Source organism: Bufo bufo, chromosome 3 (genome assembly GCF_905171765.1).
Source record: "Bufo bufo chromosome 3, aBufBuf1.1, whole genome shotgun sequence".
NCBI classification, from domain to species: Eukaryota; Metazoa; Chordata; class Amphibia; order Anura; family Bufonidae; genus Bufo; species Bufo bufo.
Genome location: NC_053391.1, coordinates 1,631,399 through 1,775,577, shown reverse-complemented (window position 1 = coordinate 1,775,577; position 144,179 = coordinate 1,631,399). Strand labels below are relative to the sequence as shown.

The following is a 144,179-nucleotide window of genomic DNA, read 5'->3' as shown; positions in this document are numbered from 1 at the left end:
GCTGCAGACCTCGGTTGTAACGAGTGGTTATTTCAGCCAACGTTGCTCTTCTATCAGCTTGAATCAGTCGGCCCATTCTCCTCTGACCTCCAGCATCCACAAGGCATTTTTGCCCACAGGACGGCCGCATACTGGATGTTTTTCCCTTTTCGCACCATTCTTTGTAAACCCTAGAAATGGTTGTGCGTGAAAATCCCAGTAACTGAGCAGATTGTGAAATACTCAGACCGGCCCGTCTGGCACCAACAACCATGCCACGCTCAAAACGGCTTAAATCCCCTTTCTTTCCCATTCTGACATTCAGTTTGGAGTTCAGGAGATTGTCTTGACCAGGAGCCCCCCCTAAATGCATCGAAGCAACTGCCATGTGATTGGTTGACTAGATAATTGCATCAATGAGAACTAGAACAGGTGTTCATAATAATTCTTTAGGTGAGTGTATGTCCAGGTCTTATTTGATTCGGATTGCTTGGGGCAGTGCATGCTATGTGCACTTCTTTTTAGATTCTTACTATTTTGTTCTTGTCTAGTGAGTTATCGGTGTATTCTGGGACCTGTAGTCCTACAGTCTTTTTTTTTTTTTTTTTTTTTTCTTTATTTAGAATTTTTCAATTTTTCAATTCAAGACAAGACATGAAGTCCTACAGTCTTTAATTGCTAGGCATTGGAGTTTGTCTGGGTTGCTAGGGTGTACTCGGAACAGGGTCAGTTTAGTCTAACCATCCGTGCAATTCAACCCTCCCATATGTATTTGAGTACAAAGGAGATACTGTGAGGATTGTCAAAGGTTACTGCTTTAGGTGAAGTCCAGTTCTGCGGTCTCGTGAACGGTGGGATGGTTCCAACTGGTCATCCTGCTTATATTTACAATGGAGATGGAGGGTCAAGCAGAACTTCAGTTAGTGACAGGACATTATAAGGAGGAGGCTCTCCTGCCCTAGTTCCTGCTATAAATCTGTGACTCAAGCCCATACTGAAGCTCCTGGTCCCCTCTAATAACGTTACAAACCAAACGCTCCTTGTGGGGCCCAGCCGACAAAGCAGCTTCTCTGCTCCTCAGGGGCCGGGATTTTCAGCCAAAGGAAAGCAAAGCATTGAATACTGGTTGAAATTATTAATATTCCATATTCATGGTGGAAATGCAAGGATTGATGAAAATATCCGGGGGAATTTACCGATCATATCATCAATGCGGGTTTCCTATGAGAAGATATGGACCAGGCCAGTGTCTTTCAGATGTTTCCTTTCATATTATCAGTAGGCCTCTCCCATGAGCAGGTGAGAAGGTTCTGGGGGTCACGTTGTATACTGCTCCCCTCTCAGATCTCTCAGCGGTCTCCTACTTTATTTTAACCCTTTCTATTTTAAGAAAGGTTTTTCCCTCGTGTGTCTGTCGCTGTTATTTCAGATTTTTGTAAACTACACTGTTGTATATCACGTCTTCCATGTACTAAGTTGTCCTTCTCGCTCTGACAGACCCACAACTCCAAAAGGAAAAAATGCTTTGCTGTGTTAACCGCTTGAAAACCAGGGAGCTAGAGGTTAAACTGCCTGACACTACAGATGGCAGTGAGTGCTGACATCTTCATGGCTATAAATGTAGTGTTAATGTTTGGATTGTGTGGCGAAAATAACCTCGCCACTGGGTTTTGGAGGGGCCTGTTTGCCAGCCTCCTGCCTCAGGATTATGGCCCATGTACTTACTTTGAAGGAGAAGACAGACCGGCCGCACAGCCTAAATCTGTGGAACTGTTTTGGTCAGGAAAGCCATGCTTGCGGCCAGTCAAATGTGACTTCCATGGAATTCGGGAACCCCTGCTCGGATCTGGGTGAATTTTGTATATGTTGTTCGCCCAGATCAGAGCTATCCAGGGATGTATAATTTATGGGCATATGTGGGGTTTTGAGGTGTTTTCTGTGTTTGGGGAAAATGTGTGTTTTCTGCCTGTGAGTGATTAATTTAGCCCATTGTGTTTGTTAATTGTATCACAGTTAGAGCCCATTGTGTTTTGGTAATTGTATTTTGTTGATTGCGTCAAAGACAATGCCTATTCTGTTATTGAGTGCGTCTCAGACAATGCTCATTGTATTTTGTTGATTGTGTTACAGACAGAGGGAAGGGGGTTTTGTGTACAATTGCTGGGAAGGTTTCCATACTGTAAATGCATGTGATTGGCTAATATATAAACTGTCACAGTCTTTTACAAGGGCCCCAGGGAGTGTCCCTTGCTAGGAGACCTGCATAAAAGGCTGAAAAATAACCCATTAAAGAGTTCCTGTTTCACCTTCAACATAGAGCATTGTCTCATGTGTGTGGGGATTGCTGTATACTCCCCTGGCTATAAATCCTAGCTCTTGTAAGAGCTGTTCCTGGTCCTTGTTCCTGTGGTGGTTACGGTGTCGAGTTGAGTGCTTGGAGCCCTCGGGAAGCACTAGGAGCATCCATCAACGGAGGTACCCAGTCGGGGAGCCAGGAGATCCGTTACAGGGTGGATTTATAGACTGGTTTTGGGTGCTCATACAGCAAACTACCCCATAGTCTCACTGATCTTACAGTAAAGAGTTCCATAGTCTTACTGATCTTACAGCAAACTACCCTATAGTCTCACTGCTCTTACAGTAAGGAGTCCATAGTCTCACTGCTCTTACAGTAAAGAGTCCATAGTCTCCCTGCTCTTACAGTATATAGTCCATAGTCTCACTGCTCTTACAGTAAAGAGTCCATAGTCTCACTGCTCTTACAGTATAGAGTCCATAGTCTCACTGCTCTTACAGTAAAGAGTCCATAGTCTCACTGCTCTTACAGTATAGAGTCCATAGTCTCGCTGCTCTTACAGTATAGAGTCCATAGTCTCGCTGCTCTTACAGTATAGAGCCCATAGTCTCACTGCTCTTACAGTAAAGAGTCCATAGTATCACTGCTCTTACAGTATAGAGTCCATAGTCTCACTGCTCTTACAATAAAGAGTCCATAGTCTCACTGCTCTTACAGTAAAGAATCCATAGTCTCACTGCTCTTACAGTATAGAGTCCATAGTCTCACCGCTCTTACAGTAAAGAGTCCATAGTCTCACTGCTCTTACAGTAAAGGGTCCATAGTCTTACTGCTTCTACAGTAAAGAGTCCATAGTCTCACTGCTCTTACAGTAAAGAGTCAATGGTCTCACTGCTCTTACAGTAAAGAGTCCATAGTCTCACTGCTCTTACAGTAAAGAGTCCATAGTTTCACTGCTCTTACAGTAAAGAGTCCATAGTCTCACCGCTCTTACAGTAAAGAGTCCATAGTCTCACTGCTCTTACAGTAAAGAGTCCATAGTCTCACTGCTCTTACAGTATAGAGTCCATAGTCTCACTGCTCTTACAGTAAAGATTCCACAGTCTCACTGCTCTTACAGTAAAGAGTCCATAGTCTCACTGCTCTTACAGTGAAGAGTCCATAGTCTCACTGCTCTTACAGTAAAGAGTCCATAGTCTCACTGCTCTTACAGTAAATAGTCCATAGTCTCACTGCTCTTACAGTAAAAAATCTAATACTGACCCCTGTGGTACCCCACTAGTAACAGTGACCCCACCAGTACTGACCCCTGTGGTACCCCACTAGTAACAGTGACCCCTCCAGTACTGACCCCTCTGGTACCCCACTAGTAACAGTGACCCCTCCAGTACTGACCCCTGTGGTACCCCACAAGTGACGGTGACCCCTCCAATACTGACCCCTGTGGTACTCCACTAGTGACAATGATGCCTCCAATTCTGACCCCTGTGGTACTCCACTAGTGACAGTGACCCCTCCAGTACTGACCCCTGTGGTACCCCACTAGTGACAGTGACCGCTCCAATACTGGCCCCTGAGGTACTCCACTAGTGACAGTGACCCAGCCAGTACTGACCCCTGAGGTACTCCACTAGTGACAGTGACCCCTCCAGTACTGACCCCTGAGGTACCCCACTAGTGACAGTGACCCAATCTGAGTGTGTACCGTTAATAACCACCCTCTGTTTTCTATCACTCAGCCAGTTACTTACCCACATACAGACGTTTTCTCCCAGTCCGAGCATTCTCATTTTATATACTAACCTTTTATGTGGTACAGTGTCAAATGCTTTGGAGAAGTCCAGATATACGAAATCCATTGATTCACCGCTGTCAAGTCTAGAACTTACCTCCTCATAGAAACTGATCAAATTAGTTTGACATGACCGATCCCTCATGAAGCCATGCTGATATAGCGGTATTTGCTTGCTTTCATTGAGATCCTCTAAGATAGCATCTCTTAGAAAACCTTCAAACAGTTTACCCACGGCAGATGTTAGACTTACCGGCCTATAGTTTCCAGGCTCTGTTTTTGGACCACCATATCGGCACCACATTTGCTATGCGCCAATCCTGTGGAACACTCCCTGTCAGTATAGAGTCCTGAAGGTGTGACCGTCTTGGTTCTTGTTCTCATGTGCAGGGACAGAGATAGGGACAGTTTTCTAATATCCGTTATTTACGGACGCCGCACAATTATTCTAGAAAACCTGCCCAGAAATGTTCCCCAGCAGCTCTGGAAGCGAGATACTGCGTCCTGGTGCAGTGTGAAGTGAGGACGCCGGACCGGGAGCGGATAAAGAAATGTCACCACACCCCACACAAGCCTGTCTGCACTGACAGGACAGCGCCCCCTCCTGATCACCACTGACTGTACAGTGGAAAGACGGTGCCCCCTCCTGATCACCGCTCATTACCGCTGACTGTACAGTGGAAGGACGACACCCCTTCCGGATTACTGCCTATTACCGCTGACTGTACAGTGGAAGGACAGTGCCCCTCTTGATCACCGCTGACTGTGCAACGGGCGCCTCCCCCTAGGGCCCTCTACAATGCAACAGAGATGTAGGAAATGCCGAGGGGTATAGTACGGGGGAATAATTGAGGGATTTGAAAGAAAGATTGAGTCCAGACCTTGTATATACACTGCGTGCAGAATTATTAGGCAAATGAGTATTTTGACCACATCATCCTCTTTATGCATGTTGTCTTACTCCAAGCTGTATAGGCTCGAAAGCCTACTACCAATTAAGCATATTAGGTGATGTGCATCTCTGTAATGAGAAGGGGTGTGGTCTAATGACATCAACACCCTATATCAGGTGTGCATAATTATTAGGCAACTTCCTTTCCTTTGGCAAAATGGGTCAAAAGAAGGACTTGACAGGCTCAGAAAAGTCAAAAATAGTCAGATATCTTGCAGAGGGATGCAGCACTCTTAAAATTGCAAAGCTTCTGAAGCGTGATCATCGAACAATCAAGCGTTTCATTCAAAATAGTCAACAGTGTCGCAAGAAGCGTGTGGAAAAACCAAGGCGCAAAATAACTGCCCATGAACTGAGAAAAGTCAAGCGTGCAGCTGCCAAGATGCCACTTGCCACCAGTTTGGCCATATTTCAGAGCTGCAACATCACTGGAGTGCCCAAAAGCACAAGGTGTGCAATACTCAGAGACATGGCCAAGGTAAGAAAGGCTGAAAGACGACCACCACTGAACAAGACACACAAGCTGAAACGTCAAGACTAGGCCAAGAAATATCTCAAGACTGATTTTTCTAAGGTTTTATGGACTGATGAAATGAGAGTGAGTCTTGATGGGCCAGATGGATGGGCCCGTGGCTGGATTGGTAAAGGGCAGAGAGCTCCAGTCCGACTCAGACGCCAGCAAGGTGGAGGTGGAGTACTGGTTTGGGCTGGTATCATCAAAGATGAGCTTGTGGGGCCTTTTCGGGTTGAGGATGGAGTCAAGCTCAACTCCCAGTCCTACTGCCAGTTTCTGGAAGACACCTTCTTCAAGCAGTGGTACAGGAAGAAGTCTGCATCCTTCAAGAAAAACATGATTTTCATGCAGGACAATGCTCCATCACACGCGTCCAAGTACTCCACAGCGTGGCTGGCAAGAAAGGGTATAAAAGAAGAAAATCTAATGACATGGCCTCCTTGTTCACCTGATCTGAACCCCATTGAGAACCTGTGGTCCATCATCAAATGTGAGATTTACAAGGAGGGAAAACAGTACACCTCTCTGAACAGTGTCTGGGAGGCTGTGGTTGCTGCTGCACGCAATGTTGATGGTGAACAGATCAAAACACTGACAGAATCCATGGATGGCAGGCTTTTGAGTGTCCTTGCAAAGAAAGGTGGCTATATTGGTCACTGATTTGTTTTTGTTTTTGAATGTCAGAAATGTATATTTGTGAATGTTGAGATGTTATATTGGTTTCACTGGTAAAAATAAATAATTGAAATGGGTATATATTTGTTTTTTGTTAAGTTGCCTAATAATTATGCACAGTAATAGTCACCTGCACACACAGATATCCCCCTAAAATAGCTAAAACTAAAAACAAACTAAAAACTACTTCCAAAAATATTCAGCTTTGATATTAATGAGTTTTTTGGGTTCATTGAGAACATGGTTGTTGTTCAATAATAAAATTAATCCTCAAAAATACAACTTGCCTAATAATTCTGCACTCCCTGTAGTTGAACAGCAGCTTTACTTTGGTAAACGTTTCTCCAAAACGGTGTACAGGCTTTGTCTTGGTTCCAGCAGGCTTTAGCATGAAACTGGCAGGCAAACTCCACTCTGCTACATATGTTTCTCTCTGACTCTGCTTTACTGACAGGCTGGCTGTATAACTCGGCTTCTTCTGTATGCTGCACTTTCTCTATCTGTAGTCTGTCTCTAAATTAGGCCAGGGAACTTTCCTCCTGTCTCCTGAGGCTCTAAGCTGTGGCCTCCATGGCCAGCAGAGCTCAGGGTGCTCTGGCTGGCTTGGGCATGTCCAGCAAAGACGTGCCCAGCACAACCTCCCTGTAACAGAAGCCCTCTGTTTGTCTGTTGAGATATTTTGTTTAATTATGTCGAACCCCCGAACGAGGTTTATGGACAAAATAAAGTTGCGAACTGTTAAGTATTAAAAGATATTTCGACTCTCGAAAGGAGACCGACCGCCCAGCCGGATTCTATGGAACTTGTGGCGAAACCAACCTCGCCACTGGGTTTTGGAGAGGACTGGCTGCTGGCCTCTTGCCCCTGGATTATGGGCCATATACTAACTTTTAAACCCCTGAACCTATTCAAGTGAATTTTGGATAGGTTTGTCCCCAAGTTATACTGTTTAAATTGATGTAAGTTATATGTATGGCCAATGTAAACTCACAAAGTTGTAACAAGTTATAATAAGTGTAACTTGTCAGCTTGGGAGGAAAATGCTGGGTGTGTTTCTATTGTGCCATTGTCCCATTGTGTGTTTAAAGGGTGATGTCTGTCCGGTTGTCTGCACATGTGTATTGGTGACTTCTCTTTGTCTTGAGAGATAATTGGATTACGCCTCGGGTGTCTCGAGGGCAGAGAGGAGGAAACCATGATGCATTGTGGGGATGTGTTGTGTCTGTGTGTCCTAAGTGCTGTTTATCTGTCCTATGTCACAGTCTTCATTCTGGTCCCCTAGGGGCGTGTACACCAGATGGGCTGTACTTACATTGTATGTGTTGTAAATTACTGATTGGTTGTATTTCAAACCCCTGTGGGCAGTACTATGTTTGTGTTTTATGAATAAAAGAGGCTGTATGTGAAGTACAGTCAGACCACTGCTTGACCCTCAACACGGAGCCTTGTCTCGTTATTGGGGGGATTCACTGTATGCTGTTAGAAGACCGATTGCCAGAAGTGTAAGCTGATCCCTGTTCGTCTGCTAGCAGCTATTCTGTGAGGTTCCAGTTTGGAGTGCTATTTTGTATCCAGTTCGGGACATTGGTGTTCTGCAGTAGCTGTGCCTGTCTCTCAGAAAGGGGCTTATCGCCTAAACGGATTTTAACCCCTTGTCTGCGGAAACGGTCCGTTACATTGGTGGCAAGCAGCGGGATCGTTCCTACAGCCAGAAGGACAGCTACAGGAGACACCATTTCTGTGGATTCTACAATTTAAGGACAACGCATGTCCCAGTACAGCGTCCCTGACAGCAGCAGGATGGAACCAGCAGTGTTATACGAGGAGGAGGACCTGGATGGCCGGGATGCATTAAGGAAAGGCATCTGGTACCAGGCCCTGGATAATCTACAATACCAGCGGGGTGAGAGTCTCCCCAGTGAAAAGCAGCAGTTGCAGAAGCAAGTGGCCCTGCGGATGCCCTTCCTGGGAGAGCAGCCCCTGGAGGAATGGGTGAAGGAACTAGAGCACCGGGTATGGCAGGAGCTATGGCTGGAGGATGCCTACCAGGCGCTTTGGTGGTATATGGCACAGTATATACCCTGGACAGCCGAACATGACAAGCCAGAGGGAGAGGAGTTTTATGGTCCTGGCTTGTTATGGGAGTCCTTTGCAGAGCCTGACTTCGGGAGCCCTGCACAGTCCAGACTTCAGGACATTTTTTATGAGAGGGAGGCTAGGCATGAGTGGGATGACCCCCATGAGGTAGAACAAGACCTGGCTCACCTAGCAACCCTGGAGTGGGAACTGGAGCAGGACTACCGAGATCTCTTCCACTCCATTGAGAAGGCTCAGCAGGACGGTAAGGTGACAGACCTAGATCCAGACCCATTCAGCTGGGCAGATATTGTAGAGTGTTACTGGGAAGGACCCCAGGTGGCCGGTAGAGATGGGACAGAGGTCTCTCCGCCGGTCCTGCAGGGAATTGGGAGCCCAGTTTCCATTCCCCAGCGGCAGTGTGAAGTGCAGGGAGAGGAGAGCAGCGTCCTCCCTCCCCAGCGGCAGGCTGAGTTACAGGGGGCAGAGGTAGTTGTTCCTGCCCCCCAGCAGCAGAGTGATATGCCGGGAAGGCAGTGTAAAATGCAGGGAGAGGAGAGCAGCGTCCTCCCTCCCCAGCGGCAGGCTGAGTTACAGGGGGAAGAGGTAGGAGTTCCTGCCCCCCAGCAGCAGAGTGATATGCCGAGAAGGCAGTGTGAAATGCAGAGAGAGGAGAGCAGCGTCCTCCCTCCCCAGCGGCAGGCTGAGTTACAGGGGGCAGAGGTAGTTGTTCCTGCCCCCCAGCAGCAGCATGATTTTTTGGGAATTGGGATCCCAGTCTCCATTCCCCAGCGGCCGTGTGATGTACAGGGAATTGGGAGCCCAGTCTCCATTCCCCAGCGGCAGGCAGAGTTACAGGGGGCAGAGACAGTCGGTCCTGTCCCCCAGCGGCAGAGTGTCCAGCAGGGAATAGAGAGCCCAGTCTCCTTTCCCCAGCAGCAGGACACTGTATTGGGAGCGGAGACGGTCAGTCGCCCTCCCCAGCGGCTGGAAGTATGTATGGGAGAGGAGCTCGTTACCCCCTCTCCCCAGCGGCAGCTTAACGCACCAGGGGGACACAGTAAGCCCCACAACAGTGCAGATGGGACCGTGGTCTCTGCACTTACAGCACAGGGGGTAGAGACAGTCGGTCTCCCCCTTCAACAACCAGGCTCCAACCAGGCTTCTTCCGTGGTAGCGCTGGCACCAGGGCAGAGTACCGCTGATCCCTGCCCACAAAGCAACCTCCACTCCATACCAGAGAGCAACACAGAAACCGTGAGTACCAGCTTTCAACAGAACCTTGGTGGACACACTGGACAGAGACAGGCTACCAAATGCAACAGGTCCAGTATTGGGTTGTGGGTGGGCTGCCAGACTAACTCAGGTACTGACCGGCGTGAGGTCAGGTACCTGGTTAGTCTTCCCTGGGGGGGGGGAGATGTGTGGCGAAACCAACCTCGCCACTGGGTTTTGGAGAGGACTGGCTGCTGGCCTCTTGCCCCTGGATTATGGGCCATATACTAACTTTTAAACCCCTGAACCTATTCAAGTGAATTTTGGATAGGTTTGTCCCCAAGTTATACTGTTTAAATTGATGTAAGTTATATGTATGGCCAATGTAAACTCACAAAGTTGTAACAAGTTATAATAAGTGTAACTTGTCAGCTTGGGAGGAAATGCTGGGTGTGTTTCTATTGTGCCATTGTCCCATTGTGTGTTTAAAGGGTGATGTCTGTCCTGTTGTCTGCACATGTGTATTGGTGACTTCTCTTTCTCTTGAGAGATAATTGGATTACGCCTCGGGTGTCTTGAGGGCAGAGAGGAGGAAACCATGATGCATTGTGGGGATGTGTTGTGTCTGTGTGTCCTAAGTGCTGTTTATCTGTCCTATGTCACAGTCTTCATTCAGGTCCCCTAGGGGCGTGTACACCAGATGGGCTGTACTTACATTGTATGTGTTGTAAATTACTGATTGGTTGTATTTCAAACCCCTGTGGGCAGTACTATGTTTGTGTTTTATGAATAAAAGAGGCTGTATGTGAAGTACAGTCAGACCACTGCTTGACCCTCAACACGGAGCCTTGTCTCGTTATTGGGGGGATTCACTGTATGCTGTTAGAAGACCGATTGCCAGAAGTGTAAGCTGATCCCTGTTCGTCTGCTAGCAGCTATTCGTGAGGTTCCAGTTTGGAGTGCTATTTTGTATCCAGTTCGGGACATTGGTGTTCTGCAGTAGCTGTGCCTGTCTCTCAGAAAGGGGCTTATCGCCTAAACAGATTTTAACCCCTTGTCTGCGGAAACGGTCCCTTACAGAACTATTTTGGGCAGGAGCCTCATGTGCGGTCGGTCAGAAACAAGACCTCCAGAAAATTCTTTAATCCCTTCTCTGATCTGTGTGATTTTTTGATATGTTGGTCGCCCAGATCAGGGCGTTCAGGGGATGTCACATTTGTGGGGATATTGTGGATTTTGGGGTACTTTTTAATGTTTTATAAAAAATTTAAAAAAAGGGGTTTTACTACTGGAGATGATTGGGTTACCTACAGTGTCTAACCTGATTATTTCCCAGGTAGAGGGAGACATTGTGTGGGACTGTCCTGGATTGTGTGATTATTTCCATTGGTCTGTGTGTTTGTCACGCAGTTCTCCATCAGGTCCAGAGGGGAGGTCCCCTTGCATGGAGAATTGTATATAAGGCCAAGGGTGGCACCAATAAATGTTGTTCTTCTTACCGTCAACTCGCAGCCTCGTCTCGTGTTGTGGGGAACAGCTATATCCCTACTAGCTCTTGTAAGAGCTGCACAGCTACTGGAAATGGCAACTCGGCTTGGAAGTCTCTGGAGCAGCTCTACAGCGCCACGCTGACCAGGGGAGAAGGACGTCGCCAACGGTTGATACCGTTACATTTGGTGGCAAGCAGTGGGATGGTCCTTCTACCCCAGGAGGCGTGCAGGTCGAATGGAAAGCCGGTATGAGCAGCTAAAAAGGACGACCCTCAAGGATCTACTGGAAAGCCGTGGAGGGAGTGCCAGCAACCGACCTAGGATGGAGTTACAGAAGCTGGATCGGAATTCTGCCATGGCTGAGACCCCTACCCCAGCTGGAGACTAAACTGCTCACATAGTGAGGGAGCGGTTGGCGATCTATGGTCCAAACCCCTCAGAGGAACGGATCGCACAGATTTTCGCCCAGGTAGCAGCGGAAGCTTGAGAACAGAGGGAATATGAGCTGCAACAAATTATTGCCCAGCGACCCCCAGAGCCACCCCCAGTTACCCTTACTCCTGCCATCACAGAAAAATGAAAGGTACCGTTTGCTGCATTTAAACAGTTCCGGGAGGCAGAGGGGGAGATCGACAGCCATTTGGCAGACTTTGAAAGGCAGTGTGCGCTTCACCAGGTACCCCCAGAGGAATGGGTTACCATTCTATCCGGCCAGCTATCCGGGAGAGCAGCTGAAACCTTCCGGGCCATCCCAGAGGACGAGGAAAAACAATACCACCTTGTCAAAGACACCTTACTTAAACGGTATGCCCTAACTCCTGAGGCATACCGGTGGAAATTCCGAGATACCAAAAAACAGGGATGTGATACCCACATGGAATCGGCTAACAAATTACACCGCACCGCTACCCATTGGATTAATGGATGCCAGGCCGGAGGTGCTACAACTTTTTCTCTTGGAGCATTTCTTCGATAATCTAAAGCCGGACTTAAGCAACTGGGTAAGAGACCGGCGTCCCCACACCCTGTCATGGGAAGTACGGGGAAGGAAAGACAACCACAACTAAACAACAGACTAGGCCCCAAATCTAGGGAATAAAGAGGTCACCTCCTAGCAATCCCTGATACTCTCCCTAAGATGCTAACAACATGTGCAAATCTCAATGGTAGAAATGCACATGCACAGGAACCTGAGACTGCTGAAACACTGCACCAAACCCTCAGCTTAGGGAACAGGGAAAGAGGCAACCGGCTCCTTCCAAACTGAAGTAGCTAGTGTCTCCCTGAGGCCTAGTCAGGACAGACACACCAAGAAAAGTTAAAGGACTTAGCTTGAGATGTAACTGGAACAGGAGAACCACCAAACAAGCAGAGCACTCCACAGAAGAACTATCAGCCGCAGGTAAACAAGTGAGAGGCGGAACAAATAACGAGCCACCTGACTGATAATGAGCAACACCTGCGAAGGGGTGGAAACCTGTCAGCAACTATGAAAACAAGAGAGATCTGTCAGATAGACTTCTGAGTCTTCCGTCTATTAGAACTTCTAAGATCTTTCCCAGGGCCGTCGGTGACACACCCTCACAGAAGCGGCCCGCTTGGCCGATGAGTATGCCGATTCCAGGCTACTAGACACAACATTATCCCGACCAAATCCTCAAGCGGATACCCGGGTCCCCCTTGTATCCAGACCCTCTCCATGACCGGAGTTTAGGTCCCCTGTTCCGCCCGGCCCCCCTTGTTTTGCTGGCCCTTCCAGAAATAGTTCAGGGTATTCCAAGGTGAAATGTCACAGATGCCACAAACCAGGACACCTAGTGGCCAATTCCCCCCCCCCCCCCGATCTTCCTGGAACAACTCACCCCCTGTGTCAACCCCTGCTGCATCCCATACCCCGGCTGTCCACTGAGTGGACATGGACACTCACCCTGAGGAATATCTGGGGGTATTGTACGAGGTCAATCCCATTCAGGCTGATTCCAGGGATAATAGACAGCAGCACCGACAAGACATCAAACTCGACTGACAGGTCGCCCAAGGATTACGGGACACTGGAGCTACCATTACACTTGTAGAAAGGCACAAGGGACCATCATAGATGGATGATATGTTTCACCGAGGTTCCTGGCCTCGGTGAAGTAGGAGCCAGTAGTGCATATGTCTGCAGCAGTTGCTGATGGACACTTTGGTAGTTAGCATAGCTGTGAAAAGCTAATCCGGGCCGGCTCTTACTGGGAGCAGCCAAAGTGCAGGGTGGGTGGCTGTTCCTCATGATCCAGGCCGGGTTTTGACGGGCTTACAAAAAGTCAGCCAGCAGGGTCAGGGGTGTGATTACCTGGCTGACGGTGGAGCTCTGTGTAGCTGTGTGTTTTTGGAGCCGAGTGAAAACCGGAGGGTCTCTGCCGAGAGACAAAGGACAAAGCAAGGTCCCATTCCACTCCTTGGGGAGTACGGTACTGTGCCCTAAAACTTCCTATGTGATTGTTCAGATTCAAGACTGAATTGTTTTTCTTTAACCACCTCAGCCCCCCTAGCTTAAACCCCCTTAATGACCAGGCCACTTTTTACACTTCTGCACTACACTACTTTCAACGTTTATTGCTCGGTCATGCAACTTACCACCCAAATGAATTTTACCTCCTTTTCTTCTCACTAATAGCGCTTTCATTTGGTGGTATTTCATTGCTGCTGACATTTTTACTTTTTTTGTTATTAATCGAAATTTAACAAAATTTCTGCGAAAAAATGACATTTTTCACTTTCAGTTGTAATTTTTTTTAAAAAAAATGCCATCCATATATAAATTTTTCTCTAAATTTATTGTTCTACATGTCTTCCATAAAAAAAAAATGTTTGGGTAAAAAAAAATGGTTTGGGTAAAAGTTATAGCGTTTACAAACTATGGTACAAAAATGTGAATTTCCGCTTTTTGAAGCAGCTCTGACTTTCTGAGCACCTGTCATGTTTCCTGAGGTTCTACAATGACCAGACAGTACAAACACCCCACAAATGACCCCATTTCGGAAAGTACACACCCTAAGGTATTCGCTGATCGGCATAGTGAGTTCATAGAACTTTTTATTTTTTGTCACAAGTTAGCGGAAAATGATGATTTTTTTTTTTTTTTCTTACAAAGTCTCATATTCCACTAACTTGTGACAAAAAATAAAAACTTCCATGAACTCACTATGCCCATCAGCGAATACCTTGGGGTCTCTTCTTTCCAAAATGGGGTCACTTGTGGGGTAGTTATACTGCCCTGGCATTCTAGGGGCCCAAATATGTGGTAAGTAGTTTGAAATCAAATTCTGTAAAAAATGACCTGTGAAATCCGAAAGGTGCTCTTTGGAATATGGGCCCCTTTGCCCACCTAGGCTGCAAAAAAGTGTCACACATCTGGTATCTCTGTACTCAGGAGAAGTTGGGCAATGTGTTTTGGGGTGTCATTTTACATATACCCATGCTGGGTGAGATAAATATCTTGGTCAAATGCCAACTTTGTATAAAAAAATGGGAAAAGTTGTCTTTTGCCAAGATATTTCTCTCACCCAGCATGGGTATATGTAAAATGACACCCCAAAACACATTCCCCACCTTCTCCTGAGTACGGAGATACCAGATGTGTGACACTTTTTTGCAGCCTAGGTGGGCAAAGGGGCCCACATTCCAAAGAGCATCTTTAGGATTTCACAGGTCATTTTTTACACATTTTGATTTCAAACTACTTACCACACATTAGGGCCCCTAGAATGCCAGGGCAGTATAACTACCCCACAAGTGACCCCATTTTGGAAAGAAGACACCCCAAGGTATTTCGTGATGGGCATAGTGAATTCATGGAAGTTTTTATTTTTTGTCACAAGTTAGTGGAATATGAGACTTTGTAAGAAAAAAAAGAAAAAATCATCATTTTCCGCTAACTTGTGACAAAAAATAAAAAATTCTAGGAACTCGCCATGCCCCTCACAGAATACCTTGGGGTGTCTTCTTTCCAAAATGGGGTCACTTGTGAGGTAGTTATACTGCCCTGGCAATTTAGGGACCCTAATGTGTGGGAAGTATTTTGAAATCAAAATGTGTAAAAAATGCCGTGTGAAATCCTAAAGGTGCTCTTTGGAATGTGGGCCCCTTTGCCCACCTAGGCTGAAAAAAAGTGTCACACATCTGGTATCGCAGTACTCAGGAGAAGTTGGGCAATGTGTTTTGGGGTGTTATTTTACATATACCCATGCTGGGTGAGAGAAATATCTCGGCAAAAGACAACTTTTCCCATTTTTTTATACAAAGTTGGCATTTGACCAAGATATTTCTCTCACCCAGCATGGGTATATGTAAAATGACACCCCAAACCACATTGCCCAACTTCTCCTGAGTACGGCGATACCACATGTGTGACACTTTTTTGCAGCCTAGATGCGCAAAGGGGCCCAAATTCCTTTTATGAGGGCATTTTTAGACATTTGGATCCCAGACTTCTTCTCACGCTTTAGGGCCCCTAAAATGCCAGGGCAGTATAAATACCCCACATGTGACCCCATTTTGGAAAGAAGACACCCCAAGGTATTCAATGAGAGGCATGCCGAGTTCATAGAATTTTTTATTTTTTTGCACAAGTTAGCGGAAATTAATTTTTTTTTGTTTTTTCTCACAAAGTCTCCCTTTCCGCTAACTTGGGACAAAAATTTCAATCTTTCATGGACTCAATATGCCCCTCACGGAATACCTTGGGGTGTCTTCTTTCCGAAATGGGGTCACATGTGGGGTATTTATACTGCCCTGGCATTTTAGGGGCCCTAAAGCGTGAGAAAAAGTCTGGAATATAAATGTCTAAAAATGTTTACGCATTTGGATTCCGTGATGGGTATGGTGAGTTCATGTGAGATTTTATTTTTTTACACAAGTTAGTGGAATATGAGACTTTGTAAGAAAAAAAAAAAAATAAATAAATAAAACAATTTCCGCTAACTTGGGCCAAAAAAATGTCTGAATGGAGCCTTACAGGGGGGTGATCAATGACAGGGGGGTGATCAGGGAGTCTATATGGGGTGATCACCCCCCTGTCATTGATCACCCCCCTGTAAGGCTCCATTCAGACATCCGTATGTGTTTTGCGGATCCGATCCATGTATCCGTGGATCCGTAAAAAACATACGGACGTCTGAATGGAGCCTTACAGGGGGGTGATCAATGACAGGGGGGTGATCAATGACAGGAGGGTGATCAGGGAGTCTATATGGGGTGATCAGGGGTTAATAAGGGGTTAATAAGTGACAGGGGGGGGTGTAGTGTAGTGGTGTTTGGTGCTACTTATTACTGAGCTGCCTGTGTCCTCTGGTGGTCGATCCAAGCAAAACGGACCACCAGAGGACCAGGTAGCAGGTATATTAGACGCTGTTATCAAAACAGCGTCTAATATACCTGTTAGGGGTTAAAAAAATCGCATCTCCAGCCTGCCAGCGAACGATTGCCGCTGGCATGCTGGAGATCCACTCGCTTACCTTCCGATCCTGTGAACGTGCGCGCCTGTGTGCGCGCGTTCACAGGAAATCTCGCGTCTCGCGAGATGACGCGTATATGCGTGACTGTGCCTGCAGCTGCCGCCTCCGGAACGCGATCCTGCGTTAGGCGGTCCGGAGGCGGTTAAGTGTCGGCTGAAGTAAGCTTATCACTGCCGCCTGTTGAATTGTGGTGTGCCAACAATAAAAGACATTTATTACTTTGATTTCCACCACTAAAAGGCTACTGTGTATTTATCTGAAGGCTACCATTTGGGAAATCCCTACAATTGGTGGAGGATGCGTCACACCCAGGATTGCTTGAAGCAGCAACAAGTTAAATGTCAGAAGCAGTTTTTTTCCCCTCTGGTTGGACTCTTAAAGGGCCAGTAGCCTAAATTACTGAATGGACTTTTTTGTTGAAAGGAAGTTTTTCAATTGATGTCCTGGGTTAAAGCAGCAGCTTTAACAAGAGCTTTAACAAGAGTCAATAAAAATGAAGGATCTTATAAAGCAGATGGTGCAGAGCAATCTACAGCAGCAACAGGCATTGGAGCAGCAGCAAGCGGCTCATGCAGAGGCTTTGCAGGCTCAACGGCAGGCTAATGCCCATCATCAGGAGATGAACTGGCGGAGCAAATTGTAACCCTAAGAGAGAGGGTGGCAGCACAACCAGCGGGGTATGTGGCTGAACAGAATGTCGGCGGAAGAAAAAACTTGCAATCTGCCTTTTCAAAAAATTACCGCAGAGGATGACGTAGAAGCCTTCCTCACCATCTTTGAGCGGGTCGCTGAGCATGAGAGACTACCAGCTGAGCAATGGGCCAAGGTCTTGGCCCCATTTCTCTCAGGCTAACCCCAGAAGGCGTATTATGACTTCTCGTTGCAGGATGCACGGGAATACTCCCGACTAAAGGCAGAAATATTGGCACGTCTGGGGGTAACCATCACCGTCCGAGCTCACCGTCCCCAGTGGGGGTTTCAGAGAGGCAAGCTTACCAGGTCCCATATGTTTGATCTTCTGCACCTCGTCCAAAAATGGCTACAGCCAGATGTCTGTTCCTCAGCCAAAATGGTGGAGCGGGTCGTAATGGACAGATTCGTGCATGCTCTCTCTGAGCCGGTACAGTGCTGGGTTGCACAAGGAAATCCGCAGACTGCAGGTGACTTAATAGGCTTGGTAGAGAGGTACTATGCCGTAGAGCCAACACTAGGTGCCTCAGGATCCTTGAACTCCCCCTACTGGAAGGCGCGGGTTAACTCTGAAGTGCAGAGAAAGGAACTAAAAACCCCCCCGGGCTGGACGTTATGAGGCCAAGAGTCTATCAGAACCAATGCCACGGCCGTCCTTAAGAGAGGTCATCTGCTGGAGGTGCCGTGGCCTGGGACATATGGCAGCCCAATGTGCCATCAGCACCGAACCAGTGGACTGTTCTGTGGGGAGACGAACCTCACTGTTTGCGTGTAGTGCGGTTCCTAATGTTGAGGGAGGACTTCCTTTTTGTACAATTAATGTGAAATGCAACCCCACAACGGGACTTATGGACTCGGGGAGCCTGGTCACGCTCCTAATGGCCTGTATTCCTCATAAGTTGGTTCCTGGGAAGACCTTGGGCATCACCTGCATTCATGGTGATACCAAGGTCTACCCAATAACCCAGGTCACCTTAAAAACAGAAGAGGGTACGGTATACCACCAGGTAGGGGTCGTGCAGGGGTTGATGCATGAGATGATCATTGGCCGAGCCTGTCCTGTGTTCTGGGACCTGTGGGCCAAGGCAGTACCGCAACAACGCCTTGGGGCCGCAGACAGCCACGTGCTCCTTGACCCTGAGATGGTCCCTGACTTTCCGTTCTCGGCCATGGTAGGCGAGAATGAGGAAGAGTCTGCCCTTGAGGAGACGGTCCCTGACTTAGAGGTGTCTCGGGAAAACTTTGGGACTGCTCAGTTCCGAGATGAGACTCTAAAAAGGGCCTTAAACAATGTGGGGGTAGTCAATGGGGCACCTCAAGAGCCAGGGGCAGACGAAAGGTACCCTCACTTTGCAATGAATGAAAACTTGTTGTACCAGGTGACTAAAATACAGGAAGAATTAGTTGAAAGGCTCGTGGTTCCTAAAGCATACCGACGCATGGTAATGGACCTGGCACATAGCCATGTATTAGGAGGAAACTTAGGGGATGATAAAACTCTTGAAAGGGTTTTGCAGAGGTTTCATTGGCCCGGGTGTTACAGAGAAATTAAGGATTACTGCCAATCCTGCCCTACGTGCCAAGTAACCTTTCCAGTCGCAAACTTCTGCAGCCCTCTAATACCATTACCAATTATCGAGATACCATTCGAGAGAATTGTGATGGATTTAGTCAGGCCTTTGGTAAAATCCGCAAGGGGGCATCAATATACACTGCTCAAAAAAATAAAGGGAACACAAAAATAACACATCCTAGATCTGAATTAATTAAATATTCTTCTGAAATACTTTGTTCTTTGCATAGTTGAATGTGCTGACAACAAAATCACACAAAAATTAAATATGGAAGTCAAATTTTTCAACCCATGGAGGTCTGGATTTGGAGTCACACTCAAAATTAAAGTGGAAAAACACACTACAGGCTGATCCAACTTTGATGTAATGTCCTTAAAACAAGTCAAAATGAGGCTCAGTAGTGTGTGTTGCCTCCACGTGCCTGTATGACCTCCCTACAACGCCTGTGCATGCTCCTGATGAGGTGGCGGACGGTCTCCTGAGGGATCTCCTCCCAGACCTGGACTAAAGCATCTGCCAACTCCTGGACAGTCTGTGGTGCAACGTGACGTTGGTGGATAAAGCGAGACATGATGTCCCAGATGTGCTCAATTGGATTCAGGTCTGGGGAACGGGCGGGCCAGTACATAGCATCAATGCCTTCGTCTTGCAGGAACTGCTGACACACTTTAGCCACATGAGGTCTAGCATTGTCTTGCATTAGGAGGAACCCAGGGCCAACCGCACCGGCATATGGTCTCACAAGGGGTCTGAGGATCTCATCTCGGTACCTAATGGCAGTCAGGCTACCTCTGGCGAGCACATGGAGGGCTGTGCGGCCCTCCAAAGAAATGCAACCCCACACCATTACTGACCCAATGCCAAACCGGTCATGCTGGAGGATGTTGCAGGCAGCAGAACGTTCTCCACGGCGTCTCCAGACTGAAGTCTGTCACATGTGCTCAGTGTGAACCTGCTTTCATCTGTGAAGAGCACAGGGCGCCAGTGGCGAATTTGCCAATCTTGGTGTTCTCTGGCAAATGCCAAACGTCCTACACGGTGTTGGGCTGGAAGCACAACCCCCACCTGTGGACGTCGGGCCCTCATATCACCCTCATGGAGTCTGTTTCTGACCGTTTGAGCAGACACATGCACATTTGTGGCCTGCTGGAGGTCATTTTGCAGGGCTCTGGCAGTGCTCCTCCTGTTCCTTCTTGCACAAAGGCGGAGGTAGCGGTCCTGCTGCTAGGTTGTTGCCCTCCTACGGCCTCCTCCACGTCTCCTGATGTACTGGCCTGTCTCCTGGTAGCGCCTCCATGCTCTGGACACTACGCTGACAGACACAGCAAACCTTCTTGCCACAGCTCGCATTGATGTGCCATCCTGGATAAGCTGCACTACCTGAGCCACTTGTGTGGGTTGTAGACTCCGTCTCATGCTACCACTAGAGTGAAAGCACCGCCAGCATTCAAAAGTGACCAAAACATCAGCCAGGAAGCATAGAAACTGAGAAGTGGTCTGTGATCACCACCTGCAGAACCACTTCTTTATTGGGGGTGTCTTGCTAATTGCCTATAATTTCCACCTGTTGTCTATCCCATTTGCACAACAGCATGTGAAATTGATTGTCACTCAGTGTTGCTTCCTAAGTGGACAGTTTGATTTCACAGAAGTGTGATTGACTTGGAGTTACATTGTGTTGTTTTATTGTTCCCTTTTTTTTTTGAGCAGTGTATATTAGTGGTAATGGATTATGCTACCCGGTACCCTGAGGCGGTGCCCTTGAGGAAAGCTACCTCTAAAGTTATAGCCAGAGAAGTGTTCCAGATTTTTTCCAGAACAGGGCTGCCCAAGGAGATCCTGACTGAGCAGGGGACCCCGTTCATGTCCATGGTCATGCAGGATCTCTTTAAGGTATTACATATTACCCAGTTGCGTACCTCAGTGTACCACCCATAGACAGATGGCCTGGTGGTACGCTTCAATAAAACTTTGAAGGCCATGTTTAAAAAAGTGGTTGAGAAAGATGGCCGAGATTGGGATTACCTGTTGCCTTATCTACTGTTCTCGATCAGAGAGGTACCCCAAGTGTCAACAGGTTTCTCGCCTTTTGAGTTGTTGTTGTATGGAAGGCATCCGCCAGGCCTGTTAGATATTGCTAAGGAGACCTGGGAGAGTGAGGTCACGCCTTACAAAAGTGTCATTGAACATGTGACTACATTGCAGGAGCGAATAGCTCAAATGACACCTATTGTGAAAGAGCATCTAGGCATAGGAGGCGCAAGCGAACATATACAACAGGACGGCCCGTCTTAGACAGTTCAGTCCAGGGGACCGGGTTCTAGTCTTAGTCCCCACAGTGGAGAGCAAGGTTCTGGCCAAGTAGCAAGGGCCTATGAGATAACTGAAAGGGTGGGTGAAGTTAACTACCGGGTACATCAGCCAGGTAGGAGAAAGCCCTATCAAATCTACCACATCAACTTATTAAAACCATGGAAGGATAGGGACCCCCCTGAGAGCCCATGTCTGTAGACCCAACCAGACGCCACCATCGACAATGTAAAAATTGCCGAAACACTGTCCCCTTCCCAAAAATACCAATGCCAGCTCCTGTTACAGCAGAATAGGGACTTGTTTACAGAAACCCCTGGCTTAACCAAGGTCGTGGAACATGAGATTCTAATGGAACCCCAGGCGCGAGTAAATTTAAAACAGTACAGGATACCCGAGGCCTGAAGGGAGATAGTTTCCAAAGAGGTCCAGAGAAGGTTAAAACTGGGGAAAATTGAGGAATAAAAAAGTGGGTGGTCTAGTCTCATAGTGCTAGTCCCGAAGCCCAATGGAGAATGGCGGTTTTGTAATGACTACCGAAAATTAAACGATAAGTAGATGTGTAACGGACCGTTTCAGCAGACAAGGGGTTAAAATCCGTTTAGGAGATGTGCCCCTTTCTGAGAGACAGGCCCGGCTACTGCAGATCACCAACCTCCCGAACTGGATACAAAGTAGCACTCCAAACCGGAACCTCACGAATAGCTGCTAGCAGACGAACAGGAATCAGCTTACACTCCTGGCAATCAGTCTCTAACAGCATACAGCGGATCCCCCCAATAACGAGACAAGGCTCCGTGTTGAGGGTCAAGAAGTGGTCTGAGGTGCTGGCACACCCAGCCTGGTTTTTATTACAGTTGTTTGCAAATACAGGTCCGCCCACAGGGAGGTATAAAACAACCAAGCCCATCTGGTGTACACGCCCCTAGGGGACCAGAATGAAGACTTGTGACATAGGACAGATATGCAGCACTGTAGGATACACAGAGACAATACATCCCCACAATGCATCATGGTTTCCTCCTCTCTGCCCTGGAGACACCCGAGGCGTAATCCAATTATCTCTCAGGACAAAGGGAGATCGCCAATACACATGTGCAGACAACAGGACAGACATCACCATTTAAACACACAATGGGACAATGGCACAATAGAAACCCACCCAGCATATTCCTCCCAAGCTGACAAGTTACACTTATTATAAATTGTTACAACTTTGTGAGTTTACATTGGCCATACATATAACTAACATCAATTTAAACAGTATAACTTGGGGACAAACCTATCCAAAATTCACTTGAATAGGTTCAGGGGTTTAAAAGTTAGTATATGGCCCATAATCCTGGGGCAAGAGGCCAGCAGCCAGGCCTCTCCAAAACCCAGTGGCGAGGTTGGTTTCGCCACACATCTCCCCCCCCCCCCAGGGAAGACTAACCAGATACCTGACCTCACGCCGGTCGGTACCTGAGTTAGTCTGGCAGCCCACCCACAACCCAATACTGGACCTGTTGAATTTAGTAGCCTGTCTCTGTCCAGTGAGTCCACCAAGGTTATGTTGGAAGCTGGTACTCCCGGTCTCTGTGTTGCTCCCTGGCTTGGAGTGGAGGTTGCTTTGTGGGCAGGTATCAGCGGTACTCTGCCCTGGTGCCAGCGTTACCATGGAAGAAGCCTGGTTGGAGCCTGGTTGTTGGAGGGGGAGACCGACTGTCCCTACCCCCTGTGCTGTAAGTGCAGAGACAACGGTCCCATCTGCACTGTTGTGGGGCTTACTATTTCCCCCTGGTGCGTTAAGCTGCCGCTGGGGAGAGGGGGTAACGAGCTCCTCTCCCATACATACTTCCATACTCTGTGGAGGGAGACCGACTGTCTCTGCTCCCAATACAGTGTCCTGCTGCTGGGGAAAGGAGACTGGGCTCTCTATTCCCTGCTGGACACTCTGCCGCTGGGGAATGGAGACTGGGCTCCCAATTCCCAAAAAATCATGCTGCTGCTGGGGGGCAGGAACAACTACCTCTGCCCCCTGTAACTCAGCCTGCCGCTGGGGAGGGAGGACGCTGCTCTCCTCTCCCTGCACTTCACACTGCCGCTGGGGAATGGAGACTGGGCTCCCAATTCCCTGCAGGACCGGTGGAGAGACCTCGGTCCCATCTCTACCGGCCACCTGGGGTCCTTCCCAGTAACACTCTACAATATCTGCCCAGCTGAATGGGTCTGGATCTGGGTCTGTCACCTTACTGTCCTGCTGAGCCTTCTCACTGGCGTGGAAGAGCTGCTGGTAGCCCTGTTCCAGCTCCATCTCCCGGGTCACCAGGTGGACCAGGTCCTGCTCAATCTCATGAGTTTCGTCCCAGTCATACCTGCTCTCCCTCCATTCCAAGAGATCATGGAACCGGGCTTGTGTAGGGCTCCCAAACTCCAGCTCTGAAAAAGTCTCCCATAACAAGCCAGGACCATCAAACTCCTCTCCCTCCGGCTTGTCATGCTCAGCTGTCCTGGGTAGGTACTGTGCCCCATACCACCAGAGCGCCTGGTAGGCATCTTCCAGCCACAGCTCCCGCCATGCTAGGAGTTCCAATTCCTTTACCCATTCCTCCCGGGGCTGCTCTCCCAGGAAGGGCATCCGCAGGGCTACTCGCTTCTGCAACCGCTGGTCTTCCGTGGGGAGTCTCTCGTCCTGCATATACTCCACAATACCCAGTACCTGGTACCAGATGCCTTTGCGGACTGCATCTCGGTCATCCATGACACCCTCATTGTACTCCACTGCTGTTTCCATTCTGGTGCTGTCAGGGTCGCTGTACTGGGACATACGTTGCCCTCAAATTGTAATTCCAGGGAATGATGTTTCTTTGTAGCTGTCCTTCTGGGCTGTGGGAATGATCCCGCTGCTTGCCACCAAATGTAACGGACCGTTTCAGCTGACAAGGGGTTAAAATAAGTTTAGGCGATGTGCCCCTTTCTGAGAGACAGGCCCAGCTACTGCAGATCACCAACCTCCCGAACTGGATACAAAGTAGCACTCCAAACTGGAACCTCACGAATAGCTGCTAGCAGATGAACAGGAATCAGCTTACACTCCTGGCAATCAGTCTCTAACAGCATACAGCGGATCCCCCCAATAACGAGACAAGGCTCCGTGTTGAGGGTCAAGCAGTGGTCTGAGGTGCTGGCACACCCAGCCTGGTTTTTATTACAGTTGTTTGCAAATACAGGTCCGCCCACAGGGAGGTATAAAACAACCAAGCCCATCTGGTGTACACGCCCCTAGGGGACCAGAATGAAGACTTGTGACATAGGACAGATATGCAGCACTGTAGGATACACAGAGACAATACATCCCCACAATGCATCATGGTTTCCTCCTCTCTGCCCTGGAGACACCCGAGGCGTAATCCAATTATCTCTCAGGACAAAGGGAGATCGCCAATACACATGTGCAGACAACAGGACAGACATCACCATTTAAACACACAATGGGACAATGGCACAATAGAAACCCACCCAGCATATTCCTCCCAAGCTGACAAGTTACACTTATTATAAATTGTTACAACTTTGTGAGTTTACATTGGCCATACATATAACTAACATCAATTTAAACAGTATAACTTGGGGACAAACCTATCCAAAATTCACTTGAATAGGTTCAGGGGTTTAAAAGTTAGTATATGGCCCATAATCCTGGGGCAAGAGGCCAGCAGCCAGGCCTCTCCAAAACCCAGTGGCGAGGTTGGTTTCGCCACAAGATGCTTATCCCATGCCCCAGGTGGATAAGCTCATTGAGAGACTAGGGCCAGCTCGATACATAACGACCCTGGATGTTACAAAGGGATACTGGCAAATTCCACTGTCGAGAGAAGCTAGGGAAAAAACAGCGTTCTCTACACCGAAAGGGTCCTTCCAGTACGTTAGGATGCCGTTCGGGTTGCAAGGGGGCCTAGGGGTGGGCGATATGGCCTAAAATCTATATTGCGATATAATTTTAAGCATGTGCGATATGCGATATATATTGCGATATATTGTTTTCTATATTTGGAGGGGTGTTTAAACTTTTTTTTTTTTTTTACTTTTTATTTAATAACTATTAGCCTCCTTAAGGGCTAGAACCCTTGTCATATTCACCCTAATAGAGCTCTATTAGGATGAATAGGACTTAACACTCTCCCTGCTGCCCTGTGCTTTGTGCACACAACAGCATGGAGCTGACCATGGCAGCCAGCCTCTCATGTGCCCCCCCAGCCTCTCATGTGCCCCCCAGCCTCTGATCAGCCCCCCAGCCTCTGATCAGCCCCCCCGCCTCTGATCCGCCCCCCAGCCTCTCATGTGCCCCCCAGCCCCTGATCCGCCCCCCAGCCTCTGATCAGCCCCCCAGCCCCTGATCCGCCCCCCCAGCCTCATGTGCCCCCCGCCTCTCCCTTTTATCAGCCCCCTCTGGTAACTCAAACCGACCCCCCTTCCCTCCCCAGTATTAATCATTGGTGGCAGTGGCCACAGGGTCCCCCTCCTCCCCCCCCATCATTGGTGGCAGTGGGCAGTTCTGATCGGAGTCCCAGCAGTCTAATGCTGGGGCTCCGATCGGTTACCATGGCAGCAGGGACGCTACTGAAATCCTGGCTGCGATGGTATGTTAGTGAGCAGCATTATACTCACGTGCGCCGTGGCCGCCGGGCGCTCCTTCTTCTCATAGGTCTGTGCCGCACAGACAGAAGGAGCGACCGGCGGCCACGGCGCACGTGAGTATAATGCTGCTTACTAACATACCATCGCAGGCAGGACTTCAGTAGCGTCCTGGCTGCCATGGTAACCGATTGGAACTGCCCACTGCCCACCGATCGGAACTGCCCACTGCCCAATTCAGAAACTGAAGAACATTCCCGGCACCCGACCTCTGACAGGACGCTGTGATCCGCGCGATTAACCCCTCAACTGAGGGGTTAATCGTGCGGATCACAGCGTGCAGTTATAGGGGCCGGGATATGGCTGGCACATTGGTATTAAGGCATTCATTGGTGGCGCAGTGGCCACAGTCCCTCCCCTCCTCCTCCTACTTCTTAGTGGCCAGCGGCAGCCGCGCACAGTGGGGAAGGAGGGACTCCCTCCTTCTCCACTGTGCCGGCTCAGGAAACCATGGTGCGCGCCGAGAGCGCGATCATATCGCGGTCTGGCGATATAGGCGATATGCACAAAATCCATATCGTGGCACAAATTTATATCGCATATCGCCTATATCGCCCACCCCTACAAGGGGCCCCCGCCACCTTCCAGAGAGCTATGGACCAAATCTTATGCCCACACCGGGAATATACGGCCGCTTACTTGGATGATATAGTGATCTTCAGTCAAAATTGGGAGAGTCACCTCAGTAAAGTTCAGAGTATCCTAGATGCGCTACGAAAAGCCGGATTCACTATAAATCCAAGTAAGTGTGCCATGGGGTTGGAAGAGGCTCGATATTTGGGATATATCGTAGGAAGAGGTATAATAAAACCCCAAATAACTAAAGTGGAAGCTATCCAAAAATGGCCCCGCCCACTTACCAAGAAACAGGTCAAAGCCTTTCTCGGTATTGTGGGATACTACAGGAGATTTGTTCCTAAGTTTGCAGAAATAGCAAATGTCTTCTGTGATCAAGTGGTCCCCGGAGGCTGAAGAGGCCTTCCAAAAACTTAAGTCCGCCCTCTGTAGACAGCCCATCTTGGTAGCCCTGGATTTTTCCCGGGAATTTATTGTTCAGACAGATGCATCAGAAATAGGCCTAGGGGCAGTAATGTCTCAAGTCATAAATGAGGAGGAACATCCCGTGTGTTAACTCAGCAGAAAACTGTCCGCGGCAGAGCGGAATTATTCTACAATTGAGAGAGAATGCTTGGCCATTAAGTGGACGCTTGATTGTCTCCGCTACTACCTCCTGGGATGGAGATTTACACTGGTCTCGGACCATGCCCCTCTGCAATGGTTAAGAGAGAAAAAGGGTGAGAATGCCCGTGTCACCCGTTGGTTTCTAGCCCCACAGGACTTTAGGTTTTCGGTAGAGCATAGGCCGGGCAGGCTACAAGGAAATGCGGATGCCCTGTCCAGAGTACACTGCATGTTTGCTGGAGTTGCCCAGACCCCCGTCTTTGGGCAGAGGGGGGGTATGTAGAAAGGCACAAGAGACCATCATAGATGGAAGATATGTGTCACCGAGGTTCCTGGCCTCGGTGAAGTAGGAGCCAGTAGTGCATATGTCCGCTGCAGTTGCTGATAAACACTTTGATAGTTAGCATAGCTGTGAAAAGCTAATCCGGGCCGGCTCTTACTGGGAGCAGCCAAAGTGCAGGGTGGGTGGCTGTTCCCCATGATCCAGGCCGGGTTTTGACAGGCTTACAAAAAGTCAGCCAGCAGGGTCAGGGGTGATTGCCTGGCTGACGGTGGAGCTCTGTGTAGCTGTGTGTTTTTGGAGCCGAGTGAAAACCGGAGGGTCTCTGCTGAGAGACAAAGGACAAAGCAAGGTCCCCATCCACTCCGTGGGGAGTACGGTACTGTGACGGTATCATCTGTGTCACCATCTAGTATTCCCTTCTTCCCATGTAATAGCACCGCCAAATAATCCACAGAGCAAGAAATCGCTATTATCGCGGATATCGCCGGTATCGCTGGTATCGCCAGTATCGCTGGTATCGCCAAATAAGTCAATACATGAGCCAAAGCTGAATGCTGGAAAACTTTACTGGAAGCACATGGTACTCAAACATACAATTTATTTTATCCCCTGCTCCCATGCAAGGGAGACACCCACAAATAATATACATTAACCCATAACACAAAGGTTACAACCCACATAACATCCTCCCCTCTGCCTGTGATATTATTATGTTACACAATGGTTAACATAATTATCCCAGGCAGGACGATACACAATGTCCTCTGTCCTGGAGACAACCGAGGTGTAATTCCATTATCTCTCAGGACAAAGGGAAATCGCCAATACACACGGGGAGACAATAGGACAGACATCACTTACTCAAATATACAATGTCCCACCCTTTACAATACACATAGACATTTAACACATCCCAAAATGGCACGAATTAGACCAGGAATTCAAAAGTTAGTAAAAGTCTCTTTGGCCTGGCTGTACTCATGGGTTTTCTGTCCAAAACCGGTTCTACACATCCTTTTGTCCTGGAGACAATTGAGAAGTGATCCACTTATCTCCCAAAGACAGAGGCAAGACTCCATTAGCCACATGGTAGCAAAAGACAGCAAAATACATGAACCCACATAACTATGCAGCTATTGCACAAAACCGGTGCATACAACATGGGACCGTAATCACAGGGTAAGAGGCTGGCAAGTGGCAAGTAGTCCTCTCCAAGTACTCGTGGCAAACTCAAAAGAGGGGAGTTTGTCACATATCTTCCCTTTGGAGTTAAGACTAAACAGGTATCTGACCTCCTGTCGGTCAGTACCTAGATTAGTCGGGAAGCCCACCCACAAAGAAACATTAGCAGAGTTGCCCACCCACGGTAAATAGTTAACAGGGTAGCTCACCCACATGGGACAGTACTGGTCTGTAGGTCCCAGGTTGTGGTGAAACAGTTCAGCATCCTCAGTCTCCCTGGTGCAGCTAGGCAAACCGCTGGGGCTAAAAAACATAAAAATAGTGGCAATTCTGTAGGAGCTGCTCAGCCCCTAACACTGTAGCGTGTTTTTCATTGGGGGAGCAGCCCCACCGCATGTGGACCGCAGCAAACGACTATCCCCAGCAAAAAATGCATACGGTGGAGGATGTCGGCGCGGTCCACATGCACAAGGGCATCCTACACAAAACGGAGCGTTGTGCGGATGGAAATACAATCATATAACAAAAAAATGCACCACACGGATATGCCACTGACTATACTGGCTAGTCATAAATACAGATATTAAAAGCTGAGACTTTCGGCAATATATTCCTGTCAGGAAAATATCGGAGCCCTTCATGCACCACGTCACGGTCACTCAGCATGGCAAAGGGTCCTACCACTACGCTAACTATGGTGTGAACGCGGTCTGAAGGTGATGTAATCCAGCTCACAGCCAGGCTTCCACACAACTGCCTAGCAGGACAGCCAGTGCAATGTGAACAAAGCCATACTGTGAACCACACCCATATCAGACCATGTGATGGAGGTCACCAGGTGCACAAAAGTGTTTGAATGCCAGGTAAAGGCACATACACTACATATAGAACAAGACAAAAAACAGAAAAATAGTGGCAATTCTGGAGGAGCTGCTCAGCCCCACCGCATGTGGACCGCAGCAAACGACTATCCCCAGCAAAAAATGCATACGGTGGAGGATCTCGGCGCTGGGGCTACTTGGGGGACAGCGGCCAGCGGCGTTCTGCACTGATGCCAGCACTTCTGTTGGGGCGAGGGGGGTGCAAGCCATTCCTGTAACAAGGGGGTCGGTGGAGCAGAGGCTAGCGGCGCTCTGCCCTGATGTCAGCTCTTCTGCTGGGGTGAGGGGGGTGCAAGCCAGCCCTGTAACAAGGGGGTCGGTGGAGCAGAGGCTAGCGGCGCTCTGCCCGGATGCCAGCTCTTCTGCTGGGGTGAGGGGGGTGCAAGCCAGCCCTGTAACAAGGGGGTCGGTGGAGCAGAGGCTAGCGGAGCTCTGCCCTGATGTCAGCTCTTCTGCTGGGGTGAGGGGGGTGCAAGCCAGCCCTGTAACAAGGGGGTCGGTGGAGCAGAGGCTAGCGGAGCTCTGCCCGGATGCCAGCTATTCCGCTAGAAAGGGATCAGTGGGTATCGCAGGCTCATCCCCTGCCCCCAGAACTCGGATGGGAAGTAGCTGGGAAGGGGAGGGCTCGCTTACCTCCTCCTCCTGGTATCCCTGCGGAGATGGCTGGGGATCTGGACTGACCGTCCAGCATCCCTGTAGGACTGGCACAGAGCCTGCGGTCTCATCTGCGCCCGTGTAGTGGGGTTTGTGTTCCCCTTTTCCCGGCATCTCCGGCTGCTATTGGAAGGTGAGGCCGGTTGGCTCTCCTCCCCAGGACTCTGGTTGCTGTAGGGCAGAGGGACCCAGCATCTCCTCCCCCTGGAACTCAGGTTGCCGCTGGGGAGAGAGACCGGTTGTCTCCTCTCCCTATGATATGCACTGCCGCTGGAGATCTGGGCAGGTGGCCCAGCATCCCTGTAGGGCCGGTAGAGAGACCTCGGTCCCATCTCCACCTGCTATCTGTGGGTCCTCCCAGGACAAGTCTATGAGGTTGCTCACCTCTGAGTTTGGTTGGGCAAATGAGGGTATCATTTCCAGGCAATCCTCTGGGCTGAGGTATGGTGGTTGAGCTAGGTTGAACAGTTGACGGTAGCTCTGCTCCAGCTCCTACTCCATGGTGACTAGATGAATCAGGGCTGGTCCAAGGTCGTCCGCTCGGGGAAGGTCCAGCATGGTTTCCCTGATGTCGTGGATGTCCCAGAACCGATATTCTGTGGGGCATCCAAAGTCATCGCCCTCCTCAAAGGCTTCCCACAGCAAGCCCGGACCATCATAATCCTGTCCCTCCGGCAGATAGTGGTTAGTCATCCATGGGTTGCGCTGGGTGGCATACCACTTTAGTGCCCGGTACGCTTTGTCCAGCCACAACTCCTTCCAAACCAGGTTCCACAGTTCCGTCACCCACTCCGCCAAGGGTTGCTTTCCTAGGAAGGGTGACCGCAGGGCCACGAGTACCTGGAACCTCTGTTCCTCACCGGGAAGGCTCTCTATCCGCCGCCGCTGTACCTCCTCTAAGGCGTCATACCACACCCCATTTCGAGTGGCATCTCTCAAGTCTATTATGCCCTCTTCTGATACAGGTCCATCCTGTTGGGCCAAGTGCTGCTTCAACTCCAGCGAAACTCCTCTTCCATGTTGCTGTGGATAGGAACGCTGCCCGGTAGCTAGCTCTGTCCCTTGAGCTCCTTCAAAGCCAGGGTCGCTGCATGAGTGCCAGCGTTGCCCTCCATGCACCATACACTAGTGCCTTCCTTGAATCCTCTGTGCAAAGAAAAAGAAGGGAAAATCCCGCTGCTTGCCACCAGTTGTGACGGTATCATCTGTGTCACCGTCTAGTATTCCCTTCTTCCCATGTAATAGCACCGCCGAATAATCCACAGAGCAATAAATCGCTATTATCGCGGGTATCGCCGGTATCGCTGGTATCGCCAGTATCACTGGTATCGCCAAATAAGTCCATACATGAGCCAAAACTGAATGCTGGAAAACTTTACTGGAAGCAACCACAGGCATTCCAAACTACACTTTCTTTTATCCCCTGCTCCCATGCAAGGGAGACACCCACAAATAATATACATTAACCCATAACACAAAGGTTACAACCCACATAACATCCTCCCCTCTGCCTGTGATATTATTATGGTACACAATGGTTAACATAATTATCCCAGGCAGGACAATACACAATGTCCTCTGTCCTGGAGACAACCGAGGTGTAATTCCATTATCTCTCAGGACAAAGGGAAATCGCCAATACACACGGGGAGACAATAGGACAGACATCACTTACTCAAATACACAATGTCCCACCCTTTACAATACACATAGACATTTAACACATCCCAAAATGGCACGAATTAGACCAGGAACTCAAAAGTTAGTAAAAGTCTTTTTGGCCTGGCTGTACTCATGGGTTTTCTGTCCAAAACCGGTTCTACACAGTCTTTTGTCCTGGAGACAATTGAGAAGTGATCCACTTATCTCCCAAGGACAGAGGCAAGACTCCATTAGCCACATGGTAGCAAAAGACAGCAAAATACATGAACTTATATAACTATGCAGCTCTTGCATAAAACCGGTGCATTCAACATGGGACCGTAATCACATGGTAAGAGGCTGGCAAGTAGTCCTCTCCAAGTACTCGTGGCAACCTCAAAGGAGGGGAGTTTGTCACAGGTACTGTGCACTAAAACTTCCTATGTGATTGTTCAGATTCAAGACTGAATTGTTTTTCTTTAAGTGTCGGCTGAAGTAAGCTTATCACTACCGCCTGTTGAATTGTGGTGTGCCAACAATAAAAGACATTTATTACTTTGATTACCACCACTAAAATGCTACTGTGTATTTATCTGAAGGCTACCATTTGGGAAATCCCTACACACTGTACAGAGGCACTTGGTTCCAGCCCATAAGCGTACGGGCCAACCCATGGTTGCTCAAGTGGCTGGGGGAGCCGTATTTCGCCTGCCTACCGCCCGCGTTCACCTAGACTGGGGAGCCGGATCCGGTGTAGTAAAAGTCGGCATAATGGATAACTTACCTGCAGAAGTCTTTCTGGGCAACGATCTGGGCCCCCTCACTTCTGCTTACGTCCCCACCTATACAGCAGCTGCCCACCCTGCGACGACCAGGGTCTAAGCTAGAACCGAGCTGACCAGTTCACCAGTTCCGGAGACCCAGGTAAGACACCCCCCGACTTTGACTAACCCCCAGACCTTGATAGCTTGGGACAACCCTGAGGAGTTTGGGAGGGAGACTAGAGCGGATGGGGAAAAGGGGAAAAGGCAGGAACAGGAGCTGGAGGTTGGACAATGAAGTTTTTATGAGGGACGCTAATAAGTTATACTGGGTCACTGAACAGGCTGGAGAGAACCCCTACCAAAAGCGCCAGTTAGTAGTCCCCAGAAAGTATCGAAGGGAAATCCTTCTTCCAAGGGAATGTCATGCCCGATCCTGGCACTTAGGAGTAACCCGTACATTACATTGGGTAACCCAGACCTTCTTTTGGCCTGAGGTACACGCAGACGTACGGACTTACTGCCGAACCTGTGATGTGTGCCAGCGAGTCGGGAAACGGGGGGAACACCCCAAGGCTCACTTTGTACCCCTGCCAATTATTGAAGAACCCTTCAGCAGGATAGCCATTGACCTTGTGGGACCCCTCGCCAACCCTAGTCCATCCGGTAAGAAGTACATACTTACCATGGTGGACAATGCTACTCGCTATCCCAAGGCAGTGGCTCTGTCCAACATACAGGCAGACACTGTAGCTACCGCTCTGGTGCAGATTTTCTCCCGAGTTGGGCTTCCCATGGAAATCCTCTCGGACAGAGGCACACAATTTACTGCAGAACTGACACAGCAGCTGTGGAAGGTCTGCCGTATTAAATCGCTACTTAGTTCACCCTACCATCCCCAGACTAACGGCCTCTGTGAGCGCTTCAATGGAACCTTGAAGCAAATGCTCACGACTTTCACCAGCGAATACAGAGACTGGGAGCGATTCCTACCGCACCTCCTATTTTCCTATAGGGAGGTACCACAGGAATCAACTGGGTTCTCCCCCTTCGAGCTTCTATATAGGATAAAGGTGTGAGGGCTTCTTGATCTCATCAGGGAGCACTGGGAGGGGGAAACGGAGAATGAAGGGACCCCAATCTTATCATACGTACTGGAGCTTCGGGAACACATGGAGCAGTTTGCATGGGCAGTCAGACAACCTCCAGGCAGCCCAAGGGCGACAGAAGGTGTGGCATGATAGGGGTGCCCGACAACGCAATTTCTTTATAGGACAAAAGGTCTTAGTATTGAAGCCCGTTAAGCATGATAAACTGCAGTCCTCCTGGCAGGGACCCTATAAGGTGATAGAGAAGCTGTGCGATACAACTTATGTCATCGCCAGTTGTAAGGATGAGAGGCTAAAAAGAGTATTATATTAATGTTAAAAGAATACTTAGAGAGACCGGAGAATGTGTCGGCGGTATGTAGCTCTGCTACCGAGGACCTTGACAACCTACCCTTACCTGACCTCTTAGAGAAGGGGTCACCCGCCGATTTCCTTAGCCAGGTTCAGATAGGGGACAAACTCACTCCCACTGAGAGGGAACAATTGCACAACCTACTACAGGCTAAGAGCCGTACTTTTTCCCAAGAGCCTGGGTACACCACTCTCACGACTCACAGAGTAGAAACTCTGGGACAAGCCCCACTCCGACAGCCCCCTTTCCGCATCCCTGAAGCAGTCAGAGAGGGGATGCGGAAAGAGAATCATGAGATGCTGAGGTTAGGGGTAATCGAACCCTCAGACAGCCCCTGGGCATCTCCTGTAGTATTAGTGCCCAAGACAGATGGTACACCAGATTCTGTGTGGACTAACGCAAGTTAAATGACAGGACGGTGACTGATGCCTACCCTATGCCCGAGTAGAGGAGTGAAAAGGATCTCCTGGCACCCTGACTGGGTACCTCCGTTGATGGATGCTCCTAGTGCTTTCCGAGGACTCCAAGCACTCCACTTGACACCGTACGCACTGCCGACCCCACGAACCGCCGCAGCTTGGTTGGGATCTCGCCGTCTTTTACCCACCCTGGACCTACGACCAGGCTTCCAGGTTCCAGTGGGTGAACCTCTATTCCTTCAAAGAGCGATGCAGGAACAGCTCTTACAAGCGCTAGGGATTATACTTTTGTAATGATTATAGCAATCCCCAGAGTGTAGTTCTCCAATCCCCCAAACATGAGCCCAGACTTCATGAAGGGTAGAACAGGACACTTTAATGGGGCAACATGCCAGCCTTTTATGCAGGTCTTCCAGCAAAGGGGGACTCCCCATGGGGACTTTGTGGAAGACTGAGACAGTTTTTACATAAACCAATCACCTGTGATACAATTAATCAACACAATGGGATAACGTAATCACTTACAGGCAGAAACTACCCATTTCTCCCTTTGTAGAATAATGAGCAGGGATGGGGGGGGAGGGGTCTCCATAGTTCTGGGTGCATAGTCCATAGGAAGGAGGCTAGCCCTCAGGCCTCTCCAGCAGCCCCAGTGACGGTTCAGTCCCTCACAAGGAGCTTTTGGATTGCATAGCCAGGGGACACTATCTAACCACCATTGACCTCTGTAAGGGTTTTTGGCAAATTCCCCTGGCTGAGGAGGCGATCCCCAAGTCGGCCTTTGTCACCCCGTTTGGCCTGTACTAGTTTAAGGTCATGCCATTTGGGATGAAAAATGCCCCAGCCACGTTCCAGCGCTTGGTGGATAGACTCCTTGATGGCTTCCAGGATTTTGCTTGTGCGTACCTGGATGACGAAGCGATCTATAGTGTGTCCTGGGAGAAACACTTAGCTCACGTAGGAAAGGTGCTGGATCAGATTCAGGCTGCTGGCCTGACTCTGATACCAGACAAATGGCATTTTGGGATGGTTGAGGTCCAGTACCTGGGACACCGGGTGGGGTGTGGGAAACAGCGACCTGAGCCTGCTAAGACTGAGGCTGCCGCTAACTGGCCCACACCTCGCACCAAGACCCAAGTACTGGCCTTCCTGGGTACAACCGGGTATTACAGACGCTTCATACCATACTAAAAGGTGGAGTATGAGCAGGGGGATGCTAACCACTGAGGAAGGGGTTATTGTCTTAAATCCCCGAAACGTGTCTGGTATTAATCCCCCCACCAAGAAAAAGGATACTGCGAGACTGAGGAGGCCTGGACACCACCATATAATCAACGAATTGCCAAAGCGAGGACACACTATCACACGAAAGGTATCAAGACCACGTGTAGCAAACAATTCCATTGGCGCCAAATTCGAGTTTGAACAAACAGCCCTTGAGACCAGAATCCTAAAGGAAAATACGCCGAGTCGAGGGCTTGCTGTCCAGTGTAAAGACCTTCTGGTAAGATTACGCATATCCTATTCAAGCGATCGCTTTCTAAAAAAATACAGCGGGACGCCGCTGAGCGTATGAGCAGCTGAAACATTGTTTGTATAAACCACCTAAGGCTGCATACGCTTGGAACTCTGGCTATCACTATTAATGTGTGTTAAAGGACTGGCCACAAGCCGATCATTATATTCGGCAACAAGCGACTATTTGCAACACTAACATTTCGCATTGGAATAATGTACCGAAGTATTACCAGTGAATAATATTCTAATGACCATCCTCTCGATCATTATCGAGTATTCAAATTTTTTTGTCTTTTAATTATTTGCATATTGGGATCTACATTCATATTGACTTTATTGTTTGATTTTATTGTTTTAGATCTTAGCTTACCACTGAATTATTCCACCACTAGTATTAACCATTTATCCTCTGCTGATTTTTTATAATACTGTTGATTTTTTATTGTGATATTTATTGCTAATTTTATTGTTAAATCTTATTATGTTTAATAAAAGATCCGCTTACTTATAGAGAGTGCCCCACTTCTATTCTTTATTATATTTATTTCTATCAGACTGGGTGTTGTCTGTTAGTGGGAGCACCTCTGCTGGATCTCCACCTCATTCTAATGCGACATTACCTTCTATTTATTAACTTCTCATTTTCACCCATTATGTCTGCACAGAATGAAGAGGTGACCAAAAGTATTTGGGATCATGTTGAAACAAAAAAACAAAAGGTAGACAATTTTTCGTTTGCAACATTTGAGACTAAATATAATAATGATACAATATCTATGAGAGATACCTTTAGAGAACTAGAAACACTCCTGGTTAGACAATTAAAACAAAGGTGGGAAGTAAAAACACTAACCAGACATATAGAGTGTAATAGTATTCCTAAAGGTCTAAAACTAACTAAAAACCCAGCTCAAGACTTATGTAATCAAACTTTTCTAAGAGAATGGGATGAGACGCTACACCAACATTCCCTCTCCCTTATTAAATTGATTATTAAAAGAAGATTGGAGATTTTGGCAGAAACATCTAATAAAATTAATGAATTACGTCCAGTGGTGGACAAACTACCCCAGAATACAGAGTTTCTGACTTTCCAGTCTAGATTATGTATTACAAAGAAAAAATGTGGGGGATTCAATCAGCACAACCCTATATGCAGGTGCACATGTATTAATCTGGATAGAATAGAACAAGAAATTATAGATAAAAAAACTAAAAAAGTAGAACAAATAGAAGAAATTTTGACACTGGGGAAACACAACGGGATATATCAATTAGACCAAGAATTTCACACAAGATGAGGATATACATAATAGGGAGAAATTTGCAAATGATTTCACCATACCCGTTCAAAATAGATTTGAGATTCTAGAGGAACGAAAACATTTTTTAGACAGGACACCACCACACCTCAGAACACGGACGAGGCACGAATCACCACAAGGGAGAACACGTATACAAAACAAAGAATCACTAATAGATCACCAATACAACTTGAGACACAGACCCCAAACCCCACACGAAACACACAGACCCCAACACTTCAGAACAGAGAGAACACAGACACAGGAGCACTACAATATCCAGGAACATCGGATGAGGACAAGGAATTACGGAGAAAGGGAAAGATACGTAGAGGAGGGAGAAAGAAGAAGGAAAAGACACAGATAGAAAATATGATTATCACTAATGATTCTATTATTAATTTGAGCACAAAAAATGTAACTAACGCACAAGTCACTTTACTAAACAAAGGTCTTAAATTTGCTCCCACCAATAAACTAAATAAGTTCGACACCTTTATTGGTGTCGAAAAATTAATGAGACGTCTCTGTCTAAAAAAATATTTTTTAAAGAACCCTATAAGTCGGGAAATGACAAATAACAACACATTTGTCCATACTGACCTCAAGAGAACCTCAAAAAAATATCCAAGAAATGAGATAAGCCAACAAATGGCTAGTTTCAAAGAATGCGTTGAACACGATATCCGCAAATTAAAAGAAAAAATTAGATACAAACGTAACAATCTTATATATAATTCTATAATTCTGAATGTCTACGTCAACTTTCAGACAGTAGTACATATAAAAAACTTCCAAATGATCCAACGGAATCATTTTTGGTAGAATTGAAAGCACTTTGTACTAGAGGTGGAGAAATTGGTATTTTAAATGAAGATGAACAGAATTTTTTTAATCAATAGGTCCCCACGTATCCCTCTTTTTTATTGCCTGCCCAAGGTTCATAAAGACAAAATCAACCCACCCGATCCTCCAATTATATCAGGGATTGGATCACTGACCTCGAATTTATCTAAATATGTAGATGTGATATTACAATCGAGAGTAAAGAAAGTCCCCTCATACGGCAAGGATACCACACAAATCATAAACATTATAGAATCATTGGATTTCAATGAGAACTGGATTATGGGTACCCTTGTCGTTCAATCACTCTACACTGTGATCAAACAGGGTACCTTGAATTAAATACAAATTGAGTATGTAGTTGATGCCATAAATTTCATTTTAACCCACAATTATTTTAATTTTGCAGGAGATTTCTACATACAGACGCAAGGGACAGCCATGGGCACCAGGTTCGCCCCTAGTTATGCCAATTTATTTATAGCACAGTGGGAACATGAAAACATCCAACCCGAACTAGGGACGAACCTGGTGCTCTGGCAACGATATATTGACGATATATTTTTTATTTGTCAGGGAGATAGGGACTCTTTGAAACAATTTTTAGATGATATTAATGTAAATGAGTGGAATCTGACTTTTACGGGTAATACTAGCCAAACATCACTGGAATTTTTAGATATAAGGATTTTAAATCGAGAGGGTAAATTACAATGTACAACTTTTGTCAAACCTACAGCTTGTAATAGTTATATTTTATTTAATAGTTGTCATCTCCCTAATTGGCTAATCAATATTCCACAAGGACAACTACGTAAGGCAAAACGTAATTGTACATTGAATGTGGAATTTGAAAAGGAAGCCAAAATTATGACAGGCCAATTTTTGGACAAAAAATATTCTATAGAAATTCTGGATGTAGCCCTTAATAAAGTTAAAGAAATGGACAGGGAGGAGTTCTTTATTGATAAAAAAGACAAGAAAGTTGAGATAGCGGATTCTAATTTACGTTTGATTTTGCCTTTTAATGGGGACTTTAGGAAAATCCAATTTATTGTCAATAAACATTGGCACTTGTTGAAAAAAGATAAGATATTAAGCACACTGATACCATCTAAACCTAAAATTGTATTCACCAAGGCCCCCAACCTGAGCATTAAAATAGCACCTACTGTTCAGAAGAAGAGAATCCGTACTCCAACAGTTCAATCTTGGGCAAATATTCAGGGTTTTTTCCGTTATGGCAGATGCAATAATTGCAAACTAACCTCGTTTCCTAAAAAAACAACTGAAATTAGATCAACCACAAACAAACATTGTCATAAAATTAATGAATTTCTTACCTGTAGTACAGAAGATGTAATATATGTGATAGAATGCCCATGTAAGCTCCAATACGTAGGAAGAACTAAGAGAATGTTGAAAAAACGTATTGCAGAACACATTGGCAACATAAAGAAAGGTTTTGAAAACCACTCACTATCATATCATTTTAAAACAACACATAATCAAGACCCCTCATGCTTGAGGTTTTCAGCAATTGACAAAGTACAAAAGGATTGAAGAGGTGGGAACCATGTAGAGAAAATGTCACTGTGGCGAAACCAACCTCGCCACTGGGTTTTGGAGAGGCCTGTTTACCAGCCTCTTGCCTCAGGATTATGGCCCATACTAACTTTAAAGGAGAAGACAGACCGGCCGCACAGCTTAAATCTGTCTTTGGAATTGTATTTTGTTATGTGAGGGTACCCAGATAGCTAATTTTAGTGTATTCGTGTAGTCTGAGTGCCATTCACCTAATGATATGCACTCAGACTTGAGCTATCTGGGGATATGTTAAATGGCTGTGTTTGCTGTGGGGGTGTGACATTGTGTGTTTGGGTGGTGATTCCTGTCCTGTTGTTCCCACATGTGTATTGGCGATTTCCCTTTGTCCTGAGAGATAATTGAATTGCTCCTCGGGTGTCTCCAGGGCAGAGAGGAGGAAACCATGATGCATTGTGGGGATGTGTTGTGTCTGTGTATCCTGAGTGCTACGTATCTGTCCTGTGTCACAGTCTTCCTTCTGGTCCCCTAGGGGCGTGTCCACCAGATGGGGACCTGCATAAATACGGGCGGGTAGCCCTCAATAAAGTGTGCCTGTTTTATCCTTCATCATGTTGAGGCTGGTTTTTGGGTAACTGATCAACACTGGGGGATTGCTATACGCTGGGAGATTTGCTATACTCCCCTGGCTATAACTACTAGCTCTTGTAAGAGCTGTTCCTGCTCTCTGGTTTTAGGAGAGGTTCACCCACTGGAGCCTGGAGCCTTGTCATAGGTCCAGGGTGGGTAGGAGACGGTGAGACCTCAACCAAGCTTCGGCGGTTCGTGGGGTCTGCAGTGCGTACGGTGTCAAGTGGAGTGCTTGGAGTCCTCGGAAAGCACTAGGAGCATCTATCAATGGAGGTACCCGGTCGGGGTGCCAGGAGATCCATTACAGTCACGTTTAGAAACGAAGCGAATCTTTGAATTAAATACACTACAACCGTCGGGTCTGAATGCAGACTTTGAACTATTTGGCTTCTTATAGGATGGGCGCCATCTGTCGATGATTAACTGGACGAGATTTTAAACTCGTCCAGTTTTTCCTCTACACTTGGCCCCCATCCAATAACTCTACATTAGTGTAAAGCGCACGATAAAGAAATACCCACATAATGAAAAATTGCCCCGTTTTCTAGAAAAAGAAAATATGTTTTTACTTTCTAAATTGCCGTAAAGTAGATGGGACTTGTAAATGGATCCCTTTTGAAGAATCTTTGAGAAATATTAAGTTTCCAGAAAAAACGCATCAGAACCGCACTGAAATCGCATGCGATACTGATGCGTTTTTTATACAATGTGATTCCAAAGAAGGTGCTAAACAACTGTATGAAAGATTTTTTATGTAACTACCTGTTATTACCACTTTTTTGATGTTTTTACATATATTCTTTATTTTTGTTTTTACTATTTATGTAACATGTTTTTTGTTTGTAAGGATAAGATGGGTAATATGTTGGAAAAGAATAATAACATCAATATATGTTTTTAAAGTTAGAAACAATACTTATAGATCCCAATTTTTCAAAAAAGTTTGTATTCCAGACCAGTTCTTCACACATTCCTTACCCACTATAAAGGTGGAGTATGAGCAGGGGGATGCTAACCACTGAGGAAGGGGTCATTGTCTTAAATCCCAGAAACGCGTCTGGTATTAATCCCCCCACCAAGAAAAAGGATACTGCGAGACTGAGGAGGCCTGGACACCACCATATAATCAACGAATTGCCAAAACGAGGAAACACTATCACACGAAAGGTATCAAGACCACGTGTAGCAAACAATTCCATTGGCGCCAAATTCGAGTTTGAACAAACAGCCCTTGAGACCGGAATCCTAAAGGAAAATACGCTGAGTCGAGGGCTTACTGTCCAGTGTAAAGACCTTCTGGTAAGATTGCGCATATCCTATTCAAGCGATCGCTTTCTAAAAAAATACAGCGGGACGCCGCTGTGCGTATGAGCAGCTGAAACATTGTTTGTATAAGCCACCTAAGGCTGCATACGCTTGGAACTCTGGCTATCACTATTAATGTGTGTTAAAGGACTGGCCACAAGCCGATTATTATATTCGGCAACAAGCGACTATTTACATCACTAACATTTCGCATTGGAATAATGTACCGAAGTATTACCAGTGAATAATATTCTTATGACCATCCTCTCGATCATTATCGAGTATTCGAATTTTTTGGTCTTTTAATTATTCGCATATTGGGATCTACATTCATATTGACTTTATTGTTTGATTTTATTGTTTTAGATCTTAGCTTACCACTGAATTATTCCACCACTAGTATTAACCATTTATCCTCTGCTGATTTTTTATAATACTGTTGATTTTTTATTGTGATATTTATTGCTAATTTTATTGTTAAATCTTATTATGTTTAATAAAAGATCCCTTTACTTATAGAGAGTGCCCCACTTCTATTCTTTATCATACCAGACTATAGCGCCATTGCCAAACCCCTGACTGACCTGACCAAGAAAAATTTACCCCGACAGGTCCTGTGGTCTCCTAACTGTGAAACTGCTTTCCAAGCCCTTAAGACTTCATTAGTTCATGCGCCCATCTTGGCTGCCCCAGTCCCTAACAAACGCTTTATTGTCCATACAGATGCTTCAATGTTCGGACTGGGGGCAGTTCTGAGCCAGGTGGGAGAAGATGGAGGAGAACACCCTGTCGCCTACCTTAGTAGAAAGCTTCTTCCCCGAGAGGTCAGCTATGCGGCGGTGGAGGAGTGCTTAGCCCTGGTGTGGGCCTTAAAGAAATTGACTCCATATTTATACGTACAGGAGTTCACACTTGTTACAGACCATAATCCGCTTGTGTGGCTAAACCGTGTTTCAGGGGACAATGGCCGGCTACTGAGATGGGTCTGGCACTCCAACCCTACAACTTTACCATCCAGTACCGGCCCGGAAAACAGAATGGCAATGCGGATGGGTTATCCCGGAAGACTGATCTCAACCCCGCATAACAGAGACTGGACAGCCCCAAGTTGCCATGAAAAGGGGTCAAACCTGGTCTGCCAGCGTGTTCCACTGAGAGGGAGCCATGTAACAGAAGCCCTCGGTTTGTCTGTTGAGATATTTTGTTTAATTGTGTCGAACCCCGAACGAGGTTTATGGACGAAATAAAGTTGCGACCTTCAGGAAATTCTTTAGCCCCTTCTCTGATCTGGGTGATTTTTGGATATGTTGGTCACCCAGATCAGGGCGATCAGGGGATGTCACATTTGTGGGGATATTGTGGATTTTGGGTTACTTTTTAATGCTTTATAAAAAAAAATGGTTTTACTGTCTGGAGATGATTGGGTTACATGCATTGTCTAACCTGATTATCTCCCAGTCAGGGTGGAGACATTGTACGTCCTGTATGGGGGTCTTTTATACACAATGTGGTTTTACTGTCTGGAGATGATTAGATTACCTACAGTGTCTAACCTGATTATCTCCCAGTCCGGGGGGAGACATTGTACATCCTGTATGGGGGTCTTTATACACAATGTGGTTTTCCTGTCTGGAGATGATTAGGTTACTACAGTGTCTAACCTGATTATCTTCCAGTCAGGGGGGAGACATTGTACGTCCTGTATGGGGGTTGTGGCGAAACCAACCTCACCACTGGGTTTTGGAGAGGACTGGCTGCTGGCCTCTTGCCCCTGGATTATGGGCCATATACTAACTTTTAAACCCCTGAACCTATTCAAGTGAATTTTGGATAGGTTTGTCCCCAAGTTATACTGTTTAAATTGATGTAAGTTATATGTATGGCCAATGTAAACTCACAAAGTTGTAACAATTTATAATAAGTGTAACTTGTCAGCTTGGGAGGAATATGCTGGGTGGGTTTCTATTGTGCCATTGTCCCATTGTGTGTTTAAAGGGTGATGTCTGTTCTGTTGTCTGCACATGTGTATTGGTGACTTCTCTTTGTCTTGAGAGATAATTGGATTACACCTCGGGTGTCTCGAGGGCAGAGAGGAGGAAACCATGATGCATTGTGGGGATGTGTTGTGTCTGTGTGTCCTAAGTGCTGTTTATCTGTCCTATGTCACAGTCTTCATTCTGGTCCCCTAGGGGCGTGTACACCAGATGGGCTGTACTTACATTGTATGTGTTGTAAATTACTGATTGGTTGCATTTCAAACCCCTGTGGGCAGTACTATGTTTGTGGTTTATGAATAAAAGAGGCTGTACGTGAAGTACAGTCAGACCACTGTTTGACCCTCAACACGGAGCCTTGTCTCGTTATTGGGGGGATTCACTGTATGCTGTTAGAAGACCGATTGCCAGGATTGTATGCTTTTCCTGTTCGTCTGCTAGCAGCTATTCGTGAGGTTCCAGTTTGGAGTGCTACTTTGTATCCCGTTCGGAGATTGGAGAATTCCCTTGTATGCCGTTACATTGGTGGCAAGCAGCGGGATCGTTCCTACAGCCAGAAGGACAGCTACAGGAGACACCATTTTTGTGGATTCTACAATTTAAGGACAACGCATGTCCCAGTACAGCGTCCCTGACAGCAGCAGGATGGAACCAGCAGTGTTATACGAGGAGGAGGACCTGGATGGCCGGGATGCATTAAGGAAAGGCATCTGGTACCAGGCCCTGGATAATCTACAATACCAGCGGGGTGAGAGTCTCCCCAGTGAAGAGCAACGGTTGCAGAAGCAAGTGGCCCTGCGGATGCCCTTCCTGGGAGAGCAGCCCCTGGAGGAATGGGTGAAGGAACTAGAGCACCGGGTATGGCAGGAGCTATGGCTGGAGGATGCCTACCAGGCGCTTTGGTGGTATATGGCACAGTATATACCCTGGACAGCCGAACATGACAAGCCAGAGGGAGAGGAGTTTTATGGTCCTGGCTTGTTATGGGAGTCCTTTGCAGAGCCTGACTTCGGGAGCCCTGTACAGTCCAGACTTCAGGACATTTTCTATGAGAGGGAGGCTAGGCATGAGTGGGATGACCCCCATGAGGTAGAGCAAGACCTGGCTCACCTAGCAACCCTGGAGTGGGAACTGGAGCAGGACTACCGAGATCTCTTCCACTCCATTGAGAAGGCTCAGCAGGACGGTAAGGTGACAGACCCAGATCCAGACCCATTCAGCTGGGCAGATATTGTAGAGTGTTACTGGGAAGGACCCCAGGTGGCCGGTAGAGATGGGACCGAGGTCTCTCTACCGGTCCTGCAGGGAATTGGGAGCCCAGTCTCCATTCCCCAGCGGCAGTGTGAAGTGCAGGGAGAGGAGAGCAGTGTCCTCCCTCCCCAGCGGCAGGCTGAGGTACAGGGGGCAGAGGTAGTTGTTCCTGCCCCCCAGCAGCAGAGTGATATGCCGGGAAGGCAGTGTGAAATGCAGGGAGAGGAGAGCAGCGTCCTCCCTCCCCAGCGGCAGGCTGAGTTACAGGGGGCAGATGTAGTTGTTCCTGCCCCCCAGCAGCAGAGTGATTTTTTGGGAATTGGGAGCCCAGTCTCCATTCCCCAGCGGCAGAGTGTCCAGCAGGGAGTAGAGAGCCCAGTCTCCTTTCCCCAGCAGCAGGACACTGTATTGGGAGCGGAGACGGTCGGTCGCCCTCCCCAGCGGCTGGAAGTATGTATGGGAGAGGAGCTCGTTACCCCCTCTCCCCAGCGGCAGCTTAACGCACCAGGGGGAGACAGTAAGCCCCACAACAGTGCAGATGGGACCGTGGTCTCTGCACTTACAGCACAGGGGATAGAGACAGTCGGTCTCCCCCTCCAACAACCAGGCTTCTTCCGTGGTAGCGCTGGCACCAGGGCAGAGTACCGCTGATCCCTGCCCACAAAGCAACCTCCACTCCAAGCCAGGGAGCAACACAGAGACCGGGAGTACCAGCTTCCAACATAACCTTGGTGGACTCACTGGACAGAGACAGGCTACTAAATTCAACAGGTCCAGTATTGGGTTGTGGGTGGGCTTCCAGACTAACTCAGGTACCGACCGGCGTGAGGTCAGGTACCTGGTTAGTCTTCCCTGGGGGGGGGGGGAGATGTAAGGCGAAACCAACCTCGCCACTGGGTTTTGGAGAGGACTGGCTGCTGGCCTCTTGCCCCTGGATTATGGGCCATATACTAACTTTTAAACCCCTGAACCTATTCAAGTGAATTTTGGATAGGTTTGTCCCCAAGTTATACTGTTTAAATTGATGTAAGTTATATGTATGGCCAATGTAAACTCACAAAGTTGTAACAATTTATAATAAGTGTAACTTGTCAGCTTGGGAGGAATATGCTGGGTGGGTTTCTATTGTGCCATTGTCCCATTGTGTGTTTAAATGGTGATGTCTGTCCTAGTGTCTGCACATGTGTATTGGTGACTTCTCTTTGTCTTGAGAGATAATTGGATTACGCCTCGGGTGTCTCGAGGGCAGAGAGGAGGAAACCATGATGCATTGTGGGGATGTGTTGTGTCTGTGTGTCCTAAGTGCTGTTTATCTGTCCTATGTCACAGTCTTCATTCTGGTCCCCTAGGGGCATGTACACCAGATGGGCTGTACTTACATTGTATGTGTTGTAAATTACTGATTGGTTGCATTTTAAACCCCTGTGGGCAGTACTATGTTTGTGGTTTATGAATAAAAGAGGCTGTACGTGAAGTACAGTCAGACCACTGTTTGACCCTCAACACGGAGCCTTGTCTCGTTATTGGGGGGATTCACTGTATGCTGTTAGAAGACCGATTGACAGGATTGTATGCTTTTCCTGTTCGTCTGCTAGCAGCTATTCGTGAGGTTCCAGTTTGGAGTGCTACTTTGTATCCAGTTCGGGAGTTTGGTGTATCCTGCAGTAGCTGTGCCTGTCTCTCAGAAAGGGGCTTATCGCCTAAACGGATTTTAACCCCTTGTCTGCTGAAACGGTCCGTTACAGGGGTCTTTATACACAATGTGGTTTTACTGTCTGGAGATGATTAGGTTACTACAGTGTCTAACCTGATTATCTCCCAGTCAGGGGGAGATATTGTACGTCCTGTATGGGGGTCTTTATACACAATGTGGTTTTACTGTCTGGAGATGATTAGGTTACCTACAATGTCTAACCTGATTATCCCCCAGTCAGGAGGGAGACATTGTGTGGAAATGTCCCGGATTGTGTGAGTATTTCCATTGGTCTGTGTGTTTGTCACCCAGTTCTCCATCAGGTCCAGAGGGGAGGGCCCCTTCCATGGAGACTTGTATATAAGGCCAAGGGTGGCACCAATAAATGTTTTTCTTCTTACCCTCACCTCGAAGCCTCGTCTGGTGTTGTAGGGAACAGCTATGTCACTACTAGCTCTTGTAAGAGCTGCACAGTGACTGGATCCAAGCTTCCACTAGTGCACGCGTGCCCCCGAACTACCGCTCCGGCCCCATTGACTATAATGGGACATGTCGCAGTTTTATTCTGACCACCTCTCGGCATGTCTGCCGTGCTGCTGCCAGACCTCTGGACCACCCTGATTATAGTCAATGGGGCCGGAGCGGTAGTCCAGGGGCACGGTTGCACTAGCGGAAGCACGGATTCGACAGGCTGTTAACTCGCTGGAATAGTCTGCCGGAGGTCCTTGCCACTAGTGTGAAAGTAGCCTTACTGTAGCTCTGCCGTGTTTGCTGCCACCTGCTGGCTATCCAGGCACATTACACGCGAACAGTTCCATAACAAAATAGGAATGCACAGTGCGGAGAACATGGAATAAATACATAAGATGACATTAGGTGACACCACTCTGGGATGTTACAACTGTACAGTGGAAGGACGTAGTATTTAGACACTGTATGGCAGCACACGGTGTCTCATAGAGCAGTATATGGACGCTGGATGGCAGCACACGGAGTCTCGTGGAGCAGTATTTGTACACTGTATGGCAGCACACTGTCTCGTGGAGCAGTATTTGTACACTGTATGGCAGCACACGGAGTCTCGTGGAGAAGTATTTGGACACTGTATGGCAGCACACGGAGTCTCGTGGAGAAGTATTTGAACACTGTATGGCAGCACACGGAGTCTCGTGGAGAAGTATTTGGACACTGTATGGCAGCACACAGAGTCTCGTGGAGAAGTATTTGTACACTGTATGGTAGCACACAGAGTCTCGTGGAGAAGTATTTGGACACTGTATGGCAGCACACAGAGTCTCGTGGAGAAGTAGTTGGACACTGTATGACAGCACACAGAGTCTCGTGGAGAAGTATTTGGACACTGTATGGCAGCACACAGAGTCTCGTGGAGAAGTAGTTGGACACTGTATGACAGCACACAGAGTCTCGTGGAGAAGTATTTGTACACTGTATGGCAGCACACGGAGTCTCGTGGAGCAGTATTTGTACACTGTATGGCAGCACACGGAGTCTCGTGGAGAAGTATTTGTACACTGTATGGCAGTACACAGAGTCTCGTGGAGAAGTATTTGTACACTGTATGGCAGCACACGGAGTCTCGTAGAGAAGTATTTGTACACTGTATGGCAGCACACAGAGTCTCGTGGAGAAGTATTTGTACACTGTATGGCAGCACACAGAGTCTCGTGGAGAAGTATTTGGACACTGTATGGCAGCACACGGAGTCTCGTGGAGAAGTATTTGGACACTGTATGGCAGCACACGGAGTCTCGTGGAGCAGTATTTGTACACTGTATGGCAGCACACGGAGTCTCGTGGAGAAGTATTTGGACACTGTATGGCAGCACACAGAGTCTCGTGGAGAAGTATTTGTACACTGTATGGTAGCACACAGAGTCTCGTGGAGAAGTATTTGGACACTGTATGGCAGCACACAGAGTCTCGTGGAGAAGTAGTTGGACACTGTATGACAGCACACAGAGTCTCGTGGAGAAGTTGTTGGACACTGTATGGCAGCACACGGAGTCTCGTGGAGAAGTAGTTGGACACTGTATGGCAGCACACGGAGTCTCGTGGAGAAGTATTTGGACACTGTATGGCAGCACACGGAGTCTCGTGGAGAAGTAGTTGGACACTGTATGGCAGCACACGGAGTCTCGTGGAGAAGTATTTGTACACTGTATGGCAGCACACGGAGTCTCGTAGAGAAGTAGTTGGACACTGTATGGCAGCACACGGAGTCTCGTGGAGCAGTATTTGGACACTGTATGGCAGCACACAGAGTCTCGTGGAGAAGTAGTTGGACACTGTATGGCAGCACACAGAGTCTCGTGGAGCAGTATTTGGACACTGTATGGCAGCACACGGAGTCTCGTGGAGCAGTAGTTGGACACTGTATGGCAGCACACGGAGTCTCGTGGAGAAGTAGTTGGACACTGTATGGCAGCACACGGAGTCTCGTGGAGAAGTATTTGGACACTGTATGGCAGCACACGGAGTCTCGTGGAGAAGTAGTTGGACACTGTATGGCAGCACACAGTCTCGTGGAGAAGTAGTTGGACACTGTATGGCAGCACACGGAGTCTCGTGGAGAAGTAGTTGGACACTGTATGGCAGCACACGGAGTCTCGTGGAGAAGTATTTGGACACTGTATGGCAGCACACGGAGTCTCGTGGAGAAGTAGTTGGACACTGTATGGCAGCACATGGAGTCTCGTGGAGAAGTAGTTGGACACTGTATGGCAGCACACGGAGTCTCGTGGAGCAGTATTTGGACACTGTATGGCAGCACACGGAGTCTCGTGGAGAAGTAGTTGGACACTGTATGGCAGCACACGGAGTCTCGTGGAGCAGTATTTGGACACTGTATGGCAGCACACAGAGTCTCGTGGAGAAGTTGTTGGACACTGTATGGCAGCACACGGAGTCTCGTGGAGAAGTAGTTGGACACTGTATGGCAGCACACGGAGTCTCGTGGAGAAGTATTTGGACACTGTATGGCAGCACACGGAGTCTCGTGGAGAAGTATTTGAACACTGTATGGCAGCACACGGAGTCTCGTGGAGAAGTATTTGGACACTGTATGGCAGCACACGGAGTCTCGTGGAGAAGTAGTTGGACACTGTATGGCAGCACACTGTCTCGTGGAGCAGTATTTGTACACTGTATGGCAGCACACGGAGTCTCGTGGAGAAGTATTTGGACACTGTATGGCAGCACACGGAGTCTCGTGGAGAAGTAGTTGGACACTGTATGGCAGCACACGGAGTCTCGTGGAGAAGTATTTGTACACTGTATGGCAGCACACGGAGTCTCGTGGAGAAGTAGTTGGACACTGTATGGCAGCACACGGAGTCTCGTGGAGAAGTATTTGTACACTGTATGGCAGCACACGGAGTCTCGTGGAGCAGTATTTGTACACTGTATGGCAGCACACGGAGTCTCGTGGAGAAGTATTTGTACACTGTATGGCAGTACACGGAGTCTCGTGGAGAAGTATTTGTACACTGTATGGCAGCACACGGAGTCTCGTAGAGAAGTATTTGTACACTGTATGGCAGCACACAGAGTCTCGTGGAGAAGTATTTGTACACTGTATGGCAGCACACAGAGTCTCGTGGAGAAGTATTTGGACACTGTATGGCAGCACACGGAGTCTCGTGGAGAAGTATTTGGACACTGTATGGCAGCACACGGAGTCTCGTGGAGCAGTATTTGTACACTGTATGGCAGCACACGGAGTCTCGTGGAGAAGTATTTGGACACTGTATGGCAGCACACAGAGTCTCGTGGAGAAGTATTTGTACACTGTATGGTAGCACACAGAGTCTCGTGGAGAAGTATTTGGACACTGTATGGCAGCACACAGAGTCTCGTGGAGAAGTAGTTGGACACTGTATGACAGCACACAGAGTCTCGTGGAGAAGTTGTTGGACACTGTATGGCAGCACACGGAGTCTCGTGGAGAAGTAGTTGGACACTGTATGGCAGCACACGGAGTCTCGTGGAGAAGTATTTGGACACTGTATGGCAGCACACGGAGTCTCGTGGAGAAGTAGTTGGACACTGTATGGCAGCACACGGAGTCTCGTGGAGAAGTATTTGTACACTGTATGGCAGCACACGGAGTCTCGTAGAGAAGTAGTTGGACACTGTATGGCAGCACACGGAGTCTCGTGGAGCAGTATTTGGACACTGTATGGCAGCACACAGAGTCTCGTGGAGAAGTAGTTGGACACTGTATGGCAGCACACAGAGTCTCGTGGAGCAGTATTTGTACACTGTATGGCAGCACACGGAGTCTCGTGGAGCAGTAGTTGGACACTGTATGGCAGCACACGGAGTCTCGTGGAGAAGTAGTTGGACACTGTATGGCAGCACACGGAGTCTCGTGGAGAAGTATTTGGACACTGTATGGCAGCACACGGAGTCTCGTGGAGAAGTAGTTGGACACTGTATGGCAGCACACAGTCTCGTGGAGAAGTAGTTGGACACTGTATGGCAGCACACGGAGTCTCGTGGAGAAGTAGTTGGACACTGTATGGCAGCACACGGAGTCTCGTGGAGAAGTATTTGGACACTGTATGGCAGCACACGGAGTCTCGTGGAGAAGTAGTTGGACACTGTATGGCAGCACATGGAGTCTCGTGGAGAAGTAGTTGGACACTGTATGGCAGCACACGGAGTCTCGTGGAGCAGTATTTGGACACTGTATGGCAGCACACGGAGTCTCGTGGAGAAGTAGTTGGACACTGTATGGCAGCACACGGAGTCTCGTGGAGCAGTATTTGGACACTGTATGGCAGCACACAGAGTCTCGTGGAGAAGTAGTTGGACACTGTATGGCAGCACACGGAGTCTCGTGGAGAAGTAGTTGGACACTGTATGGCAGCACACGGAGTCTCGTGGAGAAGTATTTGGACACTGTATGGCAGCACACGGAGTCTCGTGGAGAAGTATTTGAACACTGTATGGCAGCACACGGAGTCTCGTGGAGAAGTATTTGGACACTGTATGGCAGCACACGGAGTCTCGTGGAGAAGTAGTTGGACACTGTATGGCAGCACACTGTCTCGTGGAGCAGTATTTGTACACTGTATGGCAGCACACGGAGTCTCGTGGAGAAGTATTTGGACACTGTATGGCAGCACACGGAGTCTCGTGGAGAAGTAGTTGGACACTGTATGGCAGCACACGGAGTCTCGTGGAGAAGTATTTGTACACTGTATGGCAGCACACGGAGTCTCGTGGAGAAGTAGTTGGACACTGTATGGCAGCACACGGAGTCTCGTGGAGAAGTATTTGTACACTGTATGGCAGCACACGGAGTCTCGTGGAGAAGTATTTGGACACTGTATGGCAGCACACGGAGTCTCGTGGAGAAGTATTTGTACACTGTATGGCAGCACACGGAGTCTCGTGGAGAAGTAGTTGGACACTGTATGGCAGCACACGGAGTCTCGTGGAGCAGTATTTGGACACTGTATGGCAGCACACAGAGTCTCGTGGAGAAGTAGTTGGACACTGTATGGCAGCACACAGAGTCTCGTGGAGCAGTATTTGTACACTGTATGGCAGCACACGGAGTCTCGTGGAGCAGTATTTGGACACTCCTTCTGGGTGTAACAGGAAGTGAACTTTCAGAGATAACTGGGAGACGCAGGGAGCAGCGAGGAGAACGACCACAGCAAAATGTACACAGTGGCAGCACCGAAGCCGCACAGCAGGTGAGCGACACGGACTGTACACTGCACAGACAGATACACAGACAGATACACAGACACAATCATTGAGTCGAGATTTGAACACATATGTCAGCACTCACAGGTTATACCACAAGAGGGAATGTGACGGCGGAGGGGAAGAGGAACACGAGACGGGGAGAAAGCGGGGATTTCCAGAATATTTCATACAACCGCAAAAGGAGAAAAGCTCCTCTACTGTATATATACAAACTGCACAGTACCACTTCTCCTGTATATACACACTGCACAGTACCACTTCTCCTGTATATACACACTGCACAGTACCACTTCTCCTGTATATATACACTGCACAGTACCACTTCACCTGTATATACACACTGCACAGTACCACTTCTCCTGTATATATACACTGCACAGTACCACTTCACCTGTATGTATACTGGGTGTAATCCTCAGTATATATATATATATATATATATATATATATACACTGCACAGTACCACTTCTCCTGTATATACACACTGCACAGTACCACTTCTCCTGTATATATACACTGCACAGTACCACTTCACCTGTATGTATACTGGGTGTAATCCTCAGTATCTGCTCTTATTCTGTATATATACACACTGCACAGTACCACTTCTCCTGTCCTGTAAACTGGGTGTAATCCTCAGTATCTGCTCTTATTCTGTATATATATATATACACTGCACAGTACCACTTCTCCTGTCCTGTAAACTGGGTGTAATCCTCAGTATCTGCTCTTATTCTGTATATATATATATACACTGCACAGTACCACTTCTCCTGTCCTGTGTACTGGGTGTAATCCTCAGTATCTGCTTTTATTCTGTATATATATATACACTGCACAGTACCACTTCTCCTGTCCTGTGTACTGGGTGTAATCCTCAGTATCTGCTCTTATTCTGTGTGTATATATATATATATATATATATATACACACACACACACACACACACTGCACAGTACCACTTCTCCTGTCCTGTATACTGGGTGTAATCCTCAGTATCTGCTCTTATTCTGTATATATACAGTACAGACCAAAAGTTTGGACGCACCTTCTCATTCAAAGAGTTTTCTTTATTTTCATGACTATGAAGGCATCAAAACTATGAATTAACACATGTGGAATTATATACATAACAAACAAGTGTGAAACAACTGAAAATATGTCATATTCTAGGTTCTTCAAAGTAGCCACCTTTTGCTTTGATTACTGCTTTGCACACTCTTGGCATTCTCTTGATGATCTTCAAGAGGTAGTCCCCTGAAATGGTCTTCCAACAGTCTTGAAGGAGTTCCCAGAGATGCTTAGCACTTGTTGGCCCTTTTGCCTTCACTCTGCGGTCCAGCTCACCCCAAACCATCTCGATTGGGTTCAGGTCCGGTGACTGTGGAGGCCAGGTCATCTGGCGCAGCACCCCATCACTCTCCTTCATGGTCAAATAGCCCTTACTTTCAAAGTTTTCCCAATTTTTCGGCTGACTGACTGACCTTCATTTCTTAAAGTAATGATGGCCACTCGTTTTTCTTTACTTAGCTGCTTTTTTCTTGCCATAATACCAATTCTAACAGTCTATTCAGTAGGACTATCAGCTGTGTATCCACCTGACTTCTCCTCAACGCCACTGATGGTCCCAACCCCATTTATAAGGCAAGAAATCCCACTTATTAAACCTGACAGGGCACACCTGTGAAGTGAAGACCATTTCAGGGGACGACCTCTTGAAGCTCATCAAGAGAATGCCAAGAGTGTGCAAAGCAGTAATCAAAGCAAAAGGTGGCTACTTTGAAGAACCTAGAATATGACATATGTTCAGTTGTTTCACACTTGTTTGTTATGTATATAATTCCACATGTGTTAATTCATAGTTTTGATGCCTTCATAGTCATGAAAATAAAGAAAACTCTTTGAATGAGAAGGTGTGTCCAAACTTTTGGTCTGTACTGTATATACACTGCACAGTACCACTTCTCCTGTCCTGTATACTGGGTGTAATCCTCAGTATCTGCTCTTATTCTGTGTGTATATATATATATATATATATATATGTGGCGAAACCGACCTCGCCACTGGGTTTTGGAGAGGACTGGCTGCTGGCCTCTTGCCCCAGGATTATGGGCCATATACTAACTTTTAAACCCCTGAACCGATTCAAGTGAATTTTGGATAGGTTTGTCCCCACGTTATACTGTTTGAATTAATGTAAGTTATATGTATGGCCAATGTAAACTCACAAAGTTGTAACAATTTATAATAAGTGTAACTTGTCAGCTTGGGAGGAATATGCGGGTGTGTTTCTATTGTGCCATTGTCCCATTGTGTGTTTAAATGGTGATGTCTGTCCTGTTGTCTGCGCATGTGTATTGGCGATCTCCCTTTGTCCTCAGAGATAATTGGATTGCTCTTCAGGTTGTCTGGACAGAGAGGAGGAAACCATGATGCATTGTGGGGATATGTTGTCCTATGTCAGTCTTCATTCTGGTCCTCTGGGGGCGTGAACGATTGGTTGCTGTTGTATCATTGTATGTGTTGTAAATTACTGATTGGTTGTATTTCAAACCCCTGTGGGCAGTACTATGTTTGTGGTTTATGAATAAAAGAGGCTGTACGTGAAGTACAGTCAGACCACTGCTTGACCCTCAACACGGAGCCTTGTCTCGTTATTGGGGGGATTCCCTGTATGCTGTTAGAAGACCGATTGCCAGGATTGTATGCTTTTCCTGTTCGTCTGCTAGCAGCTATTCGTGAGGTTCCAGTTTGGAGTGCTACTTTGTATCCAGTTCGGGAGTTGGTGTTCTGCAGTAGCTGTGCCTGTCTCTCAGAAAGGGGCACATCGCCTAAACGGATTTTAACCCCTTGTCTGCTGAAACGGGCCGTTACATTGGTGGCAAGCAGCGGGATCGTTCCTACAGCCAGAAGGACAGCTACAAAGAAACATCATTCCCTGGAATTACAATTTGAGGGCAACGCATGTCCCAGTACAGCGACCCTGACAGCACCAGAATGGAAACAGCAGTGGAGTACGATGAGGGTGTCATGGATGACCGAGATGCAGTCCGCAAAGGCATCTGGTACCAGGTACTGGGTATTGTGGAGTATATGCAGGACGAGAGACTCCCCACGGAAGACCAGCGGTTGCAGAAGCGAGTAGCCCTGCGGATGCCCTTCCTGGGAGAGCAGCCCCGGGAGGAATGGGTAAAGGAATTGGAACTCCTAGCATGGCGAGAGCTGTGGCTGGAAGATGCCTACCAGGCGCTCTGGTGGTATGGGGCACAGTACCTACCCAGGACAGCTGAGCATGACAAGCCGGAGGGAGAGGAGTTTGATGGTCCTGGCTTGTTATGGGAGACCTTTTCAGAGCTGGAGTTTGGGAGCCCTACACAAGCCCGGTTCCATGATCTCTTGGAATGGAGGGAGAGCAGGTATGACTGGGACGACACTCATGAGATTGAGCAGGACCTGGTCCACCTGGTGACCCGGGAGATGGAGCTGGAACAGGGCTACCAGCAGCTGTTCCACACCAGTGAGAAGGCTCAGCAGGGCAGTAAGGTGACAGACCCAGTCTCCATTCCCCAGCGGCAGTGTGAATTGCAGGGAATTGGGAGCCCAGTCTCCATTCCCCAGCGGCAGTGTGAATTGCAGGGAATTGGGAGCCCAGTCTCCATTCCCCAGCGGCAGTGTGAAGTGCAGGGAGAGGAGAGCAGCGTCCTCCCTCCTCAGCGGCAGGCGGAGTTACAGGGGGCAGAGGTAGTTGTTCCTGCCCCCCAGCAGCAGCATGATTTTTTGGGAATTGGGAGCCCAGTCTCCATTCCCCAGCGGCAGTGTGAATTGCAGGGAATTGGGAGCCCAGTCTCCATTCCCCAGCGGCAGTGTGAAGTGCAGGGAGAGGAGAGCAGCGTCCTCCCTCCTCAGCGGCAGGCGGAGTTACAGGGGGCAGAGGTAGTTGTTCCTGCCCCCCAGCAGCAGAGTGATTTTTTGGGAATTGGGAGCCCAGTCTCCATTCCCCAGCGGCAGGCGGAGTTCCAGGGGGCAGAGACAGTCGGTCCTGTCCCCCAGCGGCAGAGTGTCCAGCAGGGAATAGAGAGCCCAGTCTCCTTTCCCCAGCAGCAGGACACTGTATTGGGAGCGGAGACGGTCGGTCGCCCTCCCCAGCGGCTGGAAGTATGTATGGGAGAGGAGCTCATTACCCCCTCTCCCCAGCGGCAGCTTAACGCACCAGGGGGACAAAGTAAGCCCCACAACAGTGCAGATGGGACCGTGGTCTCTGCACTTACAGCACAGGGGGTAGAGACAGTCGGTCTCCCCCTCCAACAACCAGGCTCCAACCAGGCTTCTTCCGTGGTAGAGCTGGCACCAGGGCAGAGTACCGCTGATACCTGCCCACAAAGCAACCTCCACTCCAAGCCAGGGAGCAACACAGACACCGAGAGTACCAGCTTCCAACACAACCTTGGTGGACTCACTGGACAGAGACAGGCTACTAAAGTCAACAGGTCCAGTGTTTGGTTGTGGGTGGGCTGCCAGACTAACTCAGGTACCGACCGGCGTGAGGTCAGGTATCTGGTTAGTCTTCCCTGGGGGGGGGGAGATGTGTGGCGAAACCGACCTCGCCACTGGGTTTTGGAGAGGACTGGCTGCTGGCCTCTTGCCCCAGGATTATGGGCCATATACTAACTTTTAAACCCCTGAACCGATTCAAGTGAATTTTGGATAGGTTTGTCCCCACGTTATACTGTTTGAATTAATGTAAGTTATATGTATGGCCAATGTAAACTCACAAAGTTGTAACAATTTATAATAAGTGTAACTTGTCAGCTTGGGAGGAATATGCTGGGTGTGTTTCTATTGTGCCATTGTCCCATTGTGTGTTTAAATGGTGATGTCTGTCCTGTTGTCTGCACATGTGTATTGGCGATCTCCCTTTGTCCTCAGAGATAATTGGATTGCTCTTCAGGTTGTCTGGACAGAGAGGAGGAGACCATGATGCATTGTGGGGATATGTTGTCCTATGTCAGTCTTCATTCTGGTCCTCTGGGGGCGTGAACGATTGGTTGCTGTTGTATCATTGTATGTGTTGTAAATTACTGATTGGTTGTATTTCAAACCCCTGTGGGCAGTACTATGTTTGTGGTTTATGAATAAAAGAGGCTGTACGTGAAGTACAGTCAGACCACTGCTTGACCCTCAAAACGGAGCCTTGTCTCGTTATTGGGGGGATTCACTGTATGCTGTTAGAGGACCGATTGCCAGAAGTGTAAGCTGATTCCTGTTCGTCTGCTAGCAGCTATTCGTGAGGTTCCAGTTTGGAGTGCTACTTTGTATCCAGTTCGGGAGTGGATGTTCTGCAGTAGCTGTGCCTGTCTCTCAGAAAGGGGCACATCGCCTAAACGGATTTTAACCCCTTGTCTGCTGAAACGGGCCGTTACAATATATATATATAAAAAAAGGAAAATATCCAGCGGGAGCACCAACCAAGGTTTGGGTGCAAGGTCCAGCGCAGGGTAACGGCTATACCCAATATTGTAGAGACGAAGAAAGTAGGACTGCACTCCAGAAAAATGGTGAAATAAAGTGTTTAATCACCCATAGTATGGCAAACTTGCGACGTTTCGGCTCACAAGAGCCTTCCTCAAGCTTCTCTTTATTCTCAGTGTCTGCTCTTATTCTGTATATATATATATATACACTGCACAGTACCACTTCTCCTGTCCTGTATACTGGGTGTAATCCTCAGTATCTGCTCTTATTCTGTATATATATATATATATATATATATATATATATACACACACACACACACTGCACAGTACCACTTGTGCTGTCCTGTATACTGGGTGTAATCCTCAGTATCTGCTCTTATTCTGTATATATATATACACTGCACAGTACCACTTCTCCTCTCCTGTATACTGGGTCTCACCATTATATGAAGTCCTGCCTATTACAGTGTTAATCATCATGTTCAGTGAGGGATTGATAAGAGGCGCTCAGGGTCAGGAGGCTTTAGGAAAGTACCTGACATTTAGAGGACACAGAGCAGACATCAGATAAGGTCTCCTCTTCAGGTTCTCACACTCCACTTGTCTCTCCTCTTCAGGCTCTCACACTCTACTTGTCTCTCCTCTTCAGGTTCTCCCACTCCACTTGTCTCTCCTCTTCAGGTTCTCCCACTCCACTTGTCTCTTCTCTTCAGGTTCTCACACTCCACTCGTCTCTCCTCTTCAGGCTCTCACACTCCACTCGTCTCTCCTCTTCAGGCTCTCACACTCTACTTGTCTCTCCTCTTCAGGTTCTCCCACTCCACTTGTCTCTCCTCTTCAGGTTCTCACACTCCACTTGTATCTTCTCTTCAGGTTCTCACACTCCACTTGTCTCTTCTCTTCAGGTTCTCCCACTCCACTTGTCTCTCCTCTTCAGGTTCTCACACTCCACTTGTCTCTTCTCTTCAGGTTCTCACACTCCACTCGTCTCTCCTCTTCAGGTTCTCACACTCCACTCGTCTCTCCTCTTCAGGCTCTCACACTCTACTTGTCTCTCCTCTTCAGGTTCTCCGACTCCACTTGTCTCTCCTCTTCAGGTTCTCACACTCCACTTGTATCTTCTCTTCAGGTTCTCACACTCCACTTGTCTCTTCTCTTCAGGTTCTCACACTCCACTTGTCTCTTCTCTTATAGGCTTCCTGCGATTGTTCTCTGCTACCTGACATATGGTGAGTATATGACTGAGGGTACTTTCACACTAGCGTTATTCTTTTCCGGCACTGAGTTCCGTCCTCGGGGCTCAATACCGGAAAATAACTGATCAGTTTTATCCTAATGCATTCTGAATGGAGAGCAATCCGTTCAGGATGCATCAGTTCAGTCCCTCCTACGGTTTTTGGACGGAGATAATTCCGCAGCATGCTGTATTTTTCTCTCCGGCCAAAAATCCTGAACACCGGATTCAGCATTAATTTCCATTTTAATGTATTAGTGCCGCATTGACGGATCCGATCTTCCGGTCCGCGTATGCGCAGACCATTAAATCTGTGAAAAAAATAAATACTGATCCGTTTTTCTGGATGACACCGGCGAGATGGATCCAGTATTTCAATGCATTTGTCAGATAATTCCGGATCCGTCTGACAAATGACATCCGTTTGCGTCCCGATTGCGACAGAACTGCCTGCCAGAATCCTCTGCCGCAAGTGTGAAAGTACCCTTAGGCCTCATGCACACGACCGTATGCATTTCGTGGTCCACAAAAAAACTGATCTGGAAAGAATACGGATGATATCCGTGTGCATTCCATATTTTGCGGAACGGAACAGCTGGCCCTTCATAGAACAGTACTATCCTTATCCGTAATGCAGACAATAATAGGACATGTTCGATTTTTTTGTGGAATGGAAATACGAAAAAGGAATGCACACGGAGTAACTTTTAGTGACTAAAGCTACTGCTAAAAATCATTAATTTCTAACGATAATTTGTTTTCCCTTAGTCCTAACAGCAGCACAGGTGGGGTTAACTGCGCCCCGTGGACTGATAGGACTGGCAGAATTTTTAATGAGCCCAAAGAATAACCAATAGAAGAACTCCAGCTCCCTTAAAGGGAGGGGTTCGCCCCCCAGCCCACCGTGTCTATAACAAGAAAGTACTTAGGACGGGAAAATTTGTGTGCTGCTGTTAGGACTAAGGGAAAACAAATTATCGTTAGAAATTAACGATTCCCTTACGTCCCACCAGCAGCACAGATGGGGAGATAGCAAGAAGAATCCCCTAGGGAGGGTCCTCATGCTCGGCAGAAGTAAGAACTGTCTGCCCAAAGGCCGAAAACTCTGCTACCTTAGCATCTATTCTATAATGAGAGATGAAAGTTGATTCAGAGCTCCAGGAAGCTGCCTTACAGATCAACTCTAGGGGGAGAAGACTTCTCTCCGCGACAGAGGTAGCTACGGCCCTAGTAGAATGGGCCATTACAAACTCCGGAGGATCTAAGGATTGGGAGGTGAAAGCTTCCCTAATGGCTTTCTTGACCCAGCGACTAATAGTAGTTTTAGACGCCTTACAGCCTTTAGACTTACCGGTAAACAGGATGAAGAGGTTCTCATCTATCCTGAATTCTCTGGATCTATCCACATAGATCCGGAGGCATCTCGATATATACAGTGGATGTCGGACTGGAACATCAGAGGAGGAGGCGGAGAATAATACAGGTAGAGAGATTACCTGATTGATATTTTGAAAGGTTGGAACTTTAGGTCTAAAATAAGGTAGAAATTTTAGAAGGACCCTGTCCTGTAAGAAAATGGTGTATGGGTGTAAAGCGGAGAAAGCTTGCAGCTCCGAAATTCTTTTAGCTGAGGTTATGGCCAGAAGAAAGACCACCTTGAGTGTTAGAAATTTAAAGCTTGCCTCCTCCAAGGGTTCAAAGGGGGGAGATGCTAACCCCCTGAGAACTACTGACAAGTCCCATTGGGGAACGGGTTTCAGTATTGTAGGCTTCAATCTTTCCGCTCCCTTAAGGAAGCGTTTGATGAGCGGGTCTCGAGAATATGGCCTGTTGAGACAGGCCGAGATGGCAAAAACTTTGGACCTTCAGGGTAGATGGGGAGAGACCTCTGTCTAACCCATCCTGGAGGAATTGTAAGATCGCTGAGAGGGGCGGATCTGCAGACGCCACCTGGTTGGAGCTACACCAGGAGGTGAAGATCCTCATGATCCGAGAGTAGGCCTTCTTGGTAGACTCTGCTCTGGAATGCGATAAAGTCCTCAAGACCGACTCAGAGAGCCCATCCATTCTGGGAAGGGACTGATCAACCTCCAGACTGTCAGGTTGAATCTGGGCAGAGATGAGTGTCCCACGACACCAGGGTCTGCTCCGGGGGGAGTCTCCAATATTGTCCCCGACTCATCTGAATGAGCTGGGTAAACCAGGATCTCCTGGGCAAGAATGGTATGATGGCTATTACCGAGGCCTGATCCTGACGGATTTTCATCAATACCCTCAGAATCATGGAAAAAGGAGGGAAGATGTAAGCCAGCCTGAACCTCCACGGTATTGTCAGAGCATCTATCGCCAGGGGGTTGTCCTCCCTGTATAGGAAACAGAACCTCTGTACCTTGGCGTTGAACCTGGTTGCCATGAGATCCACCTCTGGCATACCCCATCTGAGGACTAGCTGCTTGAAGATCTCCGGATGCAGTGACCACTCCATGGTCGGTAGGCCGCGACTTAGGCGGTACGCAATGATGTTGAGGGAGCCTCGGATATGAGTAGCAGATAGATGGGATAGGTTCAGCTCTGCCCACCGCAGAATTACCCCAACTTCTGAAAGAAGGGGTAAAGATCTTGTGCCTCCTTGCTTGTTTATGTAAAGCACGGCAGTCATGTTGTCTGACTGGACTTTCACTGCTTTGCCCCGAATCTGAGGGGCGAAGTGAAGGAGGGCTAGCCGGATAGCACGCATCTCGCGGAGATTTGAGGAAAGATGCCGCTCCTGAGGAGACCAAGATCCCCAAACTGGGGATCCGTCTAAGTGGGCGCCCCAGCCTACAAGGGACGCGTCCGTAGTCAATATGAGCCAAACTGGTTGGGTCATAGACTTCCCTGCTGGTAGATGGAACCACTATCTGAGGGAATTCCGGGTTTGGTTGGATAGGGAGCACAGGGAATCTAGCCCCGCAGGGCTGCCGTTCCATTTGTTTAAGACCTGCGACTGAAGAGGTCGGAGGTGCCATAAAGCCCAAGGGACTGCATCCGCAGCCGCTGACATGAGCCCCAACATCTTCATGAGGATCCGCATGGAGACTCGTCGTGGTACGTAAAGGAACCTTCCCAGGTCCTGAATCCGCGATCTTCTTTCTGGCGTCAACTGGAGGGACATCTCCAGAGAGTCGACTACGAATCCTAGATAATGGATAGAAGTTGAAGGGCTCACGTTCGACTTCTGCCAGTTGATGATCCAGCCTAGGCGGAGCAGAAAGGAAATTGCGACATGAAGATGATGGGAAAGTAAGGGGACCGAAGAGGCTAAAAGAAGCCAATCATCCAGGTAAGGAACAATGGTCAGACCCTGGAGTCTCAGAGCTGCTACCACCGATACTACCACTTTGGTATAGATAAGGGGGGCAGATGAGATTCCGAAGGGGAGGGCGGCAAATTGAAAATGCCTGCGCACTCCTGAAATCTGGACCGCGATTCTGAGAAATTTTCGGGAGGAAGGATGGATCGGGATGTGGAGGTAAGCATCCTTGAGGTCCAGAGTAGCCATCACGTCCCAAGGGCTGAGGAGGTGGCTGACTGACCTTATGGTTTCCATGCGGAACCTGGTTCTCCTTACGAAACGATTGAGGAATCTCAAATCTATGATCATCCGGAGATCTCCTGTCTTTTTGGGTACCAGGAATACTGGAGAATAAATCCCTAGACCCCTCTCCTCTGCCAGTACCTCCTCCAGGGCTTCCTTGGAAATGTAGTCCTGGATATAGGACTCTAGGATCCTTTGTCTGGCTGGCAAAAAACTGCGCGTGGCAATGAATCTTTCTGGGGGGAGAGAAACAAGGTCTATTAGATAGCCCGTAGCTACTATGCTTTGGACCCAGGGATCTGAGATTTCCTGGGCCCATACGTGTTTGAAAAAAGAAAGACGCCCCCCTACAGGGAGGTGATGGAGGGGTACGGGAAAATCTAGAGGCGTAACGACAGGGGTAGCAGGGTTTATCCAAGAGCCTCTGAGAGGCCCATAATCATGAGGGTTTTGCCTCCCTGGTGGGTTTACGGGAGCGTCTAGAGAACTTTCTAGACGGCCCCCCCCAGTCTCTACGTCTAGCCTGCTGCCTGGATCGGCCCCCGCGAGCTTGTCCACCCCTGCCCCGAATGGGCTGTTGGGGGAGACTTTTTCCCTTTTTATCCGAGAGACCCTCCATGATGGTGTCTAATTCTGAACCGAATAAACGGTTCGGTTCGAAGGGAAGCCCACAGAGGTTATACTTGGATGCGTTGTCCGCATTCCAGGGCTTTAGCCACAGAGGTCTCCTAGCAGCAGACACTAGAGCCATTGTTTTGGCTGCCAATTTCAGCTGTAGCTGGGATATGTCCCACAGGAAATCCATGGCCAGATTGACGGATTTGAAGGCAGTGAGGATGTCGTCTCGGGAGACACTCTGGTCGACATCCGTCTGGATCTAGTTCAGCCTAGATCTAAGGAAAGAAGAGACCTCTGTGGCTGCAATGGATGTTGAGGCTGAGGCTGCGGCCGCCGAGTAGCCCCTTTTTAGGGTGCATTTTGCCCTCCTATCTAGAGGGTCCTGCAGACTAGACCCATCGTCTGCAGGAACCAGAGTGCGCCTGGACAATTTGGCTATCGCCATGTCCACCTTAGGGATGGAACCCCATGATTCCACTAAGGGTTTAGCCATCGGAAACATTAACTTAAATTTCTGGGTAAGGACTGGACCTTTTTCCGGCTTTTTCCATTCTGTGCGCATCACAGAAAGAAGGGTCTCATCTGCCTTAAAGATTCGCTGAGTCCGGCAGGCGGGATCGGAAGACTCCCCTATGTCAACATCATGGTTCCCCGACCTGATGGACTTTAGTAGCTTCTGTGTCTTTTCGGGTGGAAAGAAACATGAAGTTGATTCCTCCTCATCCGAGGAAGATGACCCCACAGAAAGGGGCATAGGTCTGTTAGTGGGGGCGACAACCTCCATCGGAGTCTGAGAGGGAACCGGTAACCTCTCATTTAGAAGGCGTACGACCCCCCTTAATGGAGTCGTCCACGTACGTCTTAGCCCACTGGTACATGTCCTGCATAGTAGGTTCTGTGGCAGTGCCAGAACGGCAACTGTCGCACCTGGAATAGGGGCAACTATTGTCTAGAGGCGTGTTGCTGGTCTGACTCTCTAGGAGAAGCCATAGCTGAAACGAAAGAAGAAAATTAAAACATCCCTAAAAAACTAAGGGAGAATAACATTAATTAGCGGCACGAACCAGAGGAGAAAAGTCAAGCACTATGAAATGATAGAAGCTGAATGGGATTCAGATGATAGAAAAATAACTCTCACTGAACGCAGGAGACTCTGGAGCTTGTTAAAGCAGCACAGCCAGAGACAGACTGAAGCTGTCAGGGAGCTTAAAGAGGACCTTTCACCAGAAGAAGGTATCTAAACTGACTATACAGACATGTAGAGCGGCACCCAGGGATCTCCCTGCACTTACTGTTATCCCCGGGCGCCGCTCCGTTCTCCGGTTATAGCCTCCAGTATCTTCATAGTTAGGCTCCACCCTGGGGAACCTCCAGGCTTCTCATTCTCCCATGCTGTAGCGCTGGCCAATCGCAGCGCTCAGCTCATAGCCTGGCTATGAGCTGAGCGCTGCGATTGGCCAGCGCTACAGCATAGGAGAATGAGACGCCGGCAGGTTCCCCTGGGTGGAGCCTAACTACGAACATACCGGAGGCTATAACCAGAGAACGGAGCGGCGCCCGGGGATAACAGTAAGTGCAGGGAGATCCCTGGGCGCCGCTCTACACGTCTGTATAGTCAGTTTAGATACTTTCTTCTGGTGAAAGGTCCTCTTTAAGAAGGGAACAGCTCCGCCCAGGGGAGGGGCCCAGCCACCAGCTCTCCCCCAGGAGTCAGAGTAACAGCTGTAGGTCTTTAAACATTAGTGTGGTAAAGATATACATCTTAACTGCCTTTACATCGCCCACCCCTCCTGTGGGAACGAACCCCCGGCTGGCAAGAATTAGTTTGCTTTAAGAAAAGAAAAAACGACATCAACCGAAAGACCGGAAGTGATGCCGCCGCCGGCTGTGCGTCACTTCCGGTCATGGCGGCGCCCATACCACGCCGGATCGGAACGAGCCGATGCATCCAGGAGGGGAACCTTAGTGTACCAGAGGAACACATCACCCCCAGGTATCGCTAAACATAGCAGCAGAATGGGGGAAATGAAAAAAATAAGCGCATAGAATAAGCGCTAGATGTAAGGAAAAAAGAGACCAAACAAACATTAGGGTAATGGCCTCCAAATCCCAGAGAGGGAGAGCTTCGCCAGTCCACCTGTCCAAAGGACAGAAAAAAACACGGTGGGCGGGGGCGAACCCCTCCCTTTAAGGGAGCTGGAGTTCTTCTATTGGTTATTCTTTGGGCTCATTAAAAATTCCGCCGGTCCTACCAGTCCACGGGGGGCAGCTAACCCCATCTGTGCTGCTGGTAGGACGTAAGGGAATAGTTATACCAGCTGTACATATATAATTATATCCAGGAGATGCCCAGGTTATACAAGCTGTACATATATAATTATATACAGGAGATACCCAGGTTATACCAGCTGTACATATATAATTATATACAGGAGATACCTAGGTTATACCAGCATGGTCCATATCACTGTATACTGTCTCTTGCAGTTCTCCGGTTCGGCTCAGCCCTGGTGGGTAAGTTGCACGGTTCTGTCGAGTTGCCGTGTGTGCACCATAACCTGCCGGGCCCTATAGAAGAGATCACGGTGTACTGGCAGCTGAGGAAGCTTCCAAAAGATCTAGTGGTCGCTGCAGTCATGAATGGGGTGGTGGACACAACGTATGTGGACTACTTGTTTCGGGGCCGTGCTCACCTTAATCCTGACGGGTTACAGGCTGGAAATTTTAACCTCAACCTGACGAACCTGTTATTAAATGACAGCGGTACCTACACCTGCATCATACTGTGGAGTCCGTCCTATATCAGCATCATCAATAACACCACAGTGGAGCTGGAGGTGACAGGTGAGTCTGTAAACCACTAGTGTCCCCCATAACTTACCCCTCATAAGCAGGACTCACATTTATCTTCACCCTCACTCCCACCTAATGACAGGTATCACCCCTACCTTCACCATCATCTCCACCTAACAAGCAGGTATCACCCCTACCTTCACCATCATCTCCACCTAACAAGCAGGTATCACCCGTACCTTCACCATCATCTCCACCTACTGTAACAAGCAGGTATCACCCCTACCTTCACCATCATCTCCACCTAGCAAGCAGTTATCACCCCTACCTTCACCCTCATCTCCACCTAACAAGCAGGTATCACCAGTACCTTCACCATCATCTCCACCTAACAAGCAGGTATCACCCCTACCTTCACCATCATCTCCACCTAACAAGCAGTTATCACCCCTACCTTCACCCTCATCTCCACCTAACAAGCAGGTATCACCCCTACCTTCACCATCATCTCCACCTAACAAGCAGGTATCACCCCTACCTTCACCCTCATCTCCACCTAACAAGCAGGTATCACCCCTACCTTCACCATCATCTCCACCTAACAAGCAGTTATCACCCCTACCTTCACCCTCATCTCCACCTAACAAGCAGGTATCACCAGTACCTTTACCATCATCTCCACCTAACAAGCAGGTATCACCCCTACCTTCACCCTCATCTCTACCTAACAAGCAGGTATCACCCCTACCTTCACCCTCATCTCCACCTAACAAGCAGGTATCACCCCTACCTTCACCCTCATCTCCACCTAACAAGCAGGTATCACTCCTACCTTCACCCTCATCTCCACCTAACAAGCAGGTATCACTCCTACCTTCACCCTCATCTCCACTTAACAAGCAGGTATCACCTCTAACTTCACCCTTATCTCCACCTAAGGCCTCCGTTTACGTTCCGTATTTTGCATTCCGTATACGGAACCATTCATTTCAATGGATCCGCAAAAAACGGAAGGTACTCCATATGCCTTCCATTTCCACATTTCCGTTCAAACATAGAACGTCCTATTATTGCCTTCAAATAACGATCTGTGCCTCCATTCAAGTCAATGGTTCCACAAAAAAAACGTAATGCATCCGTATGTCTTCCGTATCCGTTCCGTTTTTGCTGAACCATCTATTGAAAATTTTATGCTCAGCCCAATTTTATAATGCACTTATTGTTTAAACATTATTGTATGCTTCCATTTCCGATCTGCAAAAAACTGATCAAAAACGGAAACCAAACGGCAAAATGGAACGGAAGCGGAAGCACTACTGAAACAAAAAACGGATCTGTGAAAAATGGACTGCAAAATACTGAAAAAGCCATACGGTCGTGTACAGGAGGCCTAACAAGCAGGTATCACCTCTAACTTCACCCCCACCTCAAGAGCAGACCTATCTGCCTTCAACTCCACCTCATGAGCAGGCCTCACCTCTACCCTCATCCCCACCTCATGAGCAGACCTCACCTCTACCCTCATGAGCAGGCCTCACCTCTACCCTCATCCCCACCTCATGAGCAGGCCTCACCTCTACCCTCACCCCCACTTCATGAGCCGGCCTCACCTCTACCCTCACCCCCACTTCATGAGCCGGCCTCACCTCTACCCTCACACCCACTTCATGAGCCGGCCTCACCTCTACCCTCACACCCACCTTGTGAGCCGCCCTCAGCTTTACCCTCACCCCCACCTCATGAGCAGACCTCACATTTACCCTCACCCTCTCCTTATGAGAAGGCCTCACCTCTACCTACACCCCCATATCATGAGCAGACCTAACATTTACCCTCACACCCACCCCCACCTCATGAGCAGACCTCACCTCTACTCTCATCCCCACCTCATGAGCAGGCCTCACGTCTACCCTCATCCCCACCTCATGAGCAGGCCTCACGTCTACCCTCATCCCCACCTCATGAGCAGGCCTCACGTCTACCCTCATCCCCACTTCATGAGCAGGCCTCACCTCTACCCTCATCCCCACTTCATGAGCAGGCCTCACCTCTACCCTCATCCCCACCTCATGAACCGGCCTCACCTCTACCCTCATCCCCACCTCATGAACCGGCCTCACCTCTACCCTCATCCCCACCTCATAAGCCGGCCTCACCTCTACCCTCATCCCCACCTCATGAGCAGGCATCACCTCTACCCTCACCCGCACTTCATGAGCCGGCCTCACCTCTACCCTCACACCCACCTTGTGAGCCGCCCTCAGCTTTACCCTCACCCCCACTTCATGAGCAGGCCTCACCTCTACCCTCACACCCACCTTGTGAGCCGCCCTCAGACCTCACATTTACCCTCACCCTCTCCTTATGACCAGGCCTCACCTCTACCTACACCCCCATCTCATGAGCGGACCTAACATTTACCCTCACACCCACCCCCACCTCATGAGCAGACCTCACATTTACCCTCACCCCATCTCATGAGCAGACCTCACATTTACCCTCACCTCTACCTTCACCCTCACTTCATAAGCAGGCCTCACCTCTACCTTCACCTCCACGTCATTAGCAGGCCTAACCTCTACTTTAACCCGCACGTCATGAGCAGGCCTAACCTCTACCTTCACGCCCATGTCATGAGCAGGCCTAACCTCTACCTTCACCCCCATCTCATGAGCAGACCTCATCTCTAACCTTACCCACACCTCATGAATTGGCCTCACCCCCACCTCATGAGCAGGCCTGACCTCTACCTTCACCCCCACCTCATGAGCAGGCCTCAACCTCTACCTTCACCCCCACCTCATGAGCAGGCCTCAACCTCTACCTTCACCCCCACCTCATGAGCAGGCCTCACCTCTACCCTCACCCCCACCTTGTGAGCAGGCCCCCCCTCTACCTACACACCCACCTCATTAGCAGACCTCACATTTACCCTCACCCCCATCTCATAATCAGACCTCACATTTACCCTCATCCCCACCTCATGAGCAGGCCTCACCTCTACCTTCACCCTCACGTCATGAGCAGGCCTCACCTCTACCTTCACCCTCACGTCATGAGCAGGCCTCACCTCTACCTTCACCCTCACGTCATGAGCAGGCCTCATCTCTACCTTCACCCCCACGTCATGACCAGCCCTAACCTCTACCTTCACCCTCACGTCATGAGCAGGCCTAACCTTTACCTTCACCACCAGCTCATAAGCATACCTCACCTCTAACCTTACCCCCACCTCATGAGCAGGCCTCACCTCTACCTACACCCCCATCTCATGAGCAGGCCTCACCTCTACATTATGAGCAGGCCTCACCTCTACCTTCACCCCCACGTCATGAGCAGGCCTCACCTCTACCCTCACCTTGTGAGCAGGCCTCACCTCTACCCTCACCCCCACGTCATGAGCAGCCCTCACCTCTACCTTCACTCCCACATCATGAGCAGGCCTCACCTCTACCTACACCCCCATCTCATGAGCAGGCCTCACCTCTACCCTCACATTATGAGCGGGCCTCACCTCTACCTTCACCCCCACGTCATGAGCAGGCCTCACCTCTACCCTCACCTTGTGAGCAGGCCTCACCTCTACGTCGTGAGCAGCCCTCACCTCTACCTTCACCCCCACGTCATGAGCAGCCCTCACCTCTACCTTCTCCCCATGAGCAGGCCTCACCTCTACTATGTGTATCTGCAGCTGAATTCAGTACTCCTGTGGTGGACATCCCTTCGCCAGGGAATCTTCTGTATGGCCAGGAGCTGACATTGACCTGCACATCACAGGGAGGACTTGAGCAGCCAAGAATAATGTGGATAAACATTAGTGATGGCAGCGAGCTCCAGGACGGTCATGTCCAGCAAGTTGTTCACCAAGATGAAGATGTCATCAATGTGACCAGCACAATCACGCTCAACGTCACGTCCAACATCTATATCCTGTGTGTCATACTCACCAAGAATGGGAATCTGACATCTCAGCACTGTGAGTCCATAGGGACATGTCTTATCAGGGGTGTATGTAACATAGAGCCAGGCCAAGCAACTACTATCGGGCCACTGGGGAGACGGGCCCAACTCAGCATGGCCTTGTCCTTTGTGGTTGTATGGAGTAATGGGAGGGGTTATTTGGTGTACTGGAAGGGGCCATAGCGAGTAGCTATCTGGAGTTTTACAGAGGAGTAGGAGGGGTTACACGACAAAGGTTGATGAAGTCGCCGCCCATACATAGGGACACTTGTAGTTACCCCGCCTCCTATAGGACACAATAGAAGGGGCAGATAGTTCTGATAACTATGAGTGGATATGTCGGGCAGCTCACAATCACGGCGTCTGCTGTGCGTGTATATATAAACCCTGTGGTCGTGCACATTTCTGGGGAACATCCCATAATACCACGTCTCCATCCAGTAAATGTTGGCAGCGTCCAGATTGATAGTGACCATCATCCAGCAGCATTGCCTGCCTCCCGTCTGCTCCTCCTGATGTCATAATCCATGGTAAAGGTGTTAGATCCGCGGGGGACGTCCTGAGAGGAGGGCGGTCCTATAACTCAGATCTGCCTCTCTCCTCAGATAAGATGGAACTTCCACAGAAGGAGACTTCCCATGTCCTCACTGTCACCGTCATCACTGGAGGGTTAGTGGGCGTGCTCCTCACTGCTATACTGGTCGTCACACTGCGGCATACACGACACACCCCGTCATATGAAGGTGAGATACTGACTAATCAAAAATCAGCAGTGAAACAGGCCCAGATACCAGAGGATGTCCAAGGTGCTCCCACCTCTGCCCGGAGGGGTCTCATAGGTCCTGACACCTGGAAGGACCCTCTATATACACATATCGAGACACAGGATTTACTAGGACGGTCCGTTATATTGTATGTGTCGTAGTACATGGGAGTCTCTGTATTACACCTGTGATATTACAGGAGGGGGGGGGTCTCTGTATTACACCTGTGATATTACAGGAGGGGGGGGGGAGTCTCTGTATTACACCTGTGATATTACAGGAGGGGGAGTCTCTGTATGACACCTCTGATATTACAGGAGGGGGGGGGGTCTCTGTATTACACCTGTGATATTACAGGGGGGGGGGGGGGGAGTCTCTGTATTACACCTGTGATATTACAGGAGGGGGGAATCTCTGTATTACACCTGTGATATTACAGGAGGGGGGGAGTCTCTGTATTACACCTGTGATATTACAGGAGGGGGGGGGGGTCTCTGTATTACACCTGTGATATTACAGGAGGGGGGGGGTCTCTGTATTACACCTGTGATATTACAGGAGGTGGAGTCTCTGTATTACACCTCTGATATTACAGGAGGGGGGGGGGGTCTCTGTATTACACCTGTGATATTACAGGAGGGTGGAGTCTCTGTATTACACCTGTGATATTACAGGAGGGGGGAATCTCTGTATTACACCTGTGATATTACAGGGGGGGGGGGGGGAGTCTCTGTATTACACCTGTGATATTACAGGAGGGGGGGTCTCTGTATTACACCTGTGATATTACAGGAGGGGGGGGAGTCTCTGTATTACACCTGTGATATTACAGGAGGGGGAGTCTCTGTATGACACCTGTGATATTACAGGAGGGGGGGAGTCTCTGTATTACACCTGTGATATTACAGGAGGGGGGGGGGTCTCTGTATTACACCTGTGATATTACAGGAGGGTGGAGTCTCTGTATTACACCTGTGATATTACAGGAGGGGGGAGTCTCTGTATTACACCTGTGATATTACAGGGGGGGGGGGAGTCTCTGTATTACACCTGTGATATTACAGGAGGGGGGGGGGGGGAGTCTCTGTATTACACCTGTGATATTACAGGAGGGGGGGGAGTCTCTGTATTACACCTGTGATATTACAGGAGGGGGAGTCTCTGTATTACACCTATGATATTACAGGAGGGGGAGTCTCTGTATTACACCTGTGATATTACAGGAGGGGGGGGAGTCTCTGTATTACACCTGTGATATTACAGGGGGGGAGGAGTCTCTGTATTACACCTGTGATATTACAGGAGGGGGGGGGAGTCTCTGTATTACACCTGTGATATTACAGGAGGGGGAGTCTCTGTATTACACCTGTGATATTACAGGAGGGGGAGTCTCTGTATTACACCTGTGATATTACAGGAGGGGGGGGGAGTCTCTGTATTACACCTGTGATATTACAGGAGGGGGGGGAGTCTCTGTATGACACCTGTGATATTACAGGAGGGGGAGTCTCTGTATTACACCTATGATATTACAGGAGGGGGGAGTCTCTGTATTACACCTGTGATATTACAGGAGGGGGGGAGTCTCTGTATTACACCTGTGATATTACAGGAGGGGGGGGGGGTCTCTGCATTACACCTGTGATATTACTGGAGGGGGGGAGTCTCTGTATTACACCTGTGATATTACAGGAGGGGGGAGTCTCTGTATTACACCTGTGATATTACAGGAGGGGGGAGTCTCTGTATTACACCTGTGATATTACAGGAGGGGGGGAGTCTCTGTATTACACCTGTGATATTACAGGAGGGGGGGGAGTCTCTGCATTACACCTGTGATATTACAGGAGGGGGGGGAGTCTCTGCATTACACCTGTGATATTACAGGAAGGGGGAGTCTCTGTATTACACCTGTGATATTACTAGAGGGGGGGGGGGGAGTCTCTGTATTACACCTGTGATATTACAGGGGGGGGAGTCTCTGTATTACACCTGTGATATTACAGGAGGGGGAGTCTCTGTATTACACCTGTGATATTACAGGAGGGGGAGTCTCTGTATTACACCTGTGATATTACAGGAGGGGGTAGTCTCTGTATTACACCTGTGATATTACTAGAGGGGGGGGGGAGTCTCTGTATTACACCTGTGATATTACAGGAGGGGGGAGTCTCTGTATTACACCTGTGATATTACAGGAGGGGGGAGTCTCTATATTACACCTGTGATATTACTAGAAGGGGGGGGGGAGTCTCTGTATTACACCTGTAATATTACAGGAGGGGGGAGTCTCTGTATTACACCTGTAATATTACAGGAGGGGGGAGTCTCTGTATTACACCTGTGATATTACAGGAGGGGGGAGTCTCTGTATTACACCTGTGATATTACAGGAGGGGGGAGTCTCTGTATTACACCTGTGATATTACAGGAGGGGGGAGTCTCTGTATTACACCTGTGATATTACAGGAGGGGGGAGTCTCTGTATTACACCTGTGATATTACAGGAGGGGGAGTCTCTGCATTACACCTGTGATATTACAGGAGGGGGAGTCTCTGTATTACACCTGTGATATTACAGGAGGGGGTAGTCTCTGTATTACACCTGTGATATTACTAGAGGGGGGGGGGAGTCTCTGTATTACACCTGTGATATTACTAGAGGGGGGGGGGGGTCTCTGTATTACACCTGTGATATTACTAGAGGGGGGGGGGGGGGGGGAGTCTCTGCATTACACCTGTGATATTACAGGAGGGGGGAGGTCTCTGTATTACACCTGTGATATTACAGGAGGGGGGGGGGTCTCTGTATTACACCTGTGATATTACTAGAGGGGGGGGGGGGGAGTCTCTGTATTACACCTGTGATATTACAGGAGGGGGAGTCTCTGTATTACACCTGTGATATTACAGGAGGGGGGAGTCTCTGTATTACACCTGTGATATTACAGGAGGGGGGAGTCTCTGTATTACACCTGTGATATTACAGGAGGGGGGGGGGAGTCTCTGTATTACACCTGTGATATTACAGGAGGGGGAGTCTCTGTATTACACCTGTGATATTACAGGAGGGGGGGGAGTCTCTGTATTACACCTGTGATATTACAGGAGGGGGGGGGGAGTCTCTGTATTACACCTGTGATATTACAGGAGGGGGGGGGAGTCTCTGTATTACACCTGTGATATTACAGGAGGGGGGAGTCTCTGTATTACACCTGTGATATTACAGGAGGGGGAGTCTCTGTATTACACCTGTGATATTACAGGAGGGGGAGTCTCTGTATTACACCTGTGATATTACAGGAGGGGGGGGGAGTCTCTGTATTACACCTGTGATATTACAGGAGGGGGGGGGGGGGAGTCTCTGTATTACACCTGTGATATTACAGGAGGGGGGAGTCTCTGTATTACACCTGTGATATTACAGGAGGGGGAGTCTCTGTATTACACCTGTGATATTACAGGAGGGGGGGGGAGTCTCTGTATTACACCTGTGATATTACAGGAGGGGGAGTCTCTGTATTACACCTGTGATATTACAGGAGGGGGAGTCTCTGTATTACACCTGTGATATTACAGGAGGGGGGAAGTCTCTGTATTACACCTGTGATATTACAGGGGGGGGTCTCTGTATTACACCTGTGATATTACAGGAGGGGGGGGGGGGGAGTCTCTGTATTACACCTGTGATATTACAGGAGGGGGGGAGTCTCTGTATTACACCTGTGATATTACAGGAGGGGGGGGAGTCTCTGTATTACACCTGTGATATTACAGGGGGGGAGGAGTCTCTGTATTACACCTGTGATATTACAGGAGGGGGGGGGAGTCTCTGTATTACACCTGTGATATTACAGGAGGGGGGGTCTCTGTATTACACCTGTGATATTACAGGAGGGGGGAGTCTCTGTATTACACCTGTGATATTACAGGAGGGGGGGGAGTCTCTGTATTACACCTGTGATATTACAGGAGGGGGGGGGGGGAGTCTCTGTATTACACCTGTGATATTACAGGAGGGGGGAGTCTCTGTATTACACCTGTGATATTACAGGGGGGGGGGTCTCTGTATTACACCTGTGATATTACAGGAGGGGGGGTCTCTGTATTACACCTGTGATATTACAGGAGGGGGGGGCTCTGTATTACACCTGTGATATTACAGGAGGGGGGAGTCTCTGTATTACACCTGTGATATTACAGGAGGGGGGGGGGAGTCTCTGTATGACACCTGTGATATTACAGGAGGGGGGGGTCTCTGTATTACACCTGTGATATTACAGGAGGGGGGGTCTCTGTATTACACCTGTGATATTACAGGAGGGGGGGTCTCTGTATTACACCTGTGATATTACAGGAGGGGGGGGAGTCTCTGTATTACACCTGTGATATTACAGGAGGGGGGGGGAGTCTCTGTATTACACCTGTGATATTACAGGAGGGGGGAGTCTCTGTATTACACCTGTGATATTACAGGAGGGGGAGTCTCTGTATTACACCTGTGATATTACAGGAGGGGGGGGGAGTCTCTGTATTACACCTGTGATATTACAGGAGGGGGAGTCTCTGTATTACACCTGTGATATTACAGGAGGGGGAGTCTCTGTATTACACCTGTGATATTACAGGAGGGGGGAAGTCTCTGTATTACACCTGTGATATTACAGGAGGGGGGGTCTCTGTATTACACCTGTGATATTACAGGAGGGGGGGGGGGGAGTCTCTGTATTACACCTGTGATATTACAGGAGGGGGGGAGTCTCTGTATTACACCTGTGATATTACAGGAGGGGTGGGAGTCTCTGTATTACACCTGTGATATTACAGGGGGGGAGGAGTCTCTGTATTACACCTGTGATATTACAGGAGGGGGGGGGGAGTCTCTGTATTACACCTGTGATATTACAGGAGGGGGGGTCTCTGTATTACACCTGTGATATTACAGGAGGGGGGAGTCTCTGTATTACACCTGTGATATTACAGGAGGGGGGGGAGTCTCTGTATTACACCTGTGATATTACAGGAGGGGGGGGGGAGTCTCTGTATTACACCTGTGATATTACAGGAGGGGGGAGTCTCTGTATTACACCTGTGATATTACAGGAGGGGGGGTCTCTGTATTACACCTGTGATATTACAGGAGGGGGGGTCTCTGTATTACACCTGTGATATTACAGGAGGGGGGGTCTCTGTATTACACCTGTGATATTACAGGAGGGGGGAGTCTCTGTATTACACCTGTGATATTACAGGAGGGGGGGGGGGGGAGTCTCTGTATGACACCTGTGATATTACAGGAGGGGGGAGTCTCTGTATTACACCTGTGATATTACAGGAGGGGGGGTCTCTGTATTACACCTGTGATATTACAGGAGGGGGGGTCTCTGTATTACACCTGTGATATTACAGGAGGGGGGGGAGTCTCTGTATTACACCTGTGATATTACAGGAGGGGGAGTCTCTGTATGACACCTGTGATATTACAGGAGGGGGGGGGGGAGTCTCTGTATTACACCTGTGATATTACAGGAGGGGGGGGGGTCTCTGTATTACACCTGTGATATTACAGGAGGGTGGAGTCTCTGTATTACACCTGTGATATTACAGGAGGGGGGAGTCTCTGTATTACACCTGTGATATTACAGGGGGGGGGGAGTCTCTGTATTACACCTGTGATATTACAGGAGGGGGGGGGGGAGTCTCTGTATTACACCTGTGATATTACAGGAGGGGGGGGGAGTCTCTGTATTACACCTGTGATATTACAGGAGGGGGAGTCTCTGTATTACACCTATGATATTACAGGAGGGGGAGTCTCTGTATTACACCTGTGATATTACAGGAGGGGGGGGAGTCTCTGTATTACACCTGTGATATTACAGGGGGGGAGGAGTCTCTGTATTACACCTGTGATATTACAGGAGGGGGGGGAGGGGAGTCTCTGTATTACACCTGTGATATTACAGGAGGGGGAGTCTCTGTATTACACCTGTGATATTACAGGAGGGGGATTCTCTGTATTACACCTGTGATATTACAGGAGGGGGGGGGAGTCTCTGTATTACACCTGTGATATTACAGGAGGGGGGGGAGTCTCTGTATTACACCTGTGATATTACAGGAGGGGGAGTCTCTGTATTACACCTATGATATTACAGGAGGGGGGAGTCTCTGTATTACACCTGTGATATTACAGGAGGGGGGGAGTCTCTGTATTACACCTGTGATATTACAGGAGGGGGGGGGAGTCTCTGCATTACACCTGTGATATTACTGGAGGGGGGGAGTCTCTGTATTACACCTGTGATATTACTGGAGGGGGGGAGTCTCTGTATTACACCTGTGATATTACAGGAGGGGGGAGTCTCTGTATTACACCTGTGATATTACAGGAGGGGGGAGTCTCTGTATTACACCTGTGATATTACAGGAGGGGGGGAGTCTCTGTATTACACCTGTGATATTACAGGAGAGGGGGGAGTCTCTGCATTACACCTGTGATATTACAGGAGGGGGGGGAGTCTCTGCATTACACCTGTGATATTACAGGAAGGGGGAGTCTCTGTATTACACCTGTGATATTACTAGAGGGGGGGGGGGAGTCTCTGTATTACACCTGTGATATTACAGGGGGGGGAGTCTCTGTATTACACCTGTGATATTACAGGAGGGGGAGTCTCTGTATTACACCTGTGATATTACAGGAGGGGGAGTCTCTGTATTACACCTGTGATATTACAGGAGGGGGTAGTCTCTGTATTACACCTGTGATATTACTAGAGGGGGGGGGGAGTCTCTGTATTACACCTGTGATATTACAGGAGGGGGGAGTCTCTGTATTACACCTGTGATATTACAGGAGGGGGGAGTCTCTATATTACACCTGTGATATTACTAGAAGGGGGGGGGGAGTCTCTGTATTACACCTGTAATATTACAGGAGGGGGGAGTCTCTGTATTACACCTGTAATATTACAGGAGGGGGGAGTCTCTGTATTACACCTGTGATATTACAGGAGGGGGGAGTCTCTGTATTACACCTGTGATATTACAGGAGGGGGGAGTCTCTGTATTACACCTGTGATATTACAGGAGGGGGGAGTCTCTGTATTACACCTGTGATATTACAGGAGGGGGGGGGGGGAGTGTCTGTATTACACCTGTGATATTACAGGAGGGGGAGTCTCTGCATTACACCTGTGATATTACAGGAGGGGGAGTCTCTGTATTACACCTGTGATATTACAGGAGGGGGGGGGGAGTCTCTGTATTACACCTGTGATATTACAGGAGGGGGGAGTCTCTGTATTACACCTGTGATATTACAGGAGGGGGGAGTCTCTATATTACACCTGTGATATTACTAGAAGGGGGGGGGGAGTCTCTGTATTACACCTGTAATATTACAGGGGGGGGAGTCTCTGTATTACACCTGTGATATTACAGGAGGGGGAGTCTCTGTATTACACCTGTGATATTACAGGAGGGGGAGTCTCTGTATTACACCTGTGATATTACAGGAGGGGGTAGTCTCTGTATTACACCTGTGATATTACTAGAGGGGGGGGGGAGTCTCTGTATTACACCTGTGATATTACAGGAGGGGGGAGTCTCTGTATTACACCTGTGATATTACAGGAGGGGGGAGTCTCTATATTACACCTGTGATATTACTAGAAGGGGGGGGGAGTCTCTGTATTACACCTGTAATATTACAGGAGGGGGGAGTCTCTGTATTACACCTGTAATATTACAGGAGGGGGGAGTCTCTGTATTACACCTGTGATATTACAGGAGGGGGGAGTCTCTGTATTACACCTGTGATATTACAGGAGGGGGGAGTCTCTGTATTACACCTGTGATATTACAGGAGGGGGGAGTCTCTGTATTACACCTGTGATATTACAGGAGGGGGGGGGGGGGGAGTGTCTGTATTACACCTGTGATATTACAGGAGGGGGAGTCTCTGCATTACACCTGTGATATTACAGGAGGGGGAGTCTCTGTATTACACCTGTGATATTACAGGAGGGGGTAGTCTCTGTATTACACCTGTGATATTACTAGAGGGGGGGGGGGAGTCTCTGTATTACACCTGTGATATTACTAGAGGGGGGGGGAGTCTCTGTATTACACCTGTGATATTACTAGAGGGGGGGGGGGAGTCTCTGCATTACACCTGTGATATTACAGGAGGGGGGGTCTCTGTATTACACCTGTGATATTACAGGAGGGGGAGTCTCTGTATTACACCTGTGATATTACAGGAGGGGGGGGGGGAGTCTCTGTATTACACCTGTGATATTACAGGAGGGGGGGGGGGAGTCTCTGTATTACACCTGTGATATTACAGGAGGGGGGGGGGAGTCTCTGTATTACACCTGTGATATTACAGGAGGGGGGAGTCTCTGTATTACACCTGTGATATTACAGGAGGGGGAGTCTCTGTATTACACCTGTGATATTACAGGAGGGGGGGGGAGTCTCTGTATTACACCTGTGATATTACAGGAGGGGGAGTCTCTGTATTACACCTGTGATATTACAGGAGGGGGAGTCTCTGTATTACACCTGTGATATTACAGGAGGGGGGAAGTCTCTGTATTACACCTGTGATATTACAGGGGGGGGGGGCTCTGTATTACACCTGTGATATTACAGGAGGGGGGGGGGGGGAGTCTCTGTATTACACCTGTGATATTACAGGAGGGGGGGAGTCTCTGTATTACACCTGTGATATTACAGGAGGGGGGGGGAGTCTCTGTATTACACCTGTGATATTACAGGGGGGGAGGAGTCTCTGTATTACACCTGTGATATTACAGGAGGGGGGGGGGGGAGTCTCTGTATTACACCTGTGATATTACAGGAGGGGGGGTCTCTGTATTACACCTGTGATATTACAGGAGGGGGGAGTCTCTGTATTACACCTGTGATATTACAGGAGGGGGGGGGAGTCTCTGTATTACACCTGTGATATTACAGGAGGGGGGGGGAGTCTCTGTATTACACCTGTGATATTACAGGAGGGGGGAGTCTCTGTATTACACCTGTGATATTACAGGAGGGGGGGTCTCTGTATTACACCTGTGATATTACAGGAGGGGGGGTCTCTGTATTACACCTGTGATATTACAGGAGGGGGGGTCTCTGTATTACACCTGTGATATTACAGGAGGGGGGAGTCTCTGTATTACACCTGTGATATTACAGGAGGGGGGGGGAGTCTCTGTATGACACCTGTGATATTACAGGAGGGGGGAGTCTCTGTATTACACCTGTGATATTACAGGAGGGGGGGTCTCTGTATTACACCTGTGATATTACAGGAGGGGGGGTCTCTGTATTACACCTGTGATATTACAGGAGGGGGGGGAGTCTCTGTATTACACCTGTGATATTACAGGAGGGGGGGGGAGTCTCTGTATTACACCTGTGATATTACAGGAGGGGGGAGTCTCTGTATCACACCTGTGATATTACAGGAGGGGGAGTCTCTGTATTACACCTGTGATATTACAGGAGGGGGGGGGAGTCTCTGTATTACACCTGTGATATTACAGGAGGGGGAGTCTCTGTATTACACCTGTGATATTACAGGAGGGGGAGTCTCTGTATTACACCTGTGATATTACAGGAGGGGGGAAGTCTCTGTATTACACCTGTGATATTACAGGGGGGGGGGTCTCTGTATTACACCTGTGATATTACAGGAGGGGGGGGGGGGGGAGTCTCTGTATTACACCTGTGATATTACAGGAGGGGGGGAGTCTCTGTATTACACCTGTGATATTACAGGAGGGGGGGGGAGTCTCTGTATTACACCTGTGATATTACAGGGGGGGAGGAGTCTCTGTATTACACCTGTGATATTACAGGAGGGGGGGGGGGAGTCTCTGTATTACACCTGTGATATTACAGGAGGGGGGGGGTCTCTGTATTACACCTGTGATATTACAGGAGGGGGGAGTCTCTGTATTACACCTGTGATATTACAGGAGGGGGGGGGAGTCTCTGTATTACACCTGTGATATTACAGGAGGGGGGGGGGAGTCTCTGTATTACACCTGTGATATTACAGGAGGGGGGAGTCTCTGTATTACACCTGTGATATTACAGGAGGGGGGGTCTCTGTATTACACCTGTGATATTACAGGAGGGGGGGTCTCTGTATTACACCTGTGATATTACAGGAGGGGGAGTCTCTGTATTACACCTGTGATATTACAGGAGGGGGGAGTCTCTGTATTACACCTGTGATATTACAGGAGGGGGGGGGGAGTCTCTGTATGACACCTGTGATATTACAGGAGGGGGGAGTCTCTGTATTACACCTGTGATATTACAGGAGGGGGGGTCTCTGTATTACACCTGTGATATTACAGGAGGGGGGGTCTCTGTATTACACCTGTGATATTACAGGAGGGGGGGGAGTCTCTGTATTACACCTGTGATATTACAGGAGGGGGAGTCTCTGTATGACACCTGTGATATTACAGGAGGGGGGAGTCTCTGTATTACACCTGTGATATTACAGGAGGGGGGGGGGTCTCTGTATTACACCTGTGATATTACAGGAGGGTGGAGTCTCTGTATTACACCTGTGATATTACAGGAGGGGGGAGTCTCTGTATTACACCTGTGATATTACAGGGGGGGGGGAGTCTCTGTATTACACCTGTGATATTACAGGAGGGGGGGGGGGGGAGTCTCTGTATTACACCTGTGATATTACAGGAGGGGGGGGAGTCTCTGTATTACACCTGTGATATTACAGGAGGGGGAGTCTCTGTATTACACCTATGATATTACAGGAGGGGGAGTCTCTGTATTACACCTGTGATATTACAGGAGGGGGGGGAGTCTCTGTATTACACCTGTGATATTACAGGGGGGGAGGAGTCTCTGTATTACACCTGTGATATTACAGGAGGGGGGGGAGGGGAGTCTCTGTATTACACCTGTGATATTACAGGAGGGGGAGTCTCTGTATTACACCTGTGATATTACAGGAGGGGGATTCTCTGTATTACACCTGTGATATTACAGGAGGGGGGGGGAGTCTCTGTATTACACCTGTGATATTACAGGAGGGGGGGGAGTCTCTGTATTACACCTGTGATATTACAGGAGGGGGAGTCTCTGTATTACACCTATGATATTACAGGAGGGGGGAGTCTCTGTATTACACCTGTGATATTACAGGAGGGGGGGAGTCTCTGTATTACACCTGTGATATTACAGGAGGGGGGGGGAGTCTCTGCATTACACCTGTGATATTACTGGAGGGGGGGAGTCTCTGTATTACACCTGTGATATTACAGGAGGGGGGAGTCTTTGTATTACACCTGTGATATTACAGGAGGGGGGAGTCTCTGTATTACACCTGTGATATTACAGGAGGGGGGGAGTCTCTGTATTACACCTGTGATATTACAGGAGAGGGGGGAGTCTCTGCATTACACCTGTGATATTACAGGAGGGGGGGGAGTCTCTGCATTACACCTGTGATATTACAGGAAGGGGGAGTCTCTGTATTACACCTGTGATATTACTAGAGGGGGGGGGGAGTCTCTGTATTACACCTGTGATATTACAGGGGGGGGAGTCTCTGTATTACACCTGTGATATTACAGGGGGGGGAGTCTCTGTATTACACCTGTGATATTACAGGAGGGGGAGTCTCTGTATTACACCTGTGATATTACAGGAGGGGGAGTCTCTGTATTACACCTGTGATATTACAGGAGGGGGTAGTCTCTGTATTACACCTGTGATATTACTAGAGGGGGGGGGGGAGTCTCTGTATTACACCTGTGATATTACAGGAGGGGGGAGTCTCTGTATTACACCTGTGATATTACAGGAGGGGGGAGTCTCTATATTACACCTGTGATATTACTAGAAGGGGGGGGGGGAGTCTCTGTATTACACCTGTAATATTATAGGAGGGGGGAGTCTCTGTATTACACCTGTAATATTACAGGAGGGGGGAGTCTCTGTATTACACCTGTGATATTACAGGAGGGGGGAGTCTCTGTATTACACCTGTGATATTACAGGAGGGGGGAGTCTCTGTATTACACCTGTGATATTACAGGAGGGGGGAGTCTCTGTATTACACCTGTGATATTACAGGAGGGGGGGGGGGGGGGAGTGTCTGTATTACACCTGTGATATTACAGGAGGGGGAGTCTCTGCATTACACCTGTGATATTACAGGAGGGGGAGTCTCTGTATTACACCTGTGATATTACAGGAGGGGGTATAGTCTCTGTATTACACCTGTGATATTACTAGAGGGGGGGGGGGAGTCTCTGTATTACACCTGTGATATTACTAGAGGGGGGGGGCGTCTCTGTATTACACCTGTGATATTACTAGAGGGGGGGGGGGGAGTCTCTGCATTACACCTGTGATATTACAGGAGGGGGGAGGTCTCTGTATTACACCTGTGATATTACAGGAGGGGGGGGGGTCTCTGTATTACACCTGTGATATTACTAGGGGGGGGGGGGGTCTCTGTATTACACCTGTGATATTACAGGAGGGGGAGTCTCTGTATTACACCTGTGATATTACAGGAGGGGGGAGTCTCTGTATTACACCTGTGATATTACAGGAGGGGGGAGTCTCTGTATTACACCTGTGATATTACAGGAGGGGGGGTCTCTGTATTACACCTGTGATATTACAGGAGGGGGGAGTCTCTGTATTACACCTGTGATATTACAGGAGGGGGGGGGAGTCTCTGTATGACACCTGTGATATTACAGGAGGGGGGAGTCTCTGTATTACACCTGTGATATTACAGGAGGGGGGGTCTCTGTATTACACCTGTGATATTACAGGAGGGGGGGTCTCTGTATTACACCTGTGATATTACAGGAGGGGGGGGAGTCTCTGTATTACACCTGTGATATTACAGGAGGGGGGGGGAGTCTCTGTATTACACCTGTGATATTACAGGAGGGGGGAGTCTCTGTATCACACCTGTGATATTACAGGAGGGGGAGTCTCTGTATTACACCTGTGATATTACAGGAGGGGGGGGGAGTCTCTGTATTACACCTGTGATATTACAGGAGGGGGAGTCTCTGTATTACACCTGTGATATTACAGGAGGGGGAGTCTCTGTATTACACCTGTGATATTACAGGAGGGGGGAAGTCTCTGTATTACACCTGTGATATTACAGGGGGGGGGGTCTCTGTATTACACCTGTGATATTACAGGAGGGGGGGGGGGAGTCTCTGTATTACACCTGTGATATTACAGGAGGGGGGGAGTCTCTGTATTACACCTGTGATATTACAGGAGGGGGGGGAGTCTCTGTATTACACCTGTGATATTACAGGGGGGGAGGAGTCTCTGTATTACACCTGTGATATTACAGGAGGGGGGGGGGAGTCTCTGTATTACACCTGTGATATTACAGGAGGGGGGGGTCTCTGTATTACACCTGTGATATTACAGGAGGGGGGAGTCTCTGTATTACACCTGTGATATTACAGGAGGGGGGGGAGTCTCTGTATTACACCTGTGATATTACAGGAGGGGGGGGGGGAAGTCTCTGTATTACACCTGTGATATTACAGGAGGGGGGAAGTCTCTGTATTACACCTGTGATATTACAGGAGGGGGGGTCTCTGTATTACACCTGTGATATTACAGGAGGGGGGGTCTCTGTATTACACCTGTGATATTACAGGAGGGGGGGTCTCTGTATTACACCTGTGATATTACAGGAGGGGGGAGTCTCTGTATTACACCTGTGATATTACAGGAGGGGGGGGGGAGTCTCTGTATGACACCTGTGATATTACAGGAGGGGGGAGTCTCTGTATTACACCTGTGATATTACAGGAGGGGGGGTCTCTGTATTACACCTGTGATATTACAGGAGGGGGGGTCTCTGTATTACACCTGTGATATTACAGGAGGGGGGGGAGTCTCTGTATTACACCTGTGATATTACAGGAGGGGGAGTCTCTGTATGACACCTGTGATATTACAGGAGGGGGGGAGTCTCTGTATTACACCTGTGATATTACAGGAGGGGGGGGGGTCTCTGTATTACACCTGTGATATTACAGGAGGGTGGAGTCTCTGTATTACACCTGTGATATTACAGGAGGGGGGAGTCTCTGTATTACACCTGTGATATTACAGGGGGGGGGGGGAGTCTCTGTATTACACCTGTGATATTACAGGAGGGGGGGGGGGAGTATCTGTATTACACCTGTGATATTACAGGAGGGGGGGGAGTCTCTGTATTACACCTGTGATATTACAGGAGGGGGAGTCTCTGTATTACACCTATGATATTACAGGAGGGGGAGTCTCTGTATTACACCTGTGATATTACAGGAGGGGGGGGAGTCTCTGTATTACACCTGTGATATTACAGGGGGGGAGGAGTCTCTGTATTACACCTGTGATATTACAGGAGGGGGGGGAGGGGAGTCTCTGTATTACACCTGTGATATTACAGGAGGGGGAGTCTCTGTATTACACCTGTGATATTACAGGAGGGGGATTCTCTGTATTACACCTGTGATATTACAGGAGGGGGGGGAGTCTCTGTATTACACCTGTGATATTACAGGAGGGGGGGGGAGTCTCTGTATTACACCTGTGATATTACAGGAGGGGGAGTCTCTGTATTACACCTATGATATTACAGGAGGGGGGAGTCTCTGTATTACACCTGTGATATTACAGGAGGGGGGGAGTCTCTGTATTACACCTGTGATATTACAGGAGGGGGGGGAGTCTCTGCATTACACCTGTGATATTACTGGAGGGGGGGAGTCTCTGTATTACACCTGTGATATTACAGGAGGGGGGAAGTCTCTGTATTACACCTGTGATATTACAGGAGGGGGGAGTCTCTGTATTACACCTGTGATATTACAGGAGGGGGGGGAGTCTCTGTATTACACCTGTGATATTACAGGAGAGGGGGGAGTCTCTGCATTACACCTGTGATATTACAGGAGGGGGGGGAGTCTCTGCATTACACCTGTGATATTACAGGAAGGGGGAGTCTCTGTATTACACCTGTGATATTACTAGAGGGGGGGGGGGAGTCTCTGTATTACACCTGTGATATTACAGGGGGGGGAGTCTCTGTATTACACCTGTGATATTACAGGAGGGGGAGTCTCTGTATTACACCTGTGATATTACAGGAGGGGGAGTCTCTGTATTACACCTGTGATATTACAGGAGGGGGTAGTCTCTGTATTACACCTGTGATATTACTAGAGGGGGGGGGGGAGTCTCTGTATTACACCTGTGATATTACAGGAGGGGGAGTCTCTGTATTACACCTGTGATATTACAGGAGGGGGGAGTCTCTATATTACACCTGTGATATTACTAGAAGGGGGGGGGAGTCTCTGTATTACACCTGTAATATTATAGGAGGGGGGAGTCTCTGTATTACACCTGTAATATTACAGGAGGGGGGAGTCTCTGTATTACACCTGTGATATTACAGGAGGGGGGAGTCTCTGTATTACACCTGTGATATTACAGGAGGGGGGGTCTCTGTATTACACCTGTGATATTACAGGAGGGGGGAGTCTCTGTATTACACCTGTGATATTACAGGAGGGGGGGGGGGGGGGGGAGTGTCTGTATTACACCTGTGATATTACAGGAGGGGGAGTCTCTGCATTACACCTGTGATATTACAGGAGGGGGAGTCTCTGTATTACACCTGTGATATTACAGGAGGGGGTAGTCTCTGTATTACACCTGTGATATTACTAGAGGGGGGGGGGGAGTCTCTGTATTACACCTGTGATATTACTAGAGGGGGGGGGGGAGTCTCTGTATTACACCTGTGATATTACTAGAGGGGGGGGGGGGGAGTCTCTGCATTACACCTGTGATATTACAGGAGGGGGGAGGTCTCTGTATTACACCTGTGATATTACAGGAGGGGGGGGGGGTCTCTGTATTACACCTGTGATATTACTAGGGGGGGGGGGAGTCTCTGTATTACACCTGTGATATTACAGGAGGGGGAGTCTCTGTATTACACCTGTGATATTACAGGAGGGGGGAGTCTCTGTATTACACCTGTGATATTACAGGAGGGGGGAAGTCTCTGTATTACACCTGTGATATTACAGGAGGGGGGGGGAGTCTCTGTATTACACCTGTGATATTACAGGAGGGGGAGTCTCTGTATTACACCTGTGATATTACAGGAGGGGGGGGGAGTCTCTGTATTACACCTGTGATATTACAGGAGGGGGAGTCTCTGTATTACACCTGTGATATTACAGGAGGGGGGGGGGGGAGTCTCTGTATTACACCTGTGATATTACAGGAGGGGGGGGGGGGAGTCTCTGTATTACACCTGTGATATTACAGGAGGGGGGGGGAGTCTCTGTATTACACCTGTGATATTACAGGAGGGGGGAGTCTCTGTATTACACCTGTGATATTACAGGAGGGGGAGTCTCTGTATTACACCTGTGATATTACAGGAGGGGGGGGGGAGTCTCTGTATTACACCTGTGATATTACAGGAGGGGGAGTCTCTGTATTACACCTGTGATATTACAGGAGGGGGAGTCTCTGTATTACACCTGTGATATTACAGGAGGGGGGAAGTCTCTGTATTACACCTGTGATATTACAGGGGGGGGGGTCTCTGTATTACACCTGTGATATTACAGGAGGGGGGGGGGGGAGTCTCTGTATTACACCTGTGATATTACAGGAGGGGGGGAGTCTCTGTATTACACCTGTGATATTACAGGAGGGGGGGGAGTCTCTGTATTACACCTGTGATATTACAGGGGGGGAGGAGTCTCTGTATTACACCTGTGATATTACAGGAGGGGGGGGGGGGAGTCTCTGTATTACACCTGTGATATTACAGGGGGGGAGTCTCTGTATTACACCTGTGATATTACAGGAGGGGGGAGTCTCTGTATTACACCTGTGATATTACAGGAGGGGGGGTCTCTGTATTACACCTGTGATATTACAGGAGGGGGGAGTCTCTGTATTACACCTGTGATATTACAGGAGGGGGGGGGAGTCTCTGTATTACACCTGTGATATTACAGGAGGGGGGGGGGGAGTCTCTGTATTACACCTGTGATATTACAGGAGGGGGGAGTCTCTGTATTACACCTGTGATATTACAGGAGGGGGGGTCTCTGTATTACACCTGTGATATTACAGGAGGGGGGGTCTCTGTATTACACCTGTGATATTACAGGAGGGGGGGTCTCTGTATTACACCTGTGATATTACAGGAGGGGGGGGTCTCTGTATTACACCTGTGATATTACAGGAGGGGGGGGGAGTCTCTGTATGACACCTGTGATATTACAGGAGGGGGAGTCTCTGTATTACACCTGTGATATTACAGGAGGGGGGGTCTCTGTATTACACCTGTGATATTACAGGAGGGGGGGTCTCTGTATTACACCTGTGATATTACAGGAGGGGGAGTCTCTGTATTACACCTGTGATATTACAGGAGGGGGGGTCTCTGTATTACACCTGTGATATTACAGGAGGGGGGAGTCTCTGTATTACACCTTTGATATTACAGGAGGGGGGGGGGAGTCTCTGTATTACACCTGTGATATTACAGGAGGGGGAGTCTCTGTATTACACCTGTGATATTACAGGAGGGGGGGGGGGGAGTCTCTGTATTACACCTGTGATATTACAGGAGGGGGAGTCTCTGTATGACACCTGTGATATTACAGGAGGGGGGGGCTCTGTATTACACCTGTGATATTACAGGAGGGGGGGTCTCTGTATTACACCTGTGATATTACAGGAGGGGGGAGTCTCTGTATTACACCTGTGATATTACAGGAGGGGGGGGAGTCTCTGTATTACACCTGTGATATTACAGGAGGGGGAGTCTCTGTATTACACCTGTGATATTACAGGAGGGGGGGGGGGGAGTCTCTGTATTACACCTGTGATATTACAGGAGGGGGAGTCTCTGTATTACACCTGTGATATTACAGGAGGGGGGAGCCTCTGTATTACACCTGTGATATTACAGGAGGGGGGGGGGGGGGTCTCTGTATTACACCTGTGATATTACAGGAGGGGGGGTCTCTGTATTACACCTGTGATATTACAGGAGGGGGGAGTCTCTGTATTACACCTGTGATATTACAGGAAGGGGGAGTCTCTGTATTACACCTGTGATATTACTAGAGGGGGGGGGAGTCTCTGTATTACACCTGTGATATTACTAGAGGGGGGGGGGAGTCTCTGTATTACACCTGTGATATTACAGGAGGGGGAGTCTCTGTATTACACCTGTGATATTACAGGAGGGGGAGTCTGTATTACACCTGTGATATTACAGGAGGGGGAGTCTCTGTATTACACCTGTGATATTACAGGAGGGGGAGTCTCTGTATTACACCAGTGATATTACAGGAGGGGGAGTCTCTGTATTACACCTGTGATATTACAGGAGGGGGTAGTCTCTGTATTACACCTGTGATATTACTAGAGGGGGGGGGGAGTCTCTGTATTACACCTGTGATATTACTAGAGGGGGGGGGGAGTCTCTGTATTACACCTGTGATATTACTAGAGGGGGGGGGGGGGGGAGTCTCTGCATTACACCTGTGATATTACAGGAGGGGGGAGGTCTCTGTATTACACCTGTGATATTACAGGAGGGGGGGGGTCTCTGTATTACACCTGTGATATTACAGGAGGGGGAGTCTCTGTATTACACCTGTGATATTACAGGAGGGGGGAAGTCTCTGTATTACACCTGTGATATTACAGGAGGGGGGAGTCTCTGTATTACACCTGTGATATTACAGGAGGGGGGGGGGAGTCTCTGTATTACACCTGTGATATTACAGGAGGGGGAGTCTCTGTATTACACCTGTGATATTACAGGAGGGGGGAGTCTCTGTATTACACCTGTGATATTACAGGAGGGGGGAGTCTCTGTATTACACCTGTGATATTACAGGAGGGGGGGGGGAGTCTCTGTATTACACCTGTGATATTACAGGAGGGGGAGTCTCTGTATTACACCTGTGATATTACAGGAGGGGGGGGAGTCTCTGTATTACACCTGTGATATTACAGGAGGGGGGGGGGGAGTCTCTGTATTACACCTGTGATATTACAGGAGGGGGGGGGGAGTCTCTGTATTACACCTGTGATATTACAGGAGGGGGGAGTCTCTGTATTACACCTGTGATATTACAGGAGGGGGAGTCTCTGTATTACACCTGTGATATTACAGGAGGGGGGGGGGAGTCTCTGTATTACACCTGTGATATTACAGGAGGGGGGGGAGTCTCTGTATTACACCTGTGATATTAGAGGAGGGGGAGTCTCTGTATTACACCTGTGATATTACAGGAGGGGGGGGAGTCTCTGTATTACACCTGTGATATTACAGGAGGGGGGGGGGAGTCTCTGTATTACACCTGTGATATTACAGGAGGGGGGGGGAGTCTCTGTATTACACCTGTGATATTACAGGAGGGGGGAGTCTCTGTATTACACCTGTGATATTACAGGAGGGGGAGTCTCTGTATTACACCTGTGATATTACAGGAGGGGGGGGGGGGAGTCTCTGTATTACACCTGTGATATTACAGGAGGGGGAGTCTCTGTATTACACCTGTGATATTACAGGAGGGGGAGTCTCTGTATTACACCTGTGATATTACAGGAGGGGAGAAGTCTCTGTATTACACCTGTGATATTACAGGGGGGGGGGGGGGGTCTCTGTATTACACCTGTGATATTACAGGAGGGGGGGGGGAGTCTCTGTATTACACCTGTGATATTACAGGAGGGGGGGAGTCTCTGTATTACACCTGTGATATTACAGGAGGGGGGGGGAGTCTCTGTATTACACCTGTGATATTACAGGGGGGGAGGAGTCTCTGTATTACACCTGTGATATTACAGGAGGGGGGGGGGGGAGTCTCTGTATTACACCTGTGATATTACAGGAGGGGGGGTCTCTGTATTACACCTGTGATATTACAGGAGGGGGGAGTCTCTGTATTACACCTGTGATATTACAGGAGGGGGGGGGAGTCTCTGTATTACACCTGTGATATTACAGGAGGGGGGGGGGAGTCTCTGTATTACACCTGTGATATTACAGGAGGGGGGAGTCTCTGTATTACACCTGTGATATTACAGGAGGGGGGGTCTCTGTATTACACCTGTGATATTACAGGAGGGGGGGTCTCTGTATTACACCTGTGATATTACAGGAGGGGGGGTCTCTGTATTACACCTGTGATATTACAGGAGGGGAGAGTCTCTGTATTACACCTGTGATATTACAGGAGGGGGGGGGGGGGAGTCTCTGTATGACACCTGTGATATTACAGGAGGGGGGAGTCTCTGTATTACACCTGTGATATTACAGGAGGGGGGGTCTCTGTATTACACCTGTGATATTACAGGAGGGGGGGTCTCTGTATTACACCTGTGATATTACAGGAGGGGGAGTCTCTGTATTACACCTGTGATATTACAGGAGGGGGGGTCTCTGTATTACACCTGTGATATTACAGGAGGGGGGAGTCTCTGTATTACACCTGTGATATTACAGGAGGGGGGGGGGGGGAGTCTCTGTATTACACCTGTGATATTACAGGAGGGGGAGTCTCTGTATTACACCTGTGATATTACAGGAGGGGGGGGGGGGGGAGTCTCTGTATTACACCTGTGATATTACAGGAGGGGGAGTCTCTGTATGACACCTGTGATATTACAGGAGGGGGGGTCTCTGTATTACACCTGTGATATTACAGGAGGGGGGAGTCTCTGTATTACACCTGTGATATTACAGGAGGGGGGGTCTCTGTATTACACCTGTGATATTACAGGAGGGGGGGGGTCTCTGTATTACACCTGTGATATTACAGGAGGGGGGGGAGTCTCTGTATTACACCTGTGATATTACAGGAGGGGGGGGGGAGTCTCTGTATTACACCTGTGATATTACAGGAGGGGGGGGGGAGTCTCTGTATTACACCTGTGATATTACAGGAGGGGGGAGTCTCTGTATTACACCTGTGATATTACAGGAGGGGGAGTCTCTGTATTACACCTGTGATATTACAGGAGGGGGGGGGGGAGTCTCTGTATTACACCTGTGATATTACAGGAGGGGGGAAGTCTCTGTATTACACCTGTGATATTACAGGGGGGGGGGTCTCTGTATTACACCTGTGATATTACAGGAGGGGGGGGGGAGTCTCTGTATTACACCTGTGATATTACAGGAGGGGGGGAGTCTCTGTATTACACCTGTGATATTACAGGAGGGGGGGGAGTCTCTGTATTACACCTGTGATATTACAGGGGGGGAGGAGTCTCTGTATTACACCTGTGATATTACAGGAGGGGGGGGGGGGAGTCTCTGTATTACACCTGTGATATTACAGGAGGGGGGGGGGGGGAGTCTCTGTATTACACCTGTGATATTACAGGAGGGGGGGTCTCTGTATTACACCTGTGATATTACAGGAGGGGGGGGAGTCTCTGTATTACACCTGTGATATTACAGGAGGGGGGGGGGGAGTCTCTGTATTACACCTGTGATATTACAGGAGGGGGGAGTCTCTGTATTACACCTGTGATATTACAGGAGGGGGGGTCTCTGTATTACACCTGTGATATTACAGGAGGGGGGGGTCTCTGTATTACACCTGTGATATTACAGGAGGGGGGAGTCTCTGTATTACACCTGTGATATTACAGGAGGGGGGGTCTCTGTATTACACCTGTGATATTACAGGAGGGGGGGGGGAGTCTCTGTATGACACCTGTGATATTACAGGAGGGGGGGTCTCTGTATTACACCTGTGATATTACAGGAGGGGGGGTCTCTGTATTACACCTGTGATATTACAGGAGGGGGGGTCTCTGTATTACACCTGTGATATTACAGGAGGGGGGGGGGGAGTCTCTGTATTACACCTGTGATATTACAGGAGGGGGAGTCTCTGTATGACACCTGTGATATTACAGGAGGGGGGGGAGTCTCTGTATTACACCTGTGATATTACAGGAGGGGGGGGAGTCTCTGTATTACACCTGTGATATTACAGGAGGGTGGAGTCTCTGTATTACACCTGTGATATTACAGGAGGGGGGAGTCTCTGTATTACACCTGTGATATTACAGGGGGGGGGAGTCTCTCTATTACACCTGTGATATTACAGGAGGGGGGGGGGAGTCTCTGTATTACACCTGTGATATTACAGGAGGGGGGGGGAGTCTCTGTATTACACCTGTGATATTACAGGAGGGGGAGTCTCTGTATTACACCTATGATATTACAGGAGGGGGAGTCTCTATTACACCTGTGATATTACAGGAGGGGGGGGAGTCTCTGTATTACACCTGTGATATTACAGGGGGGGAGGAGTCTCTGTATTACACCTGTGATATTACAGGAGGGGGGGAGGGGAGTCTCTGTATTACACCTGTGATATTACAGGAGGGGGAGTCTCTGTATTACACCTGTGATATTACAGGAGGGGGATTCTCTGTATTACACCTGTGATATTACAGGAGGGGGGGAGTCTCTGTATTACACCTGTGATATTACAGGAGGGGGGGGAGTCTCTGTATTACACCTGTGATATTACAGGAGGGGGAGTCTCTGTATTACACCTATGATATTACAGGAGGGGGGAGTCTCTGTATTACACCTGTGATATTACAGGAGGGGGGGAGTCTCTGTATTACACCTGTGATATTACAGGAGGGGGGGGGGAGTCTCTGCATTACACCTGTGATATTACTGGAGGGGGGGAGTCTCTGTATTACACCTGTGATATTACAGGAGGGGGGAGTCTCTGTATTACACCTGTGATATTACAGGAGGGGGGAGTCTCTGTATTACACCTGTGATATTACAGGAGGGGGGGAGTCTCTGTATTACACCTGTGATATTACAGGAGGGGGGGGAGTCTCTGCATTACACCTGTGATATTACAGGAGGGGGGGGAGTCTCTGCATTACACCTGTGATATTACAGGAAGGGGGAGTCTCTGTATTACACCTGTGATATTACTAGAGGGGGGGGGGAGTCTCTGTATTACACCTGTGATATTACAGGGGGGGGAGTCTCTGTATTACACCTGTGATATTACAGGAGGGGGAGTCTCTGTATTACACCTGTGATATTACAGGAGGGGGAGTCTCTGTATTACACCTGTGATATTACAGGAGGGGGTAGTCTCTGTATTACACCTGTGATATTACTAGAGGGGGGGGGGAGTCTCTGTATTACACCTGTGATATTACAGGAGGGGGGAGTCTCTGTATTACACCTGTGATATTACAGGAGGGGGGAGTCTCTATATTACACCTGTGATATTACTAGAAGGGGGGGGGGGGAGTCTCTGTATTACACCTGTAATATTACAGGAGGGGGGAGTCTCTGTATTACACCTGTAATATTACAGGAGGGGGGGAGTCTCTGTATTACACCTGTGATATTACAGGAGGGGGGAGTCTCTGTATTACACCTGTGATATTACAGGAGGGGGGAGTCTCTGTATTACACCTGTGATATTACAGGAGGGGGGAGTCTCTGTATTACACCTGTGATATTACAGGAGGGGGGGGGGGGAGTGTCTGTATTACACCTGTGATATTACAGGAGGGGGAGTCTCTGCATTACACCTGTGATATTACAGGAGGGGGAGTCTCTGTATTACACCTGTGATATTACAGGAGGGGGTAGTCTCTGTATTACACCTGTGATATTACTAGAGGGGGGGGGGGGGGGAGTCTCTGTATTACACCTGTGATATTACTAGAGGGGGGGGGGAGTCTCTGTATTACACCTGTGATATTACTAGAGGGGGGGGGGGGGGAGTCTCTGCATTACACCTGTGATATTACTAGAGGGGGGGGGGGGGAGTCTCTGCATTACACCTGTGATATTACAGGAGGGGGGAGGTCTCTGTATTACACCTGTGATATTACAGGAGGGGGGGGGGTCTCTGTATTACACCTGTGATATTACTAGAGGGGGGGGGGGGAGTCTCTGTATTACACCTGTGATATTACAGGAGGGGGAGTCTCTGTATTACACCTGTGATATTACAGGAGGGGGGAGTCTCTGTATTACACCTGTGATATTACAGGAGGGGGGAGTCTCTGTATTACACCTGTGATATTACAGGAGGGGGGGGGGAGTCTCTGTATTACACCTGTGATATTACAGGAGGGGGAGTCTCTGTATTACACCTGTGATATTACAGGAGGGGGAGTCTCTGTATTACACCTGTGATATTACAGGAGGGGGGGGGGAGTCTCTGTATTACACCTGTGATATTACAGGAGGGGGGGGGGGGAGTCTCTGTATTACACCTGTGATATTACAGGAGGGGGGGGGAGTCTCTGTATTACACCTGTGATATTACAGGAGGGGGGAGTCTCTGTATTACACCTGTGATATTACAGGAGGGGGAGTCTCTGTATTACACCTGTGATATTACAGGAGGGGGGGGGGAGTCTCTGTATTACACCTGTGATATTACAGGAGGGGGAGTCTCTGTATTACACCTGTGATATTACAGGAGGGGGAGTCTCTGTATTACACCTGTGATATTACAGGAGGGGGGGAGTCTCTGTATTACACCTGTGATATTACAGGGGGGGGGGGCTCTGTATTACACCTGTGATATTACAGGAGGGGGGGGGGGGGAGTCTCTGTATTACACCTGTGATATTACAGGAGGGGGGGAGTCTCTGTATTACACCTGTGATATTACAGGAGGGGGGGGAGTCTCTGTATTACACCTGTGATATTACAGGGGGGGAGGAGTCTCTGTATTACACCTGTGATATTACAGGAGGGGGGGGGGAGTCTCTGTATTACACCTGTGATATTACAGGAGGGGGGGTCTCTGTATTACACCTGTGATATTACAGGAGGGGGGAGTCTCTGTATTACACCTGTGATATTACAGGAGGGGGGGGGAGTCTCTGTATTACACCTGTGATATTACAGGAGGGGGGGGGGGGAGTCTCTGTATTACACCTGTGATATTACAGGAGGGGGGAGTCTCTGTATTACACCTGTGATATTACAGGAGGGGGGGTCTCTGTATTACACCTGTGATATTACAGGAGGGGGGGTCTCTGTATTACACCTGTGATATTACAGGAGGGGGGGTCTCTGTATTACACCTGTGATATTACAGGAGGGGGGAGTCTCTGTATTACACCTGTGATATTACAGGAGGGGGGGGGGAGTCTCTGTATGACACCTGTGATATTACAGGAGGGGGGAGTCTCTGTATTACACCTGTGATATTACAGGAGGGGGGGTCTCTGTATTACACCTGTGATATTACAGGAGGGGGGGTCTCTGTATTACACCTGTGATATTACAGGAGGGGGAGTCTCTGTATTACACCTGTGATATTACAGGAGGGGGGGTCTCTGTATTACACCTGTGATATTACAGGAGGGGGGAGTCTCTGTATTACACCTGTGATATTACAGGAGGGGGGGGGGGGGGAGTCTCTGTATTACACCTGTGATATTACAGGAGGGGGAGTCTCTGTATTACACCTGTGATATTACAGGAGGGGGGGGGGAGTCTCTGTATTACACCTGTGATATTACAGGAGGGGGAGTCTCTGTATGACACCTGTGATATTACAGGAGGGGGGGTCTCTGTATTACACCTGTGATATTACAGGAGGGGGGGTCTCTGTATTACACCTGTGATATTACAGGAGGGGGGAGTCTCTGTATTACACCTGTGATATTACAGGAGGGGGGGAGTCTCTGTATTACACCTGTGATATTACAGGAGGGGGAGTCTCTGTATTACACCTGTGATATTACAGGAGGGGGGGGGGGGGAGTCTCTGTATTACACCTGTGATATTACAGGAGGGGGAGTCTCTGTATTACACCTGTGATATTACAGGAGGGGGGAGTCTCTGTATTACACCTGTGATATTACAGGAGGGGGGGGGGGAGTCTCTGTATTACACCTGTGATATTACAGGAGGGGGGGTCTCTGTATTACACCTGTGATATTACAGGAGGGGGGAGTCTCTGTATTACACCTGTGATATTACAGGAAGGGGGAGTCTCTGTATTACACCTGTGATATTACTAGAGGGGGGGGGAGTCTCTGTATTACACCTGTGATATTACTAGAGGGGGGGGGGGGAGTCTCTGTATTACACCTGTGATATTACAGGAGGGGGAGTCTCTGTATTACACCTGTGATATTACAGGAGGGGGAGTCTGTATTACACCTGTGATATTACAGGAGGGGGAGTCTCTGTATTACACCTGTGATATTACAGGAGGGGGAGTCTCTGTATTACACCTGTGATATTACAGGAGGGGGTAGTCTCTGTATTACACCTGTGATATTACTAGAGGGGGGGGGGGAGTCTCTGTATTACACCTGTGATATTACTAGAGGGGGGGGGGGAGTCTCTGTATTACACCTGTGATATTACTAGAGGGGGGGGGAGTCTCTGCATTACACCTGTGATATTACAGGAGGGGGGAGGTCTCTGTATTACACCTGTGATATTACAGGAGGGGGGGGGGTCTCTGTATTACACCTGTGATATTACAGGAGGGGGAGTCTCTGTATTACACCTGTGATATTACAGGAGGGGGGAGTCTCTGTATTACACCTGTGATATTACAGGAGGGGGGAGTCTCTGTATTACACCTGTGATATTACAGGAGGGGGGGGGAGTCTCTGTATTACACCTGTGATATTACAGGAGGGGGAGTCTCTGTATTACACCTGTGATATTACAGGAGGGGGGGGAGTCTCTGTATTACACCTGTGATATTACAGGAGGGGGGGGAGTCTCTGTATTACACCTGTGATATTACAGGAGGGGGGGGGGGAGTCTCTGTATTACACCTGTGATATTACAGGAGGGGGGAGTCTCTGTATTACACCTGTGATATTACAGGAGGGGGAGTCTCTGTATTACACCTGTGATATTACAGGAGGGGGGGGGGGGAGTCTCTGTATTACACCTGTGATATTACAGGAGGGGGGGAGTCTCTGTATTACACCTGTGATATTACAGGAGGGGGAGTCTCTGTATTACACCTGTGATATTACAGGAGGGGGGGGGAGTCTCTGTATTACACCTGTGATATTACAGGAGGGGGGGGGGGGGGAGTCTCTGTATTACACCTGTGATATTACAGGAGGGGGGGGGGAGTCTCTGTATTACACCTGTGATATTACAGGAGGGGGGAGTCTCTGTATTACACCTGTGATATTACAGGAGGGGGAGTCTCTGTATTACACCTGTGATATTACAGGAGGGGGGGGGGGGAGTCTCTGTATTACACCTGTGATATTACAGGAGGGGGAGTCTCTGTATTACACCTGTGATATTACAGGAGGGGGAGTCTCTGTATTACACCTGTGATATTACAGGAGGGGGGAAGTCTCTGTATTACACCTGTGATATTACAGGGGGGGGGGGGGGTCTCTGTATTACACCTGTGATATTACAGGAGGGGGGGGGGGAGTCTCTGTATTACACCTGTGATATTACAGGAGGGGGGGAGTCTCTGTATTACACCTGTGATATTACAGGAGGGGGGGGAGTCTCTGTATTACACCTGTGATATTACAGGGGGGGAGGAGTCTCTGTATTACACCTGTGATATTACAGGAGGGGGGGGGGGGAGTCTCTGTATTACACCTGTGATATTACAGGAGGGGGGGTCTCTGTATTACACCTGTGATATTACAGGAGGGGGGAGTCTCTGTATTACACCTGTGATATTACAGGAGGGGGGGGGAGTCTCTGTATTACACCTGTGATATTACAGGAGGGGGGGGGGGAGTCTCTGTATTACACCTGTGATATTACAGGAGGGGGGAGTCTCTGTATTACACCTGTGATATTACAGGAGGGGGGGTCTCTGTATTACACCTGTGATATTACAGGAGGGGGGGTCTCTGTATTACACCTGTGATATTACAGGAGGGGGGGTCTCTGTATTACACCTGTGATATTACAGGAGGGGGGAGGCTCTGTATTACACCTGTGATATTACAGGAGGGGGGGGGGGGAGTCTCTGTATGACACCTGTGATATTACAGGAGGGGGGAGTCTCTGTATTACACCTGTGATATTACAGGAGGGGGGGTCTCTGTATTACACCTGTGATATTACAGGAGGGGGGGTCTCTGTATTACACCTGTGATATTACAGGAGGGGGAGTCTCTGTATTACACCTGTGATATTACAGGAGGGGGGGTCTCTGTATTACACCTGTGATATTACAGGAGGGGGGAGTCTCTGTATTACACCTGTGATATTACAGGAGGGGGGGGGGGAGTCTCTGTATTACACCTGTGATATTACAGGAGGGGGAGTCTCTGTATTACACCTGTGATATTACAGGAGGGGGGGGGGAGTCTCTGTATTACACCTGTGATATTACAGGAGGGGGAGTCTCTGTATGACACCTGTGATATTACAGGAGGGGGGGTCTCTGTATTACACCTGTGATATTACAGGAGGGGGGAGTCTCTGTATTACACCTGTGATATTACAGGAGGGGGGGGGGAGTCTCTGTATTACACCTGTGATATTACAGGAGGGGGAGTCTCTGTATTACACCTGTGATATTACAGGAGGGGGGGGGGGAGTCTCTGTATTACACCTGTGATATTACAGGAGGGGGGAGTCTCTGTATTACACCTGTGATATTACAGGAGGGGGAGTCTCTGTATTACACCTGTGATATTACAGGAGGGGGGGGGGGGAGTCTCTGTATTACACCTGTGATATTACAGGAGGGGGAGTCTCTGTATTACACCTGTGATATTACAGGAGGGGGGAGTCTCTGTATTACACCTGTGATATTACAGGAGGGGGGGGGAGTCTCTGTATTACACCTGTGATATTACAGGAGGGGGGGGTCTCTGTATTACACCTGTGATATTACAGGAGGGGGGAGTCTCTGTATTACACCTGTGATATTACACGGGATCGGTGTTGGAGCCAGGTGAATTGTCAGCTCCCGTGGACATGCAGACGCCATCTTATCTGGAGGGGGGGGGTGGCTAGGACATCATTTACATGAGGACCTGGGGGCCATTTTGTCTTCTGACCTTCCATTCTCCCTTCCAGCCCCAACCAACCAAATGTCCGAGCTGGGAAGAAGCTGAGACTAGGAACCATGGCCGCCGACTGCTGTGCCACACAGTGCAGTTACCATGGAGACCCTGGGCCAGAAGATCCAGATGACGATCACCAGTATGGCGAAGGAACGCAGGAGCTGGTCACCGCGGTGACGAGGACATGGACAAGCCATAGGGGCTGGTCTCATACCAGAATGGGAGTGGCTGTATGGAGTAATAGGAGGGGTTATTCAGAGTAATGGGAGGAGTTATTTGGAGTAATAAGAGGAGATATATGGAGTAATAGGAGTTATATAGAGTAATGGGAGGCGTTAAATGGAGTAATAGGAGCGGATATAAGGCGTAAAAACAAAAGTTATATGCAATAATGGGAGGAGTTATATGGAGTAATAGGAGGGATTATCTGGAATAATAGGAGGGGTTTTGTGGAGTGATAGGAGGCGTTATACAGACTAATGGGAGGAGATATATGGAGTAACAGGAGGGTTTATATCGAGTAATAGGAGGATTTCTATGGAGTAATGGGAGGTGTTATATACAGTAATGGGAGGGGCTATATAAAGTAATAGGAGGAGTTACATACAATAAAGTTTTATGACGTAATTATGACGTAATGGTAAGAGTTATGTAGAGTAATTGGAAGAGATATAAGGAGTAATGGGAGGAGTTATATGGAGTAACAGGAGGGTTTATATCGAGTAATAGGAGGATTTCTATGGAGTAATGGGAGGTGTTATATACAGTAATGGGAGGGGCTATATAAAGTAATAGGAGGAGTTACATACAATAAAGTTTTATGACGTAATGGTAAGAGTTATGTAGAGTAATTGGAAGAGTTATATGGAGTAATGGGAGGAGTTATATGGAGTAATGGGAGGAGTTATATGGAGTAATGGGAGGAGTTATATGGAGTAATGGGAGGAGTTATATGGAGTAGTGGGAGGAGTTATATGGAGTAGTGGGAGGAGTTATATGGAGTAATGGGAGGAGTTATATGGAGTAATGGGAGGAGTTATATGGAGTAGTGGGAGGAGTTATATGGAGTAATGGGAGGGGTTATATGGAGTAATGGGAGGGGTTATATGGAGTAATGGGAGGGGTTATATGGAGTAATGGGAGGGGTTATATGGAGTAATGGGAGGAGTTATATGGAGTAATGGGAGGAGTTATATGGAGTAATGGGAGGAGTTATATACCATAATGAGGGAAGTTATACGAAGTAGTCCGAGGAAATATAAGGAGGAATAACATAAGTTATATACAATAATGAGAGGAGATATATGAAGTAGTGGGAGGCAATAAGAGCAGTTATACACAATAATGGGAGGAGTTGTGGAGTAATGGGAGGAGTTATGTGGTGTAATGGGAGGAGTTATGTGGAGTAATGGGAGGAGTTATATGGAGTAATAAGGAGTTATATGGAGTAATGGGAGGAGTTATACGGAGTAATAGGATGAGATATATGGAGTGGGAGGAGGCGTTATATGAAATAATGGGAGGGGTTATTTGTATTAATAGGAGGAGTTCTGAGTAATGGGAGGGGTTATATGATGTAAGAGTTTGCCCACTACACTGTCTCATAAATGCCATATGTACTTTTTTGGGTAGCCCGCGTGTCCCTAAAATGAAGTACAGAAAACAGAATAAAATGAATACAGTCATGAAATAAAAAGATGAAAATGAAAATATTCTGATTTTATAAATAGTGAGAAGCTGTTTCCCGTTATTATTTGGATGCTGCATATAATGGCGGTTTTACTGTACGGAGGGAGAGATTAAAGCTTTATATGACAGTGTGTGAACACCGTATGGTGACATTGATTGGGTCTGTAGATGGCAGTACTATGTGGATACTGTATGGCAGTATTAGTACCGTTATATAGAACCCAAATAATAGCGCCATGCAGTGTCCACATAATACTGCCATATACAGATCAAATTGGTGGACAAAGTATGGCAGTATCAGCAGCCGGCACAACTAGGCATATCAGGCCTGAATCTGCTCTGTCCACAGCTCCACCATCACCTCCCCATAGAGTGTAATGGCGGGATTACATGGCCAGATTATCAGAGATGACCGTTCTTACGAACGCTTGTTCTCGATAAACTGCCCATCTAAAGGTGCAGCCGATCACCCGATAAACCAGCGAAACGCTCGGTCATCGCAGGCAAAGCAGTCAACAATGCAGCAGCCGTCCTCATCCTAATGTAAATGCAGCGCTGAAGGAGAAGTCAAAACACTTCCTTCCCGATAATCAGCTACTGGACTTAAAGGGGTATTCCGGTTACATCAAGTTATTCCCTACCCACAGGACACACCTCTCTATGTACACTATGGATAAGAAAAAGTGGCCCTCAGAGTATCACTTTAAACTTTACCTAGAACTTTTTTGTTGTCTATACTATGTACAAGAATATAACTACTATAATACTGCTCCTATGTACAAGAATATAACTACTATAATACTGCCTCCTATGTACAAGAATATAACTGCTATAATACTGCCTCCTATGTACAAGAATATAACTGCTATAATACTGCTCCTATGTACAAGAATATAACTACTATAATACTGCTCCTATGTACAAGAATATAACTACTATAATACTGCTCCTATGTACAAGAATATAACTACTATAATACTGCTCCTATGTACAGGAATATAACTACTATAATACTGCTCCTATGTACAAGAATATAACTACTATAATACTGCTCCTATGTACAAGAATATAACTACTATAATACTGCCTCCTATGTACAAGTATATAACTACTATATTACTGCTCCTATGTACAGGAATATAACTACTATAATACTGCTCCTATGTACAAGAATATAACTACTATAATGCTGCCTCCTATGTACAAGAATATAACTACTATAATACTGCTCCTATGTACAAGAATATAACTACTATAATACTGCCTCCTATGTACAAGAATATAACTGCTATAATACTGCCTCCTATGTACAAGAATATAACTGCTATAATACTGCTCCTATGTACAAGAATATAACTACTATAATACTGCTCCTATGTACAAGAATATAACTACTATAATACTGCTCCTATGTACAAGAATATAACTACTATATTACTGCTCCTATGTACAGGAATATAACTACTATAATGCTGCCTCCTATGTACAGGAATATAACTACTATAATGCTGCCTCCTATGTACAAGAATATAACTACTATAATACTGCCTCCTATATACAAGAATATAACTACTATAATACTGCTCCTATGTACAAGAGTATAACTACTATAATACTGCTCCTATGTACAAGAATATAACTACTATAATACTGCTCCTATGTACAAGAATATAACTACTATAATACTGCTCCTATGTACAAGAATATAACTACTATAATACTGCTCCTATGTACAAGAATATAACTACTATAATACTGCCTCCTATGTACAAGAATATAACTACTATAATACTGCTCCTATATACAAGAATATAACTACTATAATACTGCTCCTATGTACAAGAGTATAACTACTATAATACTGCTCCTATGTACAAGAATATAACTACTATAATACTGCTCCTATGTACAAGAATATAACTACTATAATACTGCTCCTATGTACAAGAATATAACTACTATAATACTGCCTCCTATGGACAAGAATATAACTACTATAATACTGCTCCTATGTACAAGAATATAACTACTATAATACTGCTCCTATGTACAAGAATATAACTACTATAATACTGCTCCTATGTACAAGAATATAACTGCTATAATACTGCTCCTATGTACAAGAATATAACTACTATAATACTGCTCCTATGTACAAGAATATAACTACTATAATACTGCTCCTATGTACAAGAATATAACTACTATAATACTGCCTCCTATGGACAAGAATATAACTACTATAATACTGCTCCTATGTACAAGAATATAACTACTATAATACTGCTCCTATGTACAAGAATATAACTGCTATAATACTGCACTGGTGCAGAGAATGGAGACTCTGAAGAAAGAGAAACTGCAGCTTCAGAAGCAGATAGACTGCATATACAAGCTGAAGGCAGCAAACCCTGACCGCCAGGAGCTGCGTGACCGCAAGCCGACCTCCCTGCCCATACAGCTCGATGGACTCTGTGTTGGAACAACTGGGACCAGTTGGAGAAACTTACAGGAACCAGCAGCGCTTTGAATCAGAATTTTTCCAAGATTTTGTCCTCTAACATTGTATGGTCTCTATGTAGCGGTATCATGGGGGTCTCTGGTGATACTGGATCTTACCCTGGGGGTCTCCTCAGATTCCTCTACCAATATATGTGACTATATACGGTGCACTCCCCTCCCTCTATGTGACTATATACAGTGCACTCCCCTCCCTCTATGTGACTATACACGGTGCACTCCCCTCCCTCTATGTGACTATACACGGTGCACTCCCCTCCCTCTATGTGACTATACACGGTGCACTCCCCTCCCTCTATGTGACTATACACGGTGCACTCCCCTCCCTCTATGTGACTATACACGGTGCACTCCCCTCCATCTATGTGACTATACACGGTGCACTCCCCTCTCTCTATGTGACTATACACGGTGCACTCCCCTCCCTCTATGTGACTATACACGGTGCACTCCCCTCCCTCTATGTGACTATATACGGTGCACTCCCCTCCCTCTATGTGACTATATACGGTGCACTCCCCTCCCTCTATGTGACTATATACGGTGCACTCCCCTCCCTCTATGTGACTATATATACGGTGCACTCCCCTCCCTCTATGTGACTATACACGGTGCACTCCCCTCCCTCTATGTGACTATATACGGTGCACTCCCCTCCCTCTATGTGACTATATACGGTGCTCTCCCCTCCCTCTATGTGACTATATATACGGTGCACTCCCCTCCCTCTATGTGACTATACACGGTGCACTCCCCTCCCTCTATGTGACTATATATACGGTGCACTCCCCTCCCTCTATGTGACTATACACGGTGCACTCCCCTCCCTCTATGTGACTATATACGGTGCACTCCCCTCCCTCTATGTGACTATATACGGTGCACTCCCCTCCCTCTATGTGACTATATATACGGTGCACTCCCCTCCCTCTATGTGACTATACACGGTGCACTCCCCTCCCTCTATGTGACTATACACTGTGCACTCCCCTCCATCTATGTGACTATACACGGTGCACTCCCCTCTCTCTATGTGACTATACACGGTGCACTCCCCTCCCTCTATGTGACTATACACGGTGCACTCCCCTCCCTCTATGTGACTATATACGGTGCACTCCCCTCCCTCTATGTGACTATATATACGGTGCACTCCCCTCCCTCTATGTGACTATACACGGTGCACTCCCCTCCCTCTATGTGACTATATACGGTGCACTCCCCTCCCTCTATGTGACTATATACGGTGCACTCCCCTCCCTCTATGTGACTATATATACGGTGCACTCCCCTCCCTCTATGTGACTATACACGGTGCACTCCCCTCCCTCTATGTGACTATACACTGTGCACTCCCCTCCCTCTATGTGACTATACACGGTGCACTCCCCTTCCTCTATGTGACTATACACTGTGCACTCCCCTCCCTCTATGTGACTATACACGGTGCACTCCCCTCCCTCTATGTGACTATACACGGTGCACTCCCCTCCCTCTATGTGACTATATACGGTGCACTCCTCCTCCATACATTGCACTGACCCCTCCACCATGACACTATACCACTCCCCAGTACCTTGTGTGTACAGTGCTTTGTGAAGAGAACACCGTAGTTGGGATTGTGGAGTAGACTTTATTGCAGCGTGTGTTTTGGCAAGAAGTCGGGTCACTTGTCCCGGGAGATGAGGAGTCTGGACAGACGGTTCACGGAGTCCCAGGAGATGGGGGGTCTGGACGGACGGTTCACGGAGTCCCAGGAGATGAGGGGTCTGGACGGACGGTTCATGGAGTCCCAGGAGATGGGGGGTCTGGACGGACGGTTCATGGAGTCCCAGGAGATGAGTGGTCTGGACGGACGGTTCATGGAGTCCCAGGAGATGAGGGGTCTGGACGGACGGTTCATGGAGTCCCAGGAGATGGGGGGTCTGGACGGACGGTTCATGGAGTCCCAGGAGATGAGTGGTCTGGACGGACGGTTCATGGAGTCCCAGGAGATGAGGGGTCTGGACGGACGGTTCATGGAGTCCCAGGAGATGAGAGGTCTGGACGGACGGTTCACGGAGTCCCAGGAGATGAGGGGTCTGGACGGACGGTTCACGGAGTCCCAGTACCTTTACTTACCAGTCAGTCTTATGACAGCGGAGACCATAGCTCCAATTCCATCAAATATTGTATGAAGGGGGGCGTGGCCCATGAAGGCCGGGGTGGTGACAACATTGCTGGTCGTGTCCACATGGAACTCGTGGAAGGAAGGAGTCAAGGAGCAAAACAGAGGAAAAAGCCCAGTATGGACACAACACTGACACCACACGCCCCTCACCGCTGCTCCACCCCGTCACACGCCCCTCACCGCTGCTCCACCCCGTCACACGCCCCTCACCGCTGCTCCACCCCGTCACACACCCCTCATTGCTGCTCCACCCCGTCACACGCCCCTCACCGCTGCTCCACCCCGTCACACGCCCCTCATTGCTGCTCCACCCCGTCACACGCCCCTCACTGCCGCACGCCCCTCACCGCTGCTCCACCCAGTCACACGCCCCTCACCGCTGCTCCACCCCGTCACACGTCCCTCACCGCTGCTCCACCCCGTCACACGCCCCTCATTGCTGCTCCACCCCGTCACACGCCCCTCACCGCTGCTCCACCCCGACACACGCCCCTCACCGCTGCTCCACCCCGTCACACGCCCCTCACAGCTGCTCCGCCCATCACACGCCCCTCACCGCTGCTCCGCCCGTCACACGCCCCTCACCGCTGCTCCACCCCGTCACATGCCCCTCACCGCTGCTCCACCACGTCACACGCCCCTCACCGCTGCTCCACCCCGTCACACGCCCCTCACCGCTGCTCCACCCCGTCACACGCCCCTCACCGCTGCTCCACCCCGTCACACGCCCCTCACCGCTGCTCCACCCCGTCACACGCCCCTCACCGCTGCTCCACCCCGTCACACGCCCCTCACCGCTGCTCCACCCCGTCACACGCCCCTCACCGCTGCTCCACCACGTCACACGCCCCTCACCGCTGCTCCACCCCGTCACATGCCCCTCACCGCTGCTCCACCCTCCTCAGTCCTTGTGTCTGTCACCTGAACCATACAGGAAAACGGAGATGCCCTTCACATTCTATATACAGGCGGAGTGCCAGCAGTCACACAGACGGAGGGATGCTCTGGGCACACACTGCGGCTTTTTCAGAAGGATATGTGCACCTCCTTGGGGCAGTGTTTTCCCCCCAGGGCCTGGATGGCTTTCACTGTCCCAGCATACGGCCATTTACCTCCTTGTTCTTCTTCCTGCCCCACTGTCACCTCCACCCCCGGAATCACCTTAGCGGCCAGAACGGGAGCGATGCAGCACAACCTGCGGGAGAGAAGGGGCCAAAATATACATCAGGACTCCACCAGCAGAATAGTGAGTGCCGCTCTGGAGTATAATGCCGAATGTAATGCAGGATCAGTACAGGATAAGTAATATATGTACACAGTGACTGCACCAGCAGAATAGTGAGTGCAGCTCTGGAGTATAATACAGGATGTAACTCAGGATCAGTACAGGATAAGTAATGTATGTACACAGTGACTGCACCAGCAGAATAGTGAGTGCAGCTCTGGAGTATAATACAGGATGTAACTCAGGATCAGTACAGGATAAGTAATGTATGTACACAGTGACTGCACCAGCAGAATAGTGAGTGCAGCTCTGGAGTATAATACAGGATGTAACTCAGGATCAGTACAGGATAAGTAATGTATGTACACAGTGACTGCACCAGCAGAATAGTGAGTGCAGCTCTGGAGTATAATACAGGATGTAACTCAGGATAAGTAATGGATGTACACAGTGACTGCACCAGCAGAATAGTGAGTGCAGCTCTGGAGTATAATACAGGATGTAACTCAGGATCAGTACAGGATAAGTAATGTATGTACACAGTGACTGCACCAGCAGAATAGTGAGTGCAGCTCTGGAGTATAATACAGGATGTAACTCAGGATCAGTACAGGATAAGTAATGTATGTACACAGTGACTGCACCAGCAGAATAGTGAGTGCAGCTCTGGAGTATAATACAGGATGTAACTCAGGATCAGTGCAGGATAAGTAATGTATGTACACAGTGACTGCACCAGCAGAATAGTGAGTGCAGCTCTGGAGTATAATACAGGATGTAACTCAGGATCAGTACAGGATAAGTAATGTATGTGCACAGTGACTGCACCAGCAGAATAGTGAGTGCAGCTCTGGAGTATAATACAGGATGTAACTCAGGATCAGTACAGGATAAGTAATGTATGTACACAGTGACTGCACCAGCAGAATAGTGAGTGCAGCTCTGGAGTATAATACAGGATGTAACTCAGGATCAGTACAGGATAAGTAATGTATGTACACAGTGACTGCACCAGCAGAATAGTGAGTGCAGCTCTGGAGTATAATACAGGATGTAACTCAGGATCAGTACAGGATAAGTAATGTATGTACACAGTGACTGCACCAGCAGAATAGTGAGTGCAGCTCTGGAGTATAATACAGGATGTAACTCAGGATCAGTGCAGGATAAGTAATGTATGTACACAGTGACTGCACCAGCAGAATAGTGAGTGCAGCTCTGGAGTATAATACAGGATGTAACTCAGGATCAGTGCAGGATAAGTAATGTATGTACACAGTGACTGCACCAGCAGAATAGTGAGTGCAGCTCTGGAGTATAATACAGGATGTAACTCAGGATCAGTACAGGATAAGTAATGTATGTACACAGTGACTGCACCAGCAGAATAGTGAGTGCAGCTCTGGAGTATAATACAGGATGTAACTCAGGATCAGTACAGGATAAGTAATGTATGTACACAGTGACTGCACCAGCAGAATAGTGAGTGCAGCTCTGGAGTATAATTCAGGATGTAACTCAGGATCAGTACAGGATAAGTAATGTATGTACACAGTGACTGCACCAGCAGAATAGTGAGTGCAGCTCTGGAGTATAATACAGGATGTAACTCAGGATCAGTACAGGATAAGTAATGTATGTACACAGTGACTGCACCAGCAGAATAGTGAGTGCAGCTCTGGAGTATAATACAGGATGTAACTCAGGATCAGTACAGGATAAGTAATGTATGTACACAGTGACTGCACCAGCAGAATAGTGAGTGCAGCTCTGGAGTATAATACAGGATGTAACTCAGGATCAGTACAGGATCAGTAATGTATGTACACAGTGACTGCACCAGCAGAATAGTGAGTGCAGCTCTGGAGTATAATACAGGATGTAACTCAGGATCAGTACAGGATAAGTAATGTATGTACACAGTGACTGCACCAGCAGAATAGTGAGTGCAGCTCTGGAGTGTAATACAAGATCAGTACAGGATAAGTACAGGATAAGTAATGTATGTACACAGTGACTGCACCAGCAGAATAGTGAGTGCAGCTCTGGAGTATAATACAGGATGTAACTCAGGATAAGTAATGGATGTACACAGTGACTGCACCAGCAGAATAGTGAGTGCAGCTCTGGAGTATAATACAGGATGTAACTCAGGATCAGTACAGGATAAGTAATGTATGTACACAGTGACTGCACCAGGAGAATAGTGAGTGCAGCTCTGGAGTATAATACAGGATGTAACTCAGGATCAGTGCAGGATAAGTAATGTATGTACACAGTGACTGCACCAGCAGAATAGTGAGTGCAGCTCTGGAGTATAATACAGGATGTAACTCAGGATCAGTACAGGATAAGTAATGTATGTACACAGTGACTGCACCAGCAGAATAGTGAGTGCAGCTCTGGAGTATAATACAGGATGTAACTCAGGATCAGTACAGGATAAGTAATGTATGTACACAGTGACTGCACCAGGAGAATAGTGAGTGCAGCTCTGGAGTATAATACAGGATGTAACTCAGGATCAGTACAGGATAAGTAATGTATGTACACAGTGACTGCACCAGCAGAATAGTGAGTGCAGCTCTGGAGTATAATACAGGATGTAACTCAGGATCAGTACAGGATAAGTAATGTATGTACACAGTGACTGCACCAGCAGAATAGTGAGTGCAGCTCTGGAGTATAATACAGGATGTAACTCAGGATCAGTACAGGATAAGTAATGTATGTACACAGTGACTGCACCAGCAGAATAGTGAGTGCAGCTCTGGAGTATAATACAGGATGTAACTCAGGATCAGTACAGGATAAGTAATGTATGTACACAGTGACTGCACCAGCAGAATAGTGAGTGCAGCTCTGGAGTATAATACAGGATGTAACTCAGGATCAGTACAGGATAAGTAATGTATGTACACAGTGACTGCACCAGCAGAATAGTGAGTGCAGCTCTGGAGTATAATACAGGATGTAACTCAGGATCAGTACAGGATAAGTAATGTATGTACACAGTGAGTGCAGCTCTGGAGTGTAGTGAAGGATAAGTGATGTATGTACAGAGGCCCCATTCATGTAGATTACGTGCTCGCTGTATGATGGCGTCTGGCGTTGTCTGGACTCACCCGATCGGCTTCTTTGCTTCTCTAAACTCTTGTAAAACCCTCTGCACATCGCCATGGACCCGACAGGATTCACCGTCGACTGCAAAGGATGAGCTGTAACATAAGTGACCAATGAGCATGAGTGAGCCAGGCCTGCCCCGCCCACTGCCTGATGACATCATTAGTGTAGTACTCATTGTGTAAAACCCGATACTTCCTGGTGAGCAGGATCAGCATGGACGCCATGGAGCGCATGGTGACGACTGGCCACGCCCACTAGAACAATAGGCTGTGGTCCAGAGGGGATAACAGGAACGGGGTGTTTCGGTCACTATACCCCTCCCCCTCCATATAAGCGGCAGTGATCTCCAGTCCTCCAGGTACTCACAGGTTCTTGGCTGCCCCGAATCCTCCTGGAAAAACCACCGCGTCGTGATCCTGAGAGTTCAGCTGCGACAGCGCTGTGATGTCACCGCGAGCAATCCGGGCCGACTCCACCAAAACGTTCCTACAGAAGAGAGGGCGACATCAGCACCGGGGGAGATGGGCGACGCCACGGATCAGGAGTCAGTGCTACGGTCGCAGGACGTCAGCTAGATATAGATAAGGGGGCGGGCTGAGCAGTGGGGGGAGGAGCCCTGCAGATGAGGAGGCGGGCTGACCAGTGGGGGGAGGGGTCCTGCAGATGAGGAGGCGGGCTGATCAGTGGGGGGAGTAGCCCTGCAGATGAGGAGGCGGGCTGAGCAGTGGGGGGAGGAGCCCTGCAGATGAGGAGGCGGGCTGAGCAGTGGGGGGAGGAGCCCTGCAGATGAGGAGGCGGGCTGAGCAGTGGGGGGAGGAGCCCTGCAGATGAGGAGGCGGGCTGAGCAGTGGGGGGAGGAGCCCTGCAGATGAGGAGGCGGTCTGTTCAGCGGAGGGAGGAGGGTACCTGCAGATGAGGAGGCGGGCTGAGCAGTAGGGGGAGGGGCCCTACAGATGAGGAGGCGGGCTGAGCAGTGGGGGGAGGAGCCCTGCAGATGAGGAGGCGGGCTGACCAGTGGGGGGAGGGGTCCTGCAGATGAGGAGGCGGGCTGATCAGTGGGGGGAGTAGCCCTGCAGATGAGGAGGCGGGCTGAGCAGTGGGGGGAGGAGCCCTGCAGATGAGGAGGCGGTCTGTTCAGCGGAGGGAGGAGGGTACCTGCAGATGAGGAGGCGGGCTGAGCAGTAGAGGGAGGGGCCCTACAGATGAGGAGGCGGGCTGAGCAGTGGGGGGAGGAGCCCTGCAGATGAGGAGGCGGGCTGACCAGTGGGGGGAGGGGTCCTGCAGATGAGGAGGCGGGCTGATCAGTGGAGGGGGGTAGCCCTGCAGATGAGGAGGCGGGCTGAGCAGTGGGGGGAGGAGCCCTGCAGATGAGGAGGCGGGCTGATCAGTGGGGGGAGGGGCCCTACAGATGAGGAGGCGGGCTGATCAGTGGGGGGAGGGGCCCTGCAGATGAGGAGGCGGGCTGAGCAGTGGGGGGAGGAGCCCTGCAGATAAGGAGGCGGGCTGAGCAGTGGGGGGAGGAGCCCTGCAGATGAGGAGGCGGTCTGTTCAGCGGAGGGAGGAGGGTACCTGCAGATGAGGAGGCGGGCTGAGCAGTAGGGGGAGGGGCCCTACAGATGAGGAGGCGGGCTGAGCAGTGGGGGGAGGAGCCCTGCAGATGAGGAGGCGGGCTGAGCAGTAGGGGGAGGGGCCCTACAGATGAGGAGGCGGACTGAGCAGTGGGGGGAGGAGCCCTGCAGATGAGGAGGCGGGCTGAGCAGTGGGGGAAAGAGCCCTGCAGATGAGGAGGCGGGATGATCAGTGGGGGGAGGAGCCCTGCAGATGAGAAGGCGGGCTGAGCAGTGGGGGGAGGGGCCCTGCAGATGAGGAGGCGGGATGATCAGTGGGGGGAGGAGCCTTGCAGATGAGGAGGCGGGATGATCAGTGGGGGAGGAGCCCTGCAGATGAGGAGGCGGGCTGATCAGTGGGGGGAGGGGCCCTGCAGATGAGGAGGCGGACTGATCAGTGGGGGGAGGGGCCCTGCAGATGAGGAGGCGGGCTGATCAGTGGGGGGAGGGGCACTGCAGATGAGGAGGCGGGATGATCAGTTGATCAGTGGGGGGAGGAGCCCTGCAGATGAGGAGGTGCGCTGATCAGTGGGGGGAGGGGCCCTGCAGATGAGGCGGCGGGATGATCAGTTGATCAGTGGGGGGAGGGGCCCTGCAGATGAGGAGGCGGGCTGATCAGTGGGGGGAGGGGCCCTGCAGATGAGGCGGCGGGATGATCAGTTGATCAGTGGGGGGGAGGGGCCCTGCAGATAAAGAGGCGGGCTGATCAATGGGGGGAGGGGCCCTGCAGATGAGGAGGCGGGATGATCAGTCGATCAGTGGGGGGAGGGGCCCTACAGATGAGGAGGCGGGCTGATCAGTGGGGGGAGGGGCCCTGCAGATGAGGAGGCGGGATGATCAGTTGATCAGTGGGGGGAGGAGCCCTGCAGATGAGGAGGCGGGCTGATCAGTGGGGGGAGGGGCCCTGCAGATGAGGAGGCGGGCTGATCAGTGGGGGGAGGGGCCCTGCAGATGAGGAGGCGGGATGATCAGTTGATCAGTGGGGGGAGGAGCCCTGCAGATGAGGAGGCGGGATGATCAGTGGGGGGATGGGCCCTGCAGATGAGGAGGCGGGATGATCAGTGGGGGGAGGAGCCCTGCAGATGAGGAGCCCTGCTTATCAGTGGGGGGAGGGGCCCTGCAGATGAGGAGGCGGGCTGATCAGTGGGGGGAGGGGCCCTGCAGATGAGGAGGCGGGCTGATCAGTGGGGGGATGGGCCCTGCAGATGAGGAGGCGGGATGATCAGTGGGGGGAGGAGCCCTGCAGATGAGGAGCCCTGCTTATCAGTGGGGGGAGGGGCCCTGCAGATGAGGAGGCGGGCTGAGCAGTAGGGGGAGGGGCCCTACAGATGAGGAGGCGGGCTGAGCAGTGGGGGGAGGAGCCCTGCAGATGAGGAGGCGGGCTGAGCAGTGGGGGAAAGAGCCCTGCAGATGAGGCGGGATGATCAGTGGGGGGAGGAGCCCTGCAGATGAGAAGGCGGGCTGAGCAGTGGGGGGAGGGGCCCTGCAGATGAGGAGGCGGGATGATCAGTGGGGGGAGGAGCCTTGCAGATGAGGAGGCGGGATGATCAGTGGGGGAGGAGCCCTGCAGATGAGGAGGCGGGCTGATCAGTGGGGGGAGGGGCCCTGCAGATGAGGAGGCGGGCTGATCAGTGGGGGGAGGGGCCCTGCAGATGAGGAGGCGGGCTGATCAGTGGGGGGAGGGGCCCTGCAGATGAGGAGGCGGGATGATCAGTTGATCAGTGGGGGGAGGAGCCCTGCAGATGAGGAGGTGCGCTGATCAGTGGGGGGAGGGGCCCTGCAGATGAGGCGGCGGGATGATCAGTTGATCAGTGGGGGGAGGGGCCCTACAGATGAGGAGGCGGGCTGATCAGTGGGGGGAGGGGCCCTGCAGATGAGGCGGCGGGATGATCAGTTGATCAGTGGGGGGGAGGGGCCCTGCAGATAAAGAGGCGGGCTGATCAATGGGGGGAGGGGCCCTGCAGATGAGGAGGCGGGATGATCAGTCGATCAGTGGGGGGAGGGGCCCTGCAGATGAGGAGGCGGGATGATCAGTTGATCAGTGGGGGGAGGAGCCCTGCAGATGAGGAGGCGGGCTGATCAGTGGGGGGAGGGGCCCTGCAGATGAGGAGGCGGGCTGATCAGTGGGGGGAGGGGCCCTGTAGATGAGGAGGCGGGATGATCAGTTGATCAGTGGGGGGAGGAGCCCTGCAGATGAGGAGGCGGGATGATCAGTTGATCAGTGGGGGGAGGAGCCCTGCAGATGAGGAGGCGGGATGATCAGTGGGGGGATGGGCCCTGCAGATGAGGAGGCGGGATGATCAGTGGGGGGAGGAGCCCTGCAGATGAGGAGCCCTGCTTATCAGTGGGGGGAGGGGCCCTGCAGATGAGGAGGCGGGCTGATCAGTGGGGGGAGGGGCCCTGCAGATGAGGAGGCGGGCTGATCAGTGGGGGGATGGGCCCTGCAGATGAGGAGGCGGGATGATCAGTGGGGGGAGGAGCCCTGCAGATGAGGAGGCGGGCTGATCAGTGGGGAGAGGGGCCATGACGACTGGTGGCAGGTCTGATCGGCGGGGTGGACAGGGGTTGGTGAGCGGTGCGGAGTGGCATCGGTGGTACCTGCTCTCCTGGGAGGCTTCCCCTTTACTGTGGTCGATCACATGCATCTGAGGGATGTCCGGGGCGAACATCTTCACTTCCGCTCCTGCGCGGCTCAGGTGAACCAGGATCCTGCACCGACCAAGAGAGGCGTTTAGTGAGGAGGAGGTGGGGGAGGGGCAGGGTCGGGGAACTAGAAGAGGTTAGGAGACGCTGAGGCACTGTCACACTGGCGGGATTCATTTCCGGCGCTGAGTTTCGTCCTCGGGGCTCAATACCGGAAAAGAACTGATCAGTTTCATCCCCCTGCATTCTGAACGGAGAGCGATCCGCTCAGGAGGCATCAGGACGTCTTCAGTTCAGTCGTTTTCACGGATCAGGACGGAGATTATATTGCAGCGTGCTACGGTTTTATCTCCGACCAAAAATCCGGATCAGTTGCCAGAATGACGGATCCGGCATTAATTTACATTGAAATGTATTGAAAATAGCGCAATGCCGGATCCGTCCTTCCGGTCTGCGGGTCAATCTGACGCGAGTGTGAAAGTAGCCTAAGCCCTGTGCAGACAATTCTGAGAGATTTCAGCTCTGAAGTTGCAGAATTACCAATACAATAATGCATTGCAGCGTTCAGTCACAAACCCTTCCAAAATAGTAGAAAGCACTTACGCCGACGCCTCGTGGATTTCCGTTCCGTCATAGACACCGCACCCAGACAAAACCTGCAAACATAACAAGAGCGGAAAACCATCAGTGCGAGCTGAAACAAAGAGGAGCCGCCATGAAACTAATCCTGTATTATACTCCAGAGCTGCACTCACTGTTCTGCTGGTGCAGTCACTGTGTACATACATTACTTATCCTGCACTGATCCTGAGTTACATCCTGTATTATACTCCAGAGCTGCACTCACTATTCTGCTGGTGCAGTCACTGTGTACATACATTACTTATCCTGCACTGATCCTGAGTTACATCCTGTATTATACTCCAGAGCTGCACTCACTATTCTGCTGGTGCAGTCACTGTGTACATACATTACTTATCCTGTACTGATCCTGAGTTACATCCTGCATCATACTCCAGAGCTGCACTCACTATTCTGCTGGTGCAGTCACTCTGTACATACATTACTTATCCTGTACTGATCCTGAGTTACATCCTGTATTATACTCCAGAGCTGCACTCACTATTCTGCTGGTGCAGTCACTGTGTACATACATTACTTATCCTGTACTGATCCTGAGTTACATCCTGTATTATACTCCAGAGCTGCACTCACTGTTCTGCTGGTGCAGTCACTGTGTACATACATTACTTATCCTGTACTGATCCTGAGTTACATCCTGTATTATCCTCCAGAGCTGCACTCACTATTCTGCTGGTGCAGTCACTGTGTACATACATTACTTATCCTGTACTGATCCTGAGTTACATCCTGTATTATACTCCAGAGCTGCACTCACTATTCTGCTGGTGCAGTCACTGTGTACATACATTACTTATCCTGTACTGATCCTGAGTTACATCCTGTATTATACTCCAGAGCTGCACTCACTATTCTGCTGGTGCAGTCACTGTGTACATACATTACTTATCCTGTACTGATCCTGAGTTACATCCTGTATTATACTCCAGAGCTGCACTCACTGTTCTGCTGGTGCAGTCACTGTGTACATACATTACTTATCCTGTACTGATCCTGAGTTACATCCTGTATTATCCTCCAGAGCTGCACTCACTATTCTGCTGGTGCAGTCACTGTGTACATACATTACTTATCCTGTACTGATCCTGAGTTACATCCTGTATTATACTCCAGAGCTGCACTCACTATTCTGCTGGTGCAGTCACTGTGTACATACATTACTTATCCTGTACTGATCCTGAGTTACATCCTGTATTATACTCCAGAGCTGCACTCACTATTCTGCTGGTGCAGTCACTGTGTACATACATTACTTATCCTGTACTGATCCTGAGTTACATCCTGTATTATACTCCAGAGCTGCACTCACTGTTCTGCTGGTGCAGTCACTGTGTACATACATTACTTATCCTGTACTGATCCTGAGTTACATCCTGTATTATCCTCCAGAGCTGCACTCACTATTCTGCTGGTGCAGTCACTGTGTACATACATTACTTATCCTGTACTGATCCTGAGTTACATCCTGTATTATACTCCAGAGCTGCACTCACTATTCTGCTGGTGCAGTCACTGTGTACATACATTACTTATCCTGTACTGATCCTGAGTTACATCCTGTATTATACTCCAGAGCTGCACTCACTATTCTGCTGGTGCAGTCACCGTGTGCATACATTACTTATCCTGTACTGATCCTGAGTTACATCCTGTATTATACTCCAGAGCTGCACTCACTATTCTGCTGGTGCAGTCACTGTGTACATACATTACTTATCCTGTACTGATCCTGAGTTACATCCTGTATTATACTCCAGAGCTGCACTCACTATTCTGCTGGTGCAGTCACTGTGTACATACATTACTTATCCTGTACTGATCCTGAGTTACATCCTGTATTATACTCCAGAGCTGCACTCACTGTTCTGCTGGTGCAGTCACTGTGTACATACATTACTTATCCTGTACTGATCCTCAGTTACATCCTGTATTATACTCCAGAGCTGCACTCACTATTCTGCTGGTAGAGTCACTGTGTACATACATTACTTATCCTGTACTGATCCTGAGTTACATCCTGTATTATACTCCAGAGCTGCACTCACTATTCTGCTGGAGCAGTCACTGTGTACATCCATTACTTATCCTGTACTGATCCTGAGTTACATCCTGCATTATACCCCAGAGCTGCACTCACTATTCTGCTGGTGCAGTCACTGTGTACATACATTACTTATCCTGTACTGATCCAGAGTTACATCCTGTATTATACCCCAGAGCTGCACTCACTATTCTGCTGGTGCAGTCACTGTGTACATCCATTACTTATCCTGAGTTACATCCTGTATTATACTCCAGAGCTGCACTCACTATTCTGCTGCTGCAGTCACTGTGTACATACATTACTTATCCTGTACTGATCCTGAGTTACATCCGGTATTATACTCCAGATCTGCACTCACTATTCTGCTGGTGTAGTCACTGTGTACATACATTACTTATCCTGTACTGATCCTGAGTTACATCCTGTATTATACTCCAGAGCTACACTCACTATTCTGCTAGTGCAGTCACTGTGTACATACATTACTTATCCTGTACTGATCCTGAGTTACATCCTGTATTATACTCCAGAGCTGCACTCACTATTCTGCTGGTGCACTCACTGTGTACATACATTACTTATCCTGTACTGATCCTGAGTTACATCCTGTATTATACTCCAGAGCAGCACTCACTATTCTGCTGTTGCAGTCAGTGTGTACATACATTACTTATCCTGTACTGATCCTGAGTTACATCCTGTATTATACTCCAGAGCTGCACTCACTATTCTGCTGGTGCAGTCACTGTGTACATACATTACTTATCCTGTACTAATCCTGAGTTACATCCTGTATTATACCCCAGAGCTGCACTCACTATTCTGCTGGTGCAGTCACTGTGTACATACATTACTTATCCTGTACTGATCCTGAGTTACATCCTGTATTATACTCCAGAGCTGCACTCACTATTCTGCTGGTGCAGTCACTGTGTACATACATTACTTATCCTGTACTGATCCTGAGTTACATCCTGTATTATACTCCAGAGCTGCACTCACTATTCTCCTGGTGCAGTCACTGTGTGCATACATTACTTATCCTGCACTGATCCTGAGTTACATCCTGTATTATACTCCAGAGCTGCACTCACTATTCTGCTGGTTCAGTCGCTGTGTACATACATTACTTATCCTGTACTGATCCTGAGTTACATCCTGTATTATACTCCAGAGCTGCACTCACTATTCTGCTGGTGCAGTCACTGTCTACATACATTACTTATCCTGTACTGATCCTGAGTTACATCCTGTATTATACTCCAGAGGTGCACTCACTATTCTGCTGGTGCAGTCACTGTGTACATACATTACTTATCCTGTACTGATCCTGAGTTACATCCTGTATTATACTCCAGAGCTGCACTCACTATTCTGCTGGTGCAGTCACTGTGTACATATATTACTTATCCTGTACTGATCCTGAGTTACATCCTGTATTATACTCCAGAGCTGCACTCACTATTCTGCTTGTGGAGTCACTGAGTAAATACATTACTTATCCTGTACTGATCCTCAGTTACATCCTGTATTATCCTCCAGAGCTGCACTCACTATTCTGCTGGTGCAGTCACTGTGTACATACATTACTTATCCTGTACTGATCCTGAGTTACATCCTGTATTATACTCCAGAGCTGCACTCACTATTCTGCTGGTGCAGTCACTGTGTACATACATTACTTATCCTGTACTGATCCTGGGTTATATCCTGTATTATACTCCAGAGCTGCACTCACTATTCTGCTGGTGCAGTCACTGTGTACATACATTACTTATCCTGTACTGATCCTGAGTTACATCCTGTATTATACTCCAGAGCTGCACTCACTATTCTGCTGGTGCAGTCACTGTGTACATACATTACTTATCCTGTACTGATCCTGAGTTACATCATGTATTATACTCCAGAGCTGCACTCACTATTCTGCTGGTGCAGTCACTGTGTACATACATTACTTATCCTGTACTGATCCTGAGTTACATCCTGTATTATACTCCAGAGCTGCACTCACTATTCTGCTCGTAGAGTCACTGTGTACATACATTACTTATCCTGTACTGATCCTGAGTTACATCCTGTATTATACTCCAGAGCTGCACTCACTATTCTGCTGGTGCAGTCACTGTGTACATACATTACTTATCCTGTACTGATCCTGAGTTACATCCTGTATTATACTCCAGAGCTGCACTCACTATTCTGCTCGTAGAGTCACTGTGTACATACATTACTTATCCTGTACTGATCCTGAGTTACATCCTGTATTATACTCCAGAGCTGCACTCACTATTCTGCTGGTGCAGTCACTGTGTACATACATTACTTATCCTGTACTGATCCTGAGTTACATCCTGTATTATACTACAGAGCTGCACTCACTATTCTGCTGGTGCAGTCACTGTGTACATACATTACTTATCCTGTACTGATCCTGAGTTACATCCTGTATTATACTCCAGAGCTGCACTCACTATTCTGCTGGTGCAGTCACTGTGTACATACATTACTTATCCTGTACTGATCCTGAGTTACATCCTGTATTATACTCCAGAGCTGCACTCACTATTCTGCTGGTGCAGTCACTGTGTACATACATTACTTATCCTGTCCTGATCCTGAGTTACATCCTGTATTATACTCCAGAGCTGCACTCACTATTCTGCTGGTGCAGTCACTGTGTACATACATTACTTATCCTGTCCTGATCCTGAGTTACATCCTGTATTATACTCCAGAGCTGCACTCACTATTCTGCTGGTGCAGTCACTGTGTACATACATTACTTATCCTGTACTGATCCTTAGTTTTACAGCAAGACACGGAGGCTTCGTATTGCTTTCTCCTTCTTTACTGAACCACCAATAGCAGCAAAGAGAAAAAATTTACATATAAGGAACCATAGCAACCAAGGTCCCTCCCCACTGGCCCCTATAATAGGCCGCTCTTCCTCTGTGACTTCCTCTTTCTTTGCTGCTGCCACCAAGTTAAGTACATCTTCTTCCTTGCTTATGTCATTGATGTTTGGTGTATATTGTGCGCTGTGTATCCCAGGGTGACTAACCCTGCTTGCCTGCAGCGCTCCTATTTGTTGTTTTTGTGCGCCTGCCCCTGTTGGGGCGACTACACTAGTCCCCTGCGCTTATCTCCGCGCTAATTGCTCCCAGGGACGCTTTCCCTCAGCTGCCCCCCCTTTTTGCTTATTCCTTCCAGGGACAGTTCGCTGCCACAATCAGTTAGTTTTACCTTATTTGACCTTACTGCATGATAGCGCGGCTCCCGGTGCTCGGTGGGCGGGTCCTTCTTCCCCTTGTACCGCCGCACCATCCCTGACGCTCCCGGAGCGGTAGGGCCGCGAGATCTCGGCGGCCATCTTGCGTTTGGCTGCCGCGATTCGCGGGCTTTTGGGGGCGGAGCTACGGCACTTCCTGCTTCCTCCAGCATTCGGCCACTATACACGGCTCGGTCGGCGGCTCCTGCTCCCCTGCTGCAGCGCTTCTCTCTCAGGTGACCTCTCCCACCCTCTGGGCCTAATATTAGTGCAGTGGTTGTTCCATCTGACCAGTTAGGGATGTCATCAACTACCCCCCCTCAGACAGCCAGTAGGCCCCCCGCCCCCTCTGAGGGACGTCTCTCCACTGAGGTGGATGCACAGGCGCTGGCCCTGCAGCGCTCTGTATCGGATGCAATCATGGCAGCCATGGGCTCCATGTCATCCATTCTCTCACAGACCATTTCCCAGGCTCTGTCAGTACCACCTCCCACTGTACCTTTGCAGGACCCCATTGCCACACTGCAGCCTACCTCTAATGACCCTCCTGTGACTCAGGAGATTGTGACTGGTGCGCATCTTGCCACCCCAGAGACCGTGCTTAGCTCACGGAAAAGGGCCTATTCCCGCCAGGCAGAACGGGCGCGGACATGGAAATGCGCGAGAGCCCAATTATCGGAACTGTCTGACTCTGACAGAGCTTCAGACGAGGAGGCATATGCAGACATGGATTACGGGGCAGAGGAGGATGTCACCCCCCCCCCGCGATTCAGGGCCCCTCTACTTCCGCTACTGCGGCCTCCTCTGCCAAGGAGGTGGCTTCCTCCAGTTATGCTAACCGTTCTGAGGTCGTGTTAGACGACTCAGGAGAACCCATGTTCGACCCTGAGTCCTTACATCACCCGCGTTCGGCGGAATGGCTCCCCTCTCCCCATGTGGGGGCTTACTTAGAGCATTGGGTCCGTCACTCGCTTACCCGCGAGTCACGCAATAAGCTCAGGGCAGAGTGTCCCAGACCAGTAGTACCCAATAAGGTGTGTGACACCCCAATTGTTGACCCCAAGATGGCGCAATTTCTGGCCAAGACTGGCTGGAACTCTAAGAAGGGCCTGGATTCAGCTCTCCGCAGCTGCCAGGACAAGATTCTAGATGTCCTTGGTCCACTGACCAAGATCTTGGAGATGGCCGAGAGGGCTAGGAATGAGGGATCCCAAATAGACCCCGAGGAATTACGGGGTTGGACCCAGCGGGCCATTTGCCTTACTGGTAACGCCAATACGGCTGTGGCGATTGAGAGGCGCAAGTCAATCTTGTTCAAGATAGACCCGAAGTTAGCTAATCTAGCGCTCACTGAAGCGGGAAAGGAAGCACAGGGCCTCCTTTTCGGCGAGTCTTTCATTAAGGACATGAGTCGGTTTGTGGGCACCTTTACCGCGCTTGACAAGGCCCAGAGCTCGATGCGCAGAGTATTTCAGGGTCGGGTCTCTCATCGGGCCGGCAGTGGTAGGGGCCGCCTGTCCGGCCGTTCTAGTTTCCAGGCCCGTGGAGCAAATAGAGGCTTTGGCGGACATCGTCCGTCCTTCCAGGAGCAACGAAACCCGTCTCCTTTCTTCGCCTCCAGAGGAAACCAGTGGCGTTCTCGTTCCTTCCGGGGCAACCCCAACCATCGCAGACCCTTGGGTAAGTGCTCCCCTGACCGGGGATTCTATGGTTCCTTGTGTAGGGGGCAGACTCCAGCGTTTTTCCCACGCTTGGAGTGTCATTACCTCAGACCCGTGGGTCCTCACCACGGTCAAGGGATTTCACATAGAGCTCACGGGGTCCCCCTACCTTGTTCCCTCCCCGCCACTTGTCCCCCTGTCACACACAGCTTGCGCTCTGGTCGACGCGGAGTTGTGCTCCCTCAGACAGAAGCGGGCGATAGAACGAGCGTCCCCATCACGTGGGGCGGTGAGCAGCAATATCTTCCTTGTCCAGAAGAAGGGTGGACAGATGAGGCCAGTTATCAATCTGCGCGCGCTGAATGCGGTAGTTCGCTACCGGCATTTCAAAATGGAGGGGATCCATCTTCTTCGGGACTTGTTAGTTCCTGGGGACTGGATGGTAAAGCTGGACCTGAAGGATGCCTACCTGACGGTCCCAGTGGCCACTCACTCCAGGGACCTGCTCCAGTTCTGGTGGAACGGCGAGGTCTGGAGGTTCACCTGTCTGCCATTCGGACTGTCGTCAGCTCCTTGGTGCTTCACCAAGTTGCTGCGTCCGGTCGTGTCATGGTTGAGGACTCGGGGCGTCCGCCTAATCATTTACCTGGACGACATCCTTCTGATGCACGAATCCAGGGTGGGGTTACTGGAACATCTCCAGTGGACGTCGGATTTGCTTTCAGATCTCGGATTCCTCCTCAACATAGAGAAGTCCTGCCTCATCCCAGCTCAGAGGATGGAATTCTTAGGATTCACGGTGGATTCTCTCTCGGAGTCCCTCAGTCTGCCGACGGCAAAGTTGCGGGCGATCCGCAAGGAACTGAGACATGCGCTTCTCATACCCCATCTCTCATTGCGTCATCTGGCCCGCATCATCGGTCTGTTAGCCTCGTCCATCCAGGCGGTGTTTCCAGCTCCGTTACATTACCGTGCGCTCCAGCGTCTGAAGATCGCCCATCTTCGGACCGGTGCATCCTTTGCGGACGCGGTGGTCCTGGATTCGGAGGCCCGAGAGGAATTGAGTTGGTGGATAGCCAATCTGGAAGCGTGGAACGGCAGGGCGATTTTCGGCTCCCTGCCAGAAATGACCATAGAATCAGATGCGAGCCTCCAGGGTTGGGGCGCCCATTGCAATGGTGTATCTACGGGAGGCCCCTGGTCAGCGGAGGAGTCCCTCCTGCACATCAATGCTTTGGAGCTCCTGGCAGGATCTTTCGCGGTGAGGAGTTTTTCCAACGGGATCGCCAACGCTTGCATCAAGTTACGTATGGACAATATATCAGCAGTCCAGTATGTCAACCGTTTGGGGGGTACTCGCTCAGCGACGTTGCCTCGTCTGGCCAAGGACTTTTGGACATTTTGCCTATCCAGAGACATCATGGTCCAGGCGGAGTACCTACCGGGGCTGAACAACGTCCAGGCGGATTGGAACTCGCGCTACCTATCGGATGGCAGCGATTGGCAATTGGACCCTCTGGTCTTCACAGCTATCTCGGAATTGTGGGGTCCGATGTCTATCGACCTGTTCGCTTCACGGCTGAACAGACAGCTCACCCGGTTTTACAGCTGGCGTCTGGACCTGGAAGCATTAGCAGTGGATGCGTTCCTCCAGGATTGGTCGGTATCCCGCCTGTACGCGTTTCCACCATTCTCGATGATTCCGAGGACACTCTTGCAGGTGATTCGTCAGCAGGCGGACCTAGTTCTTGTGGTACCGTTCTGGGGGTCTCAGGTCTGGTTCCCGTCGTTGCTGAGGATTCTAGTGGAGATTCCTGTACTTCTCCCGACCCGATCGGATCTCCTCCACAACCCTCTGGGACTACAACATCCCCTTCTACTCGACGGTTCCCTGCGGCTGCTGGCATGCCGGATCTCCGGACACCTGGATCGTTCGAGGGAGTTTCGGCAGCAACTCGACAGTTATTGGACAGTGCATGGGCTCCCGGCACTAGGAAGTCGTACCGGGCAGCCTGGAGAACTTGGGCTAACTGGTGCGTGGAACGGGACTTGGATCCCGTTTCGGCACCTGTAACCGATCTGCTAGAGTTTCTCACCTCTCTCTTTGAGGCGGGGAAGGCATATCGGACCATTAACCTTTTTAGGTCCGCTATCTCTTCTACCCATGCGGGCTTCGAGGGAGTCGCGGCTGGCTAACATCCGTCTGTTTCTCGCCTTTTAAGGGGGGCTCGTTTATCTCGTCCCCCGCGTCCTCGTTTTTCCACAACATGGGACGTGGCCCTGGTCCTTACCTTCTTGTCCTCCTGGCCCGGGAACTCTGACCTCACAATTAGGCAATTGTCAGCTAAGCTTTTGACGTTATTTTGCCTTATTTTGTGCAAGAGGGTCTCAGATGTGAGGGCTCTTGATCACGACGCGCGTTCCTTTACCCCGGAGGGGGTTACTTTCAACATCTCGCGTCGCACGAAGACCAACATACGTTTCGTTTCCTACCCCAGTTTTCCTGACTCTCCGATCTTATGTCCAGTGGCGTGCCTTAAAGAATACGAGTCCAGGACTCTGGCGCATCGGTCTCCGAACAGTTCTCAGCTGTTCATTTCTATTCGTCATCCTTTTGGACCGGTTTCTAGCCCCACGTTAGCACGCTGGCTTAAATGGGTCATGTCATTAGCGGGTGTGGACACGTCTGTCTTCACGGCCCATTCTGCGCGTGGGGCCTCTGCCACCGCCTTGGCGGTGTCGGGTGCCAGATTAGAGGATGTTATGCGCCTGGCTGATTGGTCCAATGTTACCACTTTCAGGGAGTTCTATTTTCGCCCTCCACCTAATTTATTTGCTTCATTCATTGACAGGCTTTGAACTTGCAATACGAAGCCTCCGTGTCTTGCTGTAAAACTTAATGATTTTCCTATTTCATGACGTAAAGTCATAGTTTTATTAAAGACACGGAGGCGAGTATTGCCCACCCTATTCCCTCCCTTGGGGTTTTCTCGCAGTTTTTGTTACAGGGGCCATGTATCATTGCCTCTATGTATTATTAACCTTTTAAGTTATTGTGTTTTTGGTTTTATTGTCCTAATGTTGTTGCATTGACATTGTATTTCATGTTATTTATTACAATTCTTATTGTGTTCGGTCACTTGTCACCTGTTTTTCCAGTGGCGAAGGTGGCTTCTGGACATTCTGTCTTGAGATGTTGTTTCACCTAGGCCTATGGTCTGTTTTATTTTCCAGGATGAAGTCTTTCCGTTACAGGATGCCGTGTTTTCCGGAGGATGTGTTCTACAGTTTAGCCTGGTTGGCTAGTTGATTACGCTTCTGGGCGTTGGATTGTCTGTTCCAGTTAGAGTTTGGAGTCATCGTTGTGATGTTCGTGATGTCGGTTCAGTTCGGAGTTACAGTTGGGATGTTCGGGATGTCAGCACCAGAGGTTCAAAGAAAGAGGAAGTCACAGAGGAAGAGCGGCCTATTATAGGGGCCAGTGGGGAGGGACCTTGGTTGCTATGGTTCCTTATATGTAAATTTTTTTCTCTTTGCTGCTATTGGTGGTTCAGTAAAGAAGGAGAAAGCAATACTCGCCTCCGTGTCTTTAATAAAACTATGACTTTACGTCATGAAATAGGAAAATCATTAAGTTACATCCTGTATTATACTCCAGAGCTGCACTCGCTATTCTGCTGGTGCAGTCATTGTGTACATACATTACTTGTCCTGTATTATACTCTAGAGCTGCACTCACTATTCTGCTGGTGCAGTCACTGTGTACATACATTACTTATCCTGTACTGATCCTGAGTTACATCCTGTATTATACTCCAGAGCTGCACTCACTATTCTGCTGGTGCAGTCACTGTGTACATACATTACTTATCCTGTACTGATCCTGAGTTACATCCTGTATTATACTCCAGAGCTGCACTCACTATTCTGCTGGTGCAGTCACTGTGTACATACATTACTTATCCTGTACTGATCCTGAGTTACATCCTGTATTATACTCCAGAGCTGCACTCACTATTCTGCTGGTGAAGTCACTGTGTACATACATTACTTATACTGTACTGATCCTGAGTTACATCCTGTATTATACTCCAGAGCTGCACTCACTATTCTGCTTGTGCAGACACTGTGTACATACATTACTTATCCTGTACTGATCCTGAGTTACATCCTGTATTATACTCCAGAGCTGCACTCACTATTCTGCTGGTGCAGTCGCTGTGTACATACATTACTTATCCTGTACTGATCCTGAGTTACATCCTGTATTATACTCCAGAGCTGCACTCACTATTCTGCTGGTGCAGTCGCTGTGTACATACATTACTTATCCTGTACTGATCCTGAGTTACATCCTGTATTATACTCCAGAGCTGCACTCACTATTCTGCTGGTGCAGTCACTGTGTACATACATTACTTATCCTGTACTGATCCTGAGTTACATCCTGTATTATACTCCAGAGCTGCACTCACTATTCTGCTGGTGCAGTCACTGTGTACATACATTACTTATCCTGTACTGATCCTTAGTTACATCCTGTATTATACTCCAGAGCTGCACTCACTATTCTGCTGGTGCACTCACTGTGTACATACATTACTTATCCTGTACTGATCCTGAGTTACATCCTGTATTATACTCCAGAGCTGCACTCACTATTCTGCTGGTGCAGTCACTGTGTACATACATTACTTATCCTGTACTGATCCTGAGTTACATCCTGTATTATACTCCAGAGCTGCACTCACTATTCTGCTGGTGCAGTCACTGTGTACATACATTACTTATCCTGTACTGATCCTGAGTTACATCCTGTATTATACTCCAGAGCTGCACTCACTATTCTGCTGGTGCAGTCACTGTGTACATACATTACTTATCCTGTACTGATCCTGAGTTACATCCTGTATTATACTCCAGAGCTGCACTCACTATTCTGCTGGTGCAGTCACTGTGTACATACATTACTTATCCAGTACTGATCCCGAGTTACATCCTGTATTATACTCCAGAGCTGCACTCACTATTCTGCTGGTGCAGTCACTATGTACATACATTACTTATCCTGTACTGATCCTGAGTTACATCCTGTATTATACTCCAGAGCTGCACTCACTATTCTGCTGGTGCAGACACTGTGTACATACATTACTTATCCTGTACTGATCCTGAGTTACATCCTGCATCATACTCCAGAGCTGCACTCACTATTCTGCTGGTGCAGTCACTGTGTACATACATTACTTATCCTGTACTGATCCTGAGTTACATCCTGTATTATACTCCAGAGCTGCACTCACTATTCTGCTGGTGCAGTCACTGTGTACATACATTACTTATCCTGTACTGATCCTGAGTTACATCCTGTATTATACTCCAGAGCTGCACTCACTATTCTGCTGGTGGAGTCACTATGTACATACATTACTTATCCTGTACTGATCCTGAGTTACATCCTGTATTATACTCCAGAGCTGCACTCACTATTCTGCTGGTGCAGACACTGTGTACATACATTACTTATCCTGTACTGATCCTGAGTTACATCCTGTATTATACTCCAGAGCTGCACTCACTATTCTGCTGGTGCAGTCACTGTGTACATACATTACTTATCCTGTACTGATCCTGCGTTACATCCTGTATTATACTCCAGAGCTGCACTCACTATTCTGCTGGTGGAGTCACTATGTACATACATTACTTATCCTGTACTGATCCTGAGTTACATCCTGTATTATACTCCAGAGCTGCACTCACTATTCTGCTGGTGCAGACACTGTGTACATACATTACTTATCCTGTACTGATCCTGAGTTACATCCTGTATTATACTCCAGAGCTGCACTCACTATTCTGCTGGTGCAGTCACTGTGTACATACATTACTTATCCTGTACTGATCCTGAGTTACATCCTGTATTACACTCCAGAGCTGCACTCACTATTCTGCTGGTGCAGTCACTGTGTACATACATTACTTATCATGTACTGATCCTGAGTTATATCCTGTATTATACTCCAGAGCTGCACTCACTATTCTGCTGGTGCAGTCACTCTGTACATACATTACTTATCCTGTACTGATCCTGAGTTACATCCTGTATTATACTCCAGAGCTGCACTCACTATTCTGCTGGTGCAGTCACCGTGTACATACATTACTTATCCTGTACTGATCCTGAGTTACATCCTGCATTATACTCCAGAGCTGCACTCACTATTCTGCTGGTGCAGTCACTGTGTACATACATTACTTATCCTGTACTGATCCTGAGTTACATCCTGTATTATACTCCAGAGCTGCACTCACTATTCTGCTGGTGCAGTCACTGTGTACATACATTACTTATCCTGTACTGATCCTGAGTTACATCCTGTATTATACTCCAGAGCTGCACTCACTATTCTGCTGGTGCAGTCACTGTGTACATACATTACTTATCCTGTACTGATCCTGAGTTACATCCTGTATTATACTCCGGAGCTGCACTCACTATTCTGCTGGTGCAGTCACTGTGTACATACATTACTTATCCTGTACTGATCCTGAGTTACATCCTGTATTATACTCCAGAGCTGCACTCACTATTCTGCTGGTGCAGTCACTGTGTACATACATTACTTGTCCTGTATTATACTGCAGAGCTGCACTCACTATTCTGCTGGTGCAGTATATGATGATAGATTGTCAGCTGCTGGGTCTATACACAGTCTCCTCCTCAGTACAGTATACATAGGCTGTGTTCACACTATACGCACCACCGCCACTCTGGCCGCGGGGTTTCCCGGTGAGGTGTGCAGGGCTCGGGCCCGCAGCAGCAGAGGCAGGAGGAGCCGGGATCCGGGAGCACCGAGCGCCGCCATGACCGGACTTCACCTTCAGAGTAGACTCTGCTCGGAGCCGACTGCACTGAACTTACCAGTGATCACTAGAGGCCGCGGGAACAGGAGGAGGGGTGGGGGCGGCCGCCATGTTCCCGGAGCCCTGCCAGCCGGCCATGTGATAGCGGAGCGCGGGCGGCCTCAGTACAGACAGGAGCTGCGGCCACTGGAGACGTCCATAGATGGAATGTGTGTGCGTGCGGCTTCCTCTAGTGACTGGCGCCCACACCTGTTCGCTGGAGTTGTGGACCCCGCGAGGCTGAAGTCGGTTTTTATATTCATTTTATTATTTATTTGTATTTTTTTATACTCAGAAGGAAGAGGAGAGTGCTGAGGGCCCCTACTCAGGAGGAAGAAGGAGAGTGCTGGGGGCCCCTACTCAGGAGGAAGAAGGAGAGTGCTGGGGGCCCCTACTCAGGAGGAAGGAGAGTGCTGGGGGCCCCTACTCAGGAGGAAGAAGGAGAGTGCTGGGAGCCCCTGCTCAGGAGGAAGAGGAGAATGCTGGGAGCCCCTGCTCAGGAGGAAGAGGAGAGTGCTGGGGGCCCCTACTCAGGAGGAAGAAGGAGAGTTCTGGGGGCCCCTACTCAGGAGGAAGAGGAGAATGCTGGGGGCCCCTACTCAGGAGGAAGAAGGAGAGTGCTAGGAGCCCCTACTCAGGAGGAAGAGGAGAGTGCTGGGAGACCCTGCTCAGGAAGAAAGAGGAGAGTGCTGGGGGCCCCTACTCAGGAGGAAGAAGGAGAGTGCTGGGGGCCCCTGCTCAGGAGGAAGAGGATAGTGTTGGGAGCCCCTGCTCAGGAGGAAGAAAAAGAGTGCTGGGAGCCCCTGTTTAGGAGGAAGAAGGAGAGTGCTGGGAGCCCCCGCTCAGGAGGAAGAGGAGAGTGCTGGGAGACCCTGCTCAGGAAGAAAGAGGAGAGTGCTGGGGGCCCCTACTCAGGAGGAAGAAGGAGAGTGCTGGGGGCCCCTGCTCAGGAGGAAGAGGATAGTGTTGGGAGCCCCTGCTCAGGAGGAAGAAAAAGAGTGCTGGGAGCCCCTGTTTAGGAGGAAGAAGGAGAGTGCTGGGAGCCCCTGCTCAGGAGGAAGAGGAGAATGCTGGGAGCCCCTGCTCAGGAGGAAGAGGAGAATGCTGGGAGCCCCTGCTCAGGAGGAAGAGGAGAGTGCTGGGAGCCCCTGCTCAGGAGGAAGAGGAGAATGCTGGGAGCCCCTGCTCAGGAGGAAGAGGAGAATGCTGGGAGCCACTGCTCAGGAGGAGGAAGGAGAGTGCTGGGAGCCCCTGCTCAGGAGGAGGAAGGAGAGTGCTGGGAGCCCCTGCTCAGGAGGAGGAAGGAGAGTGCTGGGAGCCCCTGCTCAGGAGGAAGAAGGAGAGTGCTGAGAGCCCCTGCTCAGGAGGAAGAAGGAGAGTGCTGGGAGCCCCTGCTCAGGAGGAAGAAGGAGAGTGCTGGGAGCCCCACCTCGACAAAAAACAGTGCTCAGGAAGAAGAGGACAGCCCTGGGAGCCCCACCTTGTCCAAAGCCAGCAATTATGAGGAACAGGAGGGTCCTGGGAACCCCACCTAGACCAAAGCCAGCGCTCAGGAGGAAGAGGAGAATCCTGGGAACCCCATCTAGACCAAAACCAGCGCTCAGGAGGAATAGGAGAGTCCTGGGAGCCCCACTTAGACTAAAGCCAGCGCTCAGGAGGAAGAGGAAAGTCCTGGAAGCCCGACCTAGACCAAAGCCAGCGCTCAGGAGCAAAAGGAGAGTCCTGGGAGCCCCACCTAGACCAAAGCCAGTGCTTAGGAGGAAGATGAGAATCTTAGGAGCCCCACCTAGATCAAAGCCAGCGCTCAGGAGGAAGAGAAGAGTCTTGGGCACCTCACGTAGACCAACAGCAGCACTCAGGAGGAAGAGGAGTGTCCTGGAAGCCCCATCTAGACAAAACCAGCGCTTAGGAGGAAGAGGAGAGTCTTGGGAGCCCCACCTAGACCAAAGCCAGCGCTCAGGAGGAAAAGGAAAGTCCTGGGAGCCCCCCTAGACCAAAACTAATACTCAGGGGGAAGAGGACAGTTCTGGGAGCCCCACCTAGACCAAAGCCAGCACTCACAAGGAAGAGAAGAGTCCTGTCCTGGGAGCCCCACCTAGACCAAAGCCAGCACTCAGGAGGAAAAGGAGAGTCCTGAGCACTCTGCCTATGGGGCTAGAAGCCAGCACTCAGGAGGAAAAGTAGAGTCCTCAGAGCCCCACCTAGACCAACGCCAGTGCTCAGGAGAAAGAAGAGAGTCTTGGGAACCCCACCTAGACCAACGCCAGCACTCAGGAGAAAGAGGAGAGTCATTGAAGCTCCATGTTGCTCAAAACTAACACTCAGGAGGAAGAGGAGAGCATAGGGAGCCCCACCTAGACCAAAACCAGCGCTCAGGAGGAAGAGGAGAGTCTTGGGAACCCCACCTAGACCAAAGCCCAGGGCTCCAGAAAGAAGAGGAGAGCCCCACGTAGACTAAAGCCAGCGCTCAGGAGGAAGAGGAGAGTCCTGGGAACCCCACCTAGACCAAAGCCCATGGCTCCAGAAGAAGAGGAGAGCCCCATTTAGACTAATGCCAGCACTCAGTAGGATGAACGTCCTGAGAGCCCCACCTAGACGGAAGCCAGCGCTCAGGAGGAAGAGGAGAGTCCTGGAAGCCCGACCTAGACCAAAGCCAGTGCTCAGGAGGAAAAGGAGAGTCCTGGAAGCCCCACCTCGACCAAATCCAGTGCTTATAAGGAAGATGAGAATCTTAGGAGCCCTACCTAGATCAAAGCCAGCGCTCAGGAGGAAGAGGATAGTCCTGGAAGCCCCACCTAGACCAAAACCAGCGCTTAGGAAGAAGAGGAGAGTCCTGGGAGCCCCAGCTAGACCAAAGGCACCACTCAGGAGGAAAAGGAGAGTCCTGGGAGCCCCCCTAGACCAAAACCAGCACTCAGGGAGAAGAGGACAGTTCTGGGAGCCCCATCTAGACCAAATCCAGCACTCAGGAGGAAAAGGAGAGTCCTGAGCACTCTGCCTATGGGGCCAGAAGACAGCGCTCAGGAGGAGAGTCCTGGGAGCCCCGCCTATGCACACTGGAGTCAGCACTCAGGAGGAAAAGGAGAGTCCGCATAGCCCCACCTAAACCAGCGCTCAGGAGAAGGAGAGTCTTGCGAGCCCCACCTAGACCAATGCCAGCACTCAGAAGGAAGAGAACTGTCCTGGAAGTCCCACCTAGACCAAAGCCAGCGCTCAGGAGGAAAAGGAAAGTCCTGGGAGCCCCCCTAGACCAAAACCAGCACTCAGGAGGTAAAGGAGAGTCCTGAGAACTCTGCCTATGGGGCCAGAAGTCAGTGTTCAGGAGGAGAGTCCTGGGAGCCCTGCCTATGCAGACTGGAGCCAGCACTCAGGAGGAAAAGGAGAGTCCTCAGAGCCCCACCTAGACCATCGCTCAGGGGAAAGAGGAGAGTCTTGGGAGCCCCCCTAGACCAACGCCAGCACTAAGGAGAAAGAGGAGAGTCATCGGAGCCCCATGTAGCTCAAAGCGAGCGCCCAGGAGGAAGTCCCACCTAGACCAAAGCCGGCGCTCAGGAGGAAGAGAACTGTCCTGGGAGTCCCACCTAGAGCAAAGCCAGCGCTCAGGAGGAAAAGAAGCGTCCTGGAATCCACAACTAGACCAAAGCCAGCACTCAGGAGAAAGAGGAGAATCTTGGGAGCCCCACCTACACCAAATTAAGCCCTCAGGAGGATAACCAGAGTCCTGGGAGCCCCGCCTATGCAGACCAGAGCCAACACCCAGGAGGAAGAGGAGAGCTTTTGGAGTCCCACCGAGAAAATAGCCAGTGCTCATGAGGAAGAGGAGAGTCCTGGGAGACCCACCTAGACCAAAGCCAGCGCTCAGGAGGAAGAGGACAGTCCTGGGAGCTCCACCTAGACCAAAGCCAGCACTCGGAGGAAGAGGAGAGTACTCGGAGCCCCACCTAGACCAAAGCCAGCGCTTAGGAGGAAGAGGACAGTCCTGGGAGCCCCACCTACATCAAAGCCAGTGCTCAGGAGGAAGACGAAAGTCCTGAGAACCCTGCCTATGCGGACTGGAGCCATCACTGAGGAGGAAGAGGAGAGTCCTTGAAGCCCCACTTAGGCCAAAGCCAGAGCTCAGGAGGAAATGGATAGTCCTGAGAACCTTGGCTATGAGGATCGGAGCCAGCACTCAGGAGAATAAGGAGAGTCCTGGGAGCCCCACCTATGCATACTGGAGCTAGCATTCACAAGTAAGGGGAGAGTCCTGGGAGTCCCGCCGAGATCATAGCCATTGCTCAGGGGAAAGAGAAGCGTTCTGAGAGCCACGCCTGAGCTGACCGGAGCCAGCACTCAGGAGGAAAAGGAGAGTCCTGGGAGCGCCACTGAGATTATAGCCAGTGCTCATGAGGAAGAAGAGTTCTGGGAGCCCCACCTAGATCAAAGCCAGTGCTCAGAAGGAAGAGAAGAGTCCTGGGAGCTCCGCCTATGCAGACTGGAGCCAGTGCTAAGGAGGAATCGGAGAGTCCTGGTAGTCCCGCCGAGATCATAGCCAGTGCTCATGAGGAAGAAGAGAGTCCTGGGAGCCCCACCTAGACCAAAGTTAGCACTCAGGAGGAATAGGGGCGTCCTGAGAGCCCCTCCTATGCTCAGGGCCGTCTTTAATATTGATTGGACCCTGGGCAAGAATTTACTTGGGCCCCCTGGATCCCGCCTTCACACACCCTAGCATGCAATCACGCCCTCCACCACAACACACACAAAAAATAATAATCCACACACCTCGTAGAGTAAACCGCGGATCCGCAAAAAACATTGTAGACATGCCTATTCTTGTCCGCAAAACGGACAAGGATAGGACAACATGTTCTATTTTTTTGGCGGGGCCACGGAACGGAGCAACGGATGCGGACCCAAACAACGGCCGTGTGCATGAGGCCTAAGCACATGCAGTCTCAGGAGTGGTCCACACCACACCCCTGTCTTGCAGCCTCACAGGAGTACAGGACCAGTATCTGTACACGTATGTATGGCATAATTGGGATGCACATCACACATGACATGACACAGGTCTTTACCAGGCCAGCAGACACATTAATATTGCCACATGTGTCACATGCCACTACTGACTGTACAGCCGTTCAGAGTTCAGACAGTTCACAGGTACACTGCCTGCCGTGCCCTCCAGCCACTTACAGATAGAGGCAGTGGCGTTGCTATGGCTGGTGTCACCCTTTGCTCAGGGGGGCCCTCATGGTGTGGTGTGGAGTGGTCATTTTTTGATAAGGAATATAGTTTAACCACTTATGTGCAAAAGAGAAAAAAAAGAAGTCACTAAGTCAGCTCCAATCAGATATTTGCACATAGACCAAGACTCTTGGTCTATGTGCAGATTGATATCTGATTGGAGCTGACTTCTTATTTTCTCTTTTGCACATAAATGGTTAAACTATTCTTCCTTAGTGAAAATGACCAGTCCAGTCCACACAACACCATGAGGGCCCCCCTGAACCTGAGCAAAGATTAGTAAATGTGGCCGGTGGTGGGGCCCCAGGCCACAGTTCAGCAGCAGACTGCAGACAGAGAGAACCGAACCCAAGCCCTTATGTCTCCTGGGGTCGTCTGTCTCTATCCCCCACTAATTTATGAATGTATCTTATCATCTGGGGTTAATTATTAATTCGGGGTGACCTGACCGACTGACCGTCCTAAATTTCTAATATAAAATAAAATCAATATGTGTGCTTCTTTTTGCTTTACCTACCTCCTCCTTTCCTGGCTCGGCAGTGGCAGGTCTCAGGTCTGGCTGTGTAAGGTAGGTACTAGGTGAGTGAGTCACTGGTGCCTTGCTGTGGTCACGTGAGGCCGTGAGTGACTCACCACCCAATCCCTTTAGCTCTGGACCGGAGGCGGAGACTTAGTCCCTGGACTCCCTGCTGCTGGCCTGGCTGCTCCGCCGTGGCGCCACTCACCAGGCTGCGCTGAGTGAGTCACACACACCCTTTTACCACGTGACGGCGGGGCGCCAACGTGCTTGCTAAGCAGCGCTTGTAAGTTGTTCTGAAGACTGCTGCTGGCGCTGCGCATAGTGTGAATCAGAATGGGATGGGACTGGGAGTCGGGAAAAGGAGCTCCCTTGGGCCCGGAGCAGCTGCCCCTTTTGCCCTGCGGCAAAGACTGCCCTGACCATGCTGACTGGAACCTGTGCTCAGGAGAAAGAGGACAGCCCTTGGAGTCCTGCCGAAATCAGAGCCAATGCTCAGGAAGAAGAGAAGCGTCCTAGGAGCCCCACCTAGATCAAAGCCAGCACTCAGAAAGGAAGAGGAGAGTCCTGAGAACCCCGCCTATACGGACTGGAGCCATTACTGAGGAGGGAGAGGAGAGTCCTGGGATCCCCACTCAAACCAAGCCAACACTCAGGAGGAAGCTGATCATCCAGGCAGCACCGCCTATGCTGACCGGAGCAAGCACTCAGGATGAAGAGTAGAGTCCTGGGGGTCCTTCTGAGATCAGAGCAAGTGCTCAAGAGGAAGATGACAGTCCTTGGAGCCCCACCTATATGTACCCGAGCCAGTGCTCAGGAGGAAAAAGAGAATCCTGGGAGTCCCACCTGACCAAAGCCAGCATTCTGGAGGAAGAGAGTCCTGGGAGTCCCGCTGCCTGGGAGCCAGTACTTTGGAGGAAGAGGAGAGTGCTGGGAACCCCACCCGTGCGGACTGTAGCCAGTGCTCAGGAGGAAGAGGAGAGTCCTGGGAGCCCCGCCTATGCAAATCGTAGCTAGAATTCAGGAGGAAGAGGAGTCTTGGGAATCCTGCTGAGATCATAGCCAGTGCTCAGGAGGAAGAGGAGCGTCCTGAGAGCCCCGCCTATGCTGACTATAGCCAGCTCTCAGGAGGAAGAGGAGAATCCTGGGAGCCCCACCTAGACCAAAGTTAGCTTTAAGGAGGAATAGGGGCGTCCTGAGAGCCCCTCCTATGCTGACTGGAACCTGTGCTCAGGAGAAAGAGGACAGCCCTTGGAGTCCTGCCGAAATCAGAGCCAATGCTCAGGAAGAAGAGGAGCGTCCTAGGAGCCCCACCTAGATCAAAGCCAGCACTCAGAAAGGAAGAGGAGAGTCCTGAGAACCCCGCCTATACGGACTGGAGCAATTGCTGAGGAGGGAGAGGAGAGTCCTGGGATCCCCACTCAAACCAAGCCAGCACTCAGGAGGAAGCTGATCATCCAGGCAGCACCGCCTATGCTGACCGGAGCAAGCACTCAGGATGAAGAGGAGAGTCCTGGGGGTCCTTCTGAGATCAGAGCAAGTGCTCAAGAGGAAGATGACAGTCCTTGGAGCCCCACCTATATGTACCTAAGCAAGTGCTCAGGAGGAAGAGGAGAATCCTGGGAGTCCCACCAAGACCAAAGCCAGCACTCTGGAGGAGGAGAGTTCCTGGGAGTCCCGCTGCCTGGGAGCCAGTACTTTGGAGGAAGAGGAGAATGCTGGGAACCCCCTGACTGTAGCCAGTGCTCAGGAGGAAGAGGAGAGTCCTGGGAGCCCCGCCTATGCAAATCATAGCTAGCATTCAGGAGGCAGAGGAGTCTTGGGAGTCCTGCTGAGATCATAGCCAGTGCTCAGGAGGAAGAGGAGCGTCCTGAGAGCCCCGCCTATGCTGACTATAGCCAGCTCTCAGGAGGAAGAGGAGAATCCTGGGAGCCCCACCTAGACCAAAGTTAGCTTTAAGGAGGAATAGGGGCGTCCTGAGAGCCCCTCCTATGCTGACTGGAACCTGTGCTCAGGAGAAAGAGGACAGCCCTTGGAGTCCTGCCGAAATCAGAGCCAATGCTCAAGAAGAAGAGGAGCGTCCTAGGAGCCCCACCTAGATCAAAGCCAGCACTCAGAAAGGAAGAGGAGAGTCCTGAGAACCCCACCTATACGGACTGGAGCAATTGCTGAGGAGGGAGAGGAGAGTCCTGGGATCCCCACTCAAACCAAGCCAGCACTCAGGAGGAAGCTGATCATCCAGGCAGCACCGCCTATGCTGACCGGAGCAAGCACTCAGGATGAAGAGGAGAGTCCTGGGGGTCCTTCTGAGATCAGAGCAAGTGCTCAAGAGGAAGATGACAGTCCTTGGAGCCCCACCTATATGTACCTAAGCAAGTGCTCAGGATGAAGAGGAGAATCCTGGGAGTCCCACCAAGACCAAAGCCAGCACTCTGGAGGAGGGGAGTCCTGCTGCCTGGGAGCCAGTACTTTGGAGGAAGAGGAGAATGCTGGGAACCCCCTGACTGTAGCCAGTGCTCAGGAGGAAGAGGAGAGTCCTGGGAGCCCCGCCTATGCAAATCATAGCTAGCATTCAGGAGGCAGAGGAGTCTTGGGAGTCCGGCTGAGATCATAGCCAGTGCTCAGGAGGAAGAGGAGCGTCCTGAGAGCCCCGCCTATGCTGACTATAGCCAGCGCTCAGGAGGAAGATGACAGTCCTTGGAGACCCACCTATATGTACCTGAGCAAGTGTTCAGGAGGAAGAGGAGAGTCCTGGGAGCCCCACCTAGACCAAAGTTAGCACCTGAGAGCCCCTCCTATGCTGACTAGAATCAGTGCTCAGGAGAAAGAGGACAGCCCTTGGAGTCCCGCCAAAATCAGAGCCAATGCTCAGGAAGAACAGGAGCGTCCTAGGAGCCCCACCTAGATCAAAGCCAGCACTCAGAAAGGAAGAAGAGTGTCCTGAGAACCCTGCCTATGCTGACTGGAGCCATTGCTGAGGAGGGAGAGGAGAGTCCTGGGATCCCCACTCAAACCAAGCCAGCACTCAGGAGGAAGCTGATCATCCAGGCAGCACAAAAGCTGATCATCCAGGCAGCACCGTCTATGCTGAATCAGGATCCTGATGGAACTTATCTAGGGATGGATTTCGATATTTGTTCCCTGCACGATGACTAGCACCAGCGGACTCCGCGTTACGGATTCCAGCACCTTATACAGAGAGCAGTGCAGATGGACATATCCGCCGCCAGGATCTATGTCAATGGAGTACCAGATAAAAGGTCCCGTAAACTGAAACGCTCACCCTTCTCACAGGAGTAGAGAAAGTGTAGTGATAAGCACCAGAAAGCCACGGCTTGTGCAGGAGTCCCGTGGAGTCCTGAGAGACATAATATGGCTGCACAACCGTAAAAAGCGCCTGCCTTTCTGCGACATCTCCTAAGGCCCTGACATTCCATGCGATGATCCGAGCCTCACCTGCCATGATTGAAGGTATTTCATATAAGTGTGAGACGTAAATCCACGTACATCAAGCTATTCCGATCCAGTAAACGGGAACAGTCTGGGTCGTCTCTCTGCAGATTCCCACCCAATACAAAAAAACAACAAAAGTAGCTCAAACAGTCCCTCGCAGGGGACACGAGGTGTAAACGTTTCCTGAAGCCAGAGTAAATCGCTGCTACGATACGAGATATCGGGCACCTGAGAGAGCGCTCAGAAGAGAGCCCTGAGCAGTGAAATGTCGTATACAACAAACGGCATCCAGAGTATGCAAGTAAAGTATAGAAGGCTAGCCTAAAGAAGGGCTCATCAGCTAGTCCAACAGTAGAACAGACGAAGGGACGGCGATGAAAGAAATACAGAGGAGACATCATCGCTACACTCCGGCACTCCGCTAGAGTCCCAGGAACGTTGGTCCACATGGTCAGCCAGTCCCGGAGGATTCGCAGACAGAGCTTTCATTCATATCCGACCAGCGGGCAGCATCTTCAGGTGAATCAAACAGATGGACCGCTCCTCCAGCGACCACTCGTAGCTCGGAAAGGTAAAGCATGGCGTACTGCACATTCATCCATCGCAGGGGCCTTTAAACATCCAGGAATTGTGCGCGGTGGGGGCCTGGTCTCTTGCTTTGCGGACCATGGTGTCTCTAGACTCTCTATCTTGAAAGTGCAGAATTCAAAGCAAAGTCAGTCTGGGGGGTGCCCCGGTGGGGGTGGGCAGAATGGTACCCTATGCATGCTATGCAGCCTTTCAATTGCAAATAATGGGGATAAAGAGTCCAAATTTCGCTGTAAGCCACTCTTCTAAAAAGAGAACTGCATTAGGGATAGTGTCCCGGGCGGTAGCCTTGCTGACTGAGCTAGCGGCTGCTCAGGGCGGCTCCACTCCTGAACCTGGCCACAGCTTGGACCTTCCTATATAAACCAGACCTCGCCGCTCCCTCCATGCCAGGTTATTGTGCCTCCTGCCTCCATCTAGCTCCTGGGCGTCTTCCCAAACTGCTGTGCTTACTTGTGTACTGAACTCGGACTGTTACCTGACCACGCTCCTGGGCGTCCTCCTAAACAGCTGTGCTTACTTGTGTACTGAACTTGGATTGTTACCTGACCACGCTTCTGCCCAATCCTAAACTGCTGTGTTTACTTGTGTACTGAACTTGGATTGTTACCTGACCACGCTTCTGCCCAATCCTAACTGCTATGCTTACTTGTGTACTGAACTCGGATTGTTACCTGACCACGCTTCTGCCTTATCCGAAACTGCTGTGTTTACTTGTGTACTGAACTTGGATTGTTACCTGACCACGCTTCTGCCCAATCCTAACTGCTATGCTTACTTGTGTACTGAACTCGGATTGTTACCTGACCACGCTTCTGCCCAATCCTAAACTGCTGTGTTTACTTGTGTACTGAACTTGGATTGTTACCTGACCACGCTTCTGCCCAATCCTAACTGCTATGCTTACTTGTGTACTGAACTCGGATTGTTACCTGACCACGCTTCTGCCTAATCCTAAACTGCTGTGTTTACTTGTGTACTGAACTCGGATTGTTACCTGACCACGCTTCTGCCCAATCCTAACTGCTGTGTTTACTTGTGTACTGAACTCGGATTGTTACCTGACCACGCTTCTGCCTAATCCTAATCTGCTGTGCTCAGCTGTTACCACCCCGCACTGTTATTCGACACTGCTTGCTTCGGCTACTCCAGGGATCTAGATTGTCTCAGCCATTGGGCTCCTTACCTACCTTCCAGGCCTAGACGATTCCTCATTTCAGGTGAGCAATTGTGACATCACTCTTACACCCCTTCAGCTTTCTCCGGTACTCCCAGTAACCGGCGGTTGTTGCGGCGCAGTCTGTTCTCCATTTTGTTTATAAGAAGGGTAATATTGTGGATTGCTTTGTCCGGGTGGCGTTTTACGGGGGGCACTTGATCTTCCAGAAGGCGTGCTCTTTCCTCCGCACCAGCGATACTCTCGTTGACGTTTCTTACGTCTCTCGCAGCGATCCCATGAGACTGTGTAGGGTCAGTAGAGCTGAGCTGCACTGCCATGTACATATCTTTAATGGTGGGATCTGGGGGCTGTGCGTTATCCAAACCAGGGGTCCCCACTACACCAGGCTCTGTATCTGCCACGCGGGGGCCCGCCATCTTGCCGGGAGACTTTTCTCTCTGATCAGTCAGGGAGTTTGCCTCCTGTTCTTTTCCTCTCTGCTGCAGTAGGTCTGTGTGGTTGGGGCCCCCGTCCACCGGAGGGACCCGAGAATATTGTGTGGCACCAGCGCCATTTTGTTTTGCGTGTGGTGCTCCTAATTCATCCCTCTTTCTCCTTCTTGCGGGTCATGCACTGCCAGGGAGTATGCCCGCACTCTGCCCACACTTGCCAGCCCGTTTGGAGACTCCAGCCACCGGATGCCTCAGGATTCACAGGGTGCTGTTCAGGAGCTCAAGAAAGTGCGTCTCCAAGGATCCCTTCGCTTGTTATCTGCCCGACTGACCCCACACTTCACATCTCGGTCACGGGAACTCTAATGTGGCCGAACGCTGTCCTCCAACATGCATGCTCGGCTTCTATGTGTTGTACATGGGGAGGAGGTCACTCCCAGGCTCAGATGTCTCCTTCAGACATCGGCTTAGCACTTACTGCCCAATCCGTATGTTCCGGGGAAATTCACAACATTCCCATACACATTAGATGGTTGGCTGATCCCACACAAAACGAGGAGCGTGGCTGACGGTCTGATGTGTCCGGCAGGTCTTATTTCCAGTGGCCATTTCCTACATTCCTTCCTAAAGTGACCTCAGACAGAAATCACGAATGTTTGGGATTTTTCAGTCTTTTCACCTTTTAATCAATTATCCGTGTCCTTTTCGAGGTTCAGCTGCAGGAAAAGCTTATTGTCCAGGTGGATCAGGCAAATGGTGTCATCAGCGAGCAATACCAGGGGTTGTCCCCTCCTTGGGGCACTAGATCAGTAGATGTTACCTGAGGAGTTGGCCAAGTGTCTCTCGATCAGATCCAGCGCACATGGACGTGACTTTTTGAGGCTGGTGGTACTTGAGGCGGTCACAGTAAATGCTGGGAATGAGGTGGGACCAGTGGACTGACCTTCTTCACGGTTTTCTGGTTTCTCCGGACACAATGCCGGCTGTGAATTATGGATAAGTTGTCCAGAGAAAGATTAAGGGGGTCATTTATTAGGATCAGTGTTTTAGACGCTGCGCTGGCGGTGGATCCGCCGCAGTTATGTACAGGCGCCGGCCTCCACATAACTTCGGTGCATCATGTGCCAGTTCTAAATGTAAGAAGCTTCCGAGCTTCCATACTGGTGTAGATTTAGACCATTTTCTTAGACACCCCCGTCCATGCCACGCTCCGTTTTTTAGACTTGCCGCGAGTGGGGAGAAGTCGCAGATTGCAGCACAAACAACCTTTGTGCCATAATCTGTGACAGATATTTGCCAGAAAATTGGTGTATGTCTGATATAAATGACCCCCGAAAATTCTGGTTGGCACCGTCAGTATAAAATATGGATTGATAAAGAACAACAGTCCGGGTGACAGAAGAAACTAAGCCGACGGAACTGAGGGAACGAGCCATGATGGGGACAGTCCCATGTGCCTGTACAATCACGTCTGTACAGTCTCGGGTGTCTGCATTCTCATGTATGTACAGGCTCGTGTGTGCGTATAGTCACATGTCGGTGTAGTCTTGTGCACGTACAGTCATGTCGGGACAATCTTGTGTGTACAGTCACATGTCAGTACTGTCTTGTGTGAGTACAGTCACATGTCAGTACTGTCTTGTGTGAGTACAGTCACATGTGCGTACAGTCTCATGTCGGTACAGTCTCGTGTGTGCGTATAGTCACATGTCAGTACAGTCACATGTGCGTACCGTCACTTGTCAGTAGTCTCGTCAGTGCATACAGTCTTGTTCACGTACAGTCACATGTCAGTACAGTCTTGTGTGCATACAGTCACATGTCGAAACTGTCTCATGTGCGTACATTCTCATATCGGTACAGTTCTGTACATACAGTCTCATGTTGGTACAGTCGTGTGTGTACAATCACGTCAGTACAGTCTTGAGTGTGTGTGTAGTCACATGTCCGTACAGTCTCAGATGTGTGTAAAGTCACATGTTAGTACAGTCACATGTCGGTACAGTCACGTGCATGTACAGTCACATGTCGGTACAGTCTCGTGTGTGCGTATAGTCACATCGGTACAGTCTCATGTTGGTACAGTGTCATGTGCGTACAGTCGCTTGTCAGTAGTCCCGTCAGTGCATGCAGTCTTGTGCACGTACAGTCACTTGTCAGTACAGTCTCATGTGCGTACAGTCACATGTCATGACAGTCTCGAGTGCGTACAGTCACATGTCTGGACAGTCTCGTGTGCGTACAGTCACAGGTCATGACAGTCTCATGTGTGTACAGTCTCGTGTGCGTACAGTCACATGTCATGACAGTCTCGAGTGCGTACAGTCACATGTCGGTACAGTCTCGTGTGTGTGTGTGTAGTCACATGTCGGTACAGTCTCGTGTGTGCGTATAGTCACATCGGTACAGTCTCATGTTGGTACAGTGTCATGTGCGTACAGTCACTTGTCAGTAGTCTCGTCAGTGCATGCAGTCTTGTGCACGTACAGTCACTTGTCAGTACAGTCTCATGTGCGTACAGTCACATGTCATGACAGTCTCGAGTGCGTACAGTCACATGTCTGGACAGTCTCGTGTGCGTACAGTCACAGGTCATGACAGTCTCATGTGTGTACAGTCTCACGTCGGTACAGTCACATGTCGATACAGTCTCATGTGTGTACAATCACATGTCGGACAGTCTTGTGTGCGTACAGTCACATCGGTGCAGTCTCGTGCGTGTACAGTCACATGGTGGTACAGTCATGTCGGGACAGTCACATGGTGGTACAGTCATGTCAGGACAGTCACATGGTGGTACAGTCATGTCGGGACAGTCACATGGTGGTACAGTCTTGTTTGCGTACAGTCACATTAGTGCAGTCTCGTGCGTGTACAGTCACATGGTGGTACAGTCATGTCGGGACAGTCACATGGTGGTACAGTCATGTCAGGACAGTCACATGGTGGTACAGTCATGTCGGGACAGTCACATGGTGGTACAGTCTTGTGTGCGTACAGTCACATTAGTGCAGTCTCGTGCGTGTACAGTCACATGGTGGTACAGTCATGTCGGGACAGTCACATGGTGGTACAGTCATGTCAGGACAGTCACATGGTGGTACAGTCTTGTGTGCGTACAGTCACATTAGTGCAGTCTCGTGCGTGTACAGTCACATGGTGGTACAGTCATGTCGGGACAGTCTTGATGGGCTGTAGTTCCACTAGGACTCTTACCTGTTCCTGCAGTTTTCCCATCAGTCGTAACGTTAAGCAGGAGTGATCATTACTGCATGTGCTGCTCGTTCCCGCCGGCCATGGATGTTCTGACCGTTTCCTCTCTCCTGCGCATTCTTCCTCCTGCTCGCACCTCACAGTAGTTATACTAGATATGTGCCCCCTCGCAGTAGTTATACCCAGATATGTGCCCCCTCGCAGTAGTTATGCCCAGATATGTGCCCCCTCGCAGTAGTTATACCCAGATATGTGCACCCTTCACAGTAATGTCCAGATATGTGTCCCCTCATAGTAGTTATACCCAGATATGTGCCCCCTTCACAGTAGCTATGCCCAGATACGCGCCCACTCACAGAAGTTATGGCCAGATATGTTCCCCTTCACAGTAGTTATACCCAGATATGTGCCCCCTTCACAGTAGTTATACCCAGATATGTGCCCCTTCACAGTAGT

The 144,179-nt window shown here is 49.3% G+C and overlaps 2 protein-coding genes across 6 annotated transcripts; one reads left to right on the top strand and one right to left on the bottom strand.

The window, feature by feature from the left end:
• The first annotated feature begins 51,921 nt into the window (after window positions 1-51,921).
• Window positions 51,922-101,091, top strand: ICOSLG (inducible T cell costimulator ligand). Of its 3 annotated transcripts, XR_005777386.1 has the most exons (7): window positions 51,922-52,014; window positions 58,700-58,734; window positions 65,422-65,778; window positions 69,419-69,703; window positions 70,293-70,430; window positions 99,625-100,322; window positions 100,470-101,091. XR_005777386.1 is itself a non-coding variant. In XM_040422757.1 (6 exons), exons 1-6 carry the CDS (start codon window positions 51,980-51,982, stop codon window positions 99,660-99,662), a joined length of 888 nt encoding a protein of 295 aa, XP_040278691.1. In that variant the 5' UTR covers window positions 51,922-51,979; the 3' UTR covers window positions 99,663-101,091. The 3 variants fall into 3 exon arrangements, 2 of the variants coding, with proteins under 2 accessions (XP_040278691.1, XP_040278692.1); XM_040422757.1 differs by having other exon boundaries at window positions 99,625-101,091; XM_040422758.1 differs by lacking the exon at window positions 70,293-70,430 and having other exon boundaries at window positions 99,625-101,091.
• Window positions 101,092-105,421: 4,330 nt separating this feature from the next.
• Window positions 105,422-129,136, bottom strand: GATD3A (glutamine amidotransferase like class 1 domain containing 3A). Of its 3 annotated transcripts, none has more exons than XR_005777385.1 (8): window positions 128,974-129,136; window positions 115,195-115,247; window positions 114,547-114,657; window positions 110,708-110,827; window positions 110,341-110,433; window positions 107,029-107,185; window positions 105,529-106,062; window positions 105,422-105,489 (listed from the first exon to the last, which is right to left on the bottom strand). XR_005777385.1 is itself a non-coding variant. In XM_040422755.1 (8 exons), the coding sequence occupies exons 1-7, from the start codon at window positions 129,076-129,078 to the stop codon at window positions 105,934-105,936; spliced, it is 768 nt and encodes a 255-aa protein (XP_040278689.1). In that variant the 5' UTR covers window positions 129,079-129,136; the 3' UTR covers window positions 105,440-105,853; window positions 105,893-105,933. The 3 variants fall into 3 exon arrangements, 2 of the variants coding, with proteins under 2 accessions (XP_040278689.1, XP_040278688.1); XM_040422755.1 differs by having other exon boundaries at window positions 105,440-105,853; window positions 105,893-106,062; XM_040422754.1 differs by having other exon boundaries at window positions 105,440-106,062.
• Between the last annotated feature and the right edge of the window lie 15,043 nt (window positions 129,137-144,179).

What these genes read in the sequence shown, in the direction of transcription:
- ICOSLG (XM_040422757.1), top strand. Translation starts at nt 51,980, where the DNA reads ATGTACACAGTGGCAGCACCGAAGCCGCACAGCAG. An exon ending in GCACCGAAGCCGCACAGCAG is followed by an intron (nt 52,015 to 58,699) that starts GTGAGCGACACG and finishes CTTCTCTTATAG; the next exon opens with GCTTCCTGCGATTGTTCTCT. An exon ending in AGTGGAGCTGGAGGTGACAG is followed by an intron (nt 65,779 to 69,418) that starts GTGAGTCTGTAA and finishes GTGTATCTGCAG; the next exon opens with CTGAATTCAGTACTCCTGTG.
- GATD3A (XM_040422754.1), bottom strand. Translation starts at nt 129,078, where the DNA reads ATGGCGGCGCTCGGTGCTCCCGGATCCCGGCTCCTCCTGCCTCTGCTG. An exon ending in CCGCGGCCAGAGTGGCGGTG is followed by an intron (nt 115,248 to 128,973) that starts GTGCGTATAGTG and finishes TTATGTTTGCAG; the next exon opens with GTTTTGTCTGGGTGCGGTGT. An exon ending in TTCGGGGCAGCCAAGAACCT is followed by an intron (nt 110,434 to 110,707) that starts GTGAGTACCTGG and finishes CTTATGTTACAG; the next exon opens with CTCATCCTTTGCAGTCGACG.